General features: G+C 42.7%; 3 protein-coding genes and 1 pseudogene across 9 annotated transcripts; 2 read left to right on the top strand and 2 right to left on the bottom strand.

Moving 5' to 3' along the window:
- Positions 1-960: 960 nt before the first annotated feature.
- LRRC66 (leucine rich repeat containing 66) lies at positions 961-19,820 on the bottom strand. 3 transcript variants are annotated; one of them, XM_053577774.1, is made up of 5 exons: positions 19,657-19,820; positions 16,808-17,305; positions 10,866-11,035; positions 4,669-4,858; positions 961-3,412 (listed from the first exon to the last, which is right to left on the bottom strand). In XM_053577774.1, the coding sequence occupies exons 2-5, from the start codon at positions 17,298-17,300 to the stop codon at positions 1,668-1,670; spliced, it is 2,598 nt and encodes an 865-aa protein (XP_053433749.1). In that variant the 5' UTR covers positions 17,301-17,305; positions 19,657-19,820; the 3' UTR covers positions 961-1,667. The 3 variants fall into 3 exon arrangements, with proteins under 3 accessions (XP_053433749.1, XP_053433751.1, XP_053433750.1); XM_053577776.1 differs by having other exon boundaries at positions 16,808-17,151; XM_053577775.1 differs by lacking the exon at positions 19,657-19,820 and adding an exon at positions 17,566-17,607.
- A 1,425-nt stretch (positions 19,821-21,245) lies between these two features.
- SGCB (sarcoglycan beta) lies at positions 21,246-36,389 on the bottom strand. The gene is made up of 6 exons (XM_053577773.1): positions 36,315-36,389; positions 29,487-29,696; positions 27,044-27,229; positions 26,178-26,369; positions 25,737-25,868; positions 21,246-24,034 (listed from the first exon to the last, which is right to left on the bottom strand). Exons 1-6 carry the CDS (start codon positions 36,348-36,350, stop codon positions 23,831-23,833), a joined length of 960 nt encoding a protein of 319 aa, XP_053433748.1. The 5' UTR covers positions 36,351-36,389; the 3' UTR covers positions 21,246-23,830.
- Positions 31,353-31,823, top strand: LOC128575948 (60S ribosomal protein L35a-like; annotated as a pseudogene).
- Positions 36,390-46,579: 10,190 nt separating the features above from the next.
- Positions 46,580-80,839, top strand: SPATA18 (spermatogenesis associated 18). 5 transcript variants are annotated; one of them, XM_053577729.1, is made up of 13 exons: positions 46,595-46,902; positions 58,752-58,857; positions 58,974-59,089; positions 60,020-60,129; positions 65,269-65,364; positions 67,551-67,898; positions 69,999-70,464; positions 71,887-72,045; positions 72,778-72,953; positions 75,663-75,786; positions 77,855-77,929; positions 80,186-80,231; positions 80,658-80,839. In XM_053577729.1, exons 1-13 carry the CDS (start codon positions 46,816-46,818, stop codon positions 80,663-80,665), a joined length of 1,917 nt encoding a protein of 638 aa, XP_053433704.1. In that variant the 5' UTR covers positions 46,595-46,815; the 3' UTR covers positions 80,666-80,839. The 5 variants fall into 5 exon arrangements, with proteins under 5 accessions (XP_053433706.1, XP_053433702.1, XP_053433704.1 ...); XM_053577728.1 differs by having other exon boundaries at positions 77,855-77,938; XM_053577731.1 differs by lacking the exon at positions 65,269-65,364 and having other exon boundaries at positions 46,580-46,902; positions 77,855-77,938.
- The last annotated feature ends 41,057 nt before the right edge of the window (positions 80,840-121,896 follow it).

Raw genomic sequence — 121,896 nt, 5'->3', positions numbered from 1 at the left:
TTGTTTTGTTTTTTTGAGACAGTCTCACTCTGTGCCCAGGGTAGAGTGCCCTGGCAACATAGCTCACAGCAACCTCAAACTCTTGGATTCAAGTGATCTTTTTACCTCAGTCTCTTGAGTAGCTGGGATTACAGGTGCCCACCACCACAACTGGCTAGGTTGTTTTTAATTATTAGTAGATACTGGGTCTTGCTCTTGTTCAGAATAGTCTTAAATTCCTGAGCTCAAGCCATCCACCTGCCTAGCTTCCCAGAGTGCTGGGATTACAGGTGTGAGCCGCTGCCCCCAGCCTCAGTGGTTCTACTTTCACTGAGCAAAACCAGGGTGTCCTCTGTGCAGATACTGGCTTAGCACGAATTGCCTAGTCCACATCCTGCTCTACAAGCCTTAATGTCTCCCTGTATGGACAGTCAGGAACTTCACTGCCCAAAGCTTTAGAAGGCAGGGAATGAAAGAGGAGTCGTCACAGGTCAGACATTTCAACTAGGTTGAGGCGGTAATGTCATCATCTTGCTCACCAAGAATGGTAATACGAGAGATCATGCTTTTTGAAAGAAAGTGATGACTTGTGAATGCTGTGATGATCTATGTACATTTGGGCAGTGAGAGTGGAGAATATGCGTCTGGAGCTTGGCAGGGAGGCAGGGCCTTGCCACGCAGATCTGTCACGTGGGGAGGCGGGGCCTTGCCACGCAGATCTGCTAAGTCTATATTGAGTTGGTTGTTGAAGTGGTGGAGTCCAAGGAGTCAGAAAGACTAGGAGCAAACCCTTGAGGAATGGCTGTTTTAAGAAAGCAAGCAAGGGTGGGGGGCAGTGACAAGAAGAACAATGAGAAAACGTCTGGGAAGTATGAGGATGAACAGAACATGACTCATGGTGCCCAGACCAGAGAGTCACACAAGCAAGAGCTTGTGTCAAAGATATGGAAGAGCATCTTTTTCTTTTACAGAAAACATCAATTTTTTTCTTGAAATCGATTTTTAATTTACATTTCATCCTATAAAACCATCCCACTCCTCTAAAAATATTTAGAATGTCTCTGAATTCTTTCAATTTTGCAGTTTCATGACCAATCTCCAAAAAGTGGTACTAGGGTTTGTGCAGAATTTATCAAAATCTGTTAAGCATTTCCATTTAAGTGCTTCAAGGAATACTAAAAGTGTCACTTAAACTCCCTTTGATTATCAAGTTGAATGTTCCTGTCTTTGTCATGGTGTAGCTGTTCTTCGCATAGAGAGCCAGCTCCCACCAGACTACACTGAGTCTGTCTTTGAGAATGAAAGTTAGAATCATCTTTTTCTAAGTGCAACAGAATCTGCTCTGAATACTCACCCCAACCTCTATCACTTAAGTGCCCTTGTAGTCGTAGTGAACTGATTTTATTGAAGCTCTTGTAATAACATTGCTTGGTTTTTGGAACCATCTTCAAAACATTCCCCTCCTCCTTGTTCTCAGGGAAGAGCTGGTTCATCACCATGGGATTGTAACAGTTGGGTTTGGTTTATAACCTTTCTGGAATCATAGTCCTCAAGCGGATATACAAGGCCCTTATTTGCATCGATTTCCATCTCGTTGGAATTCACATCCTTTCTTTTCTGATCTTGTTATGAAGGTCTTGAGTTTTCCCCTGTAGTGATCTTGGGAGGAATGTCTTTCTGAGCTGTGTCTATTCCCTGCATGAAAGGCTTTTGTGTACAGATGTCTGAGTTTCTTCCACAGCAGGTGTCTGACTAGGATCTGTGGGACCGTCAGGAGCAGGCAGTGGTGTCTGTGGCTCAGAGTCCACGTTTGCAAATTCCAAGTCTCTGAGTGAGCAATGCCATTCTGCTGCCTTGGACTGAAGGGCCACGTCATAGTCACAAGCATACATGTCCAGAGTCTCATCGCTTAAAGGGCTGTTCCTCAGTATTGTGGGCAAAGGCATTTGATCCTCAAATTCATTGATGACAGGGACATTTTCCAGATGAGTCTTGCACAAACCAGCATCTGGACCAGAAGAGAGGGGTTTTTCAAACTGATCTTCCTGATTCTTGTATTTCCCTACAATATTTTGGAAGGTGACACTGGGACCTTCTAGTGATGTCATGTCCTCCCAGCAGGTCCCTGAACTCTCGTCCTGTAGGGGCTCCCTGGCCCTGCAGATGTCCTGGCCAGCCGCCTCCTCTTCAGCCATGCTGGTCGCACCCTCTGAACTCTCTGAACTCAGAGTGAACAATGAGCCTTCATCAGAGTCACAGTCGCTCTCCAACTCCTGCCGAGTTTCAGAAGGAACAGATTTCTGTACTGGTTCCTCATTAGCAGGAGTGACATCCAGGTTGCTGTCCCATCCTGGAGGGAAGGCCGATGGTTCCCTGTGTCCAGGGGTGCTGTGTGTGGGATCCCTGCAGTAGGCTGGCAGCTCTTCCTCGGCCTTGGCCTCCTCGAGGCTCTGCTGCAGGGCGCTCCCCAGATTAACAGCGCTTGCCTGCGTTTTCTGGGCAAGTCCCACGTGCCAGCCCGCGCTTTCCCCAGGTAGCTGCTGGGTGACCCCTCTTCGCTTGCTCTCACCAGGCTTCTGTGCTGGCGTCTGTGTTAATGTTTTCCAGCCGGAAGCTGTCGTGGCCTTTGAGAGTGAGGGGTGGAAGTCGATGTCATTAGGGCTGGAGCCGGGGACAGTTAGCGATGTGCAGGCCACCCAAGAGACGCCCACTGGAGGGTCACCCCGAATGTCATTGCTGCCCATGTGTCCCCGCGCTGCTGAGGCTGCCCCGTAGTCGCTGGGGCTGAGGCGTCGGTGGGAAAGGGGGCTCGCTGCGCCGCCCCCGGGAAACGCCTTGTCACCACCGCTTCCCCACCGGACGCGGGCCCCGCTGGGGTGGCAGCTGCCCGGCTCCGCCCCGCACCCTCGCAGCGCCCCGCCCGGCAGGATGGCGGCCACCGGGGACCCGGCCGGGCTCTGGAGGAGGTGCGGGCCGCCGGCGGCCTGGCGCTGGCCGGTCTCGGGGCGCGGCGCGGCCCCCGCGGCGGCGACGTCGTCGTAGAAGCCGGCGTTGGAATAGACGAGGTCCGGGCCGGGGCCTCTGCGATGGCACCTCTGACGCCACAGTCTGTCAACATAGGGCCTCGCGAAAGCCCCCAGACAGAAAGCCACGAGGAACGTAACGAACACCGACAGGCAGACGGCCAGGGCGAGGTCCCCGCGGGCGCCCTCCTCTCCGTGCGCGTCCCGCGCGCTCCGCCGCCGTCGGGGCCGCCCGCCAAGCTCCTCCCGGACGCGGGCGCTGGCCGCTGCCTGCCGCCCCGGGCTGGGGACGCGCAGGTGTCCGCGTCCTCCGGGCGTCCCCGCCGTGATCCCGGCGGTGCTGCTCCTGTGGGTGCCGAGCTCCCCGGGAATGGGGCTCCCGGGCGCACCCCGTTCTGCCGCCTCGGTCCCTACAAGGGGGTCGGGTGGGGGGGGGCGTGGAAGACACCTGCTGAGCCGTCATTGACCCGAGGCAGGGATTTTAAAAGCCTCTGTGAATCCTCCTCAGTCTTTACCTATTATTTCGAAGGGTACCTTACATCATGATGCGTGGTTTTATTTATTTTTGAGGGAAGGTCTGGCTCTATTGCTCTGAGGGAAGGGCTAGTGGCCCCAGCTCGGCTTACAGAAACCTCAAACTACTGGGCTAAAGCCATCCTTTTGCCTCAGCCTCCTGGGTAGCTGGGGCTACTGGCACCTGCCACAGCGCCACTAGTTTTTTTGTATTTTTGGTAGAGACAGGGTCTCCCTTCTCCCCAGGCTGATCTTGGACTCCTGAGCTCAAGGGATCCTCTGGCCCTGGCCTCTGGGAGTGCTGGGATCACAGGCAGGAGCCATCACACTCAGCTAAGTAGTTTTATAATTTCATCCATCTATTTATCAGTTCATCTATTCTTTGTGGTCTAATGCCACCAGCGTGGGTCTGGCTCAGGTGGCTCTCAGACATCTTGCCCGTCCCAGGGACAGCCGCCCAGCTCTCCTTCCTCCATTATTTCACCTGAAATGCTCCGTATTTGAACGAAGGGCCCTGCTACACTGCTTGGACTCTACAGAGGTTTTCGGTGGTGTTTCCTGACCGTTCCTCAGTGCTGTAAACAGCAGAATCATCCAATTTTCTCTACTGGTTCCTCACATTATGCCTTCCACCCTCAGAATGCCAGTACTGGCTTTTTATAAAGGAGTTTTGAAACAAGTGTTGCTGACAACTTTAAGACTTCTCAGGCAAAGAACAAATCAAAGGAAAACCTACTTTTGAAATATGTGGGGGTTTTTTGGGTGTGTGTATTTCAGAATATTGGCAAGTATTTAAAATAGTGACGTTTCAATTTTTAAACATTCTTTCATTAATTATTATTTGTTAAGAATTGGGAAAAAGTTGTGACATTTTAGGGCTTCAGGCAAAGTTCTCCTCCAGTTAGCTTTCTGTTTTTGACCAAATCCACTTTTTTCTACGTGATTTGAACATATGAAGAAAATCGTTCATGAACTGAGGGAAGCAGTCAGGCCCCAGTGGTTTTTCTGACACAGCCTGAAGTTGACTAAGGGCGGGATCTGAGCTTTGGCTTTCAGAGGGGCTGCCATTGTTTCAAATGGGACTACGTTTTATACTGTGCATTTTTCAGTCAAAGGGGAGCCATTTCAGAGAGAAGTGGTACTACTGACTTACCTATGGACTTATTGCAAATTATGTTCCAGTTTTTCCTCCAGGATTCAGAAATGACATTTTGGAAGCCTGCCATGCTATTGTCACAGTGCCATGGGTTATCAGCCAAGTCAACCTCCAGATGGGGAAGTTCTAGAGCAATGGTCATCATCGGTAGGATGGAGGTCAGGGCATTGTTGCTGAGGTCTACAATCTGTTGGAGTGGAAACAAATTTAGGACAGACTGTGAATAAATACATTTAGAGACCGAATAAACAAGCCACAGAAAGATATTTCTTTCTTTCTTTTTTTTTTGTGTGGTTTTTGGCCGGGGCTAGGTTTGAACCTGCCACCTCCGGCATATGGGACCGGCGCCCTACTCCTTGAGCCATAGGCGCTGCCCAGAAAGATATTTCTTTATGGAGGCAATATGATTTAGCACTGACTTGAGAATCCAGAAATCATTGGGTTTAAATCTCTGCTCTACCCCTAAAAACATAGCAAGTCCTAGCAAATTGATAACTCTCTATGAGCCTACCTTCCAGGGTTGCTCTAAGGATTAAGTCTATGTGAAAGCTTTAAGTTTGGTGCCTATAACAGACACTTAATAATTTTCTTTTCTCTTTTCCTAAGAGTTGTAATTTGTACTCTTAAATAAAACCTAGAGTCTGATGTTATCAAGGTCTAGAATTGGATACCAGGTCAAGAATTTCTAGAAGCATTGAAAGTGGTAGAAGACACTAGATGATGAGAACATAGAAGAATTATGGTATATCAGAAGCACCAAAGAGAGACCTTATGCATCAAATATTGTCAAAAACAGTAGTATATTTCTCTGTATTCATGGCTATTCAGAACATGTAACATGACTAGTTTTTCTAGTTTGATCAGAAATAAAGGAGAAACTGGGGAAGAAAAAAGATTCAGTGGCTTTGGCAACATAGGATCTATTGACATTGGACATGGCAATAGCATGGTCCAACAGGGAAAGCACAGCAGGCCCCACCCTGGTTACTGTTTCTAGAACACGGCTACTGGTTGCTTTGCATACATTTCCTCTGATCCTCCTAACATCATCTTCATTTTCTCCTTTTTACAGTGGAGGAAATGGGGCTGGGCCACAGAGGCCTGGTACACAGCAGGTGCTCAGTAAATAATGGAAAGAGTGAATAAATAAAATGGCAGAGCTGAGATTTGCTCTGACTTTACAGCTGTGTGCCCCCCACTAGAGAACACACTCTTCTTGGAACTCGAGCCTCCATGCCCACGAGAGTGGAGAAGGCTGATTGGAAGAGGCTGGAGCTGAGGCACCAGGGTAAGTTCAGGGGGTTTGGGTGGGGCAAGTGGGCAGTAGGAGAAGAGAAAATCATCACAAAGAAAATGCAACCCTTGGGCGGTGCCTGTGGCTCAGTCGGTAAGGCGCGGGCCCCATATACCGAGGGTGGTGGGTTCAAACCCGGCCGCGGCTGAACTGCAACCAAAAAATAGCTGGGCGTTGTGGCGGGCGCCTGTAGTCCCAGTTACTCGGGAGGCTGACGCAAGAGAATCGCTTAAGCCCAGGAGTTGGAGGTTGCTGTGAGCTGTGTGATGCCATGGCACTCTACCGAGGGCCATAAAGTGAGACTCTGTCTCTACAAAAAAAAGAAAGAAAATGCAACCCTTGCTTTAAGATAAGAGGGATATGGATGAAAGCCGGGAAGGCTGAATGTTATCAAGGCCAATCATTCTATAGACATCAGGGAAAAATAAGCATGTAATCTTGGGTTACATGAATACCTCAGAAGCGCTTATTCCAGCCAACAATCACACAGGGCCACAAACAAGACCACTACACATAGAATTTTTTGTGAACTCAGGTAGTGAGGGTAAATCTTGTAATATTGAGTAGCCGAGCAACGTGGACTCTCAAAAGAAGGTTGCCAGAAATTAGAAGCAGGAGCCTTGGATTAGGAAGAAAAAACCACTTGGCTTTGGCCCAGCCTTGGCGAGGATCCATAGCTTTCTCATGTACACTTCCTCAACAAAAAATTGAAATATTCTTGTGTTTTTCAGGGAGTTATTTCTTCTTTCTTTCTTCTTTTTTTTTGCAGTTTTTGGCCGGGGCCGGGTTTGAACCTGCCACCTCTGGTATATGGGGCCAGCACCCTACTCCTTTGAGCCACAGGTGCAGCCCAAGGAAGTTATTTCTTTTTTACTGCATGACTGCTTATTTTTGTCCTTGCACCTTATTATATTACAAATCACAGAAGTTTTGAATCTAGTTTTTTTTTTTTTTTTTTTTGTAGAGACAGAGTCTCACTTTATAGCCCTCGGTAGAGTGCCGTGGCCTCACACAGCTCACAGCAACCTCCAACTCCTGGGCTTAAGCGATTCTCTTGCCTCAGCCTCCCGAGTAGCTGGGACTACAGGCGCCCGCCACAACGCCCGGCTATTTTTTGGCGGCAGTTCGGCCGGGGCCGGGTTTGAACCCGCCACCCTCGGTATATGGGGCCCGCGCCTTACCGACTGAGCCACAGGCGCCGCCCTTGAATCTAGTTTTGAAAGCAAAACAGGAGGAAGTACAGAAAATTAATAAAATTATTCAGGAGTAATAATTTCTGAAAAAAGATTACAACAGAAAAGTCCAATTTGGCTAAAGAAATGCTCACTCACTGGCATTTAAAAGGGGTACACATTATGGAAAGATTGATAGAAGCATATAATATTTCACAAATCATTGTGTCTAAAAAGAATGGGAGAAGATTAAGAAATGCTAATTTGAAATGTCATTGAAATTTATTTCATTCCATCTAAACCTGGTGAAGTGATGAATTTATGCTTTGAAAAATCTTTTTCACCTCTGAAAAGATTCCCACATGGGAAGACACACAGAATAGTGCAAGTATTAAATTCATCTTCTAGAAGAAAAACGACATCTATTTTGATGTATGGGTTTCTGGTACCAAATACGCTTTTTATGTTCCAAAACCAGTTTCTAGAGTTTTTGCCAAACATGTAGAACAGGTAATAGAGAGGAGAAATTGTATGATTCTCAGTAGTTCAGTGCACTGACAATTACGGCTGTATTTAAACATTCTAAGAGCTGATTTTTAGTTTGCCTGTGGCATCTGTTACCTGGGAGCTACAGAAGACTCATAAAGTACAATAAAAATGCATGAGAAATAAAACAGACATTCAGCAAATTACATATACAAACACAATATTTATAATCAGCATGCAATATACTAAGTGAGGTTCTCAGGCAATTCAACAACCTATTTGAAGTTAAATGGACTTTCTCATCTGTCCTGATACTACAGTGGCAGACAGACTTTAAGACAGTCTTCAAGGATCTTGCCTCCTTGTATTCATGCTCTTGAATAATCTCCTCCCCTTGAGTGAGAGCAGGACCTGTGACTGGTGGATGTCACTTCCATAATGACGTTAATAAAACTGTTGTGTTCTTTTGTTAGTGAGCTCTGGTCCTTGCTAGCTCCGACATAAGCTGCCATGCTATGAACTGCCCAATGGAGAGGCCAACATGGCACAGAACCCAGGGCAGACTTGGGCCAACAGCCAACCAGGCACAGAGCCTTACTCCATCACCCTGTGCCAGCAACTGAATCCCTCCAACAACTGTGGGGCGTGGAAGTGGATTTTTTCCTAGCTAGGCTTTAAGTGAGACTGCTTGGTCAATACTTTGCAGCCTTTCGAGAGATCCTGAAGCAGAGGCCGCAGTTAAGCTATACCTGATTCCTGACCTGCAGAAATTGTGAGATAATATATGTGTATGACTTTTAAGCTGCTAAGTTTGTAGTAATTTGTTATGCAGCAATAGCTAACTAATATACCTATCTATGATCATCCTGATTCATTCATTCCTTTGTTTATTCAACAAGTGTTTTAAAATGTGTATCAGGTACTGGGTATAGGCCAAACACTAGAAAACAATACAGACATGACGTATGTCCTCAAAAGCTTAGAAGGGTTCCAAGGGCTTAGGCTTAACATCTAGCCATACCGAAAGCTAAGTAATTTCAACTGGGATAGGTATAACAAGGAAAAAAGTGTAACATGCCATAAGGGTGTACAAACTGGGGAAGGCCTCCTTGAGGAAGTGACATTCAGGCAGAAGCAGATAGGATTAACACATGGTGGCTCTTCCAGGCAAAGGATCCGCAAATGGAGAGGGCTTGAGGTGAAGGCAGAGGCAGGAGTGGAGGGAGCAAGGGGGGGGGTGGCAGACGAGCCAGGCCCCAGGGTGAAATCTTAGGAGGGTTTTAACTAAGAAGTGGCATAAACAGATTTATGCTGTGGCCAGTATAACATTTCTGTGTGTTGTCCATCAAGTGCTTACTGTATTCCAAGTACTGCTCTAAACACTGAACATGTACAAAACACGTGCCATTCTAATAAAACTCTATGAGAAAGGAACTAGGTTATCTCCGTTTTTCAGGTAGGAAAACTGAGGCACAGGGAGATTTGGTGCCTTAACTTGTCCAAAATGGTGTGGCTGGAAAGTGGCTGAGGCCAGCTTTAAGGGCAGGCAGCTGTCTGGCTCTTAACTGTCCTCTTCCCCAAAGCCTCACTAGACCACCAGATTCCCCTCTGTAGAGGAGGGACCACAGGAACTGCTCTGGATGGATGGAAGAAGTTGGAGACTCGTCCCGCACCTGTCCCGGGATAGCACTTTACAGACACTGGGAAACCTCAGTTGTCAGTGTCAATGTTGCCTGATGTGACAGCCATGAGTCACACACAGCTATTGAGCAATTAAAATGTGAGTAGTCCAAACTGGAATGTGTTGAAAGTGTAAAATACACACCAGGTCTTGAAGATTTTGTATGAAAAGGAATTGTAAAATATCTCACTAATACTTTTTATATTGATTACATGTGTAAAAGATAATATTCGAGTATATTGGGTTAAATGTATCACTGAGATAAAATTTACCTGCTTATTTTTACTTTTTAAATTTAGTTACTAGAGCATTTAAATTGCATCTGCGGGGGCTGGGCACGGTAGCTCAGGCCTGTAATCTGCACTTTGGGAGGCTGAGGCAGGTGAATTGCTTGAGCTCAGGCGTTCAAGACCAGCCTGAGCAAGAATGAGATCCTGTCTCTACTGAAAAATTAGAAAAACTGGCCAGGAGTTGTAGTGGGTACCTGTAGTCCCAGCTACTTGGGAGACTGAGGCAGGAGGATCTCTTGAGCCCAAGAATTTGAGATTGCTGTGAGCTATGATGCTGCCACAGCAGTCCACCCAGGGTGACAGAGTGAGACTCTGTCTCAAGAAAAAGAAAAAAAAAACTGCACCTGTGGCTTGCATTATGTTGCTGCTGAATGGTGCTGGACTAAATGAAGAATGGGGGTGTGTAACGGAGGTGATGGAGAGGCAGGACCGACCACTCTCCCATACCATCTCTGGATGCCCCATGGAGGCCACTCTGGGGTGGCAAAGGCTCCCGGAGGGGAGATTCTATGACGTATTCCCAAAAGAAAATGGCACAGAGAGATGCTTGGAGGAGAAGGGGCTGGAGCTGAAACCTGGAGCAGGGCTTCAGGGGTTCCCTACCCTCACCTTGTCAGGACCTCGTGGGGATTAACCACAATGTGCCCGCTGTGCCCAAATGTGACATAGATGCCCCATCCCCTGCTATGTGGGTCTGATGTTTAGAGCCACATGTGGTACATGGTAAATGTGATATAGCTGTGAACTATTGTCAGTATCATTTTTATTATCCTGTGCCCAATTCTGTCCTGGAAGCGACAGGGTCATTGGCCTTCAAAGGTCCCCGCAGCCCTGGGTTTCCAACGTCTCGGCATCAGCCACCTCCCTGATTCATAGCGACCTCCCTGAGCATTCCAAATTTTACACAATCCCTGGGAACTTTTATGGGTCTTGAAGCTTAGGGAGGCAGCCTCACTAATAACTAAGATTTAATTTCTTGCCAATTGGTAAGTGGAAACTTGGAGTTAGATTTAACCCGATTTTGAAAAATAATATGGCAATTTTTACTGCTATTATGTTCCAGTAAAATTCATGCCCATGACGGTGGCTTTTGAGGCAAGACTTCTGAGGTAGGAAGGACTTCACCATTTTTAGGGGATCTTAAAATACACTTACTTTTTTGATTAATAGCTAGACCAACTAGACATTAGGAAATTCTTCAATGAAACATTCTCCGAATGTAATCGCCCATGTGTCTACACATTGAAATATTATGAAAGTGATTTTAGAACCTGTAACTTTTTGAGATCCTTGAAGGCTCCTGGATGAAGTTTGGATATCTTGTTGCCCTTTAAATAGAGAGACTCTAGCTGCAGGCACTTACGAAAATCAGAAAACCCAATTTGCAATATCCAGTTGAACGACAGATCCAAACTCTGCAATGACTTGAGTTTCCATAGTCCTGTTAAAATGAAAAAGTAAATTAAAATTTAAACTGGTGATATTCACTGCAGCATTGTCTGTTACGGTAGAAAATTAGAGACAACATTAACAGTTTTCAATTGAGAAATTGTTAAACAAAGTATGTTATATTAGTGTTATAAAATAACATGTAGTCTCAAAAGAGAAGGGGGGGATCGCACGTGGACTGATTGAACAGGAAGGAAAAGGTTAATTTGTAGATCAGTACAGAGCATAATTCCAATGTTACTCAAATGGATGCATTTGGAGTGAGCAGAAAGAAGTCTTGGGAGGAAATGAAATCAACTATTAGTAGTAGTTATACTCACAAGTAGGGTGGTTGAAGGAAATGAGGAAATGAGGAAATGATAATAAGGAAGGAAGCTTTCTTTTCATTGTGTACGTTTTTTGAATTTTTTCTTTCAATCAGCATGTGCCACTTTTAAAATAAGAGCATCAGCTTGGCGCCCATAGCTCAATGGTTAGGGCGCTGGCCACATAACACCAGGGCTGGCGGGTTTGAACCCAGCCCAGGACTGCTAAACAACAATGACAACTGCAACAAAAAATAGCCGGGCATTGTGGCAGGTGCCTGTAGTCCCAGCTACTTGGGAGGCTGAGGCAAGAGAATCGTGTGAGCCCAAGAGTTTGAAGTTGCTGTGAGCTAGGATGCCATAGCACTTTATCCAGGGCAACAAAGTGAGACTGTCTCAAAAAATAAATAAATAAATAAATAAATAAAAATAAAATAAGAGCATCAATTAAAAATCAAACCTTGACTGAAAGATGTGGTAAGTAAATATTCGTTTACCTGAAATCCCTTAGTAACAGACATCTGATATGCAGCTCCCAGTGACAGAGGCTATTAAAGAAACCCTGTTCCAACTTACATACAAATTCAACTTAAGAACACATATATCTCATTTCTAACCAGTGACTGCCTGTATTTGACTGAACTGTAGGTAAAATAAAGTCATCTCAATATGGCAATAGAGGAAAAAGGTGTTTTAATGCTTTATTTACATGAATGGATTCTTCCAGTTTTAAGATTTTCTTATTCTATTTTGTAATCATGTCCATTTTTTTTAACTACTTGTTGATATTCTGATTATTTTCTAAGCATTCTTGTATTTTTCAAAGGTAACAAGCTATAGCTAGATTTTGTTTTCTAGCAAAATAATCAAATTAAATTGTGGTCTCTGCCTTTGGATTTCATTTGATTTCAGAGAATAACCAAGGGTTTCATTCGGCACTGAGAACAAATAAAGATTGACAGTATGGTGCCAGTCACAGCAGCCTCTCAAATTTGACTTCCCACGTGAATCTTGCAAGAAAGAGCCTGAATTTTTACATTAACCTCTGCTCTGTTCTCACTTATAGACTGTGTCTTTAACCCATTATCACCTAACATCAGGTTGGTTCAATTCCAGCAGGTTTATTGCTTAACTGCTGAATGGTAGGTGCTTATTGTAAGACTAATTATGCAGCGAGATGATGACTTAATTGAAATGGCTGCACCATCTAGTTGTTGTATATTCATTTTAGTTGTACAGATTAAAGCAAAAAATCATTAAGACAACAATGGATGGAGCTGAAACATATTCTTCTTAGCAAAGCTTCATATGAAAGCTATAATCCAAGTATAGCCCAAGAAGAAGGGGAGAGGGAAGGGAGGGGAGGGGGGAGGCTGGTTGGAGGGAGGGTAATTGGTGAGACCACACCTATGGTGCATCTTATAAGGGTACATGTGAAATTTACTAAGTATAGGATATTAATGTCTTAACACAATAACTAAGAAAATGCCGGGAAGGCTATGTTAATCAATTTGATGAAAATATTTCAAATTGTATATAAAACTAGCACATTGTACCCCATGATTGCATTAATGTACACAGCTATGATTAAAAAAAAAAAAAGACAACAAATCAATGAAAACATCACGAACAAGGCACTTGGGACTAAGGACAGGTATGAAAGCATAAAATCCTTGCCCTGAAAGAGTTTAGTCTGGCCCAGTGATGAGACACACACATACAAGAAAGTTACTAGTTAATATTACGTTATTCACCACCTGCACTGTCCAGCTAGAACATTAACTGTTATTCATCTGTCCACCTGTCTATCAGATGATCAGATCCCTTCAGAGCAGAGTTCACATCTTTGAACTTTTGCAATGCCTAGAATATAGTGTACATTCAGTAGGCCAGAGGCCACAGTGTTTGGCCTGCAAGGAGATTTAAAAATCACTGAGCCAATATTAAAAATTAAATAGAAAAATTTCCAATTGTGGCTTCTCTTAAAAAACTAGAAGGTCTAACTAGCACAGGACCTCATTTGGCTGGAGGTGATTGAGGACTGTGTGCTGTCGAAGGCATGAGCTTACAGAAGATTATGGTTTCTTCATACTTATTTCTCTAACAAAAATAGAGAAAGAAAGGTTGGGCCAAGAAGACTACATGTTTTAAGAAAATGGGAGAGAACAAAGGCTGACATTCAACTGGAATGTAAGAAAGACGGTAGAACCTCTGTAAGTTGGCCACCCCAGACTGGTCAACGTGCAGAGGTGGCCAACATAAGGAACTGGGCCTTCTGTATTGATACGCACATGTGCACGTCCAGTCTCTGAAAATTAGGTCAACTCAAGGAGGTGGTTAACTATAGAGGTTCTACTGGACTTCAGTACTGATTTGCAAATAGCCGTTGCCTGAGTCTGTAGGCTGCCCCCTCGTGGCCCTGGGCACGTCAGTGGATCCTCCACACCCCACATCTAGCAAGACTCTGCTCCAGCACTACAGCCAGGGGCACCCAACTGGGGAGCCTGGGCTGGAGGCCAGTTGTTAAATATTTTGAATATAACACCCAGAGAAAATATGTTTCTTTGTGTAGAGAAGAATATTCTTCTATGCTTTAATATGCAAATATATGGGTGTATGAGAAAAAATTGCAACGTAAGAACCAATATGAAAGACGCTGTAACAGTTTCCTCACCATTTCCAGGGTACCTGCCGGGCCCATCTAGGGTAAACTCGGTTCCTAAAACATCTCTAGTGCTTAATTGAATTGAATAAGTACCCTAGGAGCTCTGTGGAGGCAGTAATCATGCCTCACTTTGAAGAAGAGGGAGGAAATTATTTTTAAACTCCTATTTAATTGTGCACCCTTTGTGCTCTAAGCATTTCACAGACATCTTTTAGTCTTCAAAAAGTCCTGGGAGTTATCGCAATTTTACAAATAAAAAACTTAGCCTCAGTGAAGTGAAGAACTTGTTCAACACAACAGTGCCATAGTGGGTGGAGCTGGGATCAAAACTCAGATCTCTGTCTCTTTCTCTTTTTTTGAGACAGTCTCACTTTGTTGCCCTTGGTAGAGTGCTATGGTGTCACAGCTCACAGCAACCTTAGACTCCTGGACTGAGTGATTCTCTTGCCTCAGCCTTCTGAGTAGCTGGGACTACAGGCACCTGCCACAACACCCGGCTATTTTAAGAGACAGGGTCTCACTCTTGCTCAGGCTGGTTCGAAGCCATGATCTCAGGTAATCCACATGCCTCGGCCTTCCCAGAGTGCTAGGATTACATGCATGAGCCACTGTGGCTGCCCCATACCCATCTTTTTAAATTAGAAAAATTAAATTTCAGGGCCCTGAAAGAGAACTTGAATTTAGAAAGGAGAAAAGAAAGCTGAGGGTCAGGGCTTTTAGGTAAAAGGACAGTCTGGGCCATGTATAATTAAATGGCCAGAGGTATTGGGTTGTTCAGTCATTCTGCCCATGTCACGGAATTACAGGGTCTCGAGAGACTAAGTTTTGTTCCATCTTGGTGACTTCTGATATAAGTCACTGAGCACTACTTAAGGTCTTCATGCCTCAGTTACCATCCTTAAAATGGTTTCTTATAGCTGGAATTGGGATGTGCCTTTGATTATTATGATCTTCAAGCTTTTTGAACCCAGTGGAAGCCAGGTCCGATAGTTTGAATGATTGTTCATCAAATCTTCACTCTGCTGTGGGCAGAATATACTTCCTCACTCCCCTCAGTTGAGTTTGGCCATGTGACTTTCTTTGGGCAATGGAATGGCAGAGGTGGTTTGAACAAAGATTTAAAATGTGCTTGTGTGCTAGGATTTGCTTTTTGACTTCAACCTTGGTTGAAAAAGAACATGGCTGCTGGCCTGCTGGCACAGGTGAGGGTCATGTGGGGTAGATCTGGACCCAGTGTGTAACTTTCAAGATAATAGGTATAATCCTTGGATGAATAACGATGTCTTACATAGAAGTGGGGTGATACATGCTATTGGCTGCCAAAGTAGTGTTCTTATTTATAGAATCAAAACTGCTTAGTGAGATTCGGCACATTTGCTCTACCTGCCTCAGGTGACTGCATATAAATCATGTTGGACTAAGTTTTGTAAGTGCTAACGCACTGTCTTATGAACGGGTGATGCTGGGATGCAGATGGAGACTCAATTATTTACTTAGACACACAGCTTTTACAGGAAACGTCGGGGGAGAAGACGCCCACCCTTCCCACACAATTCTGTTGACATGTTGGATGGAACAGTCTTGCTTTTATCTGCTAGGCTATTAGTGCCAAATGATGCTTAAAACAAGGCCAGAGAAAGGGCAAAATAATTAAAATATGAAATGTAAGAACTAAAAAATTAAATATGCATTCTTTGGGATGGAGAAAGAGGACGGTATCTTTTTTTTTTTTTTTTTAGACACAGTCTCACTTTATTGCCCTCCAGTAGAGTGCTGTGGCATCACAGCTCACAGCAGCCTCCAACTCCTGGGTTTAGGCGATTCTCTTGCCTCAGCCTCCTGAGTAGCTAGGACTACAGGCGCCCGCCACAACACCCGGCTATTTTTTGTTACAGTTTGGCCGGGGCCGGGTTCAAACCTGTCATCCTTGGTATATGGGGCTGGCACCCTACTCACTGAGTCACAGGCCCTGCCCAGAGGACGATATCTTTATGGTGTTTTTTTAAGCACAGTGTCTTATCTAAAGTAGGTGCTTAGCAAGTACTGAACAAGACTGATCATAAACAAGGAAAGGAAACTGTCTAGCACTCTGGAATATAAAAAGGGCAAAGGAAGTCCTGCCTTATGAACCTGGTACGTTTGTAGGTTCATATGATGCAGAAAGCATTGGTGTGTTAGGGAATTCCAACACGTGGGCTACTGAATGCAGATGAGAATTTATAGTAGGAGGCTATGTGGAGTATCCTCTTAAAAAAACAGAATCCTGATTTTTATTTGATAATCAGAAAGTTTATATGCTAATATGTAATATTAGGATATTTCTGGCCTGTATTTGGGGGACAATTAGATAAGTAGAAGCAAAATCTATTCTCAGATGACAAAAATTATGAATGCGGCAACATATTTAATTTGAATTGTTCTTTGTTAAAAGCATCTGAGCTAGTTATTTCTCAGTGCTTTCCTATATTAGCACACATGTGATAAAGTAGGTAACTTAAAATCAGGCACTGATTATTATTTAGCACTTAAATATATCTAATGTCTCTCCACAAATCCACCTGACATTAATCATCCTAGTGGGAGGTTAAAGTGCTCTGAGTCTAAGCTCCACGTTCTGTAGCTCCCGATTCCACAAGGAAACTCCTTTTGTCATATTTGCTGTGATCAGGTAGCTTTACTTTCACTTGTTTCCTTGAATCTGAAAACAAACACGGAATTCTTATTGACATAAAACACGAACTCTTCATATACTCATTGTTTCTAGGTATAGACCATCTTTTAAAATTGTACTCACCCTTCGGAGTGTCGCTGAGTTTATTTCTTTGAAGACTTAGCACCTTTAGAAACGGAAGCCCAGTTTTGATGCTGCTTTTGTGGTGTTTCATCCGTGAGGACTTAGGCCTGGGCAGATCCAGGGAGATGGAGTGGATGGCGTTGTTGCTGAGGTTTAAGATTTCCAAAGTGTGTAAATACACAAGAGGGCTTAAGGTTATTTTTGATATGAGATTGTTACTGAGATCCAGGTGTTTTATTTTCCATCCTTTTTTCATGCGAGACTGTAAGAGAACTCTAAAGAAATTGACGCTGATATCCACCGTGGCTGCTGTCTGTGATATGTCCACAGGCATTTCATGCTTTCTGGTAAAAGAACAATTTGTCAGAAGATACTCACTCCACTGGCACTCAGAATTGAATAAAACACTGCTTTTACTTGATGGATTTGTCCTCACTCCAGTAAAATGAAGACCTATAACTATGGTAATGACGCTGAAATAGAGGGTTTCCATAATGCCTGGAAAAAGAAAAACGAATTGACTTATTCAAAAAACTTATGTAGAAATTAACAGGAAATAAAAAGCAGAAAATTTAATTTTTAATTCAAGATTTAGGAAAGTTATCTTGCCTTGACTATCAATTTAAGTGAATGTTTGATTTCTTAGAAATGGAGATGCTAAAATGGCATAACTATAGCATAAAATTAGAAATTACACCACATTTTAAAGACAGGACTCCCCTGATTTCTCAAAAAATATGCACTGACTTGGGCCTCACCTCGGCATTGGCTTGTCCAGTATCATCGACTCTGTAGTCTGCTGTGGACTGAGTGTCGTAATGGGAGGTTAAAGTGCTCTGATTCTAAGCTTATCTCATCAAGCCTGCTGGTCTCTCACATGGAGCAAAGTCTGCTGTGCTCATCTGCAACTCCCTCACCGCCATGTGGTTTACTGCACAAATGGCATCTGGTTACACTAAACCGTGAACCTCCGTAACTGTGAGTAGAAAGTTCAATTCACAAAGGAGACTTGTGACTTTTTTATGACTAGAACTACAAGCTTTGTTTTATTGGCTTTTGTGACTTTTCAAATTATTTTGAAATCATTTAGATATATACAAAATGTGCTATGAAAAGGATGTTCTGCCTCAGAATCAGGAAGGTGTAATAAGATATAGAAATATTAAGTATCTTTTTCAAGAAAAAGTCTTGAGACACAATTGAAGGTTTTTAAATAAGTATATAGAAATTATAGTGGCTGAATGTATCACAAAGATAAATTTAAATGAAAATGGGTACATTTTGTAACTTGTTTTAATTAGACAAAATTCCTTTTCAAAACCGACATGTGCACAAATAAGCACATTATTCAACATACAAGTTTACAACCCATTGTCCTTTCCTGTCTGTTTTAGTGGCACACATTCTATTTTCATCACTGCAGTCTGAAATACTACAAGGGCCTAACTGCTCTTCCTGCCTCTGCCTTTTGACTTTCCTTCTTTTTGATTCATCCTAAGTGATTCCAAAAGATTATTTTCCCAGAGTAGTTATCTTCGGTTATTCCTTCGTTCAAAATCTTCAAGGCCTCCTTACTGCCGATAGCCCCCATCTCTCAGGTTGGTATACAAAGCCTCGTGCTACTACCCAAAACTGTGGCCTGACAAGTGCCTGGAACAGGAGTAAGGCATGGCTTGAGCAAAGAACTGCACAAGCGTATCACACACCAGTGTGAGCACTGAGTTCATTCCCAACTCTAAGCCCAATGCCGCTTTCTCTTCTAAGCTCAAATCCCAACACATCCTTCCAGATTCATCTCAAATCCTATGGCTTGAGGACCCTTGTCCTGCTTTAACCTTTATTTTGTCTTTGTTTACAGGGCTCTTTAAGTGCATATTTCCTGAATGGTAAGTGCAGGTTAGTTCCCTTCTCGCTGACAGAAGGTCAGCACTGTCCTGCATTGCTGTTGCTTTGCCTTGTGTCCATTTTGGGCTCCCCAAAAGGTTAAGGACCATGTATGGTTTATATAGTTTATATTTGAATAGTTTGCAGTGCGTCTATTTGTGTGAAGGAATGCACGAAGTAAATGAAATTTGCAATGTAGGTTTGGAAGCTTTGCTTTATACAAGGTCACTTTGCCCATATTTTGAAGGGCATCTAAATTCAGGTAGACATGGCCATGAACTTCAGAGGTGCCCTACAGCTTGGGGGAGTGATTTATTTTTATAGCGTGCCTCTTATGTAATATCAGAAATTGAATTAACTTGGCTAGTCAGAAAGATGTTTTTTTCTACATTCAAAGCTGCAATCACAATATAGACAATTGGTAACAACATCAGCAACAGAAAATACAGTCACCATTCACAGGTACATTATTTTGCAGTATTGAAGAGAAAGATGTGATTGAAGGGTACTTTTTCTTGAGGAGACAAAGATTTTTATGACCTTGCTTCCTAAGGCATCACTATAGTGTATCACTATACACTAAGTGATAGATTTGAGTTCAAAACAGCTAGCTAAGGATAATCTTAAAGTGAAAGGTATTAATTAAAAAAAAAATTTTTGCCACATACATATTCATATGTACCAGGTAAGAGACCACTGAGAACTCCAGAAAAAGTTGCCAAGGAAATCAAGCAATTATAAATGTGGAAACCTTTAAATGAAAGCAGTCAGGCTCAAGTATGAGGAAGCAGTTAGAAATACGAGAGGTGTGGACATGCACGTCAGAGAGTGAAATAGACAGGGAGAAAATGATAGGAAAAACTCCCCAGAAAGTAGAAAGGAATGAAGAGCTCATTTGTACGTGAAAGAGGAGACAGCCTGAAGGAAAAAAAGACATAGAAAATAACATTGCTTTTAAGACATACCTTAAGATCCTAGGTAGTTGTCAATGGGTCTATATCTGGATCGAGCCAGCTGGGGATTTAAGAGCCTGAGTCTTTGAGGCTCCACCCGTGGGCCATCAGGGCTGCTCCTCGGCAAGCCTTGAGTCACACTTTTGCCTCCAGCTCTGGCCTCCTGCCACGGTGGGTGTGCAGGCTCCCTGGGACACTGAGGGAGTGTCCCAGGGGAGAGACTGGCTGGAGAGAGGCCTTCCACAAAGCACAGAGAGGGTGGGGCTTTCCCAGCAGGGAGTGTACAACTTTCTAACTTTTTTTTTTTTTTATTAAATCATAGCTGTGTACGTTGATATGATCATGGGGCATCATTCACTAGCTTCACAGACCGTTTACCAAGTTTCACATATACCCTTGTAAGATGCACCACTGGTGTAATCCCACCAATCCCCTTCCCTCTACCCACCTCCCCCCTCCCTCCCCTCACTTTCCCCCTTCGCCCTATTCTTAGGTTGTAACTGGGTTATACTTTCTAACTTTTGATTTCTAAGAGCTTATATAAACACTGATAGTGTCGCATTTTCAAGCCACAATTAAATCCATCATGTTTGCATGATTAAAGTAGAAACCTGGTAACATATAACCATTAAAAAATTAACAGCAAATAATTTACAGAATTTTTATTGTAAATAAAGGTCATTAATAGTTTTTACAAACCAAATTAACTAAAACTCACATTTGCTATCTAAAACAGATTTACAGGTCTATTTTTCTATGGCATAATCTGTAATCTTAGCCCCCTCAACACTTTTAAAAACATTACCTAAATTTATCAGCTTTTCAATGGTCTCTTCTTTGTCAAGTTAAGCACGCTAACATTCTTACCCCGGGTGAAAAACCATTCATTCAAAACTAGGTAGAACTTCTACCTTGGATCATCAAAACTATCACACAAAATTTATTTTGGTTTTTTACAATGCAAAAAGAATACAAATTAGTATATTTTAAAACATTGCAGGCTATGTATAGGCAGTCCTCATTTTGTGTTGTTTTACAATTTTCCTAACTTCCCATTAGGCAGTCTCTAAAAAATCTGGCATTTATTTCATTTGTCCCCTTGTCACTAACCCACCACTAGAATACTGTGGTTAAACAAGCATGTGCACGTACCCCTCCCAGTGTCCTGTTTCATCATTCACCTCCCCCAAAGCTGCTGCAGGTCACATCAGAGCTCAGTGCAGACACATGAACCGTCAGCAGAGGAGGCAAAGTCAGTATTTCAGTTTACAGGAAAACACCATCTGGTGGTGAGAATGAGGACTTGAAGCTTCACTTTGAATCAAAATAGGTCATAGGTAAAACGGATGTCTTGTGAGAACAAAATTCTGCTTCCCATTGAATTTTCCAGATTTACACTTCAGTGAAAAAGCAAGGACTACCTGTAAAGGTTCCTAAAATGCTACACGTTAACGATCAGTTTTATAAATACATGAAAATATCCTCTCACATCAAAAGCACTTAATGTAGATGTATCAAAAACACAAGTGTCTCTCAAAGTGGAGTAAAAATAGATTACTTCTATGAATTAAATTCAACAAATAATACTTTGTAATAAAGTGTTCTGTGGTTTTTGTAAAAAATATTTATTTAAAGAGACTTTCAAAACAAATCTAGATAGAGTAGCAAGTAAAGAACACATGATTTAACAACATACCTAGCATTTGAATGAGAATTCCAGGAATTTCTTCCTGGACACCATTCATATATTAAGTGATGTTGTATACATCCAAAAGGGTTCAGAAGTCACTACAACTAGTAACACTCCAAAGGCATAAACCTCACTTGCTCTTTTTTCATTCATAACCTGCAGTAATGTTAGGTAGCAAGAAAATGCTCTCTCAGTAGAATTTAAAAACTTCATGGTCTCTTATACTTGGTTTTTCTCTCAGAGGGAACTGTACAATATTGAATACAAATTGTTTTTTTGTATTGTTTGTCTTATCCACACAGTTCAAAGTGACCCTGACTGCTGTCACACTTGAATGCAGGGTGGGGCTCGGGATACATCTCTATGGCCTATTTCACAGAAACTACTTTGGGGTCCCTGTGTCTTTCACATCAAATATATATGTGAAAAACCAACTGGCTTGAGGGGTGTAAATAATCATAATGGGGCATTATTACTAGGAGCAGAGATAAATTCTTACCCTTCCTTAAAAATTGCTAGTATCCCCTCCACTCTCCATTCCGATGCCTCCGGACTCATCTTTCAGGCACAGCACACGTGAAAAGGGTGACATTTGTGTGGCTAACGCTGCCAACCCAGCAGGCCATTCCCGGACTCCAGCTGTCTGGGCCTTTGCCCTCCCCACTTTACACTGTGCAGCCTGAGGGCTGGGGGTGTAAATATCTTGGCACCCCTGTTGACCACTGGGTGTCCCAGTGTGCCAAGGCCCATATATTAGGAAACTGGGGTAACTCACAAGTAGCTCAATGTCACCTCTCTAGTATTTTGGAATTGGCTTAAGATAGTTTAGAATCTGAGAGTAATATGTCATTTTTTGGCCTGACATTAGATTTATTTTTCTTTTAACTAGAGTAGGCATCCTGTTCTGTTTAATCCTTATCATCTTAGGTAAATTTAAACTAAACTTTGTTTATCTTTCCAGAGTTTTAAATAATTTAAAAGTCAGTGCAGGTAAGGAAAAGCACATGGCATTTGGAATACGTATCATGAATTCATTCTAGGTTTCAGTCAAATGTGAATTCCAATTACAGCCCTACTATTTACTATGTGATATTGGGCAGGCTTCTCAACTTTTCTGGTCCTTGGTTTGCTAGTGGGTAAAACTGGAATAAGAGCACCTCCTAACAGAGGTGTGGTGAGAATTAGGGATACTAGTAGGGTGACACCTAGGACAATGGCAATGTGTATCAGATGCTCAATAAGTAACAGCTATCATTATTATTTAAAAGTTAGAGCTGAGATCGTGTTTTACTTTCTGCCATATTGTGAAACTTAACATGTAGCATCATTCCAAGTTAACTTTCTATTACAGAATATTTTCTTCCTAGTGCAAAACTAAGAAACCATCGTTTTGACCTCATCTGTGGTTTCATGTGAAAATATGGCTCACAGTTAATGCATTAGAAATCTTGCATCTTTACTTTTAGGAGCTAAAAGGTAGCATGAAGCATTGATGGTGTAACCCGGTGACCTTCTTAAGTGGGACGATCCCCATTAGAATCACCAAAAGCTTAGTAATAGTGAGCTTAACACACTGCCTGCTGCGTAGGAAAAACTGTTCCTTGGGGCCATGGTGTTTTATTACAAAAATAGAACAATGATCCTTTCTCATTTCATGAAAAATTTGTTATTTTTTATTATTTTCTGTGCATGGGTTCTATGCAAGTTGCATGGTACTAGAATCAATTTTTACACTGCACGCTAGGTGAGCTGTATGCGACTCATGACGTGCTAACTGAATTCCACAAGTTATTTAGTTGTGTCTGGAGTGGACATTGGGTGATGCTAGATGATGACCTCTGAATCGCACTCCCTAAGTATGTGCAACAGTGTCATGTCCCTGCATACTATCATACTGATTTTGTTCAAAGACCTGCCAGGCAAACATCCAGGGGAAACGCGCAGTCAGAAGTTATGGCAATCAGAGAACAGCCTGGCACGCCTGGTGCCCTTGGGCGGATGGTTGGAGCAGGGCCACAGGAGGTGGGGGGACGTGCGGGTTGACAGAGAGACAATGAGTAGAGGTTTCACAGCACACAGGCAACCCAAGGTAAAGAGATGTATGAGTTATATATGCTTCATGAGGCCTGGGGCTCAAAGCTAGCATGAGTTAAATACAACTCACATGGCAGTTAATGTGCTAAATAGTGGCTTCAGCTTTTATCCTAGAAAAGGGATAATGGATTTTTAAAAACTTCTTTAAAGATTAATTTTGATGTTATTTACTTCTTACAATTATTTTAGAGAATAGTAACTTGAAGGTCGGTGTTAGAATGTGTTAGAACTTAGGCTCTCTGGGAACATTTTAAATACAGAGACTACATTAACAGATACAGTAGTGCTCTGCAGTTAAAATCATTACAATGAGTTAGCACGAACTCTGTAAAATCAATGATTTACATGCACACTCTTAAAAAAGGTCATGACACGAGCTTGTTGATGACCTCTGGGGTTCCTCTAGTGAGTGTTTCCACAGGGGTTGTCGGAGACCTGACAGCCCATATTCTGGCTGGTTACTTGCACTCTGAAGAGAGTCCCATCAGCACACATGCAGAGCTTGTAGCGCACCCAGTCCACAGGACCCAGCTGGTCTCCACTGGAGGAACTGGGCAGGCGGGTTGGGCTGACCATCACAGTCCCATTCAGGATGATACTGTTTTCCTATTAGGAGAATAATAATATGATTTACTCACCTGCCACAGGCGCCGCCCAGATTATTTTCATTTAAGTCCTAACAGAATTATAACAAAATTGCTGACTGATAAGTTTATGATGATGGTAAGAGAAACACTTTTTCTCCTAGAGGGAATTAATTTTAATTTAATTACTACTTTTGTAACACCATAAATGAAGTTTCAAACCATGTGATTTTGAAGACCAGACACTAAAAGGAAACTGGAAGTTTTTTACTTCAAGTCTGATGTTCTAGAAATATTCCTGTAGGTCTTTAAAATGCTTTCTTTTTAGGGACTCCTAAGCCTCTCTTTCCCTTCCTCACTCCTTCCCTTTCTTCTTTTCATTCACTCAACAATACTAAGTGCCTCCTATATGCCAGGGACTATTCTAGGTGCTGAGGATTCAGCACAACAGTCCTGCTGTGGCTGTTGTTCAACATCATTCTCTTAGAAGAACGGTTTCTTACCATAACATCTGTAAAAACTACTCAGTATTGTGAGTGAGTTTCTGGCAAGAAATATATTTTATGTTCATGCATAGGGTTATGTACTTTGGAGGGAAAAGCCATTTATGAAAGTGAAACAACTAATTTTTTAAAGCTTTTTTTTTTTTAGAACTGGGAAATTGACTTTTTTAAAAAGGGAAGGAATTATATATAAGTATGTAGGTTTCAGTTCACTTTTGTTACATAATTCTTGGTAAGAGAAATTCAATTAGCTTTAGTGAAACAGTATATTGTAGGTGTCCAAAGGCATTTTGAATAAATATGCTTTGACCAGAATTGTGAGCCCATGAACTCATGGTGCCCTTAAATGGGATATGATACCTGTTCAGATATAATCTATGAAGTACAAAGAAAATTTAATGTGCAAAGCCACAATAAAGGCAAAAATCTTTTTCTTTTACAATTAATAACAAATAAAAATATATTTTTAATAAAGATCTAAATAAACACATTTTATACATTTGTTAATGGATTTTTTTCACATCACTGGATATGAAACTAGGGAAGAATATGAAAATCTTAATTAAAAACAACTACTTCATGGCATAGATATTTACTTTGATCTTCTAGAATTCTCTCTTTTTAATTTTTATTTATTTATTTTTTGAGACAGAGTCTCACTTGGTCACCCTTGGTAGAGTTCTGTGGCATCTTAGCTCACAGCAACCTCAAACTCTTGGGTTCAAGTGATCATCTTGCCTCAGCCTCCCAAATAGCTAGGACTACAGGTGCTTGCCTCATCACCTGGCTATTTTTTTTTAGAGACGGGGGTGGGGAGGGCTCACTCCGGCTCAGGCTGGTCTCGAACCTGTGAGCTCAGTCAATCTACCTGCCTCGGCCTCCCAAGTGCTGGCATTACAGGTGTGAGACACTGCACCAGCCAGAATTCTCTTTTAGAAGGTTTTTTTTAGCCTTCTAAAATAATACAAGTGATCATTATAACAAAAAAATTAGAAAATACATGCTAACAAAAATAAAAATAAAATCATCCATTATCTGCTATTTGTAGTTAAATACTGTTGCCATTTTGAAATATCCTTACAGATGTTTATAGACATACATTATGTTCTGATATGTAAAATAAATATGACATCAATTTTCATAACAGAATACTATTCCACATATGAATTTATGTATTCAAGAACCCAGGTATTCTCTTAAGCTCTCAAAAAAAATACTCACAGCCTTTAACTCCATATTACCACCCATGTGAAATTCAATGGTTTTGCCCATGATGAATACTCCTTCATTTCCACGTACAATAGCACGCCCATCAACTTTTATGTTTAAATCACTGGTAGCATTGCTGGTAATCTGAAAATTTTAAAAAAGTACTGAAAAGACATTCTAAATTAATGTGAGAATTATTATCAAAGATAGAGAAACACGTTTCCATCATGAAATATGGAAGGCAAGTGTTTTCATTCATGTTTTATAAATGTAGAAATTAGAGAGAGAGGACTTGATCATACAGATTGTTAATGACGGATCTAGGACTAAGTATTTCCAATGTTCTAGAATATATTCTTTCATATCACTATAAAATAGTAAAACTCTCCTTCCACTTTATAACTTTAGACAATAATTCTCTCCCATTAGTAAAGCAAAGAAAATAAATCATACCCTTTCCGTAGACGCTTTCTGAACATTCAAACTTTTCACTCCCCTTGGCAAATGAAACTCATGAGTTTCATAGTCTGTGCTGAACAAGATATTTTGAGTTCTTGGATCAAAAAACTGCATACCAATGTCACTTGTAATAGAGGTTTTGTTCTTTTCTACACTGAGTTTTGTTGTCCCTTGCTGAAAAACAATCTTCAGAAAAACACTTTATTGTGAATACGGTTTCGAAGAATACTGCAACCAAAATTCATTAAGAATATTATAAAGAACATTACAAAATACTATTTAAAAAGCTATAACAATAGACCAACTTCAAATATCTTATTGGTTTTTCATTATTTATTTGCTTATCCTGCTCTTCACAAATACAGGATATTAGGGAACACAGTCCAAGGCCTGAGTGGTTGTGGTTAGGATAACTTCTTCAGGTTTTATTCAGCTGAAAACCTATGATATAGCAGACTGTTGGCATGGGCTGCCATTGACTAGGCTGGCCTATTCTCTTCCATATTCTCCCCAAAGACAGGGTATTCTAACCTGAGAAGGTGCTTTTTTGAATGACTTCCTTATATGAAGGGGAAAAGAATAACCTATGTATTCTTAGATACTAATTACATCATCATAGAGAACACTACCCTTGAACAAATCTGGAATACTAAAAAAAATCCAACTTTAATAGCTTTCAAAATCAAAATATTATTAAACATTTAGTAATTGTAAATATATTTTTAAAACATGCATAAATATATTAATTTTCTCTGAAGGGAAAAATATATTTTCAATATACAACTCTAGGTTTTTGCAAAGAATTTTTTTCTAATGCCCCTCTCCATTCACATAGTATTTCAGTTAGTGTGGTAACTTACAGGCTGGTTGTTGCCAGTGATTACCAAATTTTCATTTCGCCTTCCTCCTACGGTGCTCTTATAAAGAGGGTGTATGACGCCCATGTCAGACACTTGCTTAAACCGAAGCAGGCCACTCTCATGAAATTCCATGCTGTCACAGCCATTTGGTCCAATGCGGATCACAGCCCAGATAACAAGGGTTATCTGACAAGGAACACAAGTCCACTGTTAGTAAGCAGCATAATTTAAAATAATTGGAAAACAAATAGAAAACATAATTGCCAAACACTGAAGATCTCCTACAATGTTTTATCAGTGAGATGAAGATATCTATTGGTTTCCCACGGAGTAACACAACCAGTTTTATTTTTATCAAAGTATTACATGCCAATAGCTGAAAGTAAAAATGTTCTAAAAGATGTATAATAGAGGAACATCTCTTGCTTCTTCTACTCTCTCCATATCCTACTCCCAGGGAAAACTACTTTCAACAATTTTAGCTATTTTGTTTAGAATTTATCACCATATAATATACATATACGGTCATTTCTTCATTCATCAGTCTCAGGTTTTATCAATAATTTCCTATTTTAGCAGGGAAGAATTTTGGCTCATCTATACCTGTTTTCCCTCCTAAATCCAATCTCAAGTTTTGGTTAAATTCATATTCAATATTTTCAGTATTAGCCCACGTAAATATTGTTTGAGGGCAGTTCCTTTCCTGTACTTTGTCTCTTTCAGAGTTTAATACTTCCTTTTTAAATTTGCTTAGTTTCTTTGAAAATCTAACTAAATCTCAAATCCTTCAACATTGTGGTAAAATCTCTCAATAAAATGTCCTATGAGTCCCAGCTTCAAGCAGAAAAAACCCTCTCTGGTCCCGTGTGCCGAGAGGTCCTAGTTTTGCGTGGGGTGCGGGGTTGGCTGACTAACCTAAGGGTTCCTGCCTCATTCCTACTTTCCACGGTGTTTGTTCTTCTAATTCTTGAGGCTTTTCAGGATTTTACAACTCAGTCCCCAAGAGGAGAAACACACACACGCGGCTCCTCTCCGTGTCAATTTTTTTGCCATCCTTCCTCCTACTTCTTGCCTTCACGTCTTATGGTTCAGGATTTCAGCTGCTCCCATTTTCTTCAATGATATTTCTGTTTCCTGACATTGTTGCTTTGGGATGAACTTTTTAGACGAGAGGATAAAAATCTCCTTGATTCTTCCATCTTCACCAGATGTCTCCAGTAAAATAAAGTTATAGAAGTAAAATATATTCAGAATTTCTGCTCCAAGTAAAGCTATCTATTGTACCTACTATGAAATGTGTAGTACCAGCTCTTTCTGATTTGAGTGAAGAATCAGACACCAATGTTTTACATGTATATAAAATACAAAAAGGACTGGCTTGAGTGCATTAGAAGTTGGAAATAAAAAAGAATCACTTTAAACTGATGTAGACCATGTTAATGATCACTTTTAGGTACACCAATGATCACTTTCTCTGGAAATACTTGTCCACACATATGTCAGAGCATTTGAAATTTAACCTTCAGATAGTTACAACCTCAAATTAAAAGGTCGTCTTCTTTAAAAAAACAAGTATCTTTGGAAAAGGCAATTGATCACGTCCTTAGCACCTTAGCATGAATCAGCTTACCAGATCTTTGCATGCCTTGAAAATGGGAACTCAGGACTATAAGATATAGCTCTTTTTGGCCATCAAACGGGCTTACAATTTTAAAATGTAATTGAGGAGACAACACTAAAAAGAGAAAGATTTTACTGTTTAGGAGGGTGAAAACAATAAAATCATCTTAACAAAATTCTTTCCTACTGAGTTGATTCTACTTCATTAAGAGTCTCATGCCCTACTAATGGAGCTGGCCAGGACACTCACAATTCTACCCTTCTTGAAAGTTAAATCCATTAAAGAGAAGAATCCATGAACAACTTCATATATGTACACTTCCATGTACACTTCCATGAAGTTCATATATGTACACCTAATATTCACATACTAGGTTTTTTTTATGTGTAATAGGTTTATTAAAACTCAGTAGGAGATAAAATACGTATAGAAAAGCAGAAAATAGGGTGGTGCCTGTGGCTCAGTGAGTAGGGTGCAGGCCCTATGTACCGAGGGTGGTGGGTTCAAACCTGAAACTGCAACAACAAAAAACAGCTGGGCGTTGTGGTGGGCACTTGTGGTCCCAGCTACTCGGGAGGCTGAGGCAAGAGAATCACCTAAGCCCAGGAACTGGTGGTTGCCATGTGCTGTGATGCCACAGAACTCTATGGAGGGCAATAAAGTGAGACTCTGTCTCTTAAAAAAAAAAAAAAAAAGAAAAGAAAAGCAGAAAATAAGACAACTCCCAACTAAATTACAGAAACCAAGTCCATGATTTTAGTGGAAAATAGATGGAAAATTCCCCCTGGCAATTAAAAGTAGTATTCTGTATCATATACTCACAATTAAATTGATGACAGCCAGGATAAATAAGAGGATAATCACACAGATGGCTAAATTGCCCTTTCTTCCTCTCAAGCCCGTTTTATGGAGACGATCTTCATCAATTGGAATATATCCGGCTTTAAAGTTACTGTTGTGTTCTTTATTAACATTCCTCCTCTCAACAGCCTTCTCACGCATGGACTTCTTCACAGGACCATTGGAACTTTGCTAAAGGCAAAACACAACATAATGCAACAAGTATTCCCCTCTTTTTTGATGCATTTATTTATTAAGTGCAAACTCACAACTAAAGAAAGCTGAATTGGTTACTGCTATATTTTCCACTGTTGACCTGCAAGTCATATGGAATTGCAGGCTCCCAGTAAGGACATGACTTAGGGTTAGTATAGATAGAACCTTTAGAGTAACTAACAGACAACGTGCTTTCCCTCTCCGATTTCGGTAGTACTGTCAGTGAAGTGCACAGCTCACTTCTGAGCGGAGCTGTCATATTATCCCACAGGGGGAGTCTTGTTTTTATGAATAATTTACCACTTCGTTTTCTCATACACTTGGCTCTGCACATCTATGGGTTCTGCATTCATGGAGTCAACCACTGCAGATGGCTAGTATTTGGAAAAAAATGTATGAATGTATCTGTATCCATCATGTACAGACTTCTTCCCATCTCATTATTCCCTGAACAATACAGTGTAACAACTATTTACCTACATTTACATAGTACAGGAATTATAGTAATCTAGAGACAATTAAAGTATACAGAAGGATGTATGCAGGTTATGTACAAATACTACGCCATTTTCTATAAGGGTCTTGAGTATCCATTTTGATATTTGTGGGGTAGGGCCTGGCCACAGATGTACACACACATATATCTTCTTTTTTTTTTCATTTATATGAAGAGAACTTGGAAAGGCTGCCACAGTTCGTTACTTATAACTCCACTGATCAAAGCTAACATTATCTTAAATTAGCACTTTTTAAAGTATGGGATGGGAAATCCTGAGAGGGTTCCATAAATCTCATCTGGGATCTATATTTTCAAATTAACACTATTTACTTTTTCCACTCTCCTAGTGTCATGAATACACAGGCTATCTGGGACGACATCATCACTCAATGGAACGTGTGCTTGTGTAGTCCTGAGCTTTAACCATTTCTCACTTTTAATTTCTCACATGGGAAACATGAATGGATATAAGTCACATAAAACAAAGATCTTTGGGACCTTCAGTAATTTTTAAGAGTAGAAAGAAAACCTGAGACAAAAACACGTGAGAATCTCTAACTAGATGATGGTTGAATGACGTTTTAGGTAACAATCTTGTACATCAAGAGCACAAGAGAAATAGTAAGAAATGGATACTCTCTAATTTACATGTTTTTTTAAGAGCTCTGAGGAAACCCATTTATTGAATACATATTCAGTAAGCTTAAACATTAGCACTATAAATTGGAATACAAAAGAAATATAGGACAGGATCCGTATCCTGTAGGTATTACAGGTGTGATACTAGGTACTGCACATATTAAATACTTAACAATGCAGCTCTGTATATTCAGGCACCAAAATCAATGGTATAGGCGATACATGCTGCAGAGATCAAAGAGAGAGACAGGTGGACCTGGGGCTGGTAGGGAAATGGGAGGAGTCAGACCCTGGTGACGCAGAGAGAATAGAGCTGGAAAAGTAGGAGCAGGTCGTTGATGTTCTTAGACTGTGGGATACAAATCCTATTCTTTATTTTCTGTTTAACTGGTGGTCTCTGCATATTTCAGGACACTGAATGTGTGGGTGTTTGTTGGAAAGAGTGGGAGGAGGAAGGAATACCAGTGAACAAGCTGGGTTGGGAGGTTGTGGAAATGAAGGTTTGAGCTGATAAGGACCTAAACTAAGCTGGGATGAAAAAGGATGGACAAAAAGAGAAAAGAAGGCTTTTCTCTTTCTGCTATCTTGGGGCCTGTGGAGGTCTGCTGGAAACAGGACTTGTAAAAGGCAAATATGTTTTGATGGCTGTTGTCCAAGGCCATTTTTGCTGGCTATCAGTGGGGTCTCCAGAACCCAAGAGAGCACACAGCTCTTCTTAAAATTGAAGGTGTTTATGCCCGAGATGAAACTGAATTCTATTTGGGCAAGAGATGTGCTTATGTATACAAAGCAAAGAACACCACAGTGACTCCTGGTGGCAAACTGAACAAAACCAGGGTAATCTGGGGAAAGGTAACTCGGTCCTTGGAAACAGTGGCATAGTTCATGCCAAATTCTGAAGCAACCTCCCTGCTAAGGCCACTGGACACAGAATCTGTGTGATGTTCTATCCCTCAAGGATTTAAACTGATAAAAAGTAAATAAAAGTGGATTGGTGCTCTTGTATTTTTATTAAGAAATGTTAAAAAACTTATTGCCTTAAAAAAATAGAGAGAGATGAGAAGAGTTAATAGAATTTGTAGCTAGGTTCAAAAAGTGAACCTTGGCTTGGCACCTATAGCACAGTGGTGATGCCAGCCACATACACTGAGACTGGCAGGTTTGAACCTGGCCTGGGCCAGCTAAACAACGACAACTGCAACAACAACAAAAAATAGCCGGGCATTGCGGTGAGCGCCTGCAGTCCCAGCTACTTGGGAGGCTTTCCTCTTTCTGCTATCTTGGGGCCTGTGGAGGCAAGAGAATTGCTTGAGCCTCAAAGGAGTTTGAGGTTGCTGTGAGTTGTGAAGCCACAGTACTCTACCGAGGGCAACATAAAGAGACTGTCTCAAAAAAAAAAAAAAAAAAAAAAAAAAAAAGAGTGAACCTCATGTTTACTGAATGGTGACTAGTTAATAGAGAATGAAGGAGGGGGAAGATTCTACATATGTTGCATTTGAACTGAATGAGAAATACCACATGTCTTAAAGGCAACTGGAAGTATAGGATCAAATATTAGGTCACCTAGGACTAGGGAGAGAGATTTGAGAGTCCTCAGTCAGTAAAGCTATAACCAGATTAGTTCACTGTGACAAACAGCATGGAGGGAAGAGGACGAAGAGCTGAGGATGTAGGGTAGTCTTGGGAAACTTTAAGTGTGCAGGAAAACTGGAAAATAAGAAATATGATGGACAGCGGAAACTAAGGATCTGCAGTATGAACTTGACTTGCCAAAAAGTCCCTTCAGGCTCAGTGCCTACAGCACAGTGGTTACAGCGCCAGCCACATGCACTGAGGCTGGTGGGTTCGAACCTGGCCTGGGCCAGCTGAACAATAATGACAACTGCAACAAAAAAAAAGATGGGTGTTGTGGTGGGCACCTGTAGTCCCAGCTACTTGAGAGGCTGAGGCAAGAGAATTGCTTAAGCCCAAGAGTTTGAGGTTGCTGCGAGCTGCACTCTACCCAGGGTGACATAGTGAGACTCTGTCTAAAAAAAAAAAAATCCCTTCATAACATGCAAAGATGAACTTTAAATAGCACACTGCTAAGTAGGGAAGAGACAGTCCTAAGAGATGCCAGCCTGTATACATCTATTTGTTAGTTCAGAAAGAGAAAACAGGAAAGAGAGGAAATTGCAGCTAAAGAATTATGACCTATCAGATGAAAGCTGTGTTTAGTCTTTACCCCCTCCCTTAATTTCAAAAGACTCATAAGTTTGATACTAGAAGGGAAAAAAGCTAAGAGAGAAAAAGACCAATATTTCAGAGTGGGGCTGAATCATGGGGAAATGAATTCTTTCAGGAGTCAGGAAAGAAAACTATATAAAATACAGAAGAAAATACTCTTAAAAGGTGGAGTCCCACTTCACTTGAAACTTAACGGAATGCTTTACACCCGGAAGGGGAGACATTCTCCTTGCTAAAGATGAGACACACAAGGCCATGTGCCAAGAAGAGTGGCAATGCCTGGAATCTGAACGCGGTAGCCACAGCAGGCTAATAGAAGGCTTGTGGAAACCGCTGGTAATGTCATAGATCAAAACTTTAAAATTGCACAAAGCAATAAGGAAGGCTCTGTAGAAGGTCGTTCACTTTACTCAGAAGATTTTTCTCTTACTGAACACATTGCTGAATAAAGCTGTGCTCGGTGTGTACAGCATAAGGGCGCCCCATCTGAGGACACTCAGAACACTTAGAAATGAATATACATTTGAGTAGTTTTCAGGACAAGGCAATGCAGTACCTTAAGGGAAGGTGTTTCCTTCTAATTTGCGCGCGCACACACACACACACACACACACGCACACACGCACACACGACAGGCATCTGAGAGCCCTGGTAGAGGCAACTTAAAAGTCTTAGCCAGGACTGGGTATGATGGCTTCACTCTGGGAGGCTGAGGAGGGTGGATTGTCCAAGCTCAGAAGTCTGAGACCAATCTGTGCAAGAGCAAGACTCCATCTTTACTAAAAATGGAAAAACTAGTTGGGCATTGTTGCAGCACCTGTACACCCAGCTACTCAGGAGGCAGAGGTAAGAGGCTTGCTCGAACTCAGGAGTTTGAGGTTGCTGTGAGCTATGATGCCATGGCACTCTACCCAGGGTGACAGAGTGAGACTGTCTTAAAAAAAAAAAAAAAGAAAGAAAGAAAGTCTTAGCCAGAATTTAAATATAGGTCCAATAAAAGAAAAGGCACAATTCATCCCTATGGGAGATGCATTCTTTAGTCTCCTCTGCTTCCAATTTGATGCATTCAGCATTTATTAAATAGCTACCATTTGCCAGGTGCTCCACACTACCAAAAAGAACAGGACACAGTGTCTACCTTCAAGGAGCTTAATTACAGGCTGGTAAGGAAGAGAGGTAAGGTCTCTAACAATTCACACAACATAGTAAGTGCTGTAGGGGAGCAATGCGTACAATACTGAAAAGCCACAGAAGACAAATGCAACCCACTTAACCCCCAGGCAAAGGTTTCTAAGAAAAGTTTGAGGGTTGAGTAGAGTCTTGAAGGATGGACAGGAGTTAGCCAGACAAAAGAGCAGAATACAGCATGGAGACTTTAAGCATAAGTCATCTCTGGGGTAATTAATTTTGTCAGCTTTATGTGTCTGGTGAGGACAACAGGTCCAGGAATGAAGCAAAAAACAAAGTGAAAGATGTAATCAGGGGCCAGTGAATGACAAATACCATGGCAAGAATGTGATGGGCTTTATCCTGAAGGCAATGGGGAACTACTGAAGATTTAAAATCAGATTTGCATTGTAGCAAAATCACACCAAAAGAGATGCACTGGACCAGAGAGCCTAGAGATGACCGCATCAACAGCAGGTTTCTTTGACTCCATCTGGGGGTCTGGTTGAATTTTGGCATTGGAAATTAGGATTGGGGAGAAATGCTATGAGGTAGAACTGTCAGGACCTGATGACTGGTTGGATGTGAATGTGCCACAGGGGGGTCTAGGATGACTCAGAAGCAGGACCAGCTATATCCCATTTGTGGGATCAAAGGGAAAAAGAAAATGTGAGACTCCCTGTTGAAAGTCAAGAGCGGAACAGCAGAGCAGTACACCAGGGTGGTTCTCCTGAGCACTCTCAAGCTGGTCCAGATCTTCAGATTCTGGCTAGGTTAACTGAGCAACGGATGGTTGTAACCCTTTCCATAGTGACTATGACACAGTCTGATCCTGAACACTTTTGAGTTTGAGGTCCCTAATGAAAATTTGGTTAAATTCAGGCCTGGGGACATAACAGCATACATGTGAAGAGGAGACTGCGGTGTGTATCCTACTGCCCAGCTTTTGTGTAAAGCAAAAAAAGAAGCTAAGAGTATCCAATAGGAATGATGTGGATGGAAAAGTATCATCCGAAACAGAAGCTGATACACTGGGCAGGAACTCAGCAAGGCCAGGGCTCCACCTGCATCTTAACTGTAAGAAGCTCTCTCTCCTTTCAGTTTCCCTCCTCCTTTACATTTTATTTTGCTATTACGAATCTGGAGCTTGACTGTTGCCTTTAGTTATTTTCCTGCATTTATCCGGCTGTTTAACTTTAAGCTCCTTGAAGGCATATTTTATGTCTTCTAATTTTTTATGTCCCTTAGAATGAGTCTCTGGTGATGTATATCTAATAGGTCTCTAACAGTTAATTACCTAAGAAAATCTTTCCCAAGCTCAAACAGAAGGTGGGCAACTTGACTAATTTTTTTCAACAATGTTGAAGAATGAGACTGTTTCAAGAGAAACTATCATATCATAGTTTTTCAAAGAAAAACAACAGTTAAGAAGAAGAGGCTGTGTGTGTGTGTGTGTGTGTGTGTGTGTGTGTGTGGCGTTATTTTGGGGAGAGAAAGTCTTTTAAACCATTTTAAGTTACACGTCTACAATGCAGGTCAAGAAATCATCAGTTTTATACTGGCGATTAAATCTCCAAAAACCAAAGTGAAGGGAAATCTGGGATGTATGTATGTCCCGGATGGCACAAACCAAGAAGTGGCAGCAAGCTGACACCCAGGCAACAGCTGACCACTGCTCGGCTGTCGTCAGGGGAGCCTCCCTGCTGGGACTGAGGTTATTTTTATCTGCATCGCGGCTGGCAGCTGAGCGGGGCAAGTCCCAGCACAGGCTCCGGGCTGGCACAGCCGCCTGTTGGCCCCTCCCGGCGGAGACCCTGCTCATCTCGGCTGAGGGACAGCCAGGCCGGGCAGAGGGCCGCAGCGGGCTCCCCACCTCGGGTGCCGCCCGGCCACTGCCAGCATCCTCGCCCGCGGACAGCTCCTCCCGCCCGCGGAGCCCGGCCGCCTCCGGCCCTGGAGCCCCGGACCCCGCCGGCCGCATCGCCGGCCCCGCCGCGGCCCCCACCTGCAGGACCCGGCCTCCCCCGCTCCTCCAGCCCCGGGCCGCGGCGGGGCTCACAGACCTGCTCGGCCGTCGCCGCCGCCGCCGCTGCCGCCATCTTCCGGCGCCCGCTGCGCTCCCCGCCCCGCCCCGCCCCGCCCCGCTCCTCCCCGCCCGCCGCTCCCCGCGCTGCGCCTGCGCCCTGGACGGACTTGGGGGCGCCGCTCTCCTCTCCCGGCCCGCGCCTTGGGGGAGGGTTGCGGAGCCCGTGGGGTGCGCCGGCCCAGGCTCCGCGAGGCCCCCTGCACCCAGGATCGGGCCGCCGGGCGCCTTTTATCCCGTGGGGGCGGCAGGAGCTGTGGGGGCTCCCGAGAGAGGGCGCCTGTCCCTGCCCCTCGGTTCCCGGTCGCCGAGGGGCCACCGCTCGGGCTGGGGTGGGAAGGGCGACGGTGAGGGTACACGTGGGCGAGGGCAGGGTGGCGATCACGTGGGCAGATTGAACAAGCTGCCGAGCAGGCAGCTAAAATCTTAAAAACTGAGAGCCGTCGGGGAGGACGTGCAATCACCTGGGGGCTGCTTCGGGACTTTGGAGGACCTCCCAGGGCTGGCGATTTCCCCCCACGGTGTTGGGGGGGATTTTGCATTTCGTACTGTAGAGTGTTGACTGCGCATATCCCAGGGAACCTGATGTAAGGGGCGTTTACTGCACACCAGGAAGCCACCCGAGTGTGAAGTAACTTGAGCAAACGTTGTGCCCTGTGATCGATGTAATCCAGTAGTCCTTTTAGCTACAAAAAAGTTGCTGGGAATTCAGTAGCAACCAAGGTGCAGGAACTATTCCCCATGTAGGCAGATCACGTCCAGCCGGCACCTCTGGGCCCGAGGGCTGCCTAGCTCTGCAGCAAACACCAGAGACGGGCGGTGAAGGCTTTCCTTGTCTAGGAACTAGGTCAGTTTTGCTTCTGGATGACCTGAGCGGTTATTTCGCTGATCTGCTTTCTTCCCATCAGAGGCCTGCTGTGCAGTTTAAATTAGATAACTGTCGGGTAGGAAATCTCTCATCATCTTTCCCTTCTCTTCCCTGACTTTAGCTAATGTCAGGACTTAAAGTCATCAATCGCTCTCTGCGTTTGTTTCTTTTTTCCCAAATGCTGGATCCACTTAACTCACAACTCTAAGTTCATTCCTCCCACAGTCTCTAGGACAAACCCGCAGTTTTAGGTAGAAAGACGGGAAGTTACCAGTTTCTGTTAAGAGTCTGGCTCTGGTCTGGGTTATCAAATCAGATCATTGGGCTTTTGACGGATCCCGTCTCCAGATCTGGTAATGAACCCTTTCCTTCCTACACGTTGTTTCCTCTGCTGGGGAAGTCCTCTTTTTCTCTGGCAAGCACACTGGTATTCATCCTCTAAGAATCTAGTCACACATTCCATCCTTTGCAAAGGAGGCTCCCGCAATCTGCCCCTACCGCTACCCCCAACGTTTTGTAGGCTTCCCAGTGCGTTGTATTTCCCCTCGTCTACCTGCTGACTTCAGGAGATGGTGTATTCTCCTGGTAGCTTGATATCTTATTCCTACTTTTATCTTCAATGTCTAGCCCCGCAGTGACACTTAATCAATGTCTTAGAAATTTGCCCCAGGGCTCAGTTTCTGAGAGTAGAAGCCTCACGTTTATTTTGCCAACTTCTTTCCCGCTTAGGTGGCGAGATACCTGGTCACTGATTTTCCTGGAACCAGATCCCCCTTTGGCCATCTGAAGACCAGCCAAAAGGCACGGGACAGATTCTGTCTTGGGCCTCCGGAAGGAACCAATCCTGCTTTGTGCCTTCTGGCCTCCAGAACTGTTGGGTGATGCCACAACGTTGATGGTTCTTTGTTTCAGCAGCTCTAGGAAACGATACGCACCTTCAATTCAGCATGTCCAGAATTTGAACTAAAAATCTTTCTTCCTAATCTTCTTCCCTTGATACCATCATCCAGTCAGACATCTCGAAGTCCTTCTATACCATTTCCAGAGTGATCTTTCTAGAAGACAGATGGCTCGTGTAACTCCTCACCCTGGAGCTTATAACTCTCCAGGGCCTTCCATGATAAAATGTAACGCCTTGTATTAGCATGTAAGGATCTCCTTCACCTCCGGTTCCCATCGACCCCTTTTTAGCTGCCCCCTCTCACACTCACCCTTCCCTCCAGCCGTGGGCAGGGTTGCACTTCCCATCTGCTTGCCTGAACTCAGCAGGTTCTCAGTGTCTCTGCCTTTGTATGTGTGGGTCTTTCTCTATTTTATCTAGCCGTTCTCTTGTTCACTGAAACTCAGCTCAAAGGACATCTCTTCTGGAGAGCCTTTCTTAAACCTTCTCCCCATCCATGTTTTATTTCTGTGCCCCTCTCCGTGATCCTCAAGCCCACTGCTATTGTTACATCACGCTGCACTGAAATCCCTTTACTTACACGTTGTACTTATCTGTGAACTCGTACCTTTCCAAATTCCACCCATCTCAGTCCAATTTCTCCTGACAATTACAGTCCAATCTCATTGCTCTCTCCCTTTAACTGTTATTGCACCAATTTGTTGTGACAGCCATTTCATACCTAATATACGAGTCTGTGTTATTTTACTTTTCATGCACATGCTGTTTGCTCCTGACTAGACTTAGTTCCTTACAAAGCAGCAGCAATGTGTAGTTATTCCCATGATGCTCCAAGTCCTGAACACATTAAGAACCAAGTTCGTAATACATACTTAACAACTCGGATGAGTAAATATTGGATTAATTTCTTCTATCGAGTAGAAATATTACGAGCATGTTACTAGCACCTAAGTATCTCTGATCTGTGTCCACACTAATGCTCGCATACAATACCCCAGAGAAGCATACTGTGTTCACCCTGAGTGGTGCCTCTTAAGTGCTTTTCCTGGGTCCAGTCCCACCTCCTGAAACTTAACCTTTAGAACCTCCAATTTGACTGAGGCAAATAAAAGACTCATCATACCATTTTCCTGTTTACAGCCTTTTGCTCCCTCTCCCTTGCCTATGAAATACAGATCAATTTCTTTATCCTGATATGCACGTCTCATCATCTGAGTCCAATCTGGGACTATCTTTCCAGTCTTGTCTCTGACCCACGACTGTGCCATCGTCATTCTGGATTGGTGGTCTTCATTCACTGCCTGTCTTTTCAATGTCACACCTCTTTGCTACTGTTCTTCCTATTTCCGTTTGCTGTGCTCTTCCTGAGGAACTCTCCATCCTTCCAGAACTGGCTCTAAATGTCACCTTATTCCAAACTTTCTCTGATCCTTTCTTCAGGAAGATGGGAAAGGAGGTTAGGAAAGAGGTATTGCTTCCATAGGATTTTATATCTATTCTAACTGGTCACATTGAACTGTGGCTATTGTATCTCTCTTTGGAATGGATTGTGAGATTGTTGGGAGCAGAAAGTGAGCTTGATTTTGGCTTATACACAAGGCAGATGATTGTGTAACACTAGCGATCCAGTAAAAGTTTATTAAACACGCAGAAAAGCATCACCAGTCCTAGGGCTTACTGCTCTCATGCTGATCCGTGTCTCTCTCCTGAGGCGCTTAAGGGCACCAGCAAAGTGGACTGTGCTCGCAGCGCCACTGCAATAGCTTAATAGCTCTCTCCTCCAATGGCCATTTTCACAGAACTAGGATTTTGCCATTGCCTTTCGGTGGCAGAACTGAAAATACTGAGGGCAAGGATGACTTCTTCTCTGAAAAAACTATCATGGAAACCCAGGTTGAGATAGGAAAGTCACCCTACATCTACCTTTTTTTCCTTTTAATCTGTATCTGTTGCTCATGTTCCGTCCTGTATTTAGGTGCTAAGGTGATACAGGTGCAATATCTTAATATATTCCTTTTGTTTTTGTGCTTTAATCAATAGGGGGCATGAAATAATTGTCAAAAAAATCCTGAACTGGTGCTCTGAGTGGGGAATGTTCATTGGTCTGACGCAGGAAACAGCATCTGTGCTTCTGCCAGTTGGGGAAGCTGCTTTAGCTCAGATCCCAACCGGTTTGCTCTTTCTCCAATGGGTATTTTCAAAAAATCATTTCCTTTCACTCAACAGAACATAGAACAAAAAAGGACAGAATGACGCTCCAAATGGAGAACTCAGGGCACTCCAGCCAGAGGACACTGACCGTGCAAAGAAGTGCTCCACGACCTGCAAAAACAAAGTGACTGGGAGGCCTTGGCAACACCTCTGGTAAACACTGTATTTAAAGTCAGCTGCACGCAAGGAACAGCAAAGGCAAAAAGATTTTCTTCAAATAGCACTACAGGCTTTGATCCTAAGAACAAGATCCTAAAATAGCAATAGACAAGAACAGCACGGCACACCCAGGAGAGGATGAAGGGGGCTTGAAAAGTATTCAAGCCGGAATGCACGTCATTCTCATAGCTACTACACTGGCTGAGGGGTCGCGACTGGCCTTAGTGAGGAAAACTAGAAATGAAGATGCACATCCTCTTGTATATGCTTGAGCTTATAGCATGTGTTTGTGTTTGGATTAGCATGAACTGCATATATGTAGCTCTCACTTCACTGAGGAGATTCAGTTAATCTTTTGTTGGCTTCTCAAAAAAACTCAAATTAAAAATTTCTTCAGCTGATGGACCTATGTAAAATTCAGAGTAGATAAAATCGAGGAGTTTCAGAAACTCCAGAAGCGTAATGTGCCATCTAGATGTCTGGAACATTACGCTTCTCCAGAAAAAAGGGGTCCTGGTTTCGTAAGTAGAATTATGACATCATAAGGTCAATGAACTGTTACATTTGTCACCTTCTGCCTCAAGGCCACTATGACATCATATGTAAAGCAGTCAATCATGTCCTTTCCTTCCCTTTTCTCTTTTCCATTCTCCCTTCCTTCCCACTCCTTTCCTTTTTTCACATCCAATTGCTGTGCTAAAGATATAAAGCTAAATAAACCTCCCTCCTTTTCCTCAAGAAGCTCACCGACTTATAGGGAGCACACAGATGTAGTGTGATCGCTGCAAGGACATTAGCATTCAAAAGTTAAAGTGTAAAGAAGAGTGTGACAGCACACTCAGAGGGCTCGGGGAGGTTAGGAAGTTTGTTGGTTTTGGCTGGGTTTAAATTTATTAAAAGTATAGCTATAGAGAAAGTCCTTGTTTATTTACTGGGGATTAGAAATAGTAACTATTCCAGTAATCCTGCAGATGAAGTGGCAAAAAGGTGTTCAACTTTTGATGATTGGATGAAGTTCTCAGAATCAAGGCTTAAACCCAGACCAGGTGTGGTGGCTCAGGCCTATAATCCTAGCACCCTGGGAGGCTGAGGTGGGTGGATTAGTTGAATTCAGGAGTTCAAGACCAGTGTGAGCAAAAATGAGACCCTGTCTCTACTAGAAATAGAAAAAAAGCTAGCTGGGTGTAATGGTGCCTATGTGCCTGCAGTCTGTGCTACTCAGGACGCTAAGGCAAGAGGATTGCTCAAGCCCAGAGTTTGAGGTTGCTGTGAGCTGTGATGATGTCATGGCACTTTTCTTTTTATTTTTTTGTAGAGACAGAGTTTCACTTTATTGCCCTCGGTAGAGTGCCGTGGCGTCACACAGCTCACAGCAACCTCCAACTCCTGGGCTTAGGCAATTCTTCTGCCTCAGCCTCCCGAGTAGCTGGGACTACAGGCGCCCGCCACAACGCCCAGCTATTTTTTTGTTGCAGTTTGGCTGGGGCTGGGTTTGAACCCACCACTCTCGGCATATGGCTGGCGCCCTGCTCACTGAGCCACAGGCGCCGCCCGTCATGGCACTTTCTATCCAGGGTGACAGAGAGAGACTCTGTCTCCATAAATAAATAAATAAAGAAAGAAAGAAATAAAATAACTTGACCCAAACTAAACTGTGAGCTGTGAGCCAGAAATTGGAACAAAGGGCAAGATTTATTCAATCCAGAACCTACCCAGTATGGTAAGTAAAACAGCATGAAAGAATGTCAGAACTGCAGGAGATCTTTTTTTTTTTTAATTTTTTTTAATTTTTATTTATTTATTTATTTATTTTATTTTTTTTTTTTTTGTAGAGACAGAGTCTCACTTTATGGCCCTCGGTAGAGTGCTGTGGCCTCACACAGCTCACAGCAACCTCCAACTCCTGGGCTTAGGCGATTCTCTTGCCTCAGCCTCCCGAGTAGCTGGGACCACAGGCGCCCGCCACAACACCCGGCTATTTTTTGGTTGCAGTTTGGCCGGGGCCGGGTTTGAACCCGCCACCCTCGGTATATGGGGCTGGCGCCTTACTGACTGAGCCACAGGCGCCGCCCACTGCAGGAGATCTTAAGAGCTCATTGAGTTCATTCTTTTCATTTTATAGGGGAAAAAAAAATGTGGCTCAGAGTGATTAAAGACTTACATGAAGTCATGAGAATACACTAATTGGCAGAGCATGAGATAAAGCGACAGTTGTCTGTGCTCCATGTTTATTGTTTTTTGAACTTCTCTAAAAGTTGCCCAGATGATAATGTTCCAAAATAAAGTATGGCAAAATTTGAGCATCAAAGCATTCCTCAGATGGAATCTTTTTTTTTCCTTTTATTAAGTCATGTACACATAGATCATGAATACATTTATGCATATGTGGGGTACAATGTGTTGTTTTTTTATACAATTTGGAGTGCTTACATCAAACTAATTAATATAGCTTTCGCCTCTTCAGATTGAATCTTAATAACTATCTGATATTTTCTTTCACATTAAAAAAGTAGGCTTGTCAGTTTTTAAAGAAGAATCTCAACCGTGTTGACAACATGCTTGTAATTTAAAGCATGTGGACTCTTAAACAGCAACATAAACTATTTTCACTCCAGGCTCTTGCTCTCTCTTAAATTGCTATTCAGCATCCACCAAAAGCTCTACTAACTGTCATTTAAGGGCACTTATGAAGATATCCACTTATTCCTACAGGTATGGAAATTCTAAGCTTGTAACAAGTTAACAGTCGTGTGAGAGCCAAAAAAATTGGGTGTCTATTACCTGGCTTGTTCTTTGATGATATATTCTAGTGTTCCTTCCATGGCATTGATCAAAGTTGGCTTCAAGAAACAATCTTGATTTTCTTTAAAAAAGAGTTATTAAAGACACCTGTCATCTAGGTTGTTCTATACTTTTTGAAACAGGATACACATACTTTACAATTGGTACCAGAAAAATGTGTTTCCATTCAAAGAGCTGGTATGTGTACTTCAGAAATCAAATCAGCATAATCGTAAAACTCATTTTCCTTTCTTCTCCAGATTCCATTCAGCCCAAAAATAACTATAAATGAGGCTCAATCCTAGTTCAGAGGCATAAATTTGAGCATATTTGCTTTTTCCTTTAAAAGGTATTTCTAATCTAACAATGCTGTTTTCTTCAAGTCTTTTATTATAAGCCATCACAGATAACTTTTATGGAAGTAGTGGGGGAATAAATAATAAGTACATGAAACATTTTCTTTGGGGTCATTGAGTGGAAGACCTATGTTTCTTTGTTACCAATAAACACAAGTTCCTGCTATGCACAACACATCCTCCTGAATTCTAGAAAAACCAGGCTGTACATAAAATGACTGCAGGCCTGTGGGTCTTGAATCTAGTTGTGGGCTAGAGCGTATGCAGAGATAAATAATATCAGATAGCATATTCTAAGGTGATTTCAAAGGCCCATTCTATCTTAGGACTCTATAAGTCTAAATATTACATTAGTAATCTGGACATTTATCCACAGCATATTCTGTTTTGAGTCAGCTGCTTAAATATTGATATTTTACTTAACGTTTTTCTGAGGGTGGTAAAGTTTTGGGGTAACTATTTTCCTGAGCAACATTTTATGAAATAATTCATGCGCATGGTAGAAATCTGGAAAATCAGAAAAGGGAGCAATTAAATCACCCATTATCATACCTTTGCTTCACATTGTATAATTTAACATGTATATAATTTATTGTTCTGCTTTTCCCTCAGCATTATATAATGAAAATTCCTAGATACTACATATTCTTCGATAACAAGGTTTATTTTTATTTACTTTTTTTTTGAGACAGAGTCTTACTGTGTCACCCTCTGTAGAGTGCTATATCATCACAGCTCACAGCAACCTCCAGCTCTTGGGCATAGGTGATTCTCTTGCCTCAGTCTCCCAAGCAGCTGGGACTATAGGCGCCTGCCACAACGCCTGGCTATTTTGTGTTTGCAGTTGTCATTGTTGTTTACCTGGCCTGGGCCAGGTTCAAACCCACCAGCCTCAGTGCATGTGGCTGGCACGGTAGCCACGATGCTACAGGAGCTGAGCCAATAACAAGGTTTTCATTAAACAACACTTCATTGAAAAATTTGCCCAACTATTACCTTATTGTTGAAAATTTAGATTGTTTCCAACCTAGCTTTATTAAATACTGTGATCTACATTCCTAATAATAATGATCATAGCACTTATAGAGGACTTACTACAGTATTACATATATGCCAAGGATTGTGCTACTTTACATCAATTATTTTATTTATTTATTTTTTTTGAGACAGTGTCTCACTATGTTTCCCTTGGTAGACTGCCATAGCATCATAGCTCACAGCAACCTCAAACTCCTGGGCTCAAGTGATCCTCTTGTCTCAGCCTCCTGAGTAGCTGGAACTACAGGAGCCTGCCACTACACTGGGGTGTTTTTAGACACGGGTGTCCTCTTGCTGAGGCTGGTCTCAAACTCCTGAGCTCAAGCAATCCGCCTGTCTGGGCCTCTCAGAGTGCCAGGATTACAGGCCTGAGCCACCACGCACCACACCTGACCCTATACATCAATTATCTTATTTAGTCTCATGAATTCTTATGAATTAATGAATTCATGCATTAGTCTTCATGAAATCTTATGAATTAAGAATCATTTGCCCACTGCAAGGAAAAAGAATTTAACCTCTAATTTGTCTGACATAAGCAAATGCTCCAGTTTTTCTGTATGTGACTACAAAAGGGACTCTTTGAAGATTCCACTTGTCTAGTGAAATATGCGATGATTAGCTCCAAATGAAGAAAACTGAGGTTTTTCTCAATTCCCTTTCTTCTTCCATATTTTTTTTTTCCAAAGGAAGATGTCTAATGAATATTTAGTTATTTTGGGCTGTTTCCTCTTAATATTAGTATTTATTATTCTACTCTGATAATGTAACATGTTGTACCCTTGTAAGACCTTATTTTGGGGTCTGTAGAAAATAGGAACACAGGCTCCACAAATGAGCCTTTCATTTTCATTAGCAGACAGTAAGACCACTGTAATTAAGAAAATGCAAACAAGAGGCAGTGAAAATTCTCAATTTTACAATACTTAGCTATGTGCAACATTCATAGATTTTCAAGTACCTGAAAAAATGCAACTGAGTTAAACTAGCCAACTAGCTGGCTGAGGCCCTGATGCACCTCCACTTTAGTGACTAGGTGAGAAGGATTTGCCAATAGCACGTTTGATGGTATATAAAACAAGGACTTGTTTCTAAAGTGCTTAATGATGGCTGAAAGGAACCATTTCTTACACAGTTCACATTATCTCTGCGAATGACAGAACGTTTACTTTGGAAATAGCTCCAAGCAAGGCCTCAACTTCCACAAAGTCCCAGTTACAGAATTCAAAATTAAATGTAGCTTTATAATGTTCAAGGACTCTAAAAAATGTACTGACATAAATTCTGCTAAATCTTACCCAAACCTGAGAGAATAAACATTCATCTGTGAACTAAAATCTATTGTCGTCGGCACCCACCCGGTGGGTCGAGGAACAAGGCAAAAGATAGAAGTAGGAAGAATTGAAATTTTAGTTACAGCAAGTTTTACACAGGTAAACCCCGGTTATTAAAGGAGTGAGAGTTTGTAAGAATAAAGGAAAGGGCCAAAGACCTGACTTCCTTTGAGCCTACTCCGATTGTCTACGGAGCGTCAGCTTTTGCTTTTCTAGACCCGCGCGGTCCCCCAGAGCCCCGAGGGAGGGCCGCCCCGGGCTTCCGGCTGCCCCCGGCCTGCGTCGCGACTCGTCTCTGCGCCCCCAGGGGTCGCGCCGCGGTGCTCGGCAGTGCGGGCGCCCTGCAGCCCGCGGCGCAGCTCCGGGTCTCCACGGCCTTGGCGCCCTCGCCCTCCGCCAGCAGCAGCAGCAGCAGCAGCGGCGGCGGCGGCCACTTGGCGCGGCCCGGAGCGCGCGGCGGGCGGCCGCGGGGGGGCGGGGCGGCGCCGCGTTGCCACGGTGCGGCCTCGCGTCCCTGGCAGCCGGCCCGCCACGTCAAGGTTTGTTTAATAATCGCCGGGGTATTTAGCGCCGGGGCCCGGGGCGGCGGCGGGGGAGCCAGGAGCGCGCGGGGCAGCGGATGAGCGCGGCGGCGGCCCAGGGCACCTCCCCCTGGCTTCCCGATCCCTGCCCGGCCAGACCCGACGGGGAGGATGGAAACAGCAGCCGCGCTCTGAGCCGCTCGGGAAGACGACACCCTTCCCACCCTATCACCCAGCGGTCCTGCGGAGACCTTCCCCTAGTCCCCTCCACGTCTCCGTCTCCCGGCGCGGGGCCGAACAGAAAAGCCAGCCATGGCGGAAAACCTGAGGAGACTGGTCTCGCACGAGGCCTTACGGACGTTGCAGGGACAGCTGGACACCTGGCTGAGGGAATACAACGTGAGTTTGGGGCGGGGAGGACGCCGGGGCTCGCCCTCCGCTCCCCGCACGGCCGTGAGCCGGGCCGGAGTCCGCTGGTGACCTTTTTGCAAAGCCCCGCGTCTGTGATTCCTAACGAGGACCTGAACCTGGGAGCGAGATCGGCGGGAGGGAAGGGCTCTTGTGTGCCGTCCCCTCCTCTCCGGGGGGCCCACGCTGGGCGCGACTCCGGGCGTCCAGGGGAGGGGCCTTCAGAGGAGTGGTAACCAAGGACGCTGGCGGCCCTAGCAACCGGGGAGCCCGGCTTCCTCTCCGGGTTTGGTCCGGCCTGCCACTCTCTTTCCCAGCCCCCTCATCAGGCAATCCATAGCCTACCTCGGGTGATTTTTCACTACACTCCTCCTCCCCCCTTTCTGCAAGTCTTCGCACTCGGAGGATACCCAGGAATTTTTTTTTTGCTTTAAAAAATTATTTTATTTTGAAATGTGTCATGCATATAGTACATAAAAATAATATGTACAGTTTACATATTATTCTCATTAACAGAATAATGAGAACATCCATATACCCTCTGTTTAGACTAAAAAGTAGAACATTGCCATTACCTCAGAACCCACCAATGAGCCCCTTCCCCTGATTGCACCCACACCCTCCAAAGGTAACCATTGTCCTGACTTTTATGAGAATTTGACAATCCATGAGTGTATCTTGTTTTTCTGACATTATATAAAATTAATCATACCCTGAGTGTTCTACAATTTTCTTCTTTTGCTTGATCATCAAAATTGACATTCATTCTCTGTGTGATCCTGGTTCTTTCCTTTTCACTACTGTAGGGTATTATTTATTTATTTATTGTTATTATTATTATTAGAGACAGAGTCTCACTTTGTTGCCCTAGGTAGAATGCCATGGTATCATAGCTCACAGGAACCTTAAACTCTTGGGCTCAAGCATTCTCTTGCCTCAGCCTCCCAAGTAGCTGGGACTACAGATACCCAGGAATTTTATCAGAACAGATTTGTATAAACATTACCTAGAAGTCAGTGGAATGGACGCTTTTTAACATTGCAGGGGTCACCCGTGTGCTGGTCAGCAAGGCGATTAAGGCACAATTTCAACAGGAGATTTCAGAAGGGTTGTTACCCAGGCATTTGTAAGAAGCCAATATCCTGTCATCAAACCCATAGTTGCTCTTCAAATCTCATTAATCCCCACCCCCACCCAGCTTCCCTGTAATCTCACCCCCACCTCCCACCTAGTAGAACTGCCTAATGAATTTGCTCCCTAATTGGTCAGTCCGCCTCAAATAGGAGTCTCCTCTTCTTTCATAATGTTGCAACAGAGAGAAAGAGCACCCAGACACCATGTTTATAAGAGGAAGGGCTTTATTCACCAGCCGGGAGCTTAAGGCATAGAAGAATTCCAAATGGCTCTGCTCCCCAACTGACTTGGTCTTTCCCTTTTTATTGATAGTCAAAAAGTACCACCCCACAGGTACCCTTCTCCTTGGCCAGTTTGAATCAAGCGGGAGATGCTATTCCCGCCCCTACAGAACTACAGGATTTCACAAAACTTGGAAATTTCCAAGTTTCAGGAAGTTAAGTTTACAAATTCCCAAGAGCTGAGTCACCATGGAGAGGACCCTGCAGGTGTATCCTTGTGGTCTCCTTGAGAAGACCTGTTCTCCTAGACCTCACCCTTCTCGAGTATCCTTTCTCAATAGCAAGTAGAGCGGTGAGGCAGAAAGAACTGTGGAGGGGGGATGAGCCCCCTAGGTTCTCCGTCTGGCCCTGCATGGGGGAAGGGGAGGAGGACTCTGAGGACAGCTACTGATTTCTCCTCAGCTCTCCTTTCTGCCGTTCCCTGCTTAGTCTCTTTGCTCCTTTTAGAGAACTATTCCTTCTCCATCAAGCAGTCAGGAAAATTAAAAATTACCTTTTTAGGGCGGCGCCTGTGGCTCAAAGGGGTAGGGCGCTGGCCCCATATGCCGAAGGTGGCGGGTTCAAACCCACCCCTGACCAAAAACGGCAAAAAAAAAAAAAATTACCTTTTTATCACAAAAGATCTGTGCTCCCCCCCGTCAATTTGAAAGTACCTCTCTCTACCCAGTCTGAGAAAGGTGTGAATAACAAATCTTAATACTTGTACAGTATTCACCCTTTTTTATTGCTCCATGCTCTAAAGTCTGAAGTCTAAAATAAGTAAATAAATTGTCTTAATGTTTATCACAAATAACACTAGCATTTGGCTGAAAATTCCCTGTACGTGCTGAGAAATGCCTTAGTTTATTGCGTTTTCCTGTCTGGGAAGCACACGCCTCCCATTCAGTCTAGCTTCTCCCTCCACACTCCAAGGCAGAGACTGTGCTCACACTGACAGTGTCTTTCCGTTGGGGCTGTTTCTGGGCTCCATCCTTTTTCTTGAGCTCTGTGGCATCTCTGTGAGATTTGAGTGTTGACATCTACATCCCTCCCTTTCCACTCCTGCTTCATCTCCCCACATATGCGGATCAATCTCACTTCTGTCTTCTGGGCCTGCTCTTACCTGAGCTTTCGTCTCTCTGGCTGCCCACTGGACATTTTCAATTGTCATCTTAAAGTTACATGGGTCTAAAGCTGAATTTAGCCTCAACCCACGCCCCGACCGTGGACTCCTTCCTGACTTGGCATCATTGTGACATACTCCACAGCCCTTTCACTAGCATAATATGTAGGTTCTAACCTCGAAATTCACACAGAATCTGAACACTTTTTACCATCTCCATTGTTACCTTCGTCCACCTTTGATCCTCTTTTACCTGGATTATTAAAAAAAATATTTAATAGTAACCCAACGTGATTCTTTTAAATGGCAAGTCGGATCAAATTACTCCGTTGGCAAGACCCTCCAAACTTCCTATTTCCTTCCAAAAAATTCAAAATTCTGACAATAGCCTTCAACGTCCTACTCAATTGTGCTCATAACGTCTCTGAACTCATCTATGACTCTTCCCCTTGCTCGGTCCACTCCAGCAACACTGGCTCTCTTGCTCTTGAGCAATCCTGCCCAGTGAACGCTCAGAGATGATGGACATGTTCTATATCTGCTCCATCCAACATGGGGCTCGTGGGCACTTGAAATGTGCAAGTGTGCACTGAGGAGCTGAATTTTTAATTTCACTTTGATTCAATTTAAATTCAAATAATCACATATGTTCATGGCTACTGTCTTAGCACAGAACGTGCCGGCTGTGCTCTTGCTTCAGGGAGTTTTGAATTGGCTGTTTCCTCTGCTTGGAAAGCTTTTCCCCTGTTGATATTTGAGTGAGACAGCAACATCTTTGCTTCCTTAGCTCCTTCAAGTCTTTCCTTAAATGGCACCTTGTCAGAGAGGTCCACCTGACCATCCTGGTCACAAGTACAGTTTTCTACCCTCACCCCCATACTCACTGGCTCCTTTCCTTGCTTTATTTCTTCTATAATTACCTACATTTTTTACTTTTTATTTACTCATTTTGCTTATTCTCAGTTCCCCTTTCCCCTCCAATAGAATGTAAATTCTAGAGGCTGGAGATATCTGCCTTGTTTACCTCTCTGTTGTTTTCCCAGCACTTAGAATAGTGCTTGGCGCCCAGTAATTGCTCAACAAATACGTAATGACTGAATTAATGCCAGACACCTGACTCATTTCTCATGTCCAGTGTAGAATTAAAAATTACTCCCAAATATCTTTAATTCAGCTTTTATTTAAAATTGAGTCAAACTATAAGCTCCAATTTTCAATTAGGGGACCAAGTGTGAGAATGTAAGTGTGGTTAACAGCCAGTCTTTTTTTTTTTTTTTTTGCGCAGTTTTTGGCCAGGGTTGGGTTTGAACCCGCTACCTCCTGCATATGGGGCCAGCACCCTACCCCTTTGAGCCACAGGCGCCACCCAACAGCCAGTCTTTATGTAGCTAAAGGGAGAGGATGAGAAAATGTCTATATACTACTTATGATAACATTTCAGTAAAATGTCAACCTATTCTCTTGCTTATCATTTACACTTAGAGTTTTGGTCAATCCTAAGTGCTTTCCTATGATACTACAAGCTAGTTTTACTAGTTCCAGAGACTTTTGTCTTGAAACCTTAAGATGAAACATATTCATTGTAGCAAACTGCATTTGTTAAAATGTTGGTTATAGAGAACTATGTTTGCATTAAAAGCTGTAAATTATGTTTGCTACAGAAAGTTGATTTTGCTGACTATGACCACATTGGTTTGATTCTAATTAACTGGAGCAAAATAAAAGACCACGTATACTCTTTTAGAATAAGGGATGTGATTAAAGTCCTCCCCCTGAGAAAAAGTTATTTTCAAGGAAAATAAATGAGTTAGATTAACTCTAAAACACAATGCAAAATTTTCATTTTCTTCCAACCAGCCGTTATTTGGTTAACAGTTAGATCCTATTTAATTTATCTTCAAAATTTCCCTCATATAATTTCCTTCTTATCCATTTCCATCGTCTCACCTTGATCTGATCACCACCACTTCAGGCACAGCCTTTTCGCTGTGTGTTCCATTGTATCCTACTTATGTTATCAGAGGCAGTATGTGTATATATATATTTTTATTTTATTTATTTATTTTTTGAGACAGAGTCTCAGTCACCCTACCTAGAGTGCTGTGGTGTCATCATAGCTCACAGCAACCTCAAACTCCTGGGCACAAGCAATCCTCTGATCTCAGCCTCCTGAGTAGCTGGGACTGTAGGTGCCTGCCACTGTGCCCAGCTAATTTTTCTATTTTAGTAGAGATGGGGTCTCACTCTTGCTCTGGCTGGTCTCAAAACTCTTGAGCTCAAGCAGTTCGCCTGCCTTGGCCTCTCAGAGAGCTAGGATTATAGGCGTGAGCCACTGCTCCCAGCCTTGTTATCAGAGATAGCATATTCTTTAAATATACTATTGTCTGCCCCAGAATCTTTGGTTTTTCTTTACTTATTTGCTTTTTTAAAATCTTACAACATCTAGCAGTCTTTTGGGTCCTAGGAAAAACTATGCCTTGCTTGATTATTTGAAAAAAATTCCAAGAAGGGATTTTCTTTTTTTTTTTTTTGGCCAGGGCTGGATTTGAACCCTCCACCTCCAGCATATGGGGCCAGTGCCCTACTCCTTTGAGCCACATGCACTGCCAAGGGATAGTTTTCAGTTCTCCTAGAGAAGTGCTAAAACCAACAGCAAAAATTGCCAACTTGTTTTCTTTGAGTTATTAAGGTGATGTTGAATCAGCACAAGCCTCAAGTGTTGATGACTTTCCATTTAAAATATAACTTCCACTGGAAGTTCAGGGACAGTGTGATTTGAACATGTGGCTTTGACAAAGGTTTCTTTCCTGTGTTTACTAAGAATATTGATGAGGGAGCCATGAAGAATCCTTCCTTATTCAACCAAGAACTGAGCCAGTTCTCAAAAGCTTAATAATTCATTAAAAAAAAATGATTATTCAGCTTCTACTCAGTGGGGTAGGCCTGTTTACAATTGTTTCAGTGTACATTTACTCATTAATTTATTCATTCAGCAAATATTTTCTTAGCAGTTAGGTGTGCCTGCCTGGGATAGGTGATGTGAATAGGAATGTGAGCTTCCAACTGGAGCTGAGGAGGGACAGAGGAAACAGTGTGTGGCAAAAAGCAGGGAGGCAAGAAAAAACTAGAGTATTTGGAGATGAATGGGGAGCTGTGAATAGTTCAAGGCTGGGAGTGGAAGTGAGATAGGGCTGAGCTGCTGAGTGGCCAGGGCCAGATGGTAAAGAGCCCTGGTTGGTGTGTAAGGAGTCTGAACTTTCTCCTGAGGGCAATGGGGAGATAGTAAGAGCATTTTGAAGGAAGGAAATGTGTTTAGAGAGTGTTCTAGAAAGCTTGCTCTTTGGCGGTGCCTGTGGCTCAGTGGGTAGGGTGTTGGCTCCATGTACCAAGGGTGGTGGGTTCGAACCCGGCCCTGACCAAATTGCAACAAAAAAATAGCCGGGTGTTGTGGTGGGCGCCTATAGCCCGAGCTACTCGGGAGACTGAGGCAACTCCAGGAGTTGGAGGTTGCTGTGAGCTTTGATGCCAAGCGCTTTATGGGGGGTGATAAAGTGAGACTCTGTCTCTTAAAAAAAAGAAAGAAAGAAAGAAAGAAAGCTTGCTCTAGTTGTTCCATGAAGAGCAAATTAGAAAACTACAAGGAGCAACACATTGTACCCCACATATGCATAAATGTATGCATGATCTATGTGTATATGACTTAATAATAAAAAAAAAGAAACTGAAAGGAGAATGAATGGGGCTGGGTGATCCTTTAGGTAAGAAATTATATGAATTAACTTCTTATAAACCAGCCTGGCACATTTGGTAAACAAGGCCAGACTCTGAGAATGTGAGGTTCATGTGAGGTTTGCTGTCTCAGATACCCAAAAATTTGTCCTGCAACTTTGGTATGGTTTTAGGGATCAACTCTACAAAAGGTTCAGATGACTTTCTGTGCAGAACTGAATTCTGATTACCTAATTACTCTCTAGAGAGGTCAGCATAAGAAATTAACCTTACAGCATTAGCTGTTTTGGGGGAGGTCAACTCTGGCCTGAATCCCTTCTCCCTGTGAGATGCTTTTGTTTTCCCTCGGAGTCCTATGGACTAGGGAGTTAATCTGGGTCAGATGCTCTGAGATTTTTTATTTTTTAAAACTTATTATGTATAATTATAGTAGCAAGTGTTTACTATGCCCTAGATAGACCCTAGATATATAGTACTTAGTATACCCTAGATAACCTCATCCCTGAGATAGGATAAGATTATATCTCTTTTAAAAAATATTTTATTTTATTTTAGACAGAGTCTCACTTTCTTGTCCTTGATAAGAGTGCTGTGGCACAGCCTAGCTCATAGCAACCTCAAACTCTTGGGCTCAGCCATCCTCCTGCCTCAGCCTCCCAAGTAGCTGGGACTATGGGTGCCCACCACAATGCCCAGCTGATTTTTCTATTTTTTTAGTAGAGACAGGGTCTCATTCCTGCAAAAGCTGGTCTTGAACTCCTGAACTTAGGCAATCCACCTGCCTTGACCTTCCAGAGTGCTAGGATTACAAATGTAAGCCATTTGGCCAAGATTATATTTCTTAACGTAAAATAACAGCAAGACGTTACAACCTAGAAACTCTCCATTACTTAATGTGTGAGTAGGTATGGTGGGGAGGGCTGGTAATACAGGAAGACTTCCTCATGCATTCCTCTTTTGCTGTGTTCTAGAAATCTACACCAGCCATAGAAAAGAGATCTTAAAGAGGAATCTCATCTATTTGCTTTAAGATAATCTTTGTGGTTGAAATAGAGGCTACCTCTATGCCAAGATATGCCCAACAGTTGCTTGCACAGAAGGTTGTTGTGATTGCCATGGTGAGTTCAAACAGACTCCCTGCCCACTGTTACTTCTCCTCCATAGTCAACACACTTCCCACATTCTTTTTTTTTTTTTTGTAGAGACAGAGTCTCACTGTACCGCCCTCGGGTAGAGTGCCGTGGCGTCACATGGCTCACAGCAACCTCTAACTCTTGGGCTTACGTGATTCTCTTGCCTCAGCCTCCCAGACAGCTGGGACCACAGGCGCCCGCCACAACGCCCGGCTATTTTTTTGTTGCAGTTTGGCTGGGACTGGGTTTGAACCCGCCACCCTCGGCATATGGGGCCGGCGCCCTACTCACTGAGCCACACTTCCCACATTCTTGAGCACTCAATCTAATTACTGACTTACAGAGAATATTTTTCTTCCGTTTAGGACCTTTATCTCTTTACTTGCTAGACCACGCTGCAGTAATGAGTAAAACCCCACATTGCAGTGTCTCAACAGAAGGAGATTTTTCCTTATTCACATGAAGCTGCTGGCAGCTCTGCTCCACCATGGACTCCATCTGGTGGAGCTGCCATTGTGGAAGGTCTGCGGGAGAAGGAGTGAAGAGCTTGGACGGCCCTTATATCACACACACCTATCCCACAGATCGTCCCCTGGCCAGAATTAGTTTTGCGGCTCTGATCTAATTGTAGGGGAGCCTGAGATGTGGGGGAAAGCATGTGGAATCTTTAACTGGAATTACCCTTTGTGCCACACTTATTAATAATGAATTCATGTCTGCAAAAGATATGGGCAAGTGATTAGGTCAGAATATTTTATTTTAATAGCGAGGGCTATCAACTTTTTAAAAAATTTGACTTCTCTTGTTTTCACCTTAGAAAAGCTTGTTAATGTAAACATTATCATTTTTCAATACTTAGAGGATAAATAATGAAGGGAATTGAATAGTAATACTAATGATGATGTCAGGCCCTGTAAAATCTAGTGCAGAAACCTGAACAGAAAATTTGCTAAATTTTTGGGGTATATATAAGCGTTTTTCTGATATCTAAAGTTTGAAAACTTTGAGGTGATGATGCAGTAAAATGTAGAATGAGATGTAGAATAGAGAGGGCTGTTTTAGGATCGGGGCTGCTTGAAAGGCTGCCCACATATGGGGCTACTGCCTGCCAGAGGAACGAGGGTAGGCTGTTGTCACCAGCATGTGAAGCATCTTTGAAAGCTTTGGAAGTAGTGTACTCCCCAGGCCTTACTGCTTTTGAGCTTTACAGAAACAGGTGAAATCAGCAATATCTTCATGAATCCTTTTATACTATTAATTCTTATCTAAGCATATTTCATGAGGGTGAGATTGAAGTTTCTTAAAGCGGAAATTGCTGTGTTTTGTATTGAAATTAATGGGTTTAAGTGGCTTTCTAAACTGAAGATGGAAAGTTGATTAAAAATGTGTACTCTTTAAAGCATGGCTTTGTTTCCTGAGCTGTCAGGCTAGGGCCTTACATATAACGGGAACTCAATTATTTATGAATGAATGATTATGGAGAGTCTATGCTTTGGAGACAATATAATTAGTTCCTATCTTTGCTGTATTTATCTTGTGTGTACGTGTGTTTAATAGACTGACGTCACCCTATTGCAGTTGCGTATCTTGTGCAGTGCTTTGTGTTTAGAAGTCACAGCATGTTGTGACATGTCTTGGAAACAGGTATTGCTTGGCACAGACATTCTCTTCTGTTATTTGAGTTGTGTGTACATACTCATTAGACCAGCATTCTTTTGGGCACCATTATGTACCGGGCACCTGGCGAGGCACAAGACAGATGGTAACAGGACCACAGTAATACTTCCATTTATGCTAGGCTCTGCACTTAAATTAGCTCATGAGATCAACCACTTCCTAAATCTGAGGAAATGGAGTCTCATAAATTTAAATGTCTTTCCTAAGGCAATGCAGCTCATGAGTGGACAGCCAGATTTGAGCAAAGGTCTGCCTTAGTCCTGAGCCGCTGGTTCCCTTCAACACAGCATGCCACCTTGTAGGTACTAATTGTCAAATACCTCTGTATGTGAGGAGCTGGGCATGGCGTTATTTTTATTTAATTCTCCACCAGGCATTGTTATAACCATTGCTCAGGGGAGGAAATGGGCTCAGAGAGGCTGAATAACTCGTGTAGGACCATACAGAGCTGTGGCAAGTGGCAGAGCTGAGATACTCCTGAGCTCGTTCCCCGTCCACTGCGCATGTGGCGTGATCTAGCCAGGGCAAAAGGCTTGTGAGCAGTGTAATGAGTGCAGGTGTAAATGTCCAGGGCAAGGAGCTGCTGGGTCAATGAGGAAGGAGTGGATATAGCTGTTCAGGCCGTGGGTTCTAGGTATTCTGATCATGTCAACATCATGTTGGTAAATTGTTTACTCATGAAACATTTTCCAGTTACTAGTGGCAATAGATACATGATACACTTTTTTGAATGAACTCCTGATCTTCTGGGGAGGAGAGGATAGAAGGACGAGAGGAGAAAAAAATGACTGTAAGAGAAATCAGTGCTCTAACTGAGCTAGTCACTGGCTGCTATAGACTGGGCATGGAAAGTCAACTGGCGGCCCTCTTCGTTACAAGTCCACACCCCGTCCAAACTCCTTGCCAGGCTTGCCAGGCTCTCCTGGATCTGTCCTGCCAACCTCTTTGACCTTCTGTGCTTCCTCCACATTGACCTACATTTGGCCCTGAAGGCGGCCATGCTTGTTCCTGCCTCAGGAAAGCTTGTTGTCCCATTGCCTGGTGTGCTTGTCCCCTTGTGTTTTGCTTCCCTGAGTCTTATCCAGGATATGCTCAAGGGCATCCTTCCCAGGGAGAGTTTCCCAGGCTGCCCTCCCCGTTCACTCTTTGTCTCATCCTCCAGTCCTCTGTCTATGCCCAAGACTAATCATGATGGAGAAGTCAGTACCATTTAGTAGTTAAGAACATGGGCTCTGGACCCAGGTTGTATGCTTCTAGTCTCAGCTCTGACAGTCTACTAGCTGGGTAGCCTTGGGCAAGTTACTTGCCTCTCTGACCCTCAGTTTTCCTTTTGAAATGGGAATGATAAGAGTACTTGTATCTCATGGTGTACTGATGCAGAGGGATTGACTGTGTTTGTACGAGTATGTGTAAGGCACCGACAGTGGCTGGCATATAGCAAGTGTATAATACGATACAAAGAAAGTGAACCGTCTCATTTTCATTCAAAATATACTGAGTTTGAATATGTAGACATCTTAGAAGGCAGGGCTGGGAATACAGCAACAGAGGACAGTGCGGCCAGTGGCCTCAAGGAGCTGGCTGCCTGTCCAAACCATTTCCCTTGTTGACCCAGCTGTGCATTTTACTTGTAAAGTTTTGCCTAGAGGTCGTCTACACTGCTGCTCTTTATCCTGGTTTTTATCCTCCTTGCACCTGCTTCCTGCCCTGAGATGCGTGGTGCTAGAAGGCACCGACGGCCAATGCTGTATTATGGCCTACAGTGATAGATAAATCCAGGCAGTTTGTACCCAGGTGATGTGTTTGTCACTCGTAGATGCAGTCCTTTCAGTGCTGGCACCACTTAGAGGCATGGCGATGATGACGTCACAGAAGCTCACCAAGGAATGATGAAAGCAGAACAGTAGAAAGGCCACTTCTTGGCATCCTTGTGTTCTGTTCTTGTGGCTTAGAATGTTCCACAACCATTACAGCCACCTGCACCCAAGTCTGCCTCATTTCTTCTTGGCCTGATTTCACTTCCTCTCCGAGGCCTTTCCTGACTTTCCGAGACAGTGCACTGTGTGCTTGCCTGCATAGTAAGGATCTTCACACCACTGTGAGGTGACTGGCTACTCGCCTCTTTCCCCCACCGGTCTGCACAGCTGTGCCATCTTCTGGTCTCATCTCTGTACCTTCAATCCTGTGAGACCTCCTTGCTGCTAAGTAGTGTTCTTCATGCCAGTATAAGATAAAGACTCAATTTGTGTAGAGGACAGGAGCCAAGATTCTGTTCCAAAGGGACCATTCACTTTATAAAAGGTTTGTTTGTGGGGTTCTACTGAGTAGGATTATGGCTATAAAAAAGCCGCCTCCAGATCTCAATGGCTTGACATATAAGCTGACTTTCTCAATCCCGAAGCAGTCAAGTGTTCAGTCAGCAGCCTTACAAATCTTGATCCTCTACTGACTCCTCTGCATTAGGCTGGCAGATGGGGAAAGAGAAAGAGAAGAATCACCCAGGAGATTTTCTCTGGGGCCAGGTCTGGACAGGGCACACATCACTATGCATCCCGTTACCTGGAACTCAGTGACGTGGCTGCATGGACTGCAAAGGAAATGGGGAAAGTGGGGTAGTTGTGTGTCCAGGAGGAAGGGGAGAGAGGTTTGGTGGCCGCACAGCAGTCTTTGCCACTGGAAGCCTACCAGAGCATGCAGGCGTTGGGTCCCATCAGGCCCCAGTCTACCTGCAGCGGGCCCCAGAGTGAAGGAATTGCCCTGATAACTGTTGTTTTGGCTTTACAGACAAACACATGTGATCAAAATCTGAACTATTGCCTTGAAATCATTGAACAAGTCGCCAAAGTGCAGGGGCAGCTCTTTGGGATCCTCACTACTGCAGCCCAAGAAGGTGAGAAGGGCTGCGCTTCCCTCCCGCTCTCCCTTCTCTCTGCTTGCGCTTTCCTAAGTTCTACTGAGTTGGGGTGGTTGGGTGTCTTTTGCTGACTGGCGTATGTCTTCCTTTAGGAGGACACAATGACGGAGTGGAAACAATCAAATCGCGCCTTTTGCCCTGGCTGGAGGCTTCCTTTACTGCTGCCTCCATGGGAAAGCCTGTTGACAGCAGGGTCCCCTCTCTGCAGGTAAGGATGTGAAATGCCAACCCTGGGCTTTCTAAAACAGTGAAACTGTTTGGAACTAATCAGAAACTTCCGAGATAAGAAAAACAATTATAGCAGACGGGCAAAGCATGTCCATAATTTGTGATTGATATTGGTGGTTTCCATGGGACGGTGACAGTTCTCAAAAAGTTGGAGATCAGACTGGATAAAGAACACAAACCTCATAACCAAAACCTCAGTCAGTAGTGTTATTTCAAATGTTGATATGGCTCAACCTGAATTCTTTTCTAAAATGGAGGCTTTAGTGCAGTCTGTTCTGAGCAAGAGAGCCTTATGAGATAGTGGCTGTGGGAGATCCCTGGGAAGCAAACCAGTGGCCCTCAGTACACGTCTGAAGGTTTATGTCTCAGTTTGCTTATTTGCTGGATGGGACAATGATTTTGCTGACCTCATAGCATCATTGTGAGAATTAAATACGACGAGCACCTGAAACAGTGTTCACAGAGCCCAGCACGTGCTAAGTGCTCCCCAGACATCAGGTGTCATTAAGCAATTTTTCTTTCTGAGGATTTTTGGGTGCTTTTCAGATTTTCACCTCCTGTGGGTGACAGTATGGGTATAGAGATGTAGGATGATGTTCAAAGACTTTTTTTTAAATTGAAGTATAATTCAAATTGGTGAGTTTAGACAGATGCATTATACCCACATCAACTCAGCCTTGGATGAAATACAAAACATTTCAGTCATTTCAGAGCCTTCTTTGGGCCACCCCCAGGGCAACCACTCTTCTGATTTTGATCATTCTGGATTAATTTGCTTGCCCTAGAACTTGGTATACTTAGAACTATCTATTATTATGTGTAAGGCTTCTTTAGTTCGGTGTAGTATTTTTACAACATCTGTGTCATTTCATGTATTCAGTTTCCTTTTTTGATTTGTGTCTCTTTTCAGGACACCTTTGATAGGGAGAGACATAAAGACCCTATTCAGCGGGATCGGGAAGCACAATTAGACTCTGACTTGAACGCAACCCGTAATCAACTGAACAAGGTTCAAGACGAGTAAGAGGAATGCAAGTTATCTTTTTCCAAAAAGAATTATTCTCAGTTTAATTACATTTTAAATTTGAAAGGAGAATGATGGCTCATGTAAAATGTGGGCATCTGCAAATAAGTAATATGATGTGTGTGTGGGGAGTGTGACAGAGGGAGCTGGGAGCCTGTCTTTGAATTTGGGAACATAACATCGCTATTATATTAGGATCCCTAGTCTCTTGGCTCCATAAGCCCACCAACAGCCCACATTGATAAACAAATGAAGATGGTTAGATGAAAATCTATCATTTGGGAGGCAAATTTGAAAAAAAGATATGGAAAGGAAAGCGTGAACTGGGGGAGGGCTGTGTGAAGGTCAGGTAAAGGGAAAAATTGAGAAAGACAGCAAAAGAAAGATGAGGCAGGCTCAGCTATCCAACCATTGTTCTTGTTTAGGGGACTATACCTATATGCCTGGCTGAGAGAGAATGAACAAGTCAAGATTTTGGAATAACTATTAGGAATAAAAAGGATTTTTTTTTTTTCAAAGAAGCAATGCCAGGCAATAACAGAGAGCAAATGACTGCGGGGGGCAGAGGCAGGGTAACAATCTTAGGGAATCACTGAAAAGAAATTCGCAGACTTTGGCTTTGGACTTGAGGAAGGTATGAAACGTGTTTGACGTACCTAACAAGAGTCCATCAGTGAGGTGTTTCTCTTACCACAGCATCGCACCTCTGCTGATATGGGTAGGACAGACGGCAAGGAAGTGTTTTTTTTAAACGAGTTGAGACCTGTGGTAGGATAATGTGCCTGGTTGTCTGGTGAGATTTCCTTCTTTTTCCCCTAAAGGAAAACATCCCTATTGATTTTGTTTTGCCTGATGATAAAAGTAATCTAAATTTCCTTCTCAAAATGCACACAGGTAAAAATATAAAGATAAAAATCACCAGTTATCTCATCTCTGTTAACATTTCAGTATATTTTATTCCAGACCTTTTTCTTGGTATGCATCTGCACGTCCACACGCCCCCATTCATTTTCCCGGTTGGAATCATGGTCAGGGCAGTTGTATAACTGCGGCAGTCAAATTTTACAAATGTAATATGCCAACAGGATAAAATTTACAATGTATTTCCACTGATGTCAGCTCATCTTGGAAGGAAGGGAGGAGAATCCTCAAATTTGCCCCATTAAGGCAACATGGGCTTTTTTGGTTTGTTGTAGTCCTGCACATTCAGTTAATTCCCAGTGCGAACTTGTGTTGAGAGTGGTTTTTGCCCTCTCATGGGTTCTCCTTTCCCCTGTCCTTCCTTGGGTTGGCTTCTAGGGGGCGATGCTCCCATACCCTACTGGTGCTTGAGGCCAGGGCTGCCCTCTGCTTCTTGTTGGCCTTGTTTCTACCTGGACACTAGCGTCTTGTGCTGAAGGGTCTTGAGTTGTGCCTTGTCTGGTTAGGTCTCCTGGGACATTAGCTGGCATCTGTGGCAGGTGACTAGGGTCCCTTCCTTTGCCTGTGTTTATGAGGCAGGACTTCAAGACTTTGCTGGTTCAGTCCCCATAGAGGCCAGGACTTCCCACTTTTTTTCTTGTTAACACTGACTCTGTTGTTACCCATAAGGAGCACCATGGACCAAGAAACTTAACGCATGCTTTTTTTTTTTTTTTTTTTTAAAGAAAACAATGTTTTTATTAGAAAATTTGCAAGAATAGTGCTAAGAACTCCCACGGGTCCCTTCCCCCGCCTCCTTTCTCTTCCTCATTTATATCTGTGTACACTCCCCACCCACCCCCAATGGTCTGAGAGTTGCCTACACGAAGGTGCTTCCTGCTTTTCCAGGGTTTCCTAGTTCTGTTTTGTTTTAACTCACCTGTGGTTCTCATTCTATTTTTTTATGTAAGGTATCACAAATGATGGAATTTGTTCCCATATTTGAGGGTAGCTATTCCTCTTTTCCCTCTCTTACTCTGTCTACATGTCTCTTAAAGCCGGGGTGCTGCCTGCTATGCAATAAATGCCCCCCCCCCCCGGAACTTCCCTGCATCTAACCTTGTGGTGGAGGGTTTGGTTCTGGCTAGGGTCCAAAGGTGCAAATGCCAATAACACAGGGCTAATGGGCATAGGTCTGCATAGGTTTGACAAAACTCCAGACGGTGGAAGCCCGCAGGACTTCTGGTTATGAATCTTGCTTTTCCTCATCCCCTACACCCAATCCATTAGCCTGTCCAGTTGGATATAGTCTCCCATGTTTGTCCCTTGCTTTCTGTACCACCCCTGCCCTAGTTCATGAACCTGATATCTCTTGCCTGGACCAGTTGCCTTCCTTCCAAATGGCTTTCTGCTTCCTGCTTCCATTGGTGCTCAACTACATTTTCACTTAGCAGATACATATATTTTTAATTATATCACATCACCCTGCTTATTAAAAGTTTTTAGTCTCTGTCCTTCATACCTAGAAAAAATTGAAAATTCCTTGCCACGCTTTCACAGCACCCTCCCTGATTTGGCCCTCGCTCTGCACCCCCATCTCGTGCTGGTCTCCCCGAATTGGGCGACTTCCTCACCTTGAGGTCTTGGCCAGAAAGAACTTCCACTGGCTCTTTGCGCACATGGCTCTTCATTATCCTTGAGTCTTGGCTTAATTGTGACTTTCTCAGAGTCTGGCTATGACTGCAGTACTTTGAAAGGTCTTTCTTCTCCCCGTCTTTAATTCTCTTTGACAGTCACTTGCTTTTCTCATAATAGCACTTACAGCACCGGGAACTTTACAAAATGGACTTGCTTGCATATTTATGATCTGTCTTCCACACCAGACCAGAAGAGCCAAAGGGTTACTATCTTGTACTGCTGTTTTGCCACTGTAGTATCTCCCGCACTGAGCATCATACCTAGCACATAGTCAGCTCTCAATAATCTGCTAGTGAATGAATAAATGTGTAACAAAACATTTAAGTAGAATCTTACCTACCCTGGTTAGAACAATTCTGGAACATGAACGTACTTCTCTTTCTTCTCTTTGTATGTCAGCTGGGCCTGTGGAATTAGCCAGGTATCTTTGCTTGTTTGTGCTGGGAGAGAAAAATAATATCTTCTTTATTCCTGCTGTGCTTTCCTTCCTTTCTTGGTCCATTTTCCTTTCTTCTCATTTTTTACAGTTTTCTCTTGATAAAAAATGTTTATTTTCCCATATTTACTTTTTTTTTTTTTTGTAGAGACAGAGTCTCACTTTACTGCCCTTGGTAGAGTGCCGTGGCCTCACACGGCTCACAGCAACCTCCATCTGTGATTCTCTTGCCTCAGCCTCCCGAGCAGCTGGGACTACAGGCACCCGCCACAACGCCTGGCTATTTTTTTGTTGTTGCAGTTTGGCCGGGGCTGGGTTTGAACCCACCACCCTCGGCATATGGGGCTGGCGCCCCACTCACTGAGCCACAGGCGCTGCCCCCATATTTACTTTTTAAAATCTATAAGGTATTCATATTTGAATTATATCACTATAATTTCCTTTCAATCTCCAATAGCTATATATTTATGAAATTAATACTACTTTGGCTTTTTTTTTAGACTTTAAACATTTTTCCCATTCATTTATTTTTCACTAAAAGTTGCCCTACTGTGTGACAGGCACTGTGGTATGTGCTGGGGGTAGAGATGAAGAGGTGAATAAAATAAAATCCTTGCCTTCGAGTCGTTTACAGCATGAATGTAATGAGATACGAGTGGAAGTCAAGAGAAGGGGACACGAACTTTGCTTGAGATAGTTGACATCGTATGTGGAGTAGCACTGATAAGTGGGCATTGTTTGGGGTGGCATGGGGTAGGATTTTGGGTAAGTGTGTTACAGGCTGGGATCCGTGGAATTGATGGGGACCCTGTTAGCCCATTATTTCTGTGTGCTTCACTATCATCCCAGTGTTTTACCTCCTACCGGTCTTCCATCTAGAGCAGTGGTTCTCAACCTTCCTAATGCTGCGACCCTTTAATACAGTTCCTGTGGGTCGCGACCCACAGGTTGAAAACCACTGATCTAGAGGGAAGGAGGAAGGTGGGTGTGAGTTTAGAGGGCAGTTGCATGTTATTAGCCCCGGGACTGCTGCAATGATCTGATGATCTCGGGCGGTGAGGTCAGAGAAGTCAAGAAACCATGGGCAAACCATTGAGAACCACTGGTTTTCATCAATGTCATTCATCTCACTCCTATTTTGTTGTTGTTATTGTTGTTTTCTGAGGTAGAGTCTCACTCTGTTGCCTCAGCTAGAGTGCAGTGGCATCATCATAGCTCACTTCAATCTCACATTCCTGGACTCAAGTGATCTTCCTGCCTCAGGCTCCTGAGTGGCTGGGACTATGGACATGTGACACCAAGCCCAGCTAGTTTTTTCTATTTTGGGTAGAGACAGGTGTCTTGCTCTTGCTCAGGCTGGTCTCAAACTTCTGATCTGAAGCAATCCTCCCATGGCTTCCAAGAGTGCCAGGATTACTGGCATGAGCCGCTATGTCCAGGCTCATTCCACTCTTATTTATTTTTAAATTTAGATAGAACTGAGGAAAGAGTATGATTTATTATTATTTGTCTACAATGAAGAGAGACCTTGAAAGTACCAGTAACTGGACTATAATGAAAACTCAGGGAAATTGTGCTCAGTCAGTGGTGGAAGTGCGAGGCAGGAAGTCATGAAGGGTAGTCATGATTGAGGAACACTTTCTTTATAGATGGGCACGTAATTTTTTAAGTCAAATGCAAAATAATGCCAATAGATATTGAAATATTGTAGAAAAATGTAGATTTTTATAAAGAGAGGCAGCCTGGGGACCAGGTGTAGTTAGAGCAGATAAATTAGCAGAGTGAGAAGATGGAATTGAAAGAGTTTCTTTGTCTTTTACATTCTAATATTAACAGTTATTACATAGTCTTTTGGGGTAATAGCTCTGTAATTTCCTTGTGTTTGACATTGAGCAGAGGATATTAGCATGTTTTTGCATACGAGCACACCATAATATTTCCAATATTATATTATTTGATTGAATGCAAATGTCTTATAACTTGATCTTGTTTATGTTGAATTTATATTATGTGCCAAAAGTTCCCCCAAAGAACCTACACCTTGATTTAGAAAGTCTGCAATTTTGAAAAATCCATCTTTAGTTACCAATTTCTCTTACAGTCTGGCTGAAACTGAAAAGAATCTTGAAGAAACCAGGAACAGATCGGCCATATCCCTTCTGGCTGCAGAGGAGGAAATAAATCAGCTAAAAAAGCAGTAAGAAAAAAAATGACAGGATTATTGCAGCCTGCTGATTAGTCACTGAATTTACCATTTTTGGTGCTCCATTACAAATGAAAAAAACGTGTTCACCAACAGAGACAAAAGGCAGCAATTAATGTTTTCCTTTTTTAACTATAAAATTACTACCTACATACTATAGAAAATTTCCAAAGTACAGCACAGTGTAAAGCAATATAAAAGCCCTCTCCTAATTCCAGGGCCAGTTGACATTTGATTAGTGTATTTCTGATTAGTGTATTAAAAATAGAGTTGAGACTACAGAGAAAAGTATATATAAGTACACAAATTAGGATCCTACCTTTTCACTTGACATTGTTTTTCTCTATCATTAAGAAAAACAAACAGTTTTGATTAAACTAAGTAGAACTTAGTTTTAAATAAGTTCACCATGTTCCATTAATCGGGTATTAACCTAACACTGAATATTTACTTGGATACCAATATTCAACATTGGAAATAATATTGGGATAACTTTTGTGGGAAATCTTAGTTTAAACATCAGGTTATTTCTTTTTTTTTTTTTTTGTAGAGACAGAGTTTCACTTTATGGCCCTGGGTAGAGTGCCGTGGCATCACACAGCTCACAGCAACCTCCAACTCCTGGGCTTCAGTGATTCTCTTGCCTCAGCCTCCCGAGTAGCTGGGACTACAGGCGCCCGCCACAACGCCCAGCTATTTTTTGGTTGCAGTTCAGCCGGGGCCGGGTTTGAACCCGCCACCCTCGGTATATGGGGCCGGCGCCTTACCGACTGAGCCACAGGCGCTGCCCCAGGTTATTTCTTTATGATAAATAGGCAGAGGGGATAATAAACACTGATCCTTAAAGTCAGTGATTTTCAACCGGTGTGCTATGGGCTATGTGCTACGGCATATGGGCTGCAAAAATTTTTAAAGATCATTAATTAAATTATTTTTGAAAGAAGTTCAAAGCACAGTAAGCATATTATTTTTCTTTCTTTTTTTTGTTCTTTTTTTTTTGGATCAACATAATTTAAGTGTGTTGACACAGAAGCTTAACTATTGGTTTAAGTGTGCTATGAGATAAAAAAGGTTGAGAAACACGGCTTTATGGTTGTATCTCCTTATCTTAATTCTGATTCCCCTCCACTCCAAGATGAGCTGATAGGAAGCAGATTCGGTCACACCCCCCTTTTTGTCTTCACACATATTTCAGTTGTTCTGATTTTGTTAGGAATGCCCATAAATTTTAGCTGGGGATGCTGTTCTGTTTCCCACTACTGTCCTCACCCCACATCATCATTGTAATCTCTTAGTTCCTATTTGGTGTAACTTCTCTGAGTCATTGATCATATTACTCATTCATTTCCTACAGCACCGATTCTGTTCTTTACTATTTCTAGTGAAGTTTTAATTCTGCCACGTCTTTAAGCTTCTCTACATCCTTGATTTTACCTTGCTTTTCATCTTCTACCCTTGTCATTTCCATCACAGCACCTTCCCTCTTGGCTTTTGCTGTGTTTCATGGCGGCCATGACTCTTTGTATCTTAGTGAGGGTGCCCATTTTATTTCCAAAGGGTTTTTGTTTGTTTCTGGGCTACATGATTTCCATAGATTCATACTTCCAGCTAGTCTTGTGGATGGTATTCAGTTTCCATGGCCGTTTCTCCCCATATTCTGTTTGCTCAGAGAATTGAAAAGCTAGTGAGGGTAGATTTTATCTTCGACCAGCTTTGGAGGTCCAACGTCTGCTGAGTTTTGTGCAGTTAAGATCAGTCCAATGTGGAGCTGTTGGAGATCTCTTTTGAGTGTCCTTTGTTTAGGGACCTTTTTTCATGCGACCTGCAGACTGGGGTGGAGCTCTTGGCTCATGTGGGTTTGCCCCTGTGCTTTTCCATCAGAGTTTCCCAGTGCAGGAGTAGCAGGCTGGGCAGGAAGCCTGTTGTGGTCAAGCGTGCCAGGTGCTGCTTCTGACCTTTGCGTTCTCCCCTCCCCTCCCCTCCCCTGCCCTCTCCTCTCCTCCCCTCCCCTCCCCTCCCCTCTCCTCTCCTCCCCTCCCCTCCCCTCCCCTCCCCTGCCCTCTCCTCTCCTCCCCTCCCCTCCCCTCCCCTCCCCTGCCCTCTCCTCTCCTCCCCTCCCCTCCCCTCCCCTCCCCTGCCCTCTCCTCTTCTTCCCTCCCCCGCCCTCTGTTGCTGTCCAGGCTGAAATCTCTCCAAGCCCACGAGGAAGCTCGCCACAGAAACCCGGACCGCAGGAGCGTGGAGAGCAGGCGATCGGCGGAGCCGCGGATCATGGAGACGCGGATCTCGGAGCTGCGGGCCTCGGAGCCGCGGAGCACGGAGCCGCGCATCTCGGAGCTGCGGGCCTCGGAACCGCGGGTCACGGAGGCGCGGACCCAGGAGGCTCGGAAATCTCAGCGGAGCTCCATGAAGCGGGTCACAGAGCAGCGGAACCCCGAGACCACGGCCGCCGACTACGAGAAACATCTCCGCAACCTGAAGGACGAGATAGCTGTTCTGTCTGCGGAAAAATGTGCGCTGCAAGGAAGGTGTGACAGACTCTCAGAGACCTTCTCTGACACTTCAGCTCTTTTTGCTGAGTTAGTGGTAAAGTCTGGCTGTGGAAGGGCAGGGAGAAGGAACATGATGCCCTGAACCCAAACCTCCCTGATACCAGGAAGCTATAAATCATGAAGGGATTGTTTTAAACTGCACCCTTCCAGACAGAGAAAACGCTGCTGGGGTTACTAGTCCTTGGGCACTAATTAATTTTGGGCTGAGAGATATGGGGAAGGAAAGCTTTGGCTTTGGCTTGAAAGCCGACTTGTGTGGGCCTGTAACAGGGTGCCCACATTGACAGAATGTTCCATATGAGAGTCCTTTTCTCTGAGGCCTAGGAACCCCCTGGCCAGGGGTGGCTGTTCATTTTACTGCAGGATATTTCCTTTTCAGATGTCACTTTGTTTGACAGCGTGTGCAGGGTAAGTTCTTGTGAAATCCTTTTCTACTGACAGATGTTAAGACAGGTTATTAATTTAGTGCTAAGAGAACAAAGTAGGACGTTTCTCTGTGGAGTCTCTGCATTTCCCTTATTGTTTATAACACCTCTCCCTCAGGGTGCCCCAATCTGCCCTGATCCAAGCTACCAAAGTAGCCAAGTCCATCCCCATTTTGCTACATGTCACTTTAGTTTCATTTTGGAAATCACTCTGCCAGTGTTTTGTTGTTACTGAGTCATACTGCCTCCCAAGAACTGCTTCCATGCTTTCTGCCATGGTGGAGAATTTATACCACAGGAATGGGCAAGCACTGTGTAAGAGCCTCCAACCCCCGCCTCACCCAAGAGTATCCCCACACCATGGCACTCAGTTTTACATTACCTTTAACCCATAGTTTCTTCTACAAAGCTTCTCTTCGGGGGGTGCTCATTGTCTTGGGCTAGCTGGCCTGACAATTTACTTCAGGCTTGGGAGCAATCTACTTTGCACTTAGATAGTGCTTTACACCCTGCCAGGTAATATTGTCACATGTATCAGCTCACCTGCTCTTCCAACCCCACCCCTACCTACCCTGAAATAGTGCAAAAATGACGTGTGTAAAAACAGGCTCTGGAGAGGAGGAATGACCACAAAGGTGAGGCTGGGACAAGGACACAGAATTCACAGTTCAGTTGGCATTGGTTCTGTTTGGTACCACAGGGCTGTGTGGTGAGTTCGTATGAGTCATGTGTAAGTACCCCAAAGTCAGGGTAAGAAACAGCAAAATCTGACTTCTCCTCTAACTCTGACTCATGCTAGCTGGGTTATTCCAGGATGGTCCTATTTACTTTTCTGAGCTTCCAATTCCTCATCTGTAAAATGGCCAGTGATCAAAGTTGGTTCCAAGGCCAGCCTGAGGTGCCCAGTAGTGACAGTGCCTCACTCCCTGTGTGCAGATCCGGAATATTGAGGCCTCTGGAGGCAGTGCCTTTTCACAGGCCTAGTGAGGTCAAGGAGACAGCCTCTCACCCCACCTAGGGGTCCAAGGCTCCTTTGCAATTTTTTTTTTGAGACAGAATCTCACTCTGTGCCCTGGGTAGAGTACTATGGCGTCTCAGCTCACAGCAACCTCTTAACACTCATGTGATCCTCTTGCCTCAGCCTTCTGAGTAGCTGGAACTGTAGGTGTCCACCACAAATCCCTGCTAGGTTTTCTATTTTTGGTAGAGATGGGGTCTCACTATGTTGCCCTGGGTAGAGTGATGTGGTATCACAGCTCAAAGCAACCTCTAACTCTTGGGCTTAAGCAATTCTCTTGTCTCAGCCTCCTAAGCAGCTGGGACTACAGGCGCCTGCCACAACACCGGGCTATTTTTTTTTGTTGTTGTTGCAGTTGTCATTGTTGTTTAGCAGGCCCAGGCCGGTTTGAACCTGCCTGTCTCAGTGTATGTGGCCAGCGCCCTAACTGCTGAGCTACGGGCGTCAAGCCTGGTCTTGAGTTCTTGAGCTCAGGCGATCCTCCCTCCTCGGCCTCCCAGAGTTCTGGGACTACAGGAGTGAGCCACCGCACCCAGCGGCCCTGGCTATTTATTGAGGAGGAGAACCATAGTGCAGGGACAAGAAAGAGCCATGAATCCTAGCGTTTCCCGGCTGATCCTTGCTCCCCAACAGGTCGCCCCGGAGCCAGTCTCCCAGCCCTGAGGCTCACAGCCGCCCTCGCAGCCCCAGCCGCAGCCGCCCTCGCAGCCCCAGCCGCAGCCGAACCCACAGCCCCAGCCGCAGCCGCACCCACAGCCCCAGCCGCGCCCACAGCCCTAGGCGCACTCGCAGCCGCAGCCGCAGCCCCAGCCGCAGCCGCAGCCACAGCCGCAGCCACAGCCGCAGCCACAGCCATAGCCGCAGCCGCAGCCGCAGCCGCAGTCGTAGCCGCAGCCGCAGCCGCAGCCCCTCCACGGTCATGAAGATCAGGACCCCGTCCCCGAACCGCTCCAAACTGTCAAGCGTGGCGCGCAAGGCTGCTCTCCTGTCCCGGTTCAGCGATGCCTATTCCCAAGCCCGCCTGGACGCTCAGTGCTTGCTGCGGCGCTGCATCAACAACGCGGAGACGGTGCAGCGCATCATCTACATCGCCACCGTGGTACGCGAGGCGCCGCTGCGGGCTTCCTGCCTCCGTGCGGGCAGCGCGGAGAGGGGTGGGGACAGAGCCTCTTTTAAAGACCGGCGGATCCTGGGTCACCGAAGGGGAGGAGATTCCGTAGTTTCCCCATTTGTCTCCTCCCCCACCTCCCCGTCCTTCACTCCCTCGCCGCCGTTACTGGTTTATTTTCTATAGCACGTAACAAGAAGGGATGCTCGGAGATCCCGAACAGCGCCACGAAGGACTGACCTTAACCGCACGACGTTGGACCTTCCTCCCCCTTCCTCCCCCTTCCTCCCCTTTCCTCCCCCTTCTTCCCCCTTCCTCCCCCTTCCTCCCTTCCTTCATCCGAGGCTGTCTGCAGTGGGACTGCGCTGCAGACGCGTTGCAGACCTCACGTGCACACACCCAGAGTGAATGCGTTATTGCTAGTGGATTTCAGTCCTTAGAAGAATCGGAAGATTGCGATTGTGTTTATTTAACTAAGAGTAGTTACTAAAACTTCTAGCCTATCAGCTACTAGAGCACCGCAGATTTAAAAGTGCACCTATAGAAACCTTAATTTCCAAAGCAAATATTTGTTCTATGGGTGGGTACCATGTTGAGATACTAAGAGTTCATAATGAGAATCATTAAATATTTAAAAATAAAGCATCGGTATGAAGGCAGAATGATCAGAAATACTGAACTTTGTCCTTTCCTGTATTTGTTCATTCATATTGGGGGCCTGTGCACCATATCTGCACCTGGTCAGTATTTCTCAAAGAAATACACTCTGAGAGATAAGAATGAAAGAATGGTTTTACAGTTTCAAAGAATTTTTTAAAAATGTGACAGAGACTGTATATAGCCTGAAAAGCCTAAAACTGAAAAGCCTAAAACATTTATTATCTGGCTCTTTGTAGAAAAAAAAAATTGCCAACCCCTGGTTTATATAATTAAGAGCCACTCACTGAGTTGGTTAAAACTCTGTAAGTGTAGAGACCAAATCTTGCATAACTGCATTTCCCCAATGGCTGTCATACAGTAGGCATTTAATAAATATTTGTTGACTTAATACATGGCAGGAAACAAGACCAAGTCTTGATGTGTGTACGCTGGAGTGATAATTTTCTCTTGGTTCGAGGTCAGTTACATGATGTGACTGTGGGCTCCCAGCAGAGGGTTTGTTTCCTTGAGTCTCTGAACTGCCCTGCTCCCTGCACTCAGAATTACCAGAACAATGGTCAGCTGTTTCGAAATTAGTGAACATGGATCATCATATATGTATTTATCTCTCAAAATATTAGAGATTTGTTTTGACTGTGTTTAGCTACAGAGGACCAATGATGCGATGTTGACTTTTGCATCCTTTCTAATTCCTTCCTTTGAGATTCTTTACCTACCGCCTCCCACCAAGTAAATCTCCTTTTCTGTGTGCAGGAGGCATTCCATGTAGCTAAAATGGCATTCAGACATTTCAAGATCCGTGTGAGGAAATCGTTGACGCCGTCTTATGCTGGGTCCAATGACTTTGAGAACGCTGTTTCAGATTATATCGTTTGTCATCTTGAGATGTATGATCCCCAAAGCAGTGTCAATGTAAGTGCTGGGTCTCATTTGCTGCTACGGTTTTACAGTGAATGCTGATAACCCAGAAGCTATCCAATATGTAGTACTGATTCTACTACTATATAATGGAGTATACGAACAGCATTGAATTTTACTTTGTAGCACCCATTGTTTCTAAACAGTCTTAGCTTGTTTAGATGGGCTGTTAAGACTGGGAGATAGAGCCAAGGGCTTTGGGAAATCTAACTGTGGGTTTGCTTCCTGACCCTTACACACTTACTAGCTGTGTAAACTCACATGTTTAGTTTTCTAATCTTTATATGGGAGCAACAATGGTCATTACCCCACAGAGTTATTGAGAAAAGTAGATGAAAGAGAGAAGGTAATCTTAGAATAGGACTTGGCACATAGCAAATATTTGATCAAAGCAACTTATTATAATTACATTATTATGGCTTATGAGCAAGTGGGAGTTCAGTGTTGGCAAAATAAGGAAATGGTAAATGAAAGCCAGGGAAGTTACCCACACCCTTGTTTTTTTTTTTTTTTTTTATAGAGACTCTCTTTGTCTTTAGTATGTTATTTGTCCTCTGTCCTCTTTCCTTATTAATAAGGGACATCTTTTTCCTTTCAGCACAGGCACTGTTTTTCTGGTTTAATTTGTTTTCACTCACATGCTCTTTCCCTACCTCCCATCAGTCATGAGTCTTTAGAGCTTCTTGTTACAGATTGGTAACAGGTGATGCCATTTTTGTCTTGCAGGATGTGATCCGAGCCATGAATATCAATCCCAAGATTTCATTCCCTCCTGAAGTTGACTTTTGCCTCCTCAGTGACTTTATCCGGGAGATATGTTGCATCGCCTTTGCAATGCAGACCTTGGAACCGCCCCTAGATATTGCATTTGGGGCCGATGGAGAACTTTTTAATGATTACAAGTAAGAGACACAGGAGCAGAAGTTAGGGGTGTCCTCGTGAATAAATTGTCTTCTCTGGTCCCTGAGAGCATGTTGGGGAAAAGAACTCTGGTGTGTGTCTGTGTGCGGGGGTGGTGGTGGTGGTGGTGGTGGTGGTGGTGGTGGTGGTGGAAGGGAGTCCATGGGTACCCCCTGGTTTCCAGGCCCACTATATACTTCTCTGTACCGCAGGGCAGGGCTCTCTCCTGGGGCCACTTCCCAGAAACCAGGTTGGTCTCTGGAGAGAACTAACAAGGACCTGAGCCTATCTAGAACATTTTAAAGGAAAGGTGCTATATAAATACAAATGTTATTACTTTTCACTGTTTTTTTTTTTTTAATTGTTGGGGATTCATTGAGGGTACAATAAGTCAGGTTACATTGATTACAATTGTTAGGCAAAGTCCCTCTTGCAATCATGTGTTGCCCCCATAAAGTGTGACGCGCTATTTAGGCCAAGTTTCTCAACATATGAAGTGTAGATCACCTATGTCAAAATTACTCAAGGTACTTGTTAAAAATGCACATTCCTGGACCACATTTCATGATATTGTATGTAGTAGGCCCTGCGTGGGGTGTAGGAATCTGCAGACTAACAAGCACCCCATGTTCTGTATTCACACGAACATGAGAAAATGAATGCTCTTGATTCTCCTGAGACAGTGTTTTTCAATCTTTTTCTACCTCACGGCACACTGAAGTTAAACTTCTGTGGCACACTTAAATGATAATGATACAAAAAAAAGAGTAAAAAAATAAAAGACTATACTTACTGTATTTTGAACCTCTTTTGAATATAATTTAATTAATAATCTTTAACATTTTTCATGGCACACCTAAGATCCTCTCAGGGCACACCAGTTGAAAATCACTGGTCTAGCACTATTAGATTACTACCAAGTTTTACACAGTAAGTATTTCCCTTATAAATTAGAAGAAATTAAATTAATTTAAAAAATTTATTGAGATTTCATAATATCTTAGGCTATGGCTATAGGTTATCTGGGAAGAGGCCAAACTAGTTGTCGAGAACACAGGTTCCCACCTCAAGCTGCCTAGGTTTCAAATTCTAGCTCTACCACGTAATAGGTGTATAATCTTGGGCATGGTATCTAGTTTTTCTGGTCCTTTGTTTCTTCTCTGTCAAATGAGAGAAATAATAATACTTGCTTCCTCAGGCTATAGAGGGTTAGCAGTTAGGACGCTGCTCAGGAAACACTAGCTCTGGGTGTCTGCTCAGGCTGTGGAGTTATGGGGAAGGGCTGCCCAGGGCTCCTGCAAGCTTTATTGATGAGGGACACCACATACCTTTCTTTCAATGATGTAAATTTCCTGGTTGCCTTATGGCACATCATAATTTGTTGCCCTATTTGTCCTTTTGTTCAGATCACTGCTCCCACTCACACTGCCACTGTGTCTTCCTGACACCCTTCCAGAACCTATTGTCTTCATCCGTCTTCCTGACTCCTTTCTCTTTCATAGGACAGACGGTACCACTCAAGCTGTTCACCGCTTTAGTTTGTGGACTCTGCACATGTCACAGGCCTCCCTTAGGCCTCCTGGTTTAACCAGAGGGAATGTGCTGCTTCTGGGGCCATCTGTGGCTGGTGCACTGGACGGCTGTGCACTAGGACGGCTGGTCCACAGCTGGAATTGAAGTTCTAACAGGGATTGGATTTCCTCCTACTTCTAGGACCTCACGGATGAAGGCTAATGCCTTTTCACTTGGGCCTTTCATACATTTGAAAGCAATTGCCCACATCCTCCTCCTTCTGGCCTCATGGTTTCAGGTGTTTTTCATCTGAAGTGGGTCTGAGACTTCTGAGAATAGATCTATTCTCTTGGCCTGTGTTCTGAGTTCTTCTGATTACTCCTTTTGCAGGAAGTGTCCACAACCGAACATAGGGCCCTGGTTTCAACGCTGTTGATTCATTTTGAGTACAACTAAAACCTGCTGTATCTTCACCTGTGCTGGGACTAAGTCATCTATCTCCTCTATTTGTGCAGTCCAACACTTTTTTAGACTCAATTGCAACACCTCACATGTATCCACACTGCATTTTAGCTGATTAAATTCAGCTTATTATTCCAGTCTGTTGAGCTGGGGTTTTTTTGGGTACAGTCATGTAGTTTTTCTCTCTTGTTCACTGTCCAGCCCCACCTTTGAACATGCCTTGTGTGTTTGTCAGTATCAGTCATTGATCAACATGCTGATTGAATATCCCAGGATGGAGGGAGAGCCCTCAGCATCTTCATTCAGGGTGTCATTGATTCCTTGATTTCCTCCTTCTTTGGATACGATCATCAAACCAGTTTCTGATCCACCCACTAAGTCAGTCATCCACCTCTATTTTCTTTAGTTTTGTCCATGGAGATAGCAAGAGAAATCTTCTGGGAAGCCTCACAGGGTTTCAGAGAGGCTACATCTCTGGCCTCTCCCTGAATTGTCATTCTAGTCATCCTGAGAAGAGCAGGAATCAGATCAATAGACATGATTTGGTCTTAGTGAGTCCATGCTGGGTTTTATTTACCACTTGTTCCTATTCTGAGAGCCCACAACTGTCTCTTTAATAACATAATCATGATCCATATTTATGTCAATCTGAGAATAATACAAAGTGAAAGTTTACACTGTGTTCTCCCCTGGTTGTGCTATGTAATTGCTTCTTTTGTTTTGTGTGTTTGCAACAGGTATCGCCGCAGCTACGACTCGGACTTCACTGCCCCCTTGGTCTTATATCATGTGTGGCCTGCTCTCATGGAGAATGACTGTGTCATTATGAAGGGAGAAGCTGTCACCAGGAGAGGGGCTTTTGTACGGTGGCCTTGCATAGTGACAATTCGTCCCAAGTGTTTGCTTCACAAGTTCGAGAACATTTATAAACCCAGAGATTCTATAAAAGAAATTCATAAAGAGTGGTTTGATAAGATTTCATACCAAGGAGAGAAAGGAGATGGTCTAGGAAAGAATAGATTCTTTTCTTTGTTTCTTCCATAATTTCATATATTTCTGGAAGCAATTCTTTGTTAATTTATTTATAAAATTGAATTAGCCGTACTTGCCACCCCCGTCTTAGAAATATTATGATATTTTGCAGGCAAAGTCCTTTGTACTTATTTCCTGAGAGACTTCCTATAATTCTAAGCACCTTAAAGTGAGTAATTAATTTTCAGGAATCAGTTTGCTGAATTTTTATTGACCGTTGTTCCCTCTTGGGAAACTATGAATATGCCTTGTTTTTCTCTCATTGGTATGATGTATAAGGAGGGAAGGGATGGAGAAAAAGAGGGCAGAGGAGGTGGGCAGAGGGGGACCAATCTGTTTGGGAAGGTTGCTTCCTACATCCATTGGTTATAGAATGTTTTGAACGTATTAAATAATTGAGCAGTCTTCAGACATGGAGTCTTAGGTCCGGTGTGTGAGTGTGCACGCTGCAGTGGAGCCTGAATGATGAACTGGAGGCCACGGTGCTCACATGTCCTGCAGAGTTCATGTTATGTAGTTTTTACTCCCTGCCTTTCCTAGTAAGAAATAATTATGAAGTGAAGCCCCTTCATTCAGCTCAGAGCACAGCCCCCACTGGCTGGTCTCTGTTCTTCTCCTCTTTGGACTGAAAACTAGGGGAAATGCTTTGCAGCTGCAGTTGACACACGGAGTGGAGAAAGGGAGTAGTTTAGTTTAAAGAATTTAAGAGAGCTGGGCACCATGACTCACGCCTATAATCCCAGCACTTGGGAGGCCAAGGCAGGTGCATTGCCTGAGTTCACGAGTCTGAGACCAACCTAAGCAAGAGCGAGACCCCGTCTCTAAAAAATAGCTGGGTGCTGTGGCAGATGCCTGTAGTCCCAGCTATATGGGAGGCTAAAGCAAGAGAATTGCTTGAACCCAAGAATCTGAGGTTGCTAAGATGCCACTGCACCCTACCAAGGGTGACCAAGTGAGACTCTGTCTAAAAACAAACAAATAAACAAACTTAAGAAAAGGCTATTTTTAAGCTTAAGAATCCCATTACAGAAAATAATACCTTAATAAAATATTCCATGCTATGAAAGTTGAGCCCATAGAAATTGGGTTTCATTGATCTGACAGCTACATGCTTGAGGATGGACCCTGCAGCAATCACCTTTCTGGACCCTTCTGGGCCCTGCAGCAATCACCCTCTGTTAAGAAACTCTTACCTGCAGCACAGTTTGGAAGGGAAGGAAAGGAAACAGCCAGTGTTCTTATGTTCTATATCATACAGCAATTGCCTTTTAACTTCTTTCTTCTCTCTTATCAAGCATGTCACCAATATTTGCCCCAACTTAAACCCTAAAACAAAATAATACCATAGAAGGAAGAACTTGGAAAAGGAAAAGGTTGAAGGAAGAGAGAAATGGAAGAAGAATTTCACTAGTAAAAAAGTCTCATTTTAGTGAATATCATTTTCTTTTTACTTATTCACTTAGTTATGGGCAGCAGTGGCATTTCATTCAACAATTTTTTAAATTTAATAGTCACTTACCACCCAAGTGCCGTATTTAGGTGCTGAGGATTGAGCAATGAATAAAAAAAGACACAAATCCCTGCCCACCTGGAGATTATATTCTCCAAAACTTACAAATTGAAATGTAACTTCTAACATTGACTCATAAAAAAATTCTGCTGGCACAAAGAATTGAATATTCCAAAGTTCATTGTAATGGGATTCTGTTTGAGAAGTCCCTGAGGCTGGGCCGCTGCAGGAAATGAAAGGACTGTAGCTTGTGTTGGTGAGCTGAGCAGTGGCGGCCAAGGGGGTCAGAGCAATGAGTAAAACCACTCCTTCTGTGGGCTGTGCGTGTTGTTCTAAGCCGTGTCAGCTTTTGCAAAGCCTTGACTCTCTCCCTCTCTCTTTTTTAAGTGGAATTCGGTGCGGTCTGTAACTCGATGTCGAAGCAGGAGTTTAAGTCCTATTTGCTCCCGTAGCCGTATTGGTGTAAGCACGGTATATATCTGTCTACTCATTTTTACACAAAACTCAGCTATGGTTGACATGTCCTTTACCTCAACAGTCACCTATTAAAGAGGTGTTTATAAGTTAAGGGTAGAAAGAGAACCTGTTGCGATAATGCTGACCCCAAATTGGGAAGTAAAGGTAGTTTTTTCTTCTTAGTTACTTCAAGGACTTACTTCATAGTTTTATTTTTATCTGTGGATGAAATGGGCTATTGACTAAGGACCAGATGGTTTTCTGAACAGAGAACGGGATCCTTGGTCAACTGATCCAGGCACAGGCCCTTGATGCCTCTAGAAATTATTGTATGAGTTTGGAGAAATTGCTCAAATGGTCTGGGTATCAATAGTTTATAAACAGCATTACAGGAATTAATTGTTCCCAACTTCAAAGTAGGAAAAATAAGATTCATTTCATTATGTATTAGTACTTGGAAGGAATACTATAATACTTCTTTTAAAGAAAAGAAAGTAACGGCAAAACATATCTGAAAACTATGGAGATAACATCTCTAAAAACCTTCTGATGATTCATGACTATTCATTTTTCAACAAATAATGTCTAGTCAATGCCTTCTGAATACAGGGCTATCCCAGCAAAAGTTCTTTACTTCTTTATTCAATCTTGTTTTAGAAGATAGAGTGGTAGAGAAGGAGAACCATGTCCGGCAGGGCTTTGCTTCTCCGAAATTGTCTCTAGCATGGGGCTGTAGCCTGATGCTGCAAAACCTCCTCCACGAAACAAGCAAACAGCCAAAGCCCAGCAGTCCATAAGACCCAGCTTCCTTACTGAGTTTAAGGAGCGTCTAATATGGCTCCATCATGGTCTTTACTGAACATTCCTTCTGTATTTGATGGCGCTAGATTTGAGAGGGACACAGAAATTACCTAAAGATGATCTCTTCCCTTCTCATGTAATGAAGTGACTGGATGTGATCTAGTCTGTAAGTCCCCAAGCCCACAGTGTGATACAGTATGATGCAGTCCATACAAGTTGTGCAAGGGCTAGAACTGTCAAAGGAGACGGAGATTCCACGTGGATTTGGTACTGAGGGAGGGTTCAGGAGGGAACTGGTGTTTGATTCGGCCTTTCAGAATGGGTGGAAATTCAGTGGGCTAGGGAATTGGAGGAGGGTTTAGGTGAAGAAGGTGGCCTAAGAAATGTTAGGGAAATGGAAAAGGCTTGCATCTGATGCGGTGCTCTGCTCGTGGAGATTTTAATATAGCTTAATTATCCTTATTTACACAGAAGTTTTTATAGTAGATAAAAGTGCATTTTGTAGATTGATAAATAATAAGTAAATCTTGAGAGGACTCTGAAGGGAAAGATCACAATTCTCCCTACTCAAAGAGGATATGGCTCATCAGAAGAAAGAATAATATTACGAACCTGTCGTGCTATACCCAGGGCGGTTTCACTCTGACTCTCATTGGAAAGCTTATCCGCGGGCAGTGTCTCTGTGAGAAGCCCCTAGAATCATCATCTTTCTCTTTCTCATATTTTTGCTCAGGGAGAACAAATTAATTTAAACTTTAGATGAGAATAAAATATAGTCTCAAAAGTGAAACTGATGCTAACTTTGTCTCTATCATTTTTTCATCACAATAAAACTGGGTTTACCTACAAAATAAAAAATTAAATATTTTTGGTTTGTCCTTTTTTTTTTTGCTTATTTGAGGTATTGATTCATTCAGAGCAGATTCCATGTCTGAAACCTCAAAGCAAGAGTGATGCTTGTAGTGTTATGTCTGAGCGATAACAGACTTTGGGTTCTGTGTGGTACCTTTTGCTTAGTGGTAGTAAAGGTGAGATTTGAAGGATGATTTTTTTTCTGGTTGCTTGGTAATTTTCCTTCATAAGGCAGAGTTTTGGACATGTGAGATAATGTATAGAAATGATCTGCCAGAGATCATCATCTTAGCTTTAATTAGTTAGTTACCATGATTATTTTTATTTCCTAAAAAGCATTAAATTCAACATGGCCATTTTCATGCCATTGGGCTCTGTTTTTAATTAATAAAATTAATTTAAATTAATTTAAACCGAAGTGAATGCCCATTTGTTTCAGGAAATATCAAAGGAATTTCAGTGGTCAACTGTAAAGGGAAAAAAAAATCATATTCTAAAGTGCCTCAGAGCAAATTATTTAGCTGGTTTTAGGACAAAAACATGTCAAAAGGATTCATCCTTTGAACTCCATCTACTATGTAATTTATGTTACGTTTTTATATTTTCCAGGTATCTCGAAGTCGGAGCCCTTCTCCAATAAGATACGGATTGTCAGGTAAGTGGCATAGTTGAGATGGATCAAGTTTTCTGCTTTCCATTTTTTTTTTTTTTATTGTTGGGGATTCATTAAGGGTACAGTAAGCCAGGTTACATTGATTGCAATTGTTAGGCAAAGTCCCTCTTGCAATCATGTCTTGCCCCCATCTGCTTTCCATTTTTAATACCCATTCTAGTACTTGGTATTGTGCAGCAAAATGAATGTTTTGCTTCCTAGGAAGCATCGTTCCCTCCACTACACACCTGACAGCTGCGGGCCCTCTCGTGTCCTTAGGACCCAAGCAGGAGTCCTAAGCAGGAGACTCCAATTGGGGGGTTTCATTGCTGCAAACCCTGATTAACCACCTGTCTTTCATTTAGGTGCTTTGGAAAGAAAAATCTAAGAAAGTGGCCATAGTAATGAATTGTTTATTTTTCTCCCTAGGGTTTTAAAACCACCAGACACGTTCCTTTGCGGCAGTTCGTCGTAACAGCCGAATTCCCAGTGCCTTCATCTTCCTGCTGTGTCTGCCTCAGACCTCACTTAAGATAATGTGAAAAGGCAATTCTGTGTATCACTCCACACAGAGAGTTAAATGTTTTGGCTTAGTGCATTTGTAACTTTAGCTATATTGCATTTTATTTTATTTTATAGATACAGATTCCATTAATTTCATAAAAACGATTGCATAGGTGTTTAGGGTCATATTCATTCCAAGCAAAGTCCATTACAGAGGCTCAGGATTTCCATCTTGAAATGCTAGGCTCTTTTTAATAGCAACTATTGGAACTAAAGTGGAGAAAGTCTTTACCATGCTGAGTCCAAAAGAAAAGATGAGTCATTTTAATTTACAGATTGATCATAAATATTGTAATTGTTGGTCTCAGCTATAACATAAAACCATATTTGAGTGTTTTAATTTCATTTTAAAGTTTGGAAGACACACCCAATCTCAGGTTGGGAACTCCTATCAGTAGCAGTGACGTAAGGCTAAGTGTAGGAAGTGATTATTTAAGAGAACATGATGTAATTACTTCTCTGTTCTTCTTTTGAGAGGGCCCAGTTTGATTTAGCTGAATACTGAATGGGTGGCTAAGCTACTTGTTTGAGAAAACTTTCTTGCTCCATAAATGTGGAGCAGTGATTTGATTAGAAGCCAGCTTTGGATGAATCTTAATTGCCTCCTATTTATCACAGGGGAATGTTTTATACTGTTTTAATGCATGTGTTAAATATAAAAGTTACCTAGGACATGTTTTTTACCCACTCTATCTTCCTATGATAGTTGTTTGCAAATTCAGACCCCCTATGAACTCCACCTGATTAAAAATACCTAAACTCAAGGCCTAAAATTAGGCACACCATTTGTTGATTTGATTTAGGGACATCAATTATTGATTTTAAATTGAGCATGTGTCCCTTGTCCCCTCGACTTCTTCACTGTCAAGTACTCTTGAAAGTTCACATTCAAGCCAGGCAAGGTGGCTCGTGCCTATAATCCTAGTATTCGAGGAGGCCCAGGTGGGTTCTCAAGTGCACGAGTTCAAAACCAGCCTGAGCAAGAGGAAGACCCAACTCTAAAAACGGTCAGGCATTGTGGTGGGCGCCTGTAGGCCCAGCTACTTGGGAGGCCGAGGCAAGAGAATCACTGAGCCCCAAGAGTTTGAGGTTGTGAGATGTGACACCATGGCATTCTACCAAGGATGACAAAGTGAGACTCTTTCTCCAAAGAAAAAGTTCACATTCATTCTTGAGATAAGTCATTTTTTTTGCCTTTTTTTTTTCACTTTCAAGCCAGCCTTAAACAGAAGCCTCACAAATGTTCATTTTCCCATATACCTTTCAGAGAGACACTTTGAACTGGCCACAGCTCAATTTGCATAAATCCAACACCAGAAGCAGCACCCAGTGCCCTTCAGGTGAAAAAAAACCACACAGCAATTTCTCTAAAGCATCTTGTTTCTGTGCTGGAGGGTGCATGGGTTGGGGGTGGTAGGGGCCTCCTCTGTCTCTGCCTCTTCAGTCTAATGGCCACCAACTCATTCTGAGATGTGAATTTAATTTTTCCCCCTTTTTGTGCATTTATGTAGTCTCCACTTAGAGGCAAGGCAGTGTTCTAGAAGAGTACAGATGCCTAGGTAGCTGCTAGTCCCGACTTAGTCATTAACTTGCTTTGTGGCCTGGAACAAGTTATTTCACTCCCTAAGCCTTAGTTCCATTGTAGAGTGAAGAGGTTGGGTAAAGTTAGAGGTCCTCTTAACCCTACCAGACTCCATGTTTCTTTTAGAACAAATATTTTATTTGGGATATTCTGAAGTGAAAGTCAAAATTAGTATCTATATGCATACATAATTTTAAGCAGTGAACATAGTACTCTAATTAAATATAAATCCAAAAGAAGGAAAAGAATGTTTAATAAAATGCATTTCAATTAAAAATCTTGGGTGGAACCATCTTAGAAGATGAAATCGAATTCTTAGATACCTAAACTTGTATATGGGGTCACCATCTATAAACACAGACCAATGTGATTTGTCTGAAATGGTGGACAACTAACTCTTGGTAATGTTTCAAACAACAACAACAACAATAAAAACTTACAGTCTTCATTTACACAGTAATCATATTTCCGGAAAATTCAATGTGTATTAAAACCACGCTACAGATACTTTGTGTAACGTATTCAAAGGTTTTTTCTGAACTCTCATTAAGGGGGCTGCAGCTGTGGCTCAAAGGAGTAGGGTGCTGGTCCCATATGCTGGAGGTGGCAGGTTCAAACCCAGCCCCGGCCAAAAACTGCAAAAAAAAAAAAAAGCAATGAGAATGCCTGCATCCTACAATGGTTTTTCAGGAGCTGAGCACATACCCTGATTTGGAAAAAGTTCACACAAAGCTCAGTTATTTGCTATGCATTCTGTTTACCCACTTGCCATTTCTCAAGTTTCAGATCTGAGCTGTAACTCCCCAGGGAAAGCTAAATAGTCTAATGGTTTTTTGGAAAGAATCACAAAACCAAAGGCGGATGACCTGTACTCATTCATGCGGGGATGACCCTTAGCCTTAGAGACTTTGAAACATGAAAAACTCTTATTTTGTAACCTGGGTAAATGTTAGTTTCTATATTATTGGTTTAACATCTAATAATAAAATCAAGAAAAAAGTGCTTTTGTAACTGTTGATTCTTTGCAATGAAGTGCCTTCCTCCCACAGTCCCAAGTTCAGTGCTATTTTTCCATCTCCGATCTGTGAGGTCACCAAATTCATTCAGTAAATACGGACTGCAGTCTGCTCTGAGGATGACCCCGGCGTTGTCATTGCAGCTCCACACTGCAGACCTAGTTGTTAGATTAATTTGATTTCATTCACGGCTCATGGTCACACACTAGCCGCTCTCTCAGGGTAGTGCTTCACCATTGTCATGGAGCTTTCACTTACATTATTTCAGTTCCTCCTCACAACAAATCTAGGTATGTCCTGGACATTCCAGGCGAGGAAGCTGTTCAGCGGTGCCCCAAGGCCTTTTATTTGGAGTTAGAGTCTGTTCTGCTCCCTCTGTTCCTCCATGGCTCGCAGTTTCCGTTCTTTTGTTTCTTGGTTATTTGGTCTTTCATTCACTCATACACTCGCTGGACACGCATCCAGGACCTCCTGTGCGCCACCCATAACACCTATAATACCACTACCGGGGTACAGTGGTGGGCAAGGTTCTGGCTTTTACGGAGATTAATGTCATGTCCAGTTGCATTCCTTGCTGATTTTCCTGTCATAAAGAGCAGACGTGATGGGAGGAGGAAGAAAATGCAGTTAGAGTACAGCAAATGTAAAAGAGGAAATGCTACACATCAACTGAAGGATTTAAATGCATGAATTGATGGAGCAAAAATCTACGTAAAGCTAAAGCTACGAAGGCAACCGTAGGATAGTGCGGTGAAGTACGTAAGCGAATGTAACTCAGTTACGCCATCTACCGGTGAATTAACTCATCATTTAACGTCTATCTGCCGAGCCTCTAATTCCAGGAGCATTAATTAAGAGGGAGTGGAGGAAGCGCTCGTAAGATCAATTCGAGCACCTCCTATTCCGTAGCTGTGTGCTCCACTTGCTGTATTCCTAAGAAACAGTGGTTTGCAAGCCGTTCCAGGAGGATTTCAGGCAAATCCTCTTTCATAAAGCAGATCACTGCCAATAACACTCTGTAAGGTCTGGGATGAATGAAAGATTTCTTATGGTACAGCTTTGAATAATATCATACCTATAATTAAGGGTAAGGTGTGATAAAGCTTTTAAGAAACTCATTTTACACTCATGAGTCATTGAGATATGAGCCCAGGAACCATTTTGGTAAGGGACATTCATTACATGCCACTCAAATACCGAAGCAATGAAGTGTGTTGGCCTTAATACACGTAGAGTGAATGGGCAGAGGCTTTGAAAACAAGGAACTAACTTTTTCATTTTGGGTGGCGCCTGTGGCTCAACGAGTAGGGCGCCGGTCCCATATGCCGGAGGTGGTGGGTTCAGGCCCATCCCCGGCCAAAAAAAAGAAAAACTTTCTTATTTTAAGAGGAAATGTGATGGAACAAGCTTACTCTTAGAAAACTCCTACTTACTGTCAGCATGAACATCTTGGACACCAGGGAGACATGGTATCATTGACAATTACCTGTCAAAACCAGGCAGCTGTCACTGTTTTCTTTTGGGTGAACAACAAATAAATGAATATGACAAACGGGTATGTTACAGGTGTATTTCAATATAGTTTGAGCCATCATTTTAGTGATCAGTTGAAAGAAGGCATTACAATTTGGTATAAAATATATTTTAGAAAAGCTATTTAGTAACTAGACACTGTCAGAGATCTTGAGTGTCCTTTGAGGAATCAAACCCTTTGGTAATTGATTTCTGGTGCTGAGATGCTGAGGATGGGGCATTAGGTTTTCCTCATTGATTTCTATCTTCTTAGACCAGGAGACAAGTTTCAGGGCCCTGTCAGGATCAGCCCAGCTCTAGCGGCCATGCATATTGAAGTTAGAGTGGAAAAAAGTTGTGTTCTTTCATCATTCATTCATTCAAGAAGCATTTGCTGATGTTCTGTTAGATGACATCCCAGCCCCTAGATTCAATGGTGAACAAGACTTTCAGCTGTGGAGAGAATGCTCTCAGCACTTCCTGGAAGAATGCACACCTATGTGATGGGCACTGACTGTGGATGACATCTCTTTTAGGGATAAGAAGTCCATAATGTTGGTAGTGGGTTGGATCTGTCTTCCCTGGCATTGTCACCTGGAAGCTCAGACTTAGTACCATGTGATAACTCATTCAGGGATTCATAGGGGAGGTTTCCCAGCCCAGTGTAACATACGTGAGAAGGGATCTGAGAAAATATCGATGCAATATGTGTAACACGCTGCAAATGGCAAGCAGGGCCCAGAGGACCTTGCACTTACACTTAGAAAGAAGGCGTTAATTATAGAATGAGAAGACATACAGTCAAGTTCAGAGAATCTACTTTCCACGGAATTTTAGGAGCCCTCCCCAGGAAGGCCTCCCCACCTACCCACATTTTATTAGCAAATTCTTGCCATTTCACTTTTAGAGCTCTACCCAGACTGAAGACTTTGAAGGACGTTAGAATGCAAATGCAAATAACGCGGAGCAGTAACTCCATAGCATGAATGAGGTTTCAGATTCTTCCCAAAAGTTTTGTGGAGAGAGAGCAGAACAACAGACTCTTAGGGGCTTAGTACCTGGTTAGGGATGGCAGGCGATGAAATGGAAAGCTTTTTCCTTTGAATTGTCTGCTCAGTGGCATGAAACCAGGTCTCACCTATTCTACTGTTGAAACTGGCATGCGAATAGTCTTACTGGACAATTTGAGAATTCACAGGCAGCAGTTATTTCTAATAACATTAGAAATGGTTATTTTTTGATCTGAGATCTGTTTATATCCATACTGTTGCTTGTGACACCTCTTTGTGGCACATCACTAAAGTGATGTGACTAATTTCTGGCCTTTCTTGGTTTGATTCAAAACTTCTTAGTTAAGAAGAGAAGGCAGGGAAGGAAAAATGAAAGAAAAATCTATTTTCTTTGGAAAAATATATTTCTTTTTCTTTTTTTTTTTTTTGTAGAGACAGAGTCTCACTTTATGGCCCTCGGTAGAGTGCCGTGGCGTCACACAGCTCACAGCAACCTCCAACTCCTGGGCTTAAGTGATTCTCTTGCCTCAGCCTCCCAAGTAGCTGGGACTACAGGCGCCCGCCACAACGCCCGGCTATTTTTTTGGTTGCAGTTTGGCCGGGGCTGGGTTTGAACCCGCCACCCTCGGCATATGGGGCCGGCGCCCTACTCACTGAGCCACAGGCGCCACCCGGAAAAATATATTTCTTAATGCTTTTTATTTATAATTTGACAGAAAGCTTAAGACGCCTTTAAGTTTCTCAGACTATTTTCTTTTTTCTTTTTTTTTTTTGTGTAGAGACAGAGTCTCAGTCTCACTGTACCGCCCTCGGGTAGAGTGCCGTGGCGTCACACAGCTCACAGCAACCTCTAACTCTTGGGCTTACGCGATTCTCTTGCCTCAGCCTCCCGAGCAGCTGGGACTGCAGGCGCCCACCACAACGCCCGGCCATTTTTTGGTTGCAGTTTGGCCGGGGCCGGGTTTGAACCCACCACCCTCGGCATATGGGGCTGGCGCCCTACTCACTGAGCCACAGGCGCCGCCCTCTCAGACTATTTTCTGTAGAATACCAATAACTAGTACTTAATCCAGCATGTGGACACTGTGCTAAGCACTTTGCATTGTTCAACCCATTTTACAGATGAGAAGGTGAGGGCCAAGGTCATTATTAAGTAACCTGTCCCAGGTCACGCAGCTAGTAAACATTGGAACAAAGGTTCAAACCCATGTTTTCTTTTTCTCAATAATTCTATAGGATGTTATTAAGATGGGGAGTGAAAAAAATTTTTTCCTATGGTTAGACAGATCTGGACAATACTGAGTTAAAAGTGAATCAAACAGTTCTTAATCTTCGCCCATGCAGGGGATCTTTGAGAAGGAGGATGCCATGCGCAACATTCTCCAAACTTATTTCCCCTGGAACTCATGTTTTTGAGGCGTTCTGGCAGAGGTACTGTTCCAGAAGACAGTTTTGGGGTGGTGGTGGGAATGCTTCCCTAGGAACCTATTTTCTTGGAATTAAAGATGCTGCTGACCATTTGGAGTTGTTTTGCCAGCTTTTACAACAACCACAGAATCCAGACTCTGTCACCTGGTAGACATTTTACCCAACCGAAAGGCTAAAAGCAGAAATCTTTTATTTATCCGTGGTCTTTATAGCTATGCTTATCTTTTCCTCTTGTCTACTTTCTTCACTTTTCTAGAAATGTATCATAAAATAAGATTCCCCTGAGTCCTCATGTTTTTGTTTAGTGGTTTTTTTTTTTTTGTTTGTTTTGGAGACAGAGTCTCACTATGTCACCCTTGGTAGACTGCTGTGGCATCACAGCTCACAGCAACTTCCAGCTTTTGGGCTTAAGCAATTCTCTTGCCTCTCCTTCCCAAGTAGCTGGAACTATAGGTGCCTGCCACAATGCTGGGCTGTTTTTTGGTTGGAGTTGTCATTGTTATTTAGAAGGCCCGGGCCAGGCTCAAACTCACCAGCCTCTTGTATGTGGCTGGCGCCCTACTCACTGAGAATGTGTGCCGAGCCTGTTTAGTGTTTTTCCCGAATTCATGATTTTCATAAAACCTCTTATCCTTTTACACCTTTTCATCTTAACTTCTATTTTCTCTCCCTTGTTCTGTCCTGATTTATTTCTCTTTCAAGGTTTCTATTTGTATTTACACTCTTTAAATACAGGCACATGTAAGCCAGGCACAGAAAAACAAACATCACATGCTTTTACTCATGTGGGAGCTAAAAAAAAGTTGATCTCATGGAGGCAGAGAGCAGAATGATGGTACCAGAGGCTGGGAAGAGGGTATATGAGGTGGGAGTGGGGGATTCAGAGATGTTGGTTAGTGGTTAATGTACAGGTTTAAGAAATAAATTGTACTGTTTGATAGTCAAATAGGATATCTACAGTTAACAACAATGTATTTTATATTCCAAAGCAGCTAGAAGAGAGGATTTGAGATATTCTCAACAACAAAGGGATGATAAATCCTGGAGAGGGTGGATCTACTAAACACCCTGACTTGATCATCACACATTCCATGCATGTAACAAAATATCACATGTACCTTATTACTATGTAAAAATAATATGCATAAAAATTAAAAAAATACAGGCACATAACTTTTACTGTAATTATGAATCAACGAAAGAGACAAATCTATAATATTCAAAATTAGAACACCAATTAGCATTCCATGTAAAGATTCATTTATATCCTTATTCATATATTAACTTTCTGAAAATTTCAAATAATTCTTTTCCAAATTTGTTTTATTAAAAAGTGGCAATCTATTTTTAAAATAAATCATGCTCCCAATAATTCTGAGCTATGATTACACTTAGATCTCGTGTAACTTCGCTGAAAATGTCTACTAGTAATTCCCAAATTTATCTAATGATGGAAATCATGCTCATTTTAGATAGATTCTTGGATCCTACCTGAAGCTCACTGAACCAGAATCTCCAGGGTCATCTGTAATTTCAACATCAGCAGGCAAATTTGAAAAACATCAGTGGACCACACTTTCATGACCCACAAACAGAATATTGCAGAAACAAATTATGGCATGTATGATGCTCCTCCTAACTTCTAAATGGAAAATGATGTATATTTATTGAAAGCCTTTGAGAATATTAAATTATCTGGTCCAATCCAGGATTAAGTAAATTACAGAAAATTTAGTGCATATCTGCATACATACACATAAATAAATATATGGCTAATTATGGGTTATGCAATCAAAATTTCGATAAAAGGAAAAGGCTGGGAAATAATAGCAATTTATTTTTTCCCCTAGAGTTTAAACTGTTTTTCTCTCTCTCTCTCTCTCTTTTTTTTTTTTTTGTATTTGGACAGCTTTTTTTTTGTTGAGCTGGTCAGAATGTTTTCCTGGTTACACTGGTAAGTCATTCCTTTCCATCTTAATACATCTGGGTCCACAGTATGTAATGGTGGCTTGGAGTCAGAGACTGCAGTTTGATTAGTAATGGTCGTCTGCCAAAGGGAGCTAGAAGTCACCTGGATGATTCAGACTTGGAACATCTTTATGTTTATTCATATGAATCTCTAGAGAAAATTCTAAAATAAAGTGGAATTGACACTTAAATATTAGACCTCACAGGTGGCCTGTCTCATCTAGAATTTTTCCAAACATTGCATAGAGAAATTTGGCTTCGTCCATTTTCTTGGAAAAGTACCAGATGTTCCACAGAGAAGATTGGACATGGAAGTTGTCTCAATTTCATGAAGACTGAAGCATGTTTTTCTTTTCTTTTAGAGCCCAATATAACTTCTCATCATTGGTGTGTCTGAATGTTGATAAGTAGGTTCTAAAAAGCTCTAGGAATGAGCCAAGTGTAACCCAAATTTCAGTATGCCAGCATCTGAAATACATGGCTAATAGTTTTAAGAGATGCTTTGGTGGACCTCACAAATTTTCTTCTTAATGTTTTCCTTTCCTTTTTTTCATGGTAATGTAAGACAAAATGACAGTGATTATTGGGAACCAAAGTTAGACAATTTCTTTGGATGACCTCTCCATTCCTAACCAACCTGATCCACAATTGAAGGAAAATCTAGGGACATAAATCAATTCTGATCTTTGAGGCCAGGATCTCTAATGTTCTTAGCCCTGGAGTTTCCTTGGGAAATGTTCAGAGTGAGCCACGAGATGGCAATGTTGCTCAGGAAATGAAGTGACATCAGCAGTCAGCAACGAGAGTCAAATTGGGAAATAAATAGCAATTCCGTAGGTAAAAATCTGTAACTTAATTACTGATTTTACTGCTCTTCATGAATTTAGGGAATTACTTAAATTGGTGGAGGATGGCTAGGTATAGAACAAAAAATGTGGTAGAAATGTGATATCTTATGTAAGAGTGTCATGGCACCTAATAAAGGATTTACGCATTTGATCCCATTAAGGATCAGGAAGCATTTCTGCTAAAATAATTTTTTTGTTACTTTAAAAAATTCATAAGTCCCCATTATATAAGCTAACATCTTGTCAACTTAGAGTTCTTAATGATATACAATGCCATTTGTCAATGAATGTTTTGGACATATGGGTTCGGACAATTAAGTTCTTGAACTCATCCTAGAAAAACTTCTACATACCTCATTGCTGACTATCACTATGGTCACCTTTGAAGTACTCCCCTTGTGTAGCTATGCACTGATGCCACGGCCTAGTCTACCCTTCAAAGCAATTTTTGAACTTTTCTGGAAAGGCTATCAGAGCTGTTGGAGGTGTTGTGTTACCCTTCATGTCCTGAATGTCATTAAAATGTCTTCCTTTCAATATTTCCTTTATCTTGAGGTAAAGAAAAAAGTAATCAGGGGCCAGATTACGTGACTAGGGAGGGTGGACCAATATAGTTATTTGTTTACTGGCTAAAAACTCCCTCACAGACAGTGCGGTGTGAACTGGTGCATTGTCATGATACAAGAGCCATGAGTTTTTGGCCAAGATTTTCAGTTCAGATTTTCCTGTTTCTCTATAGACGTTTAGTTGGTCTGCTGTGCTTCTCACAGTGATGATTTTGATGCAAATTTGATTGATTTTTGCATTGTTTTCATTAGTTATGCTTGTTACTAGCCCCCCTGACCTATCTTTATCACTGACATTTTCTCTCCCCTCAGAAAAACATTTAATACATTTGTACACTGAGGTTCTCTTCATGGCACTATCCCCGGAAACTTGGACTGACATGTCTCTGATTTCACTTCCACTCTTGCCAAGTTTAACAGGAAATTTCATGTTTGTTCGTTGCTCTAACTCAAGCTCTTGACAAACTTGCAAGGGCATACGAAAACACCCAACAATAATGAGCACCACTCAGCAAGACACCACCACATGTTCACACAAACACAGCTGTGAGACCCTGATATGCAACAGTTATGAAACCTTACTGAGTTGTTTTTGTATGGTGCTGCCAATGTCAGGGCATGGTGGCAAGTTCACAAACCTAATTGTCTCACCTCATAGCTCTTTGCAATTAAGCATGGAAGAGGGAAAAAGTCGTGGTTTCTTTCATGAACCTCTATGATTTCCAAGACTTTTAAATGATTACTGTTTTACATGGCCCATATTCAGTTTCAAGCATTAAGTTTAGTTTCACCTTGAAGATAATAATATTACTGAGTAACTCTCAACGACAGTGCAGAGACTCACTGGAGTGTTCGGAAGAGCCACAATTTCTCGTGAGATCAAGAAAAGTCCATGGCATTAGTAATGACTATTTTAAAAAAATTATCTCTGCTGAAATAGAAATATTTCAACTCTAAGTCATGGGTTTTTTTGAGAGTAGAGAGCTGGGTATTTATACCAGTTTCTCGGCCGGGCTGTAAGAGCAGCAGATTGCTGAAGCTCTGTGCAAAACGCAGGGCGTGAGGTGGTGGGGGCGTCTGGAAGGCACAGCTGCAATGAACTCGCTGCTCCCCACTGGGCTGGCTCCCCACAGTTTACGCTGACATCTTCCAGCACCAGCCCGAGGAGTGCAGGATTGGGTCTGCTCCACACAAGCACGCAGACATACTCAGACGTTTCACCACAGGCACTGACAAGCTAATGAAGGCCTACAACACGGCTGTGAGCAATTTTTCTTTGTCATTACTTATTTTTATTTTATTTATTTTTGAGATGGGGTCTCGCTCTGTTGCCTGGGTTGCAACCTCAAACCCCCGAGTAGCTGGGACTACAGGCTCCCGCCACCATGCCTGGCTGATTTTTCTATTTTTATGTGGAGATGGGGACTTGCTCTGTTACTCAGGCTGCTCTTGAACTCCTGGCCTCAAGTTGTACAGGGCTGCCAGCATAAGAGTGTGGTGGCAAGTTCACAACTTCATTGTTAGACCTCGTAGTTCTTTGTACTTAAGCATGGAAAATGAGAAAATGACGGTTTCTTTCATGAACCTCTATGATTTCCAAGATTTTTAAATGATTACTATTTTATATGGCTCATCTTGGCCTCCTAGAGTGCTGGAACTACAGGTGCATACGAAATATTCTAGCTAGAAAAGCCTGTCTCAGAGAGGGAGTGTTTAGAATCTACTCACACTGTGAGTTTTTGAAGGAAAAATACCACTCATTCCTCATGAAATATCTTCTCTTTAGAGCAGTTGAGTTAATGCCAGCTCTAAAATAACCCACAGGCCAGAAATCTCAGGAGAAGGATGCTGCAGGGTCTGGTGTCTACAGTGGCATCTGGGGCCTGCAGAGAGACTCATGTCAGGAGTGAGCGGGAAGACCAGAAACGGCCCGAGGTGACCACTGTTGAGGCCTGGCCATGCAGATATCAGGACTGGATCTGGGTTCCTGATCTCTCCCTGTCCGTTCCTCTCTCTCTTCTGGGATTTTTGCTCTAATTGGGAAGAACCCCTCACCGCAACCACAACCGGACTTTCCTACCAGCAGGTGGGAGTTCCCTTTGTATACTGGGAGGGAGGAGGAAGTGGTTTAGGTGGAGGAAAAAGAAATCTGTAGAGGAGTCAAAGTGAGGGGTGTGTGTGTGAAGGGAACAGAGGGAGAGAGGGGGAGGGTGGAAAGGGAGAGGAGAGTGGGGAAGAGGGAAGGGATGGGGAGAAGGGTAGAGAGGAAGAAAGTGGGATGGGGAGGGGGAGAGGAGAGAGGGAAAGGGAGGAAGATGGGGAGAAAAGAGATAGAGATGGGAGTGATGAGGAGAAAGAGGGAAAGGGAGGAGAGAGATAGGGAGGGAGAGGAGGAGAGAAGAGTGAGGGAGGGAGAGGAGGGGAGAGAGAAAGAGGAGGAGTGAGGGAGAGGAGGGGAGAGAGAGAGGAATGAGGGAGGGAGAGGAGGGGAGAGAGGCAGAGAGAGTGAGGGAGGGAGAGAAGGGGAGATAGGCAGGGAGAGTGAGGGAGGGAGAGGAGGGGAGAGAGAAAGAGGAGGAGGAAGGGAGAGGAGGGGAGAGAGAGAGGAGTGAGGGAGGGAGAGGAGGGGAGAGAGAGGAGTGAGGGAGGGAGAGGAGGGGAGAGAGGCAGAGAGAGTGAGGGAGGGAGAGGAGAGGAGAGAGAAAGACGAGTGAGAGAGGGAGAGGAGGGGAGAGAGGGAGAGAGAGGGAGGGAGAGGAAGGGAGAGAGAGGGGCTGGGGAGGGAGTGAACAGAGGGAAGGGGAGGGAGAGACAGAAAAAAAGAGGGGAATGGGGAAAGAGGGGGAGAGGAAGGAAAGAGGGAGAGAGAGATTGGCATGAGTAAGAACAGGTGAATAAGAAGAGTGGCAAATTACTAAGTAGGACTGGGGGTCTGAGGACTAGCTTCTACCTCTGGGGCAGCCAAACCGCTACCTCCTCTCCCTCTGCTTCCCGCCCTGCCCTGTGGCAGCTCTGTCACTCAGTGAGATCCCTGCCCTGTTCTCTGGGCAGTCTGGTCAGGATGTCTGGTCTGTGGAACTGGCACCCAGACCCGAATCCAGACGTCCGGGTGGAAATCCTGCTGGCGAAGGCAGGACCCAGGTGAGCCAAAAAGAACCAGAGTTACAGGTTCTCAGCACAGGCTTGATCCTCCTCCCAGCTGTGTGGACACGCATCGCTGCTCTTTTAGTAGAAAAAACAGTGGTTGAAAATTGTGCATAAAATGGAACCAGAAAAAAACCCATATAGCTAAGGCAGTGCTTAGTAATAAAAATAAAGCTGGGGGGCATCACCATACCAGATTTTAGTCTGTACTACAAAGCCATAGTGGTCAAGACAGCATGGTACTGGCACAAAAATAGAGACATAGACACTTGGAATCGAATAGAAAACCAAGAAATGAAACTAACGTCTTACAACCACCTAATCTTCGATAAACCAAACAAGAACATACCTTGGGGGAAAGACTCCCCATTCAACAAATGGTGCTGGAAGAACTGGATATCCACATGTAAAAGACTGAAACTGGACCCACACCTTTCTCCACTCACAAAAATTGATTCAAGATGTATAAAGGACTTAAATTTAAGGCATGAAACAATAAAAATCCTCAAAGAAAGCATAGGAAAAACACTGGAAGATATGGGCCTGGGGAAAGACTTCATGAAGAAGACTGCCATGGCAATTGCAACAACAACAAAAATAAACAAATGGGACTTCAGTAAACTGAAAAGCTTCTGTACAGCTAAGGAGACAATAACCAAAGCAAAGAGACAACCTACACAATGGGAAAGGATATTTGCATATTTTCAATCAGACAAAAGCTTGATAACTAGGATCTATAGAGAACTCAAATTAATCCACATGAAAAAAGCCAACAATCCCATATATCAATGGGCAAGAGACATGAATAGAACCTTCTCTAAAGAAGACAGACGAATAGCTAACAAACACATGAAAAAATGTTCATCATCTCTATATATTAGAGAAATGAAAATCAAAACCACCCTCAGATACCATCTAACCCCAGTGATAATGGCCCACATCACAAAATCTCAAAACTGCAGATGCTGGCGTGGATGTGGAGAGAAGGGAACACTTTTACACTGTTGGTGGGACTGCAAACTGGTACAACCTTTCTGGAAGTAAGTATGGAGAAACCTCAAAGAACTCAAGCTAGACCTCCCATTCGATCCTGCAATCCCATTACTGGGCATCTACCCAGAAGGAAAGAAATCCTTTTAACATAAGGACACTTGTACTAGACTGTTTATTGCAGCTCAATTTACAATTGCCAAAATATGGTAACAGTCTAAATGCCCACCAACCCAGGAATGGATTAACAAGCTAACAAGCTGTGGTATATGTATACCATGGAATACTATTCAGCCATTAAAAAAAATGGTGACTTTACATCCTTCGTATTAACCTGGATGGACGTGGAAGACATTATTCTTAGTAAAGCATCACAAGAGTGGAGAAGCATGAATCCTATGTACTCAATTTTGATGTGAGGGCAATTAATGACAATTAAGGACATGGTGGAGGTGGGGGAAGGGGAGAGCAGAGAGAGAAAGAAGGAGGGAGGGGTGGGGAAAGGAAGAGCAGAGAGAGGGAAGGAGGTTTTGGTGTGTGCCACACCTTTTGGGGGCAACACACGATTGCAAGAGGGACTTCACCTAACAAATGCAATCAGTGTAACCTGGTTTATTGTACCCTCAATAAATCCCCAACAATAAAAAAAAAAAAAAAGGAAAAAAAATTGTGCATAAAACAAAGAACTAAAGAGCCTGGTTTCAATAGGAAAGGAAGCAGAGACAATATTTTCACATAACCAGGGTAGTCTCTGGTCTGGCCTGGCCTGTAGCTCTGAGGATGTAAAGGGAGGCTCCATTCCCTCTTTGCATGGCCAGTTTTCCAGCAAATGTGTTTCCCAGGAGAAGTTCTTTGTCTAGTCCTGATGGAATTCAAAAGCTAAAGGTGTTATCCTTTCCACTCTGCAGACGCAAAAGCTTCACAACCCCGGGATGGTCCCAGCTTCACCCCCTCCTTTCTTATTAAAACATATGACAGCAGAGCCCCACACTGATTGTGTTAGGGAGACTGTGCAGAGAATTTGCTTCAGTGATGTGTTATTTTAATACTAAGTTTGCCAAATCCCTTGCCTGGCTGGACTCACTCTTAATAATTAAAAACTCAATTAACTCAGATACATACGCACAGGCAGCGTGTGAGCTTGGGTTTCACTGGAGCCCAACTGGAAGGGATGGCAGACAGTTTATGGGCTCTTTTTTCCAACTTGAACCTGCAGGGCCTTGTGCCCCAGCCTTCATCTCCCTGATGGCCGCGTGCTTTCTTCACAGCAACTTTAATCAAGACCAGACTGAGCCTGATGTGAAATAAGATCTGAAGGCCCCAAGAAGTCATCCTAATGAAACTCGAGCAGCTGGAGCCCACAGAAGGAGAGAAGCTGATTTAGAAACATTTCAGTTCTCCATTTCTAGTCCATCTTAAAGGGAACACAGCTCAAGTCTTTTGGAGGCCGAAAAAGTTTCACGAGCTCTTGGGGCTGCCTGTGAACCCGAACCTGGCTGTATGTCTAGTTTAGGAAGTGAGAAATGACTTTGAGGATGATCCTACGGTTGGGTCTGCAGTCACTTGGGTACAAGGGGGTTTGTTTATGGTTTTCTGGTAAAGGAGTAAAGAAGAACACTGAGCATGGTGGCAGGTGAAGGCCTGTATGTGAGTCTTTTCAGACCCGATTTTAATTAAATCAGAGCAACAGAGCTACAGTGAGGCCTCGTGAAAACTGGGAGAGCTGGAAAAAAGTGTCCTTGGCACAAAATGAAATGAGAAACAGGTCTGCAGCTTTAGCAGTGCTCTGTGGATGCCGGGGGAGAGCAGGACCCCAGGCAGAGGCAGCTGCGCTCCTCCCGGCCTTGGAGGGTCGGGCCTCCTCTGCCCCACTCTTTGGTTGGAGTGAGACGCTTCCGCAGGTCCAGAGCGGTGCCCGGGGTGGGTTCTTTGTCCTGGACGGCTGTCTTTGCAGTCTGTGGTCATAAACTCGGGAGTCTTTCATGCTTACTTGCTCAGTGGAAAGAGAACCGTCTGGAAAAACTGAACCCTTTAGTCCTGTCACTTCCTGGGGCAGGATACACGTCCCTTTATCACTCGTTACTCGTTACAACAGAGGCAAAAAGGGCTCCCAGACCTACTTCAGTGAGGTCACCCGGAGCGACAGATGTGGAAGGAAGCAGAATGCTTTGCTTCATTCAACAGTTCTGGTGAAGTTGCAAATGGCCTCTCCCTAACCCGGCGTGCCCAGAAAGGCCCTGGTAAGCGCAGCCTCAGAGCGCCTCTCATTCTCACGTCTGTGGGGAAGTGGGAACTGATTTAGCCCAACCCAATGTAAAATTTGGTCCAATCCCAAATTTAGAGTTATTCCTGTTTAGTCCAGTGTCTCAGGGAATAATTTCTTTGTGCTTCAAGTATCTTCCTTCTTAACCTTCTCTTCTGCAGGTGTGTGTGGGGGGTTTCCACCAACCCCAGACCCCGGCTGGAAATAGGTCTTGTGATTTTGTGCTGGACTTTCGGGATGCTCAGCTCCTGTCCCCTGTGGTGGGACTGTCCCTGTCCTGTCCTGAGGGGTCCTGCCGGCACCTCTTCTGTGTTTGTGGACTCTACACGTATGGTCTAGTCTTTCCTGAACCTTGAGCCTTTTCTGAATCTTCCAGCCTTGTCCCCATTCTCTTGTAGAGGACCCTGCCATGAATTCACCCAGTTCCCAACCTAGGTGTCTACCTCATACTGAGGGCTCTGAGTGTACTTGTTTTCCCAAGAAGGGAAAATGCAAGCCAAATGATTTCAACCCAGCATTCACCATACACAGGAAACGGGGCAGGGGGTGGGAAGTACTCACAGGGCAAACCAAATCCTTTTCCTGCTTAAGCATTTAGCTTTTTTGTCTTCCAGGGAGGTGGGAACCCTGTACCTTTGAGGTACAGCAGCTGGTCCCACACAGCCTGTAAGGCGCGAGTTCCTCTTTACATAACCGCTGCCCTTCTCCCCATTCAGGAGATGGGGTGCACATTGACTTTCTATCTCCCCAACCCCTGTCTCTTTGGTCTCATCATGTCATCCCTTTAGGCCAGTGATTTTTCAACCCATATGCCACAGCACACTGGTGTGCTCGGAGAGGATCTTAGGGGTGCCACGAAACATTTTAAAGATCATTAATTAAATTATTTTTGAAAGACATTTGAAGCACAGAAAGTATATTCTTTTTTTTTCATCAACATAATTTAAGTGTGCCTTGAAAGTTTAACTATAGGTTCAAGTGGGCTGTGAGATAAAAAAGGTTGAAAAATATTTTTCTAGACTTTTTCGTGTTGTCCCTCCTGTCAGCCCAGCTGTGGGTCTCTCCTGCAGTCTTTGTCTCTGTTTAATTCTGGTTCCCTCTGCCTATTGGGGGTGTAAAGTTTTCTTTTAATTTTATTTTTTTCTTTAAATTTTATAGACTCCAGGCTATTTTAATTTTGAAATCTTGTGAAATATTATTTCTCTTTTTATGTAATACCAATAGGAGTGAGATAGAATTTGCTTGAGGCAATTTTAAAGTGTAATATTTATTATTAGTAAATTTGACTTCAGTAGAACTAACATACACAAAAGAAATTTCACAATGACACAAACTCTACGTTTGTGAAACTAGGTATGGTCTAAATGTAGGAACCAATTATTGTAAATTTTAAATTATAAGGAACTGACATGAATGAAATAATTTTAGTAAAATTAGAAGTTTTAAAATGGCAGCTTTTAAAAATGGCACCAAGTAGAAAATTCATCAAAGAATTAAAGTGGTGTGGTGTGGTTGAAGGTTGCTTGTCTTATCTGTCTCCCCCACTTTCTCAGTAGAATCTCGGGCACGGTTCCTTTCTGGAAAACTCTCTCCTGTTTTTCCTTGATGTCAGGTGTGGCCATCTGTGTCTGGCCAATGAGCTGCAGCAGAGCTGGTGTGTGTGGGATTCCTGAAGAGGCTGGGTACGATGAGGAAGCACACTGCTCCCCTTCCTTCCTTTTCCTCTTGTCCTGGCTGGATTACCAGCAGCGTTTGGACCAGAACTGCCACCCAGCTGGGCATGGAATAGGATGATGGAAGAGGAATGATTCCTGATAACTTCGTGGAAACATAATATTCTCATGCCTGAGGGCCCATAGCCAGACTTCTTCTATGTGAGAGAATAAACTCTTGTGTGATCAGTATACTTATTTTCCTGGTCTCAGTTTATTCATGACTAAATAGAATTTCTAAAAGATATGCTGGATTAATTAGGTTCTGAAAAATAGTTTCGAAGAGTCATCAATATTGCTGTCATTCTGATTAAAATGTGTAGTGAAGTAGTTCTTAGTGTAAAGAGATTGGGATGGAAATTTCTACCAGGTCGAGATGACAAAACGTCTTGTACTCTTTTAAAAGTAAACAGCTCGGTGCAAGTTAAGGGTTTGTGTTATCTGTCCGAAAACCTCAGACAAATTGTATTTTCTGTCATGCCACTACTATGCAAATCTTGAATTGCAAATTTCTCTAACTGCAGAGGCTGCTGGGAAAATGCACACACAATGGGCTGCACCAATCCGTCCTGTCTGGATGCTCTGTCCCTCAGATTGGGACAAATACCTGTGGTTTGCATTTGCCTGGGGCAGGTTAAATGGAACCAGCTGGGAGATTTTGGTGGGAAATTCCTGATTAAACACAATGGTTTCGTAACTCAGATGTCATCTGGAGTCTCCGGGACCTTTATGATCTAGATGGCCCGATCTTTCACAAATGAAGACCAGGAAACTTCCATGCCCAACCGAAATCCTGAAATTCACTGTTACCTCTGGCTCCATTTCCTGTGTCCTCTGAAGTCTTGTTTTGCACTCTGTCTCTTAAAGCTATTTCAATGTTTCTGCCTCATAGTACCACAAATTTAGGGCCTTCTTCTTGATCTTTCTCCCCCAAACAATTGTGAGAACACAGCTGGAGACAGTGATTTTCAACTGGTGTGCTGCAGCACACTGGGTGCCACGAGAGGGTCTGAGTCTGCAGCAAAAATTTTTAAAGATCATTAATTAAATTATTTTTGAAAGAAGTTCAAAGCACAGTAAGTATATTCTTTTGTTTACTCCTTTTTCGTTTTTTCTTTTTTTTATTAAATCATAGCTGTGTACATTGATATGATCATGGGGCATCATTCACTAGCTTCACAGACCGTTTACCAAGTTTCACATATACCCTTGTAAGATGCACCTGTTTACTCCTTTTTTGGATCAACGTAATTTAAGTGTGCCACGAAATTTAACGATGGGTTCAAGTGTGCCATGAGAAAAAAGATGGAAAGACCCAGCTGTAGTAGAATGTTTACCAGAGGTCTGTGGGCTACTGTGGGGCAGTTCATACCACCTCAGTGCACGGCAGTCAGCACATAATTACATATTAAATGGCCTTATTCATAAATGTTATCTAAAGACACCTAGCACTACTAGGATGTCTCAGTAGCTCTTCCCACACTTCTTGCCACTTCGCTAGCTGTCATGCAACTGTTCTGACTGGGACAGGCTGGAGAGTTGGGCACCGAGGGCAGGTGCCATGTAACTTCATTAAGCTCATGCAGCTGGTGAACAAGCATGGAAAGTCCAGCCTTACTCAGCTGTGCTGGCTGGCGAGCTGATCTACACAGGACGTCTGAAGTCCAGACAGGTGGAAAGACCCATACACCTTTATACCCAGGGGAACAAGAAAGGCAGGTGCCAGACAGCAGCGACATAATCATGACATCACTGTGTATAGTCCCAGTTACCTGTAAAAGAACCGCGACTTCTGGTGGCACCGAGGGTGAGAAAGCCCAAACAATTTTGTCTGGCTCTATGCTAGCTCTTCTATCTTAATTTCCTTAATCTCCCTTCTTAATTGTTCCTTCTTAATTTCCACTTACTTCCCAGAATTCTCCCAGGGACTCCATGTTCTTCTAGCTCAAGTCTCTCCAGCACTTATTCCCAGCTCAGCACTAGACTCACCTCCTCAGGTCAAACTCATCGAGGTGTGTGTTTGAATGAAAGTGTCACTTCTTTAACTAAGCTGTCCTTTCTCTACAAGGCAGTAGAGGATTTTAAAAAGGATTTCTTCCTTCTGGTGTCCCTCTAAGAGGACACAGATGAAAGCCATTCTGAAAGGAATCAGGAGTAAAGCCAATTAGTGTTTTCATGTTCAACCAGGAGCTGGTGGGTCACCACCCTAGGGAGCCAGGATATGTACAATCGTCCTGGCCATTGAATACCAGCAATGGTGGCAGAAGCGATTGAAGTGATAGAACTCTTGAGTGATGGACTGTGTTCTGAAGCAGAGCTAAGAACATACTTCCCAGGTTTTAAAAAGAAAAGAATTTGTCTGCAAGGAATGGCTTAAGGGCAAATAGATGGGTCATTGTGAAGAGACCTTCTCAGACAGGGAACAGAGCTGGGCTTTGCCAGCCCCTTGGTTTTCACATTAGGCCAGAGTCAAGGCGTCCTGGTTGTCCTTCCCAGGTTGGAGCAGAGAAGACCTTATGAACCCACACCTCTTTGGGAGGAGTTTTTAGATCAACCAATGAACTGTCCAACGCGAAAGTTCCCCACACTCTAGGTCAGGACTTCCCATGTATTTAGCAATTATGAGGCAGCAAGTTACTTTATCACCATTATACTCCAAGACCCAGGTGAGCTATTTCATACGTACGGCTGAACTGCACATTGTGCTATGAGACTCCCCAGCAAGGCCAGTGACATCTCTGGGAGGGTGGATACCACCGGGGCCAGAGAGTTAGTGTAAACAGGGGACAGGACCAGGTTCCATACAGCAGGGAGTGGTGAGGACCCCAGAGAAGTAAAATTTCATGCCTTAATGGTGCATCTCTACTTTGCTTCAGCCAATTATTGCTGTGATGAATAGAACGTTTGTGCTCCCCCACCCCACCCAGTTCATAGACTGAAACCCTAAGCCCCAGGGTGATTGTATTTGGAAGCAGGGTCTTTGTGGGATGATTAGATGAGTTCATGAGGGTGGGGCCACAAGGTAGGATTAGTGTCCTAATTAGAAGAGGAGGAGAGACCGAGCCCCTCTCTGTGTCTGACAAGGCAGCTGGCCATCCATGAGCCAGAGAGTCCTTACCAGGAGCTAAAGCCTCTAGCACTCTGATCTCGGATATCTCAGCCTTCAGAACTATGGTGAATAAATGTCCATTGTTTAAGCCACCCAGTCCATCTATTTTGTTATAACAGTCCAAGCCAAGACAATTGCCCTGTGGGAATGCAGGCTATGATTGCCACACCCTACAATTTTTAAAGGAAAGCTGAAATTTTCTGGTATTTAAAACACTAGGTGAGCCAAATGAAATAAAACTGTAGGCTGAATGTGGCCTCTGGGTCACCAGTTTGCAGCTTTTCCAGTAGTGGTTAAGAGTTCAGGCTCTAAAGTAGGATAGGCCTGAGTTTCTTAAGCTGCAGCATTCATGAGATGAGCATCCTTGAGCCATTAACTCACCTTCTTTGATCTCAGTTGGTTTTTCTCACCTGTAAACTGAGCATAAATAATACTACCCCATGGAGCGAAAGTAGCATAGTGTAGACCATGTTAGAATGAGCCAATCTGGAAAGCTAAATGCTGTATTGCTCCAACTCCATGACACTCTGGAAAAGGCAAAACTATGGCGGTAGCAAAAAGGTCAGTGGTTGCTGGAGGTTCAGAGGGAGGGAAAGAAGGATGAGCAGGTGGTACACAGGGGATTTTTGTTAGTGAAACTCTTCTGTGTGATACTATAATGGCAGATACTTGTCATTATACAATTGTCAAAAGCCACAAAAGGTACAAAGCAGTGAACTCTGATCTAACTGTGGACTTCAGTCAATATCAGCTCATCACTTGGGACAAGTGTACCACACTAATACAATATGTTAATAAAAGGAGAAACTTGAGGGGTGGGTAGGAAGGAAGTATATGGGGAAAAATGTGAAAATAAATGATAGTTATTCATAATGATTATGAATTACGTTAATATCACCTAGTTATTGCTGCATACCCAGGCACTTCAAACCTTAGTGATTTCAGAGAGTAACTCATAGTCAACAGGGGTGCCTGGGTGATTCTGAAGATTTGAGCCTGGCTTGGCTGATCTCAGTCAGCTGCAGATCAACCAGCTCTTCTGGGTGAGATTTTGTCACCTGGGGTTCTTGTCCATGCACCACATGCACCAGCTGGGCCTCAGCTGGTATGATGGGGCTGATGGACCTGGCCAGGTGCTCTCTGGTTCTCCACATTCTGGGGGCTACACAAGTTACAAGCCTCACCCAGATCTCAGTTTTGTCACCTGTAAACTGAGCATAATAATAATGAGCCAAGGTGGGGGATGGATTTTTCTTGTCATGGGCAGAGCTGTAACATTGCAGTGCAAAGGGCTGGGATGTAGGAAGACAGTAACTGTGTCATTTTCATTCAGATGGTCCACCGGCTGGGGAGCGTGTAAGTTTTCCTTTAACCACACCTGTGGCATTACATAGGGCCCTTAGGATTATTTTCCAGACCACATCACTAGCACCATTTCTGAACTGGACCAGAGCCTGTGATTTTAGTCCAGAGAGACTGAGGGAATTAAAAAAAAAATCACTCAAATGGATGTCCAAGTCTGCCCTGGAAAAACATGGACTTTAAAAAATGTGAGAGCCCTGGAAAGGTGTCAATAAACCTGTCACAGGCCCTGCAGGCACATGTCCACAGTTCTCGTTTTGTGTTATCAAGGGCAGTGGTTTTTGTTGCCCAGTAACATCGGAAAAAAATAAAAAATGTTTTTTTGACTCCATTCACCACAATTTACGAAGGCCTAAGACACCCAAACATGACTCATGACCTTCGCTGCCCTGGAAATAAATATGACACAAACACTGCGCTCAACTTGGCTCTGGGCAGTCGGTGACATCTGAGGGAGAAACGCTTGTACTCATGCTCTTGGGTTGTTGTTTGTGTCTGTGAACAGCAGTGTGCAATTTTACTGGAAAAGTATTTTTTTTAAACCCCAAACACCCACATTATGGAGAAATAGAGTTGAAAATTTTCCAGTTTTGTAGCTGGATTTAGATTCTTAGCTCTAAGAAAATATTTAGAACCATATTCTGTTGGCATGGTGTGGGACTTCAAAATGTCCCAAGGGACGAACCCCAAACATCATTAGCTGTTGAACTCAAGGGCCGAGGCTGCCTCTGCCCCGCACGTGGCCAGCACACCCGGCGCTGTCTGCCCTCTACCCCCGTCTCCAGGACGCTCTTTCTGCCTCCTGGGAACGAGAGGCTCTGGGGTGCTGTGTACTCCAGCCTTTCTCTCCTTAGCCTACTTCTTAAACTCTTCCAGGGAATTGTTGATTCTCTACAAAATTCCATTTCTCCAAAACTTGGGAGCCAATCGTTGGCAGGTTTTCTTCTAGCCAGGAACCAGGGTAAAGGAAAAAGTGCCAAAGTTGCTGCCTCTCTCCTCCTGAGTCGTTCACTCTTGGCTGATTTTATATTGAAGGATGTTTCTAGAATATTCTTTTAGGGACAAGAGGAAGCTTGCCGTTTTCCCCCAAAAGTTCGCTGGAAGAGCAATTCACAATTGAAGCATATTGATAAGAGAAATGTTTATTTATCAATACCACATGCGTGGGGAGAATCACATAGAGATTACCCAATATCAGTGTTGGTCAGATACAGGGTGGCCATTCAGTTCATGGCCATTCAGTTCATGCGCAATTTAAAACTTTATGGACTCCCGGTATTTTTAAATGTGTCTTTTAGAAGGAAGGGGAATGTGCAATGTGGGTGTGACAAGTGCTTTCTGGGGAGGATGAATAGATGGGGAAGCAGACTGACTTGTAAATTAACCTTAGAGATAAGTATTGTGTTTAAAATGACTTGGGCCACATCTGTTAGGAGTCTTTATTTTCTTTCCTGCAATATATTGAGACAAGGAGTAGAAAGGAAGCCAGTTGACTCCTCTGATCCGTTGGTTAGTCTGGTCTATGCAGATAGAGGGAGAGCCCTTTTCAGTGCTCCCTGATCTTAAATAGTCTTTAATTCAAAGTATTTTTTTGTACCAAGAAGTCATATTTTGGGATGAAATTTCTTTAGCTCCTTCATTTCCCAAAGTATATTCCATGGAACACAAGTTCAGTGAAATGATTCTTAAGAAAGCACTCCAAGAAACAGTGCAATGCCTGTTAGTAAATAAAAGCTCTGAGAAGTTTTCCAGTAAAGAAGCACATTTACTTTTTTTTTTTTTTTTATAATCCAGTGATTCCCGCTTGTTTTCCCAGGGAATCTTTTTAAGAATAATAAGAATGACCGGGAAGAGTTTGGGAAATGTTGTTACAAACTGAAGTGGGGCTGTGAGGGGGGTTTTGGGCATTTATGTTCCTGTCTCACGGGTGTGTGGGCATCTTTTACTCTTGCAAAAATCCTTGCAAGATGTAACCTCTTCTCCAGGAGGGAGTCTTTGGTGCCAATGACTCTTTGCTATGATTGATGATAATGTGCTGTGGTTAGAAAACAAAATAAAAAACCAAATCCAAGCACACACATACAAACACATGCCCATACCCACTGAAAATTTTTTTTTCTCAAGGGTACATGTTTCCATCTGGCAATAAAGTGGGGATAAATAAACTACTTCCTAAAAGAAAAAAAAGACCAAGTTGGAGGTGCTGATGGTTTTGTGTGGCCATTGTTGAATATTCTCTTTTGAAAGACTCATACCTATTTTTACTGTAGGCTGGAAAATTTTACATAAATTGAAACAAACAAACAAAATGCAATAGTTTTTCAGTTTTCTTTTTAGCCCTAGTGTTTGATCAAATAATCCTGGTAACAGCTACACACATTAAACTGGTGGTTCTCACCCAGCCACTCCAAAGCTGGGCTTTCTCTCCGTTCCTGTATTTAGGTAGTTACTGGCTTTTGGTTGAGGTGGGTGGGACTGAGTTGGGGCATAAGGTGACTCTGGTAATATTAAAAAAAAAAAATAATAAGAGGATTGGATTAAATCATATATTTTCAAACTCTTTTTTTCCTCCTTAGAAACCTTTTCTTAAATGAAATCTTCTTTGGAAATCTGGACAAATATAAAAATAGCATCAAAGCAGATTCTACTGATGTGGTTGACATGGTAACGGAGCAGTGGCAGGGACAGGGGACTTGAGGTGGGGGGCTGCAGTGTTCCCTCTTGGCTTCACCTCACATTGCAGTGACCCCTGAAGTGACTTCTCAAAGTATAGTTTGAAGACTCCCAGATGAGATTGTTTTTTGCAGACTGAAAATTCTAGTGTTTAATCTTTTTGGTGTTGTGAGAATAAACAACCAAAATGCACAAGAAGAACCTGGGTCAGTGTTTTTCTCATGTTTTTTCATGGAAACACCTAATAACACAGGAAAGAATTAATATGCAATCCCACCTCGTGATGACTGCCCAGTCTGGAAGGGTAGCCAGAGACACGCCTTTAAAGCATGACATTTTCACAGCCCCTGCCTTATCTGAAAAGCTAAAACACAATTCCTTCGTGTCTTGCTGGTCAGTAGATAAACTATCCTCTCAAGCAGGTAAATTTTGGGAAGTGGCTTGAATTGAAGAGGACTGACACTGCATGTCAGGTTGGCATCAGATGCTTTTTACTCTCTTAATGTCGGATTTTGATAATCTAGATTCATATGTAAGAGAAGATGGATTTGCCCTTTGTGTGTTTTTCTCCAGCACCTTGGAATGAATTGATGCTTCAGGTAGATGTTTCCTTGAGGCTTCCTGTATTTCGTAGTTGACCTTAGCTCCCCGGGAAGTGTGCATCTCCCTGATATTGGCATAAAGCGATTCAGTGCTATGGCAAATGAAAAGTTGCCAAGGAGTATTGTGTACATGTGGGGGGATGTTTCGTGGCATTGACCAGAGGGATGCCTGTTTTCACAATGCACCTTCCTTTTCAGCTTGGCCTCTCAGTGGAGGTGACTCCTGTCAACACAGGTATTTACATGAACCTTCACATCTGTCCAGGACTCTGGACATGCCGTCTCTGAAGGTGGAAAGCAGACAAAGCAAACCCAGATACAGTAATGCTCAGGGTAGGAGCATGGTGCGTTGCAGCATCCTAAAGCCAGAGTTCAACATTTTATAGTGCATGTTGGAGAAAAGCAAAGACTCTCTTCTCGATGAGTGTCTCAGAAAAGAGTCATATCTGTCTGTCATTGGAAGCAAGGAATCCGAAGCCAGAATGGACATCCCACTGTGGTTATCCTGGGACCCCAGGGAGATAGTCCAGCTTGAACTGGATGATTCTGTTAGCCCTTTGTTAAGGGTTAAGACCAGGGGTCCTCAAACTACAGTCCATGGGCCACATGAGGCGGTGTGATTTTATTTGTTCCCGTTTTGTTTTTTTACTTCAAAATAAGATAAGTGCAGTGTGCATAGGAGTTTGTTCATAGTTTTTTTTTTTAAACTATAGTCTGCCTTCCACCCGTCTGGGGGACCGGTGAACTGGCCCCCTGTTTAAAAAGTTTGAGGACCTCTGGTTAAGACAAACTCCTCAGAGATGTGGAAACAGAACAATGCTGGAGCCCATTGTGTGTCCTTTATATTCATTGCCTGGAAGAGCGCTAGTAATCCCACAAGACCAAAGGTGACTTGAAGGCAAGCACCTAGTTTTTGTTTTTTTTTGTAGGCACTTCTGTGTACCCAGAATCTAACACAAGGCTTGGCTCATAGTAGTTGCTTGTTTTACATATGAGAAATCTTTGCTGGAAATTTCACTTTGGTGAACTCTGGTACAGCCAAGAATCAAAGCCTTGTCTTCAGGCTACGAAGCTCAGAGCCACCAGGCTAGACTCTTCCCATTGCCTCTATTGGTATATGTTGTGGGCAACCCCTTTCTAGCACCTCCAGTCATGTTCCCTCTGATGAGATATTGTTGGTATACCTTCTTGGTTTTACAAATACTTTAATAAATCCTTAGCACATAGATGTTTTGGCCTTGAGTTACTACAAAGTCTTACAAAATGGCAATGCCTTTCTGCTTTCTTTGTCTTTATTCATATTCGCTGACTGACAGATTTTATTGCTTTCCCTGCCTGAAAAATGTTCATGTCCAGAACCATTCCTGGCAGAAGGCAAACTAATTAGAAGTCTGCCAGTGTTAAGTTTTATGGGGCAAAATGCATTTTAGTACAGCCAAGGAACTGAGTCCACCTTAAATAAGAAGTAAAAGTGAATGGTGCCTCCTGGGCTGGCAAACGCACGACTGGGGAAGTCAACCCTCAGCCTCCCAGAGGTGTTGATGCTGGGGTGGACGTTCCCGGAAGAACTACGCTGTGATCCTTTGGTCTGTGAATAGCTGCAGGTGGGACATACGTCATGGATCAAAGACATGGGAGCATCCTGTAAATTCTGCCAACTGAAACATTCACAGTGTACCTGTTATTCAGATAAAATCCAAGACTTGGGGCAAACAGGTTAACTAGAAGCATGAAATGAGTTTGGCTTTACAAGTTCTAGGGGTAGGAGATGTGTTTTGGAAGCCAGATGATTCTGAAGTTTTCTTTAAATTGAATTCACTATTATTAGCACACTAGGTTCCTGAGTCTGGCTGTCTGGGATCTGCTTCTGTCCCTGCAATGAACAGTGACCCTAGATAGTTGCATTAGCCTTTTTGCATTTTAATTTCCCCATCTATAACATAGAGCTAATGATAACACGTATCTTGCAGTGGTTTTTCTTTTTGCCAAGGCTCCAGTGAGTTACTACCTATAAAGTTCTTAGTGTTCTCATATGTAATACTCAACAAATGTTCTCTATTGCTGTTACTATACTTTCTTAATACTCTTCCATATGAGCGCTGGTAATTGATTACATTAACTATTCAGGACCTGCTACATAATTTGAGGGGCCCACGACAAGATGAAAATGCAGGCCCCTTGGATGATTGTTAAGATTTTCAAGATGGCGACACATGGGGCCCTTTATAGGGGTGGGGGATTACTGTAAGACTCAGGATGACACATGCAGAAAACTGACCCTGGAAATGAGTTATAGTAACTAGAGGGTTTTAGGAAGAATTCATGTGCAAAATAAATTGGTACAATTTCCTATATTTGGAAAAGCAAATGAAATTCATTTGCTTAAAAAAGTGTGTGTGGCCACTTATAAAGAATAAACCCATGAAAGAAGGTAAACTCAGAATTGTCCCTTTTCAAAGCACAGTTTGAGGCATCACAATCAACATGAATGTCAATTTGGAGATGATACTTTCAGGTTCAGTTTTTAATTTTCTGTTGCACATGAAGTAAGACAAAGAAATGCTGGTGAAAGCGACAGTAACGGACACGTTTGGTTTTCACTCTTGCTCTCTTGTTATCTCTTATTGTCAGGAGATAATCCCGGCTTAAATTTCTCTACTTCATATATGATTTTCTGATAAAATAGACTTTTGAGCCATCAGAATAAAGAAACAAATAAATAACAAATAATAGCCTCAATGAAAGAAGAAAAAGTAAAATCAAAGTGCTCTTCGTTTCTTGACAATTGATTCAGTTTTGGGATATGCTGGAGGTCACAACTACTGGAAACTTGTTAGGTCAAGGCAATCAAGGGAAAATTAAATTCCAGACAAAATAATAAATCTATGCTGCTGGTGCACTGGCTAACGTGTAAGTGTATATAAATATATTTTAAAAATTATACTTAGAAACCTCTTTATCCACTGTTGACTAAATTTCTTTGAAGGCAACATCTGCTGTGAGTGAGGCAGTCATCTGTAGGCAAATATTTTTCAGCTAGATTGTGTAGATTTTATTATACTATAAATGAGATTTAATAATTCCCTTATTTTTGTGTGTGTGATGCTTTCAATATCCTTTCTTTCTCCACTTAATAAGATCAAGCACAGTTAACCACTCATTTTCACATGGGTGAAACAATTGCTGTTTGAAAAATAACAAATTATTTTCTTTCTTTATTTGTTTGCCAGTGACTTTTGACATCCATTGTTTAGCATTTGCTCTAGAAGAAAAGCAAGCAGGCACTGGGAAAAAAGAAAAAAAGCAGAGAAAGAACAAATAAATGTCTTGCAAATGTCTTGAACAGTTGATCATTATCTGTTAGGCATATGACAACAAAAAGAATTTTAATATACAATATGAGGTTATTAATAGTTTAATCTACATTATTCAGTTGCTACAAGAGTAAAAATTCAGTAGGTATGTTGGAAAACTGGAACTGAAATCAGCCTTGGTAACAACACATTATTCTTTTTACATATTTTTAGTTTGTTCTTAGTTGAGGAGGCTGTGAGGTTTGACATATACGCTGCTTCTTCTCCCCTCCCCTTTTTTTCACAACTGTGCATATTGTATTGGATGGGTGCACCCCCATAGCACATGTATTCAGACTTTTATTAATTAATGGTATGCCTTGTTTTCAGTTTTGGGGCATCATTTCCCATACAGACTTCTTTAAAAACTGGGCTTGTGTTTTTAAAAACAGCTTTACTGAGACTGAATTACAATAATCAGCACTTATCTGAAGGGTACAATTTGATGAGTTTTGATACATGTATACTCCTGTGAAACTATTATCACAATCAAGATAATGAACACACCCATGAAACCCCGAGTTTCCCTCTGCCCCTTTCGCCATCAACTCCCTCACACTCCTCTCCACAGTCCCGTATTTGCTTTCTGTCATCATAGATTCATTTACGTTTTCTCGAATTTTATAAAAACGGAATCATATATTATGTACTCTTTTGGAGGGCAGCTCTGACTCCTTTTACTCAAGGTAATTATTTTGAGATTCATTCATTGTGTGTATCAATAGTATAATCCTTATCATTATATGGACCTACCACAGTTTATCTCATCATTTCATGATAAACATCGGGTTGTTCTCAGTTTGGGGCTATTACCATTAAAGTTGCTATGAACATTCATGTGCGAGTATTTATGTGAACTTATCCTTTCATTGCTTTTGGATACTTAGAAGTGAAATGACTGGGTCATGTGGTTGTTGGATGGTCCTATGGTAGTTAAGAAACTACTGGACTGTTTCCCAAAGTCACACACCATTTTACCTTCCTTTGAACAGTGTACGAGAATTCCAGTTGCTCCATATTTTTGCCAATGTTCAGTAGGGTGAGTCTTTCTCATTCTATACATTCTAGTAGTTGCATGGGGTACAGTTTTTGCATATGTTACAGGATTTTTTTTCTTACATAGACCACCAAGATCATGCCATTTGTAAATGCAGTTTTACTTCTTAATTCTCAATCTGGATGCCTTTAATTTCTTTTTCTTGGCTGATTGCTTTGGCTAGAACCTCTAGAATAATGACTAAAAGCACTAAGAGTAGACATTTTCATCTTGTTCCTGGTCTTGGAGGGAAAGCATACAGCCTTTCACCAGTAAGTATGAGGCTGGCTGTAGGTTTCTGTAAATCTCTTTATCAGGTTGAAGAAGTTCCCCTGTATTTCTAGTTTGTTGAGAGTTTTTTTTTTAATGCTGCATTTTGATTTTGCTAGATGCTTTTTCTCTTCATTTATTGATATAATTGTATGCTTTTTCTTTCAGTCTGCAAAGTTTTATTAGACATTTACTGGTTTATAAAATCAAAAGAATAGGGTTCACTGCTTGCCTTTAAAGTCATTTTTTATTGCCTTTTAAAAATTATTATTTCAGGTTAATGGAGGGTACAAAGAATTATGCTACAATGTTTGCATTTGTTAGGTAAAGTCCCTTTTATAATTGTGGTCCACCCCCAAGGGTGTGCCACGCACCATAACATTGTGACCGTAAGTGGGAGCACACCCATTCCCCTCTCTCTCTTTCTTTCTGCTCCCTCATTCCCTTACCCCCACCTCAGAAGTGATCTGAGTTTTTCTCTTTTGTGGGTGGGTATTCGATCACCTACTGGCTTCATATTAGTATTGGGTACATTGGATTCTTGCTTCTCCATTCTTGTGATACTTTATTAAGAAGAATGTGTTCTAACTCCATCCAGGTTAATACAAAAGATGTAAAGTCTCCATCTTTTTAATGGTTGAATAGTATTCCGCAGTACAAATGTACCACAGCTTGTTAATCCATTCCTGAGTTGGTGGGCATTTAGGTTGTTACCACACCTTGGTGTTTGTAAATTGAGCTGCAATAAACAATCCAGTACAAATGTTCTCATGATAAAATGATTTTTTTCCTTCTGGGTGGATGCCTAGTAATGGGATTGCAGGATCAAATCGGAAGTCTAATTTGAGTTCTGAGAGGATTCTCCAAACTTCCTTCTAAAAAGGTTGTATGTTTGAAGTCCCATGTATGCTTTTTTAAAAGTTGGTAAAGATGAAAAAAAAAAAGTTGGTAAAGATGGTAAATTATATTGATTCTGAATGTCAAACCAATTTTTATTCCTGGGATAAATCCACTTGATAACAATACATTATTCTTTTTACATATTTTTAGTTTGCATATTTCCTGGAATTTTTACATCTATATTCATGAAACTATTTACCTATAGTTATTTTCATCATATCTTTAATTTTGGTAATAGAGTAATGCTAACTTCACAAAATAAGTTGGGAAATACACTCCCCTCCTAGAATTTCAGGAAGAGTTTGTAAAGAACTGATATTATGTCTTCCTTAAATGAGTGGTACAATTCTCCAGTAAAGTAATTTGGCCCTAGTGTTTGCTTTATAAGAAGGTTTTTAAACTACAAATTCAATTTTTAAAATAGATACAGGAGTATTTAGGTTATCTATTTCGCCTTGAATAGCATTGCTAGTTTGTTTCTTTCAAGGAATTGTCTATTACATCTAAGTTGTTGAACTTGATGGCATAAAGTTGTTCATAATGGTCCCTTATTATTCTTCTAATTGATGTAAACTTCAGTGATGTCGTCTTTCACATTCCTCATATTGATTACCCGTGATTTCTCTTTTTTTATTCCTCATATATTTGCCCATACATTTATCATGTCATTAGTTAGTATATTACCAAGTCTCTTGGTAAACAGTTTGATGCTCCTGGGACCTGCTTTTAAACTTTCTTAAAGTGAAATTTAATTTAGGGCTAATTTTATCCCACTACTGAGGCAAAACCCTTCTCAGTACTTTGCCAATGTCCATGAAATATGGGTTTTTCCATTGCGGCTGGTGGGAACAAGATCTATTCCTGGCCTGGTGTGATCTTTGGGGCCTGCTCCCTCTAATCCTGCCACGTAGTTCTTGTCCCACCTTGGGGAGCCTCCTCATGTGTATGTGCTGTTCAGTGCCCATCTAGAGATACCTGTAGAACCCTTCTCAGGTCTCCAGACATCTGGCTCTGTGAAGGTCACACCTCTCTAGTGCTTTGCTCTGAAATTCTAGCCTCTGTGGGCTCCCAGACTTTCAACTTTGTCTCCTCAATACAGAGAGATTGCCAGATGGTGCCTGGGCTGCATCTCCCTACTCCAAAGTGGACATTTTCCAGGAAGTGAGCCCAGACAATCCAAGGGCTCACGTCATAGTTCCCCATCTCACAGGGATCACTAGCCTTTGTTACTTGATGTCCGATGTCTTGAAAATTCACGTATTTTGTCTGTTTTTTTTCTTTTTCCTTTCTTATTTCAAATAATTTGTACTCACTCATTTGCCCAAAGCTAATATGCCCAAAGTTATTCCAGGAAGGAGGGTAAATCTGGTACATGTTCCACGTTCCACGTTGGCTGGAAGAAGGCATCTCCCACATAAATTTTTAGATTTTTAAAAGTCAGCATTTATTGAGAACTGTGTTCTAGACATGGTACAAGGTAAAATACAATATCTTAGTTAATCCTTTGAAACAAAAAAGAAAAGAATGTAAAAGCAAATAACAGCAAAAAAGCAGAACTATTAATATGAAAAAGGTACTATTATAATTCCTATTTCATAAATGAAGAGATAGGATGCAAGGAGATTAGGCAGGTAGTGGTGGCCCTGGGATCTGCCTCCAGGTGTGTTTGCTACCAAAAGCATGTTCTTAACCAGTGTCTTCCCACACCTGCTACATCTAGCTCTTGGGGCTTGAAGGAAACTGAATAATTACTTATTTGGTCCCACGCCCAGTACCCTAGAGTTCGCTTTCCATAAAAAACTTAGTCTCAACTTCCCATCCCCCTTCCAAGGAGTGCCAGATGGAGAACCCTACAGGCTCCATGATTTTAGAGACTGATTTCAGATTTCCAGAATATCAGTTAATTTGGGACCCTGACTTTTTCTCTCTACATATAGTAATTTCAAATTTAGATTGAGAATTTACAAAAAAATAAATTTATATCAAAAACATATTAGCTTTGGTTAAATTCTTTGAAATAAGAAGGGAAAAAGCCAAGCCAAGCCATTAACTATCTTTGAGAGCTACTTTAGGATGTCCTTAATGGAAAGAAAGACATCCTTCCATTATGTCTTGGATGTCTTGAAATGGAAGGAAAATGGAACCCAGCCTTCAAGTCAACTTTAGCTTTACGTAAGACCTGGCACAAAGGCTTCTCCATTGAGAGACCTATTGGTGGGTGTTTATAGTGGCTCCAAGAATCTTCAATGAAACTCCATGGAAGGGAAAGACATTCACAGTAACAAAATTGACATAAAAACAGAGACAAGTTTGTTATATGTCTCTTGAGGGGAATATTAACACATAATTTGTGGGGGCTGATTCCAGGGCAACATCTATATTATAATTCTGAAGTTCTCAACAAACCAAATGAGTAAGATTTTGTCTGCGTTCTCACGTATGAGTTGTGGACATTTATAAGCCTTTGTCTGGTACTTAAATATAATTTTCAACTCTCAGTTTTAAGGTTTAAACTTGTTTTCCAGTCTCCTTTTTCTGTTGCTTGTGCACACTGAATTTTAATTACACAATTAAAATCTGTTTCTTTTTGAAGAGAAGGACATAAATAAGCAAAGAGAAAAAAATCTTCTTATTAATAGTCATAATGAACACATGGGTGACTATCTTGATGCTATTTACCTTTCCCCTGTATACACAGTGTGCGTGTGTACTTTATAATTCTAGGACAGGCTACAATGCTGCGAGACAGAGATCCCTAATGTAGTTGGGATCATGGCACAAGAAGGGGGAAAATCTGATACTGCAATTGAATTCTGGTTTGGAGGAGCCCCTTCCCCAGGTGTGATCTACTCCTATAAACTGACTTTTCTTCTCTATCTAAATACATCTCCCCCAGTTCTGACATGTGAGACATTCCCAGAGATGACATGCCTGGATTTGTGATTGGAGAGAGTGATCCTGGCTATAAAAGTCCCCAAGGAGACTCAGGCTTAGCCCTGGGCTGAAAACAGAGCAAGGCTGCCCAGACCCACAGCTGTATAGGTTACAATCCCAGAAGCCTCTAACTGTGGTGATTATAGAGAGCAGTTCTCTCCCCCGGGTCACATGTGTGCTGGACAGGCCGGAGTTTTCATCAATGGAGAAAAACTTTTAACAAGATTCTAGATGGAGGGCAGTTAGCAGAAGAGAAGGCTTGACATTAGGGCAGTGTTTTCCGACCTTTTTTTTATCTCACGGCACACTTGAACCTATAGTGAAACTTCCACTACACACTTAAATTATCTTGATAAAAAAAATAAAAAAGAGTAAAATAAAGAGTATACTTACTATGATTTGAACTTCTTTTGAAAGTAATTTGACCTTTCAATGATCTTTAAAAATTTTCACAGCACACCTGAGGTCCTTTCATACACACTGGCTGAAAAGCACTGGATTAGAGGCTTCCATGCCATTCAGCTAATTCACAGACAATTGACATTTCTGGTTTTTCCATTTGGTATAGGTGGTTGCATATGAAGAGAAATATATTCTGACTGATTTGTTTTTATTTTTCTATTAAAATTTTTTAAATTAATTAACTAATTAATTAGCTAATTCATTAATTTATACACCAGACCAGATCCAGGATCTGACTGATGTAAGTGAAAAAGGAAAGTTCTCAAAGGTAAGTGCTGGCCAGCTGAGAAAGTGAAGTTAAGCAAAGAGGCAGCAGAGCCACTAGGCAGGGAGAGGATGTTGGCAAACCACATCCCAGGAGTGATATGGTGAGGACCTGACTGTCAGCTGGTCTCTGGCACCAAAGGCCACCCCCTCACCCTAAGAAACACAGGACCAGTGGCGAGAGCACGGCTGAGGTCCAGTGTCATCTGTGGGAATACTTAACAGTTATAAGTAAATTACGAATCAACTGAATAATCTGTTAAATAAAATGTCATATCCTCTTTCTTTGATAAATATACTTTCATAATCAGCTGAAAGATCAAGTTCAAACATCAACTCCTCAGTATTCTGTCGGTGAAATCCAGCCCCTGACCCCACCTCCAGCCCAGAGCACACCCTCCACCATCTACATTCCCTGCAGAAGTCACCTTTTGAGCTCTGTTTGGGTCTAGAGGTCTGAGAATCTGCTCTCAGAGGATGGACACTGGGAAGCTCGGAGTCTGGAAAGGAATGGCTTTGGGGCCATTTGGGCATCTGGTTAGGAAGCAGGGATGGACTTCAGGCTCGAGAGGGATGTCTTGCAGGGCTTGTAGACTCTTGGCTCCACAAGGAGGGCACAGAAAGGAGGGCCAGACCAGGACTCCCTAACCTGGGGCCTAGGACAGGTCGGACTCCAAGAATAACACTGACACTGCCAGATCCCCTGCTGCTTGCTATTCTTCCAGCTGGATGTGGCTGCATCCCCAGCAGCACAGATTGGCCTCTGTCTTCCCTCCAGCACCCCAGCAGGGGGAATTAATGGCTGAGCCCCAGAAGGGTGAGGTGGAGGCGGGAGCAGTGGAAAACAGAAACTGCTCAAAAATGGTAACTGCCCACAACCCCAGGATTGAATGAATTGCTTCTGTTTTGGTTTTCATGTTTTTACATTTTTTTTTTTGTTGTTGTTGAGACAGTGTCTCTACTATGTCACCCTTGGTAGAGTGCCATGGCATCACAGCCCACAGCAACCTCAAACTCCTGGGCTTAAGCGATTCTTTTGCCTCAGCCTCCCAAGTAGCTGGGACTACAGGCATCTGCCACAATGCCTGGCTATTTTTTTTCTTGCATTTGTTTAGGTGGCCTGGGGCAAGTTTGAACTGGCCACCCTCAGTGTATGTGGCTGGCGGCATAAGCACTGTGCTATGGGCACCAAGCCATGTTTTTACTTTTTAACAACACATTAACCTGTGAATGAATGAACTGCTTCTAAACATGTTTTCCAAGTTTGTTAACCCAGAATCTATACCACTGTTTTGAGAAAAAATATAAATGGGGTCATCAGTGTTGAAAGTTGTCAGAAAAGAAAACAGGCAAGGGATTATTCTCCACTGGAAGCAAATGAGGAGGTTCCTCGTTTCTGTTCATGGCCTTTCTGTGTTGGGCTTGGGCTGTCGTCCCGCAGGCTGAGAGGAGCGAGACTGCATCTCTGTCTCCCGTCTGTGTACAGGACATTTGCTGCTCTTGTGCCTCCAGCATCTGGTTCCTCTTTGAAGTGGAACCAACTCCCTTCACCTGGCAACAACTTCCCTTTGGTTTGAGTGTTGTTGACCAATCCCTAAGGCAGAATCAGGCATGTGACCTATTAGTCCGGCCCACTGGGAAGATCACACACTTGTGCCCACAGTAATTTGTGGGTGAGTGTTGGAATACCCCCTGGAGCATGGCTGTCAACCATCCTGACCTGCGGGCGTTTAAGATGGAGATATTCAGGAAACAGGAGTTTTGGGATGGAGGTCCTGGGATGTGGGTGGGTCATGCTAAGTCTCCTCCTGGAGCCTAGGACCTGCCTGGGCAGATCCCTCAGCCTCAACATTTCAAAGCCAAGGTGCTGATTCTTCTTGCTGAAGGCCAGAGTGCTGCCACTTCTGTGTGTTCAGATCTATTTGGCCAAAGGACACAGTGCAGTGGTCCACTTTTGTAGATTACTGGTCTCCAGTGACAAAAACTTCCTAGTGGTCAGAACATGGCTTCCCATAACACATCCTATGTGCATCACTTAGCTGCATGCCTCAGTTTCTTCATCTGTAAAAGGAGATGATCTTCAGTCTTGAAAGGGAAGTAAAGCCAAGGTGGTGAGGGGGTTTTTGATGTTGTTGGGCATGTCTTCAGATGAGGTCCTCAGCCCTTGCAAACAAAATGGGCTCAGTGGGAATAAAGGGTGAGACGAGAGCATAAAGCCATGATCTGCTCTCACTGATGGCCTCAGAAGTCTCCTCTTAGCTTCACAGTGGGGCTTGCGCATGCTCGGCACAGTGCACAGTGCATGGCTGCGCTCAGAGAATAGTGCTTAACAATTCTTTTTGTTGACCTCGAGGTATTTGATTTAATTCAATTCATACAACAAATATGAGTTATTATGCTTGGTGCTGGGAGGCATATGTGTAATGAGTCACCATTGCCCTGTAGAATGTGCTAGAACAACTGAGATAATCCTAAATGAACAAAGGCAACACTGCTACCCACATCTTCTCATTAGGGAAAATGGATTTGCTTACACTTGCAGATTTATTTTAATGGAAGTCTGTAATCCTCTCTGTTTTTCCTCTGGCCAGCAGCCAGTTTGCTCCAGACAACCTCCCCACAGAGGGTTTTCCTTTGATTTGTGAGTGAGCAGCGCTCTTATTTTATTTCCCAGCTGAGATCTGCCAGGGGTTCATGTTCCCCTCCACTCCTGCACCTCCTCTCCTGGAGCCTCAGGCTGCTGTCCTAGACCCTGGGGGACCCCAGCCCTGCTCTCTCATCAGGCAACAAGGCTGCAAAGGCACATCAAATCCCAAAGCCCCCTGGCTGCATTTAGCCTGACTGTCTCTCTCTCCTTCGGGTTCCTTCCAAAAGTTAGGCCTCCTCCAAGGGTGCAGATTTTTTGAGCAAAAAAAAAAAAAAAAAAGAGAGAGAGAGAGAGAAGGAAAGAAAGAAAAAGAAAGGAAGGAAGGAAGGAAGGAAGGAAGGAAGGAAGGAAGGAAAGAAGCAGGTCCCTATTAAAGGACACAGGGCTTGGTATTTGTTTCCTTGAATCTGGAATAGAAAAGCCCTAATTTAGCAACTCAACAAGTTGTTCTTTATGTACTGAGATAACAAGGCCAAAAGGTATAAAAGCATCACCAATACAAATAAAAATTAACGTTTGTGTAACTATGCCGAGTTTGTATGTGCTTTTACAGGCGCCATCTTATCTGTTTCTTCAACAAATCAGCAAGGTAGGACTGTTACTAGCTAGTATTACTATTAGTAATAGTATTCCTATTTTATACACAGGGGAAAGAGAGCTCAAAGCTTGTCTGTGACTACAAATCAAATAATGATATGAGCTAGAACACAAACTCAGGTTTCCTGACTATAAATCTCACGCATGATTCTAATAATTCGTAAGTAAAAATTACCAGGTTTTGGATGAACTGCTTACACCACTATTTTCACATTAATGTAACAACCATGTACTGCTGACTTTGGAACTGTGCTACTTGAGTCAGAAATAGGCTTTTATTTTATTTTTGCCCTGTTATTTTATAGTTTGTATTATTTGGAACTCGATCATGACTGAAACAAACTTTTAGAATAATTTTTTGACAAAAAGAAATCCTATTGAGATTTCAATGGGGATTTTATTAAATTTATATATTAATTTAGGGAGAATTGACTTCTTTTTATTTTATTTTGTTTTTTATTGTTGGGGATTCATTGAGACTACAAGAAACCAGGTTACACTGATTGCATTGTTAGGCATAGTCCCTCTTGCAATCGTGTCTTGCCCCCAAAAGGTGTGGCACACACCAAGACCCCACCCCTCCCTCCTTCTCTCTCTCTATTCTTCCTTTCTCCATCCCTCCCTCCTTCTCTCTCTCTCTGTTCTCCCCTTCCCCCACCCCCACTGTGACCTTAATTGTCATTAATTGTCCTCATATCAAAATTGAGTACATAGGATTCATGCATGCTTCTCCATTCTTGTAATGCTTTACTAAGAATAATGTCTTCCACTTCAATCCAAGTTAATACAAAGTATGTAAAGTCTCCATTTTTTTAATGGCTGAATAGTATTCCATGGTGTACATATACCACAGCTTGTTAATCCATTGCTGGATTGGTGGGCTGTTTCCACATTTTGGCGATTGTAAATTGAGTTGCAATAAACAGTCTAGTACGAGTGTCCTTATGATAAAAGGATTTTTTTCCTTCTTAACAATATCGTCTGCCTATCCAGGAAGTTACTCCATGCTTTAATTTATTCATGCCTCCTTTTAAACATAAAACAAAACTAAATCTTTGTTATTTTCTTTGTTTTCCATGTTGTGTGCATCAAGCATATAACTGAATCACTCTTTAAATCCTAAACTGCAAATAAAACCAAAGAAATTCAAGTATTATGGAAGTCTAATCCTAAGGTGAGCCTAAATAAAGGAAAAGAATCCCTCTTTAAGTTTAACTTTTTGGTTTATTTTAAGACAACATGAAATTTCTCCCTTCATATATGACTACAGAGAAACAGTGAACAGTCCAGTGTTCCTCAAAGAAGCCTTTTTTTTTTTTTCTTAGACAGTCCCACTTTGTCACCCTTGGTACAGTGCTGTGGTGTCACAGCTCACAGCAACCTCCAGCTCTTGGGCACAGGCGATTCTCTTGCCTCAGCCTCCTGAGTAGCTGAGACTACAGGCACCTGTCATAATGCCTGGCTATTTTTTTGTTTTCAGCAGGCCAGGATTGGGTTCGAACCCTCCAGCCCTGGTGCATGTGGCTGGTGCTCTACTGACTGAGCTACAGGTGCCACCAAGGAGCCTTTTTTTTTTTTTTTTAAAGTTCAAGAAACTGTTTATTATTATTATTATTATTTTTTACTCTCGATTAATATGAGGGTGCAGGCAATTAGATCACCTTGTTTGTCAGGTGAAGTCCAAGTTGTGGTGATTCCGTTCACCCAGGAGATGTGCCATGTACCTTACGCTGTGCCCGGTAGGTGAGAGCATACCAATCCCCTCTCTCTCCTCTTGCCCTCCTCTCTGTCCTCCTCTCCAACCTTGAGTTTAATTTGTGCTTCTCTTATGTGGACATGTATTTGTTCATCATTGAAGCCTTTTGAAGCATAATTGCTTACCAGGAGTACTTAAAAATTAATTTGTATTGCATGTTTCTATTTGGGTGTTTTATTTGTTAATAATTCTTGTTACCTAAGAGTGATGTGTGCCTTTGGGGTATGTATGGGCTGAGGGGTGGAATGCATAAACTTTCATTCGATAGAGAGCTTCACAGCTGAGAAGACAGCTTGTGTTTGTGATCGGTGAGCTGGGCTTGTGTAAGCTGCTCGCAGAGGTCAGACTATGGACCGGTCACTCACTCGTCAGGGAGCCCCAGTTTCCTCATGTATCATTTGGAATGATAAAAATACTAGCTTGAATATTTTTAACAACTTCATAAAAATTGTTAAAGATAATGAGTGTTAAAATGCTTTATAAATTATAGAAGGCTGTTTAATTTTCTTTAAATTAAAGAAATTTTTTGTTTTTGGCTCGGTGCCCGTAGCACAGTGGTTACAGTGCCAGCCACATACACCGAAATTGGTGGGTTTGAACTTGGCCTGGGCCAGCTAAAAAACATTGACAACTGCAACGAAAAATTGCCAGGTGTTGTGGTGGGTGCCTGTAGTCCCAGCTACTTGGGAGACTGAGGCGAGAGAATCACTTGAACCCAAGAGTTTGAGGTTGCTGTGAGCTGTGACACCACAGCACTCTACTGAAGGCAACATAGACTCTGTCTCAAAAAATATAAATACTTTTTCAAGTACAAAATCATCTGCTGAAGATAAAAAACGTACATGAAACTTCCCCTCTCTCTGGTTTTATTGAGGAAATCATGGAATAGATACTTCAATAGTAGTCGTGAATAATATTTTTCAATTCCAGCAGCACTGGAATTGGCAGACGTATGTATGAATATAAGTACAGTTGTCCCTCTGTATCGGTGGGGGAATGGATTCAGCATTTCTGAAGATACCAAAATCCATGGATACTCAGGTCATAGACAGTGAAGCCACTGGATAGTGGCATAGTATTTACATATAATCCAAGTATAT

The sequence above is a fragment of the Nycticebus coucang genome, chromosome 23, assembly GCF_027406575.1.
Source record: "Nycticebus coucang isolate mNycCou1 chromosome 23, mNycCou1.pri, whole genome shotgun sequence".
Lineage (NCBI taxonomy): Eukaryota > Metazoa > Chordata > Mammalia > Primates > Lorisidae > Nycticebus > Nycticebus coucang.
The sequence above is the reverse complement of the archived record's forward strand: the minus strand, read 5'-3'. Positions and strand labels throughout refer to the sequence as shown.

What these genes read in the sequence shown, in the direction of transcription:
- SGCB (XM_053577773.1), bottom strand. Translation starts at nt 36,350, where the DNA reads ATGGCGGCAGCGGCGGCGGCGGCGACGGCCGAGCAG. An exon ending in AGAAAGCGTCTACGGAAAGG is followed by an intron (nt 25,869 to 26,177) that starts GTATGATTTATT and finishes TAAAATTTTCAG; the next exon opens with ATTACCAGCAATGCTACCAG. An exon ending in GTAATATGGAGTTAAAGGCT is followed by an intron (nt 24,035 to 25,736) that starts GTGAGTATTTTT and finishes TTCTCCTAATAG; the next exon opens with GAAAACAGTATCATCCTGAA.
- SPATA18 (XM_053577727.1), top strand. Translation starts at nt 46,816, where the DNA reads ATGGCGGAAAACCTGAGGAGACTGGTCTCGCACGAGGCCTTACGGACG. An exon ending in GCAGGGTCCCCTCTCTGCAG is followed by an intron (nt 59,090 to 60,019) that starts GTAAGGATGTGA and finishes GTCTCTTTTCAG; the next exon opens with GACACCTTTGATAGGGAGAG. An exon ending in AAATGTGCGCTGCAAGGAAG is followed by an intron (nt 67,899 to 69,998) that starts GTGTGACAGACT and finishes GCTCCCCAACAG; the next exon opens with GTCGCCCCGGAGCCAGTCTC.
- LRRC66 (XM_053577774.1), bottom strand. Translation starts at nt 17,300, where the DNA reads ATGGAAACCCTCTATTTCAGCGTCATTACCATAGTTATAGGTCTTCAT. An exon ending in AGGATCTCAAAAAGTTACAG is followed by an intron (nt 4,859 to 10,865) that starts GTTCTAAAATCA and finishes CCACTCCAACAG; the next exon opens with ATTGTAGACCTCAGCAACAA. An exon ending in AATTTGCAATAAGTCCATAG is followed by an intron (nt 3,413 to 4,668) that starts GTAAGTCAGTAG and finishes ACCCCCTTGTAG; the next exon opens with GGACCGAGGCGGCAGAACGG.